The 111667-nt window shown below is 62.2% G+C and overlaps 2 protein-coding genes and 1 long non-coding RNA gene across 3 annotated transcripts; 2 read left to right on the forward strand and 1 right to left on the reverse strand.

Moving 5' to 3' along the window:
• Positions 1-2226: 2226 nt before the first annotated feature.
• LOC132484675 (uncharacterized) lies at positions 2227-9564 on the reverse strand. Its single transcript, XM_060091531.1, has 7 exons — positions 9363-9564; positions 8737-8909; positions 8479-8627; positions 6609-6813; positions 3333-3428; positions 2681-2972; positions 2227-2456 (listed from the first exon to the last, which is right to left on the reverse strand). The coding sequence occupies exons 1-7, from the start codon at positions 9562-9564 to the stop codon at positions 2227-2229; spliced, it is 1347 nt and encodes a 448-aa protein (XP_059947514.1).
• Positions 9565-9966: 402 nt separating this feature from the next.
• On the forward strand, positions 9967-16342 carry LOC132483504 (uncharacterized). The gene is made up of 3 exons (XR_009531077.1): positions 9967-10561; positions 14664-14796; positions 15815-16342. It is a non-coding gene; the product is annotated as an uncharacterized LOC132483504 (long non-coding RNA).
• A 3891-nt stretch (positions 16343-20233) lies between these two features.
• SKI (SKI proto-oncogene) lies at positions 20234-81122 on the forward strand. Its single transcript, XM_060088833.1, has 7 exons — positions 20234-21261; positions 75303-75422; positions 75504-75619; positions 76111-76373; positions 76480-76781; positions 77262-77492; positions 78066-81122. The coding sequence occupies exons 1-7, from the start codon at positions 20293-20295 to the stop codon at positions 78252-78254; spliced, it is 2190 nt and encodes a 729-aa protein (XP_059944816.1). The 5' UTR covers positions 20234-20292; the 3' UTR covers positions 78255-81122.
• Positions 81123-111667: the final 30545 nt, after the last annotated feature.

The following is a 111667-nucleotide window of genomic DNA, read 5'->3' on the forward strand; positions in this document are numbered from 1 at the left end:
ACGACACCTTGAGTGTGGACTCCTGGCCTCCAGACTGTGAGAGTGGATCCCGTTGTTTGAAGCCCCCAGGTGGGTCATTTGTGCAGTAGCCACAGGACACTGACACAGAGACTTCGGCCTCTCCAAGCTGTCGGCACCATGTGCAGCTGGAAGACTGCCCCTCCTCTCCCCTCCCCTCCCCCTCCCCTCCCCCTCCCCTCCTCCCTCTCTCTTCCCCCACTGGGTGGAGAGGGTGGGCCAGCTCCTCGCTCCAGTGGCCTCTTGCCTGCTTACCGCAGATCTGCTGGCCGGAGCCTGGCCTTCTAGGCCCCCACCGTGTCACCCCCATTTCTGTGTGAGCCATTTCCGACCACCTGCTGTGAGGGAGACCTGACGCAGAAAGTTCTGACCCCCTCCCTGGGGACCTCCTCAGGCAGGGGCTGTCCTCAGGCTGGCCTGGGTGTCCCCGTGTGGCTCACGGGGCGGGCATCCCCATCAGAGGTGCTGCTGGGCCTCAGCTGGGTCCTCCCCTGCTCCCCCTCCCCCTCCGCCTCGTTGTCCTCCTCCTCCCTTTGCCGCCCCCTTCAGCCCCCTCCTCTCTTCACAAGGGCACAAAGGCTTTAGCCCCTCCCCGTATGGACACAGGCTCGGTCAGGGCTCAGCAGACGGTTGTCTGACCTCCCTGCAAGAACGGGTAGGGGTCTGTTGGGGCAGGGGTGGTGGACACAGACAGGAAGCTGCTTCCTCCCTCCCACCCCCGCCCCCAGGGGCCATGCCCCTGGAGTTATTTTACCTGAGTCTTACTGGGACCCAGGACTTTGGCCACCAGAGGTCCCAGCAGCAACCACAGGTCACGGGGCGTCAGCCTGAGACCGCTCAAGGGACGCCAGCCCCTGGCAGAGGGCCTGTGTCTCCTTTCCACTGCCACGTTTAGGGCAGCAGCTGGTCAGGGCACAGCTGTCTGTTGTCTGGCCCAGGGGGGCAGGAGGGGGCCGGGCCACCTCTCTGACGTGAGACCCCTTGGCTTCACCATCCAAGAGGCAGGAGCAGCAAGGACCAACCCCCCAGGCCCCACCCACTCCCCTTGCCCTGGGTGCTGAGCTGCTTCTGCCTTGGCTGTCGCAGGGCCCTCAGGGGCCTGGCAACCCCCCAGGCCAGAGGGCAGCCCCAGGTCCTGAGTGTCCCCTTTGAGGCCTGCAGGGGACTGTCCGGCCACTGGGGCCTGGAGCCCCGTGGAATCACTTCTCTGAACTGGCCTTACTCTCGTCTGTAGCCCAGCTTCCTGTCTGTGCCCACCACCCCTGCCCCAACAGAACCCTACCCGTTCTTGCAGGGAGGTCAGACAACCGTCTGCTGAGCCCTGACCGAGCCTCTGTGTCCACACGGGGCGGGCTAAAGCCAAGCTGGGGCCAAGCAGGACATGGCTGGAAGCCAGCCGGGTGGCCGGTAGGTATCCACCCAGGCTGCTCTCTCAGCCCCCTGGGGCCACTGAGGCCAGCCTGCCCTCCACTCCTGCTGCCTCTGTCTCCCCTCCTCCTCCTCGGGCCTCACCCCCTGGGCCACTCTGCAGGCCCCGGGCTGGGATGCTGGCAGGAGGGCGGGAGGGCCCTGGCTGGGGCAACAGCCCAGGGAGAGAGCTGGCCTCTCACTGTTCCGGAGGCGCCTTCTGGCCCAGCTGGCCGCTCAGAAGAAGGGTGGGGGAGGGGTGGGGGAGGGGGAGAGTGCAGGAATTTAGGGACCCCCCCAGGTGAGGGAGGGGCGGGACGGGGACCAGGAGTCAGGGACATGGGACCTGTTTGGGGTCATTCTCAGGCAGTGGGCACCTCCCAGAGCTGCTGCTGCCCACCAGCCAAGACAGCGGCACCCGGGCCCTGACACGACTGAGCCCCAGTCGGGCCATCCAGGGCCTATGAGCGGCTCAGCAGGCCCTGGAGAAGGGGCGCAGCCCGGCTCCTCCCCCGCTGCTTCCTCCCTCTCCCTCGGGAGTGCCTGGGGCCCCTCCGTGGCCCAGCCCCCCCACCACATGGCCGGTCACCCCACCCAGGCCAGGCACAGCTGAGCTGGCCTTCCTGGCCACCCCTGCACACAGGGGTCTCCCTCGCTGGGGCCAGCTGAGCCCACACGATCCTCCTCCCAGCTCAGCCCCGCGTTGACTGTCACCCGTCCAGGAGGGGTGGGTGGGCGGCTCTGAGGCCGAGGTGGGGCAGGTCCCTGACAATCAGAAATCAGAACCATGCCGAGGCTGTGTCAGCGCCTGGGCGGTGGAGCTGCCAGAATGGGCTCCCTGAGCTGCTTCCCCCATGTCTGGCCCACGCGGGGCTCACTTCCGGGCGCCAGCCCCGCATCGGAGATCAGACGGGCCGTCCAGCCCCTGTCATCGGCTGCGTGACAGTGAGCTCTGAGCAGGGACTTGAACCCAGGTCTCCTGTGCTGCTGCCTGGCTGGTGGACTTCCCGACTTAGTGGCACTGAGTGGCCCTGAGGGGGGGAGTTGGGGTCAGCGGGTGAAGGTGGTGCTGGAGCTCAAAGCCCTGGGGCAGGGACGAGCGGCAGCTTCTCTAGCCTGGGAGACCCAGGCCCGGCCTAGGCAGACGGTGGAGCCAGCTCCCCTCCTGGGTGCCCACGTGCCTCACGGGCTGCTCCTGGGCTGGGGAGGGGCCCCCGAGACCCTCAGGGAGAGGACTATCCCCCTGACTGTGCACCCATGCCCAGCGACCCCAGCTGCCCAGGGTCTGCTGTCCTGCGGCTGGTGAGTGTGGCCAGTGTCCCTCTGGCGTCCCCAGGCCTGGGCGCCTGGCCTGCCCCTCGATTGGTAAAGACTGCCCCAAATCTCCTGGACCACAGCGTCCTTTGAGGGAGCCGTCCGCTGCTGGGTGCCCCGGGGTGGCCGGTCCCCCCGAATAGCAGCCTCTCTTCCCCACGTGATGAGAGCGGCTGGCCAGCTGGGCAGGGAGGATGCTGCCGAGACCCGGGGCCACGCAGGGCTTCGAGCAACTGTGGGCGATGGGCCTTCGCAAAGCTGCCTGAGGACGCCCGGCAGCACAGGGTCCTGGGAACCGACCCGAGCCACATGGCCCTCGCCAGCCTCCAGGGAGAGAACCTTCCAGTGCTGCCCCGGGTCTGCGGTCGGTTGTCCCCACCACACCCTCCTCCGACCTGCCCTCACCCTCCCAGCCTTTGTCTGTCTGCCTGCCCCTCCGCTCGGGTCATTCAGAATGTACAGTAGCCACTTCTGAAAAGGTGAAAGAGGCAAGTGCAGTTAATCATAAAAACATATTTCATTTCAACCCAACATATCTAAAATATTACGTTTCACCGCGGAATCGTATGTAAGTTATTAGCACGTTTCTGCACATTCTTCTCTTCAGGCTGGGCCTTTGCACACAGAGTACGGCTCCTGTTGGCCACGTTCCAGGAGCTCAGGGTGGGGCCACGTGTGGCCGTGTGACCCTGTCAGGGGGGAGGGGCCTGGGAGCACAGGAAGCTCCTGCCACGTGCCCACTGGAGCCCGGGGTCATACTCTGGGCTCTATCTGCCACGTCAAGGCTGCAGGCTCCAAGGAAGCGCTCCTGACCGCCCCTCACATACCACATCAGGGTGCTGGGGGATGCTGAGAAGCAGGACCCCCCTGGAGGTCTGCTGCCCTCCCACCCTGGGTCCAGCCTTCTGCACCTCACCTGTGGGCCGACCTGGGCCCTGAGCCCTGGAAACACCCTCCACGGGCCTCAGTTACCCTGTTTCTTTTCAGCCTGGCCTGAGAGCTGATGTCTGCTGGCAGGGAAGAGACCCCGGTGTCTTAGTCCGTTTGGGCTGCTGTGACAAAATATCAATACCATAGATGGTGGCTATAAACAGCAGAAATGTCTCTCTCACAGTTCTGGCGGCTGGAAGTCTGAAATCAGGGTGGCAGCATGGCTGGGTTCTAGTGAGGGCCCACATCCAGGTTCTGTGTCCTCACGCAGTGGGACACAGACCTGTGCCATCCCTTTCATGAGGGCACTAATCCCATTCACCAGGGCTCCACCCTGGTGACCCAGTCACCTGCCAAAGGCCCCACCTCCCTAATTGGGGTTAGGTCTCAACATACGAATTTGGGGGCCACAAGTGTTCAGGCCACAGCATCTGCATGGCTCCCAGGTGGGGGTAGGGCACCCCCAGGTCCAGATGCTTTCTTCACAGGCACCGTCTGGCGTGGGCAAGGAGCAGGGGCCCCTATGGATTCACTCACTGGCCTGTCTGTAGAAGATGGGTGATCGTTGATTTTCCTCCAGAGAAGCAAAGTAGGGAGAAAGAATTGGCGTGGGAGATCTCCTGCCGCAGAGACCCGGATCCCCCTGCAGCCCTGCACGTCACAGTCAAACACATGCGCTGGAGGTAAGCTCCTTACTCTGCCCAGGCTCCTTGCCAAGCCTGCAAGACGGGCCCTGAATCCAAAAGCTCCGACAGAGACGCTGCTGTCCCGGCTGCTGTCAGGGCTGGGACTCTGATTCCCAAGAGGAAGTCCAAAATGAAACAGTTTCACTAGTGAAAGGAGAGCCGCGGAGCGGAGGGCAGATACCAGAAGTGGGAAAGCTTCGCTCTGAGCTCTTCGTCCAGATGGTGTGACTCGGTGAGGGTCCCCTACCCTGGGCAAGGCGCCCCACTCCACCTGGTGCCAGGGTGCCCACCCAGCCAGCTTTGGTGGCCCGTCCTCTAGGGTGGGTGATACAGGGCCCCACCCCCCACGGGTAGACGTTTTTGCCTGAGAGCAAATCAGGACAAACTACAAGGTTGGAGAGGGGTGCATTTTTCCCTGGGAAAATGCATGCTTGCGGAAAATAAATCATTTAACAACTTAGATTTGCTACATTCCAGAACAGAGGCGAGTCGGTGAAGGGTGGGTGCAGCTTTTTACCTGGCACCATGGAGCCAGGCCCCAGGCTCGGGGGCTGCTGGCAGGGCCGGGTCCCAGTAGAGGAGGGTGGGCCTCACGTGGCATGGCGACCCGGGGTGACCTGTCCCCAAGGCAGGGGGAGCTGGGGCCTCTCCCCTTGGGCCTCTGGAGCGGGGCCCTCCCAGGGTCCCCTCAGCCTTCTTAGGTGTGGGCTGGGGACACCTGGAGCTGGGAGAGGCTCCATGTTCCTGAGCGCCCTGGGGCAGCCGCTGCCCGGAAGGGGCCACGCTTCCCATGGAGGAGGGTGCGCTGGCCAGGGCCCTTCCCAGCTAGGCACTGGGTGGGCAACCCTGCAGGCACAGACCTCTGGGAGGGCCCTGGCCTGCCTGCTCTCTGCCCCGACTGGACCTCAGCCGTGCTCCTGCCCGGAGGGTTTTTCCACCCTTGTGCTGAAGCCTCAGAGATGCAGGCAGGGCTTTCTGGTCACAACCACAAGTTCTGTGTCTGTGTGTATGGGTCTCTGTGTGTGTGTGTGTGTCTGTGTGTGTATGGGTCTCTGTTTCTGTGTGTCTGTGAGTCTGTGTCTGTGTGTGTCTGTGTGTATGGGTCTCTCTGTGTCTGTGTCTGTGTCTGTGTGTATGGGTCTGTGTGTGTGTGTCTGTGTGTATGTGTCTGTGGGTCTGTCTTTGTGTGTGTCTGTGTGTGTATGGGTCTCTGTGTCTGTATGTGTCTGTGTGTTTGTGTGTGTCTGTGTGTGTCTGTGTGTATGGGTCTCTGTGTGTGTGTGTCTGTGTATGTGTCTGTGTCTGTCTCTGTGTGTGTCTGTGTGTGTATGGGTCTCTGTGTCTGTGTGTGTCTGTGTGTCTCTCTCTGTGTGTGTCTGTGTGTATGGGTCTCTGTGTGTGTGTGTGTGTGTCTGTCTCTGTGTGTGTCTGTATGTGTATGGGTCTCTGTGTCTGTGTGTGACTGTGTGTATGAGTGTGTGTATGGGTCTCTGTGTCTGTGTGTGTCTGTGTGTGTGTCTCTGTGTCTGGGTCTCTGTGTGTGTGTGTCTGTGTGTGTGTCTCTCTCTGTGTGTGTCTGTGTGTATGGATCGCTGTGTGTGTGTGTGTCTGTCTGTCTCTGTGTATGGGTCTCTGTGTCTGTGTATGTCTGTGTGTCTGTCTCTGTGTGTGTCTGTGTGTATGGGTCTCTGTGTGTGTATGTCTGTGTGTCTGTGTGTATGGGTCTGTGTGTGTGTGTCTGTGTCTGTGTGTGTCTGTGTGTGTATGGGTCTCTGTGTCCGTGTGTGTCCGTGTGTGTCTGTGTGTGTGTGTGCCTGTGTGTATGGGTCTCCGTGTCTGTGCGTGTCTGTGTGTCTGTCTCTGTGTATGTCTGTGTGTATGGGTCTGTGTGTCTGTCTCTGTGTGTGTCTGTGTGTGTCTGTCTCCGTGTGTGTGCGCACACACGTCTTGTGTTCTCTGCCCCAGAGCTGAATCCTGAGGCTCCTCCTGACCGGGGTGTTTCCTGCCAGGAGGCTGAGGCTGGAGGGGCTGCTGGGTGTGCTGGGCGGTGCTGGGCCCTGTCCTTCCAGCTTCCCTGGGGTGCTGGTCTCTCAGGCCCGCCTCCTGCCCTCCTTTCTTCCTCTCAACTTTGCCCTCCCTCTCTCCCCCTCCCCCTCCCCCTCTCCTTCCTGGCAAGCAGATCGAAATCCAAACTTGTTGTGAACTTCTCCCCTGCAGTTGTCCGCTGGCCCTTCCAAGTTAAACATTACTCACGGAGATGAGAGCCCGCTGGGCAGCGCTGGCCTGGAGGTGGACCGGTCTGGAGAAGGTGCTGGGCAGAGGCCAATGCCAGGCCTGCGGCGGCTGTGGGACTGGGGGTGGGGCTGGGGTGGCAGCCGGGAGCCCCACCCTTTGAAGTGGGCTGTTCCTTAACCCCTGCACTGTGCCCAGAACGGGCAGGACAGCGGGCAGTGGGGCCCTGGGCGGGGTGGGGAGGGGCCGCCCAGGGGCTGAGAGGGGCTTGGCCTGGGCCTGGCAAGGGCCCTCCCATTGGCCGGTGGCTCCTGCCCTGTGCCAGGCTGGGGGCGGGACTGGGAACAAATGTTTGGAGAAGTAGCCTGTGTCTTTCGAATCGATTCCCCTTATCTCACTCTCAGTTTTCCCAGCAGCGAAGTGGAGGCACAGGGGTGCTGGGTACTGGATGTCCCTTCCTCCTCTGGGGAAGCACCCACCTGCTCACCCGGCAGCTGCTCCACCCCACCTGCCAGTGATGGGCTGTGGCTCTGGGGGGCCTCCTGGGCCGGCTGAGAGCAGGGTTCCCCAAACCCCCATCCCCCGGGGGCAGCAAAGCTGGGTTTGCCCACCCTCCTCTCACTACCTGCTCCACCCCTCTGCGTGGACCCCAATGGGACCCAAGCATGCCCTCGCCTTAGGGCCTTTGCACCTACGGCACCCTGCCCACAGCGCTCACCTCTTACCCATCTCAGGGCTCTGCTGATGGCCCTCATGAGGAGCACGCCCCTCTGCTTGGTATCCCACCCCCCTCACCCTAGTTTTTTTGTTTTGGCTGCGCCGGGTCTTAGTTGCGCCACACGTGATCTCTTTAGTTGTGGCATGCGGACTCTTAGTTGCAGCACATGGACTCTTAGTTGCGGCATGCACGCAGGATCTTGTTCCCTGACCGGGAATCGAACCTGGCCCCCCTGCATTGGGAGAGCAGAGCCTTACCCACTGGACCACACCCTGGTCTGTTCCTAAGAGCATACACTCCCGACTCATATAGAACATATGGAAATTTAATTTTACATCGTCTCCCATGAAACTGTAAGCCCTTGAGAACAGGAATTCTTTTCTGCTTGTCACAGTTTGGCCCTTGATAAACCTGGTGGAAGAAATCAATTTCACAGTCACGCCTGGCATGGGGTCTCACCCATAGGCACTCACTGTCCCTCAAGGCCTGAGCCCCCCGCCTGCACTTGGGTCCTAGCCTGGGCAGGATGCGTCTGGCTGACCAGAGCTCAGACCAGGGCCCCCTGTGTGGGGGGGTCCAAAGGGTGTAAAGGAAAGGGCGGGGCAGTGGCTGTCCCAGGAGTCTGAGCCTTACATAAAAGCCCCAAGGGAGGGAGTTCCCTGGTGGCCTCGTGGTTAGGATTGTGTGCTTTCATCGCTGTGGCCTGGGTTCAATCCCCGATCTGAGATCCCAGAAACCATGCAGCGCGGCCAAAAAAAATTAAAATAAAATAAAATATTTTTAAAATATCCTTTTTTTTAAAAAAAGGGAGAAGGGTGGAAGGACAGAGGCACACAGTGTCCCGCGCGGGTACCTGCGGTAACGGTGGGGCGGCCACCTGACCTGTTCTGGGGCCACAGGCCTTCCATCCTTGACCTTCACACCCCGCAGTGTGAAGCCTGCCCCCTGCCCCTCACTGTCCCACAGCTCCCAGACCCTGTGTCTCCGGTCCAGACGGAGCTTGTTGGGGTAGGTGCTTAACTGGACAGGCCACGTGTGCATCCCTGCTGGAGCCACCTCCACTCAGGGCCCGGGTCTGCTCCGGCCTGGGCCCTCTCTCTCGGGGCCTCCTCCAAGCCTGAGGACACAGCCTCAGGGTGCGGAGGCTCCTGGGGGAGCCGTGGAAAGGCCCACCTGTGGCCCCCGACAAAGTGTTCTGCACAGCTATTCGTGAACATGTCTGTGTGGGGCTCTGGAGACGGGGCCGCCCACCGGCCTGCCTCCTGTCCAGACCTGCGAGTGTGCCTGCCTGTGTCAGACGGAGGCGAGTTGGGACTGCGTACCTGAAATGCAGCAGGAGGGCAGGAATGTGAGCCTTGAAACCACCTTCCTGCGATGTTGTTTCTGGGAGCAGGGACGGCAGCTAATGAGCTATCAAAGTGTCTTCTTTGCCTTTCTGGGCGCTGGCGGCGCAGAGCGTGGCCCCAACCCTCGGCCTGGCCCGTGCCAGCGGCTCCGACCCCCCACGATGTCCCCGCAGCCCTGCCTGCTCCCCTTCTCCTCGGCCCCAGACCCAGTGTCTGCTTTCTGGCTGGGGCTGGGGTTCATACCGTCCGTCCCAGGCCCTGTGGGGCGATGGGGAGGCGCAGGCCCTGCTTAGGGGAGGGGAACCCGGCATCCCACCAGGCAAGGTAGCCTCTGCAGGCCCAGGGGCGGGGGGCGGGGGGCCTTGCTCTTTGGGACTCCTCCGCCGGAGGAAGAGCTCCTTCTTCTGTCCGTGGCAGGGACGCGGGGCTCTCCACGCCGAACTCGGCCGTCCTGCGAGGCCCTGCCAAGACTTCTCAGCCGTTTCTCAGCCCAGGAGGAGGGACCAAGGCCCCCCAGTCCTGCAGCCGGACCAGGACCAAGGTGTGGAGCCTGAGGCCCGTGGACCACACAGCCGGGAGGGCAGTAGCCCCGGGCCGGGCAGTGTGACAGCCTCACCCAGGGGACCGACACCCACGGGCAGTTGGCACTTAAGAGACCAGGCCACAGGGCCTCAGGTGCTCCTGCTGCCTGCACGGCCCCAGCACGGTCACCACAGGGGCCACCGGTGCCGAGGCAGCTCCCACAGGGCAGCGGCGTGGCAGGGAGCCCGGGGCGGAGGGGCCCGGGGAAGGGCCGGGCCAGCGGGCAGCGGGCACGGGGAGGCGGCGGGGCCCACGGGGGCTCAGCCGGGCGGCCCCGCGTGGCGGCAGCGGCGGGAGGCCTGGGCGGCAGGAAAGGGAAAGGTGACGTCATTGCCGCCTGGAATCTGCTGTTTGGAGGCGTCGCCATGGAGACCGGAAGGCTCAGGGTGGGTAAAAATAGCAAACCCAAGAGGGTGTAAGTTCCAAGAACGCGAGTCTCTGAAAAGAAAGGAAAACACGGTCTCGTTCGTTCTCCGTTTCTCGAGGAGGACAGAGGCCGGGGGCTGGGAGCCGGGGGAGGGGCCGCGGGGCTTCCGGCTGGGCCGCCACCCGCCGGCCCGCGGTCCCCAGGGTCCCTGCCGCCCGCCGGGAGCTTTGTCCCCAAGCAGGGCGTGGTGCACGCCAGGCTCCCGGCCGGGGTGTCTGGAGTCCGCTTCCTCCGGGCGGGGCTGGCGGGAGGCGGCGCTGGGGCCACTTTCCCCCGAGGCGGGGCCCGAGCGCGGGCCACCGAGCGGCCTCGAGGGGCGGACAACTCGGGGCCCCAAGCTTGGCCGCCGGGCCCAGAGGAGCGGGGAAGGGGCATCCCGTGGGAGAAGCTCGCGGTGGGCCTGGCCCCGCCGGCCCCATGGCCGCCGGAGCTTCCTTCCAGGCAACGAGGGGACCTGTCGTGCTCCTCTCCAGGCCAGGAGCCGGCTTGGCCCTCTGAAATGCCCAGCACACGCTGTCTGGACACCCTTTCAGCTGTGTCCTCTGGGGGCCCACTGCGTCCACGTGGTACCCGGCCACAGAAATGAGGCAAGAGGTCTGAGGTCCCCGGGCCCTTCTGCAGCCTCAAGGGGCTCCTGGGCTGGTGCCCCCCTCTGGAAAACAGTGCTGTCCTGCTGGGGCCTCCAGCGGCACTTCGCCAGGCATCCTCTGTCCTGACCAAAGGGAAGTGCTGCTGCTCCTCCGGAGAGCACAAGTCCTGGCTGACATGTGGCTGGGATCGGGGCCCACGGATGACCCAGGTGCCCTCAGAGGAGCCCACAGCACCAGGTGCGGGTGCCGATGGGGGCGACTGCCAGACCCAGAGGGAGGCAAGCCCATCCGCATCCCTGGGACAGTGACCGGTAATGGCAGAGCCCTCGTGCCCTGGGGAAATCCCTTCCTTCCTCCCCGTCCCGCCTGAGGCTGGGGGTGGGGCTGCGACTCTGCCCACCCTTGTTCTGCGGGGTGGAGGGAGCCCCCTCCTCACGCAGGGTCGGGGGGGCGCCCTGGGAGCCTGGGGGTTTTGCCTCTCATGCCCAGATGCCCTTGGCTGGTGATGGCTGATGGTTGGAGAGGGAAGGGGGGAATGGAGCCCCGTGTAGGGGGAGCTCAGTCCCCCAAGAAATAGCTCGGATGCCTTATGTAATGAGTGAGCTCACTGCGGCGCCTGCCAGGAGTGACGCCAGGAGGGCGGGCGGGGCCTGCCCTGGAACGGAGTGCGGCTCCGTGTTCTACGATTTACGAGGAGAGAGGGGCCCAGGGCCTGTGCAGCAGGAGGGGATTGCAGAGGCTGGGCCTGGGGTCTCCTGGGGCGTGAGGGGCGGGGAGGGAGCAGGGCCCGGGTGCCGTGGACGGGCCTGGGGTCCGTAGGCCGAGACCCACCCTACTCCTCCTGAGCCCCTGAGTCTCTCTGGGAAGCCGCGGGGGGGCCGTGGAGGGTGGGCGCCAGCCGCCCCCTGTCCTCCTTCCCGGGACTTCCCGTGACGTTCCCCCAGGGCGGACACTGCTCTGAGGATGGCCTCTCCACCCTCTCTTCCCTGCCGGAGGCCTGGGCCGCCGCCCCTTCGTGCCCCCTCCCCTCTGGGGTGTGCAGCGACCCCCGACCTCCGACCTCCCGTTCGACAGGCCGAAAGCCCAGAGCCAGCCCAGCTATCCTCTGTCTCCTGGAGATGCAGCCTCAGGCCCAGAGAGGGGAAGGGGCTCAGGGCAGCTGCAGCGGCTGTGTGTGGTGCTCCTCGGCCCGTAGGAGCGGCTCCCACAGCACCCGGCCCGGGGATACCTGCCCCTGCGCAGGTGGCTGGGCCCGGCATGAGGTGCCCCACGTCGAGAGACCTCCCTCAGACCGTCCACCAAGATTTACTGAGTGTCTGCCCACCACTCACTGCCTCAGGTCCCCCCTGATGGGGAAGCGACAGGTCCCAGGCAAAAGGAGGCGGACCCCAGGGCCTGGGTAGGGGCTCAGGGCAGGGCAGACCCTGCTCCTAGGGAGTGTGTTTGGGGAGGAAGGGGAGAACCAGGCAGCGGGAGAGGCTGTGGGCCCAGGAGAGGGGGATGGGGCCTGTCCTGGTGCTGTAGGGGCGAACATCCCCGGTGGGGCGGAGCAGGACGTGGGGGTCCCTCTGGATCTCGGGCGTCACCGGGCTGCTGGGAGGTCGAGTGGGCGTGTTCCCAAGGCAGGCTCCCTTGTTGCTCCACCCCTCCACTGAGGTCTCTGGGGTCTGGCCCTCAGAGCCCTCACCTGTACCCGGCCCCCCACCCCGACGGCTCATCACAGCCACCTGCCCACACCCTGCTGTGGGCGGCTGGGTCTCACCCGGGCTCCCACATCCTTACCGCACGGCGCGCTGGGCAGGTCCCAGGCCACCCCGGCCTTGGTGTGCCCTGCCGTGACACGGGATGGTGACCCCGTGGTGGGCATCTGGGTGGCTCTGGTTGGCACAGGTAAGAGGCCCACTCTTCCCTTCCCTCCAGGAAGACAAGGGCAGCTCCTGGACAGGGGCAGGGCTTTGGGGCTGCTGCCCGCAGTGGGAGATGGACAGGACTTGGGGGCCCTGGGTGAGGCAGCCAGCCCACCCTCACGGCCAGTGGCGGCTCCCACGCACCATGGCCAGGTCCTCTGCTCAGCTCCCCGAGCACCAGCTCAGCTGACCCCCACGAGGCAGGTCTGGGCTGAGTGCTGGGTGCAGGAGTCACGTGTGACCTGGCCCAGGCCTTGGTCCCCAACCACCTCAGGGGAGGCACACACACACCCTTGGCCTTGGATGAGTAGTCCTTATATGGGCCACGAGGCTGACCCCACAGAAGGTTCCATGAGGGAAGGGGGTCCCTCCCAGACAGAATGGTCCAGGGGAAACAACAGGGAAGGTCAACAAGACTGAAGCAGAGTCTTTGGAAAACTAGAAAATGCAGGTCAGCACGAGGAAGGAATTAAAAATATTTGTAGTTCCCTCACTTGGCAAAAACCACTTTCTTGTCTCTGACGTAGAAACTGAAGACCATAAATGTCTGAGCACCACATTGGCTGTGCCGATGATTGACGGCGCTCCGTCATCATTCAATTTAAAACTTTTTGGGGGCTTCCCCGGTGGCCCAGTGGTTGAGAGTCCGCCTGCCGATGCAGGGGACACGGGTTCGTGCCCCGGTCTGGGAAGATCCCACATGCCGCGGAGCGGCTGGGCCCGTGAGCCATGGCTGCTGAGCCTGCGCATCCGGAGCCTGTGCTCCACAGCGGGAGAGGCCGCAACAGTGAGAGGCCCGCGTACCGCAAAAAAACCCACAAAAAACCCAAAAAACTTTTTGGGACTTCCCTGGCAGTCCAGCCATTAAGACTCTGCACTTCCACTGCAGGGCACACGGGTTCAATTCCTGGTTCGGGAACTAAGATCCCACATGCTGTGCGGTGCAGCAAAATAAACTTTTTGTGATTCCCATTTTATTCCTTCTTTAACTTATGACTTATTCTAAGTGTGTTCTTTAATGTCCCAAACTGTGGCATTTTGGGGGGGGCGGAATGTGAGTTCGTCTTTTTGTTGTTACTTATTTTTAGTTTAGAGTTATGATTCGTTCGTTTTAATTCTTACCAAAGAAAGATAGATACATAGGTGAAAGGAACAAAAAGAACCCAAAGGGTTAAGACTCTTTGGACAAGTCTGTGGTGGTCACTAAGCCATCTCCATCTGACCCTGGGTCCAGTGGCCTGGCCTCAGCCTCTCTCAATTCTTTCAGCCGTTTCTTGTCTGATTTTTCTCCATTTTTCTAAATTGTGTTCTCTTGCTGCTTCTTTCTTCGTTTACAAGTTTTGGACATTGTGAGATGGAGTAGCTATGACCCAGCACCCTCTGCCCTCACCTGACTTTCTCTTTTCTCTTCCTAAATGACCTAAGTTGCTGTTTACACTATTATAACTATGTCAACACTGTTCGCTGCTAAGCCAAGTGGTGAACTCTGCTTAGGTTTTCTCTTTGTCTTTCCTGGAGTTAATATTTGCTTTGCTTTCTTTTTCATCTGCTGACTTTGTTCCTATAGCTAATATCTCCTGCCTCATCCAGGAGGCTCTCCATACAGTTTTTTTTTTTTTTTTTTGCGGTATGCGGGCCTCTCACTGTTGTGGCCTCCCCCGTTGCGGAGCACAGGCTCCGGACGCGCAGGCTCCGGACGCGCAGGCTCAGCGGCCATGGCTCACGGGCCCAGCCGCTCCGCGGCATATGGGATCCTCCCAGACCGGGGCACGAACCCGTATCCCCTGCATCGGCAGGCGGACTCTCAACCACTTGCGCCACCAGGGAGGCCCCCTCCATACAGTTTTGAATCTAGTCAAATACATCCTATATTCCATCAGCTCCTCGTTTCCCTGTACCCTCTGCCCTCTTGTCCTGTTCTGGGCTGGTTGCTTTCTGGGCTCCTCCTCCAGGCTGCTGGGCAGAATCTCTACATCCCCTTCATGGACCAGACAGCCCCTTCTCAGCCTGTATGGTCATGGTAGAAGCCTGGTTCCAGCTCCCGTTTGAGAAATGGCCTGTGGCCTCAACTCCTTCCCACCGTGGCCTTAACTCCCTGACCTTAGTGATGTGAGGCCAACTCCAAGCCCCGTGTAGACTGCTTGGTCTCCACCCTGCTCACCCCTGGGCCTTGCCTTCCGCCTTGTCTCCAGCTCTGTGGAGCTCCCTTCCTTCTGAATTTTCACTTTTATACATTTAAAGAGTGACCTATATTCCCTGGCTTGTGCCCGTGTTGGACCAGGAAGGGGGTCCAGCTCCTCCGCCATCTTGGCTGGAGTTGCAGCAGACACTCATGGGGTTCTGCTTGTGCTCCCCAGGCCTGACCTGCCTTGCCCAGCAGTAGGGCTTCCAGTGGCCCCAGGCTGGAGCCCGCTCTGCTAGGCAGCTCAGGCTCACAAGGCTGAACGGAGAATCCATGCCTCCTCCCCATGACATTCTTAAAAATAAACTTTGTGTTTTCTAACAGTCTCAAGCTTACAGAGAAGTTAGAAGTTGCAAGAGTGGTACAGGAACACCACCGCTCACGCCCCACAAACCATTTGAGAGTGAATTGCTGACATGGCGCTCTGTCCATCACACCCCACAGCACCAAGTCCCAGGTAGGGCTGCTGCCCTCTGAGCCTCAGGCCACATCCGAGGCTTTCTGGTCCCTCCAATAACTCGCTTCTAGTAACGAGATCCAGCCAGGGACCACACGTTGCCCTGAGCCGTCGTATCTTTCGTCTCCATCGGTCCGGAATATTCCTCAGCCTTTCCCTGACTGTCATGAGCCTGACACCTTTGAAGGTTCCAGGCCCGTCTTTCTGTACAAAGTCCCTCTGTGTGGGTGTCAGAGGTTTCGTCACGGTCAGGTGCAGGTTATGCCTCCTTGGCAGGAGAGTCACAGAAGTGACCGTCCCACCCTGGCAGGTGGTGCAGGGTTACGATTGATCTGATGACCGCTGGTGTCCACGGATGGCTCTGTTTGGGTGGTACTTGACAGGGACCCCCCGGGAACTCACTCTTCTTCCTTTTGCAGTTGCCGGGAGCCTTGTGGGGAAGAACTGTAAAACGATGCACATAGCCCATTTCTCATCAAACTTTCAAGTTACAAATACATTTTAGTTTAATAAATATTTAAATACGCATGGCCCTGCGGTCTTCTACTTGACTTCACGGTTATAATCCACGGCTGTTAGGACGATCTCCCACTTGCCATGGGGGGCCCTTCCCCTTCGAGCCAGCTGCATGGCCTCTCAGTGCGTCCCTGTCATGCTCTGGACTCTCCTCCTTCCCCGCACAGCAAGATGTTCCAGACTCGTCCTGTACTCGCCCTGCCCAAGCCCTACGACTAGCCATTTCTCCAAAGGACCCTGCCTCCTTTTAGTGGAGGATGGCATTTAGAAGCCAAGACACAGGTTCTTGGGGTGTTTGCTGCTGTTGGGGTGTCCTTCCTCTAAGGGCCTCTCACTGCATTTGTTTATCCCTTTCCATTTTTTGTTTCTTTCTTTTTTTTAAACATCTTTATTGGAGTATAATTGCTTCACAATGGTGTGTTAGTTTCTGCTTTATAACAAAGTGAATCAGCTATACATATACAGATATCCTCATACCTTTCCTTTTTTTTTTTTTTTGCAGTACGTAGGCCTCTCGCTCCTGTGGCCTCTCCCGCCGCGGAGCACAGGCCCTGGACGCGCAGGCTCAGTGGCCATGGCTCACGGGCCCAGCCGCTCCACGGCACGCGGGATCCTCCCGGACCGGGGCACGAACCCATGTCCCCTGCATTGGTAGGCGGACTCTCAACCACTGTGCCACCAAGGAAGCCCCCTTTCCATTGTTTAATTCCGATCTCTAACAGCGAGAGACCTGATGTGTCACCAGTAATTTGTTTCCTTATTTGCTCAATCCCATATGTAATCAATCTCCCTGCTCCACTGGATGTCCCCTCCCCTCCTTGGGCTCTGACCTCAATCAGGACGGCCCCCGGGGATGGCTCTGCACCCCAGGATCCAGTTCCAGGAGCCTGGGGTGACAGGCTGGTAACACACTCGGGTGTCCTGCCTTCCCTCCCTCCCTCCCTTCCTCCCACCCTGATTTGTGTGTCCTGGAAACACCTCCCAAACACATATTTTCACTCAAATCTTTGTCTCAGGGTCTGCTTTTGGTGGAACTCAAAATAACATAAAAGTCTTTTCTAAATTTTTATCAAGCTCATGTTACTTGAGTAATTTGTTTTTTCAAACTTAAAGTTTTAAAACAGTATCTCAGCACTCTCCTGACAATGGCAGTTTGTGCTTGTCTGAGACCAGGTGTTTTCTTCCCATGGAGTAGGGATTAGGAAACAGGTGGGACCAAGGAGGGCAGAGCTGCCTGTCGGGGTCTCTGTCGGGACCTGCTGATCTGAGCCTCCCAGTCCACTTCCCCAGCTGGGCCTCTGAGCTGCCCCTGAGGCCAGGGGCCCCTCATCCCTGCCAGCACCCTCTTCTCTCAGGTCTCGGGGTGCTGCTGGCTACAAAGCCCGCCCCCAGGTCCTGAATGATCTTGGTCCCTTTCAAGCAGTTTGCCAATCCTTGGCCTCCTTGGCCCCAGGACACGGAAGCACACGGGGCAGAACTTAGTCTCCTTCCCCACTGGTCCCAGAGCCTGGCTTGTGCCCACAGGGGTACGAGCTCCACAGTGTGTATTTATCTCACAAGTGAACACGCACATGACCAGCTGCCCATACCCATCAGTGCGGCAAGGGCTGGAGAGTGAGCTGGGTGGGCCTGGCGCAGCAGGTTCCTGCCCCTGCCCCCAACATGGCTGTGCCTGTGGCCTGGACCCTCCACCTCACAGTGTGGTGCGTGGCCTGTGGCAGGGGTCAGTGGGGGGAGCAGGCCACTGGCCAGGGCAGCTGCTGCAATGAGTGGAACGGAGGAAGGCCAGAAACTGGGGGCCCCCAACTGGGCTCATGGAGAAGACAGGGCCTGGCTGACTCTCTCCAGGTACAGCTGTCCTGGCCCTCGGTGGGTAGGATGGCCTCGGCTGCTGCAGAAACTCCGACATCTTTCGGGGAAGGAGACCTCAAAGTCCACTGAGGCAGAGAAGTTTTAGCGACCAGTCCAGGCCCTCCCTGAATCTCAGGGCCCTTCACCCCTCACCTGTCCCCCACCCTACACCCACCCACTTCAGCTTCAATCTGGGTTCTGAATCTCTGGGAGTGTTGGTCCTTCCACCTGGCCCCTTCCCAAGACCCCTTCCTGGAGCCCTGCAAAGCCAGAGGACAGGGGGTGGGCGGGGGGTGGGAAGACACTGGGAGCCAGGCACTACCTGTCCCGGGGCCCTCAGGCTCGGGGCTCTCCTGGGAGTGCTCACTTGGCCGAACGAGAAGGAGGAATTGTGCGTTTGGCTGGAAACACTCCCTGGCCAGCCCTCTGGTGCTCCAACCATCTCCTTTCAATTACAGGTTGCCTGACTGTATGGGAGTTAAAGCCACGTGGAAGGAACGGACTCAGGTACAACAGAAATTTTTTTGGTCCAAATGGGACCAAGAAAACAGCCTCCGAAAGCAAAGAAGTCCTTTTTTTTTGTTTTGTAAGGACCCCTTTCCTAGTTTTCCTGTGCCAGCACCCGTGGAAAAACCTCGCGTTGGGGGCACTGGAGTGAAGAGTGGAAGAGACAGTCCCCAGGGCACAGGCGAGGGTGGGAGAGGGTTCACGTCCATGGCGGGGAGTGGTCAGGTCTTCAGACGTGGAGCACTGAACCCTGAATCTCATCTCAAGGCCTCCCTTGAGATTCTGCAGTCATGCAGGTGTGGGGTCACCTGCCCATCCTAGCTGCATCTCCAGACACCTGCCCGTGCCTGAGGGGCGACAGAGGCCTGCAGAGACACCGGGTCGGCTCCCCGGGGGCAGACACGACCCTGGGGAGTGCTGGTTTGGGGCCAGTTCCAGCTTCCACTGGGGAGGCAGGAGCAGTAGGTAACAAGCTGAAGGTCACACAGGCTGAAGTGGGCATGGCCCTCTCGCCTCTGTCCAGCACTGTGGCCCCCCCATGTGTCCCCCAGTGCCCAGGACAGCTTGGGTGCCCTTGTCCTGTGGAGGGAAAGATGCCACTGCCCAGCTTGGCTGGATGTCCTTCTGCCCTTGGCTTGAGCACCACCAGAATCGTCCTCCTGATCTCAAGTCCCCACCCCCCAGGCCTCTGCTGGATGCTGATTCCTCTGGGGGCCCCCGGCCAGCCTGTCCAACTTCAGGCCCCGTTCTTGTCCCACCCAGCACTTTCTGGTTTGTCTCTCCCTCGTGATAGAGCCACGACAGACAGTGGAGTCTCCCACTGGCCATGCCCTGGTGCCCTGCAGATGTATAAATGGCTCCCTGGGCCTGGGGGCTATAGGGTAAGGGTCGCGCCAGCTTGCCGGGGGCAGGAAGGAGCCAGGTTCCTGAAGACCCACCCTGGGCCTGGGCCTGGCGGTGACCTCGATGCAAGCCCTGCCCTGGAACTGGTGGGAGGCGCAGCCGCTGGCTGTGTGTGTGGACCACCGTGCAGGGTCATGGGGTGGTCGGCCCTGCGGCCAGTCATCCCTTGGGGGTGTTGTGTCGCGCCTGCACCGCTTGGGGGTCCCCAGAACAGCCTGCGTGATGTCTGTGTCCTGTGTGGGGTCTCCGGGGTGTTGCAATCCCAACGTGTGTAGTAACCCACATCGTGCTGCTCGGTGTCCCTGTCCTATGTGGGACGTGGATCATCTGGCCTGGCGTCCCCACAGCTGCGTGGGGACCCCGGGGGCTGGGAGGTGGGCGGTGGAGGGTGTGCCGCCCCGTCCCGTCCGCCCGTCAGCTGGTTTGCGGTTGTAGTGGGGACCTTGTGTGGGTTTCTGGGCTCTGGCGGCGATGCGGCGGCGGGACGGGCGCCTTCGCAGCCTCGCAGGAAGCTGCCGCCACCGGATGGGGGACCCGGGGCGCAGCCGCCGCCCCCGCCCCCGCCGAGTGGCCTTCCGGCGGGCGGGCCCGAACGTAGCCGAACGGGGCTGAGTCCCGGACGGGCGGGGCCGAGCGGAGCCGAGCGGAGCCGAGCGGAGCCGAGTCTCGGCCGGGCGTGCCCGAGCTCAGCCGAGCGGGCCCGAGTCCCGGGCCGGCGGGCGGGCCCAAGCACGGCCGAGTGCGGCGGAGCGCCGAGCGCGGGCCGGGGGGAGCGCGCGTTCCTGGAAGAGCCGGACCGAGGGGCGGGCGCATTCCTGGCCGGCGCTCGGCTGAGGCGGGCGCGCGGCCCCAGACGACGCGCGGGGCGGGGCGGCGGCGCGGGGCGGGGCGGGGCGCGGGGCGGGGCGGCGGCGTGAGCTCAGCGCCGGGCGCTCAGTCCGAGCTGGAGCGAGCCGCCGGGAGGATGTGCGCCGAGCCCCGCGCCGCCGCCGCCGCCGCGGTCTGAGGCCGCCCCACAGGCGCTCCGCCGTCCCGGAAGCCGCGCGCGCGCGCGCGCGGGCGGGCGGGCAGGCCGCGGAGCCGGGCGCGGGCGGCGGGGTGGGCGCGGGCCGGGCCGGGAGGCCGGCGGCGGGCGCGACGCGGCCGGCCAGCGCCGCCGGGACGAGCCGGGCGGGCGCCGCGCGGTGGGAGGAGCGGGGCGGCGGCGGCGGCGCGCCGCGCGAGGACGGCCCGGCGGGCCCCGCGCCCGCGCCCCCGCTCCTCCCGGGCCCCTCGGCCTCGGTCGCCGCGGCGATTCGCGCCTCGCGGCGCCGGCACCTGCCCGCGCGCCCCCCGCGAGCCCCGGGCCCGCGAGCGTTGGCGTTGGCGTTGGCGGCGCGCGCTGGGGCATGCCCCGCGCCTAGGGCCCGGGGGGCGCGCGGGGGGCGCGCGGGGGGCCCGGGCGGCGGCGGCGGCGGCGGGCGCGGCGCGGGGCGCGTGGATGTGGCGCCGGGCCCGGGCGGCGGCGGGCTCCAGCGGCGGGACCCCTTCGCCCCGCCCGCCTTCCCCTTCGCTCCGCCGGGCGAGGCCGAGGCCGCGGCCGTGATCGGCCGGGAGCCGGCGGCGGGGGGAGGCCGGGGCCGGGGCCGGGGGCGCCGCCGGGGCGCGCGGGGCAGCGGCGGGGGCCGCGGGGGCCCGGGCGCGCGGGAGCGGGAGCGGCCTGGGGAGCCGGAGCGCACCATGGAGGCGGCGGCGGGCGGCCGCGGCGGCTTCCAGCCGCACCCGGGGCTGCAGAAGACGCTGGAGCAGTTCCACCTGAGCTCCATGAGCTCGCTGGGCGGCCCGGCCGCCTTCTCTGCGCGCTGGGCGCAGGAGGCCTACAAGAAGGAGAGCTCCAAGGAGGCGGGCGCGGCTGCGGTGCCGGCGCCGGTGCCCGCGGCTGCCGAGCCGCCGCCGGTGCTGCACCTGCCCGCCATCCAGCCGCCGCCGCCCGTGCTGCCCGGGCCCTTCTTCATGCCGTCCGACCGCTCCACCGAGCGCTGCGAGACCGTGCTGGAGGGCGAGACCATCTCGTGCTTCGTGGTGGGCGGCGAGAAGCGCCTGTGTCTGCCGCAGATCCTCAACTCGGTGCTGCGCGACTTCTCGCTGCAGCAGATCAACTCGGTGTGCGACGAGCTGCACATCTACTGCTCGCGCTGCACGGCCGACCAGCTGGAGATCCTCAAAGTCATGGGCATCCTGCCCTTCTCGGCGCCCTCGTGCGGGCTCATCACCAAGACGGACGCTGAGCGCCTGTGCAACGCGCTGCTGTACGGCGGCGCCTACCCGCCGCCCTGCAAGAAGGAGCTGGCGGCCAGCCTGGCGCTGGGCCTGGAGCTCAGCGAGCGCAGCGTGCGCGTGTACCACGAGTGCTTCGGCAAGTGCAAGGGGCTGCTGGTGCCCGAGCTCTACAACAGCCCGAGCGCCGCCTGCATCCAGTGCCTCGACTGCCGCCTCATGTACCCACCGCACAAGTTCGTGGTGCACTCGCACAAGGCCTTGGAGAACCGGACCTGCCACTGGGGCTTCGACTCGGCCAACTGGCGGGCCTACATCCTGCTCAGCCAGGACTACACGGGCAAGGAGGAGCAGGCGCGCCTCGGCCGCTGTCTGGACGACGTCAAGGAGAAGTTCGACTACGGCAACAAGTACAAGCGGCGGGTGCCCCGGGTGAGTGTCCCGCGCCACGGCCGGGCCCGGGGAGTGAGTAGGAGGGCGGGCTGCGGAGAGGGTGGGGCTTCCGCCTGGGTCAGGGGCTTTGCCTCCGCCACACGTCTCAGGGTTTGGTTTGGTTTTAAGGAAATTTGGGGTGGCGTTGGCGTCCCCGTAGATGGCCATGTATCTGGGAGGAAGGTCCTCCCGTCCGACTCCTGGGACAAGCCGCTTGCCTGGTTGGGGGCCTCGAGGGCAGGCCAGGGTGGGTGAAGCCTTCCTGAGGCCCATAGCCGGTGCCCAGCTGGGCCGGGAGGGGCAGGCTTCAGACCTCGGACTCTTCTGCCCTGAGTCCCGGGAAGTTTGATCCCGGCCGCGCCCAGGCTGGAGCCGGCAGCCCAGGCCTTCCTGGGGCCCAAGGAGGTGTCCAGGCCGAGTTGGCGGAAGGGACCGGCCCTGGCCCTAACGCTCCCGGGCTGGCACACAGAGGGGCGCCTGCCCCTGTGTCCTAGCAGGCAGAACTTGGCCGGGCAGGGCCTGTTTGTGCCTTGAAGGTTTGGGAGACAGACACTAAACCGAAGCCAGGTGTTCGGGCCGTGGTGGCAGGGGGCCGAGACTCGGCGACTCCAGCTCTGTGTGTCTGCCCTGGCCTGCCAGGGAGTGAATCCCAGAGTCCCCCGTGCGGGGGCGAGGGCCACTTGGCACTGGGCTCGGGGACTGGTCAGCGGGCACCCGGGGCCCCGAGTGTCAGGGTAGCCGCCGGCCTGCGATTTGTTTTGGATGCGCACGTTTCCTTCTCTCCTTCCCTCCTTCCCTCTGAAACGCTGAAGGGCGCCGCGGGGAGGGCCGCTGGCCTAGGCCCCGTTGTTTGCCAGACGGAGGATCTGTGTGATCCAGCCTGGCAGCTCCCGGGCCACTCGACGCCGAAACCATTCAGTGGGGTCCACGCTAACTTTCTGTGACATCTCCCCCTCTCCCCGAGTATTTGTAACTTTTCTTTTAAATATCCAGGCTTATTAAATTGCACACACAGAATGCTGCATTGGCTCAGCTATTCTTGGGAGGCCTAATTAATTCAGCTATTGCATCAAACTTTTTTTTTCCCGAATCTGTGAATAGATGCTCCCGCCCGGTTTTCTCTGGGCGCCCCTCCAGCGGAGTGTCAGAGTCTGAGGGAGCGGAGGAGGGGAGGGGAAGTGAGGGCCTGTCGCCTGCGCTCAGAGGGGGCCACCGTGTGCGTTTGTGGATTTGTGGTGTTTCTGCCCTTGGCTAGGCTGGCGCCCAGGTGGCAGCTGTCTGCAGACTGTGGGGCTGGGATTGGGCGGGAGGGACCGTCTGAGTGGGCAGCGTTGCTGGGGGAGTGTGCTGACGGGAACGGCCGGCGGCAGATCCCAGCAGGCTGGCCGGGCCCTTCGTTTTAGGCTGGGAGCTGGCTCTGGGTGGCGTGGTGGGTGCTCCCTGCACACTGGGGGCCTTTCTGTTTGGGGTGCCCGCCCCCTCGACAGCCATCGTGGCCCGAGGGAGCCCCGTGTGCAAGATGGTGGTGGGTTCTGGCCGGCTGGGTAAGCCCGTGGTGGGTCACTTACCCCAGGGTGGAACGCAGAGGGGCTTGTCTGACTGGGTGTGTGTCTGTGTCTGTGTCCGAATCTGGGTCGTGTACGTGTGTGGTTGTCTTCCTGGGGTGGGCTCTTTGTTGCAGCTGCAGGCCCGGGCCTCAGCCCTCTTGCAGCAGGCTCTGCTCTTCTGGACATGGGTGTCCGTAGGCTCAGCTCGTGGGCCCAGGGACTGCCAGGTGAGAAGGCAGGACCGTCCCCTGAGCCACAGTCCCAGGGAAGAGGTCAGAGGGGGCTTTCATGCCCGGTGATTTCAACAGATGGTCAGCGCCACCCTTTCTCCGTCTGTGCTCCCCCCAGCGCCGCTCAGAAAGCTCATTCGCCGGTTAAAAAAGTCTCCCAAGTGATGACCAAGATGTGATGGCTGTAAGAGGTTGGGGTCCCCGGGCCGAAGTGTCAGCACGGCCTATCCTCGCAGTGGTGGTATGGGCCGGCGGTCCGGTGTCCCTCCTTCCGGGCCTCAGCCGTGTGGCTGTTGGGCCGCTCGCGTGCTCCTGTGCCTTCCTGCCCCTCCTGCACCTCGGGGGGCGCTCCTCCCGCCGGCCTCACCTCCTGTCCTGTTCCCGGGACTCTGCCCACTGCCTTCTCTCTGTGACTGTGCGGTTGGGAATTCTGGGGTGCGTGGTCCTTTTCAGAAGTCGCCAGCACAGCCTGTCTACATGCCAGGGACACCCCACCCGTGAGAAGTGGGGGTCTGAGCCTCAGGATCAGGGGGACCCATGGCTGCCCAGACCCTGCTTGTTCTGGAAGAAGCTGCCTGGGAAGACCCCCTCCTGGCGCCCTGCCCGCCTCTGTTCACCCCTCCCACTCCCTGCTCGACAAATTATTCACGGGTTGTGTTTTGATTTCTTCACTTTTCTCGTAGTTGATTTTAATGTTTTTGATCTCCCGAGGCCGAGGGCAGAAAGGAACAAAGAGTGTGCTGGCACCACTCTTTGCGGGGGCTTTGGGTGCCGGGGCCATGAAGTGAGCCGAAGTGCGTTCCAGGTGCTGGGGGCCTAGGGGTCGCCCGGGTCTCCTGCCAGACGGAGGCCCGCGTCCTCTGCCATCAGCAGTGGGCGGGGGCCAGGGATTCTCGTGGGGTCCTGGTGCCCGATGGCCTTCGCTTGCCCTGCTGTGCCTGCGGCCTGACCACGGTGGGGCGACAATCCCTGTGGTCGCCCCAGCGTGGGACCGAGTCGGGGGGCGGGGCTCCAGCCTGAGCTGGAAACCCTTGAAGGTGGCACGTCCATGTGTGCCAGCCGGGGCCCTCCTCAGTGATGCCCCCCACGCCACGGGGGCCCCAAGGACGTGCTCTCGGCCATCCCACGACTGTCGGGGCTGCCGGGGCCCTGGCTGCTGTCCTTGGTGTCCCGCGCTGGGCGGGTCTGAACGTGTAGCCCCACGGGGCTGCTCCCATGTCCTCGCCCTGTCCCTCGCTCCGTTCCTCACTAGCTGCCTGACCTTGAGCAAGTTTGCCTCAGTTTCCTCACTTGTGAAAGGGGGACTGTAGTAAGTAGCGGCCATTGGCAGTGTGTTTTGGGGGGTGTTTAAGTGATGAGGTCATAGGCGGGGCGAGGACGTGTCCTGCTGCTGCTGGGAACGTGTGGCGAGGAGATGGGGGCCTCGGAGCTTTCCCACGGTCCCCTCCCCTTTTCTTCTGCCCAGTCAGCTCTGTCCCCTATCTGATGGCGTTTGAACCAAACGGGACTAGTGTTTTAACGGTACGGCTGCTATCAGTCATGGTGGGACGTAGGTGCTGCCGCCTGGGATGCACCCCTCGTTCCGCGGGAGGGCTCCTCGCAGGCCGAGCAGGCGGCAGGGGGGTGCGCTGTCTCCCTGGGGCTGGAGCCAGGCCGGTCCTCGTGTGGTTAAGAAACGGGCTCCTGGGAACTGCTGCGCCTTCGGAGGGTCCCGCTTCTCAGACTGGAGACCGGGGATGGTGTTCGCTCGCCGTGCCTCTGTCCTTCAGACGCTGAGTCCTTGCAGGAGTCGTCTTCATAGAATTGCCTGCACGCCAGGGGCCCGTGGGCCGGTGGTCGCCGTGGTGTGTGGTGTGAGCGTCCACGGTGCGGTCTGTCTAAATTCCTAGTGCTGGAACAGTTTCCCTGCGTCACCCGATGACGGCTCTCTAGTCAGAGAGCAGTGTTTCCTCAAAGTAGAGACCCGGCCGGGCTGTTGGCGTGGAGGAGTATTGAGTCTCTTGGTCTCTGTTGGGGACCGGCTGTGGCTGTGGTGGAGGGGGATCTGGGCCTCTGAGCTGGCTGCGTGTTGTGCATTCAAGCCGAAATGGCCACGGGAGGGAATGGAATTGGGAACGTGCGACAGACTGGAAGGGGCTCTGGCCAGCGTGCCTTTCCTGGCACTCCCTCTTTCATGGGGGGATGTGCTCACCTGATGCCGTCAGGTTTGGCCATAGATGTAGAGGTTTAGCTATCCTTTTTTTTTTTTTTTAAGCTATTTATTTCTTTATCTGTGTATCTATCTATTTATCTATCTGCTTTTCTTGGCTGCACCGGGTCTTAGTTGCGGCATGCACGCGGGAGCTAGTTCCCCGACCAGGGATCAAACCTGGGCCGCCTGCATTGGGGGCGCGTATCTTAGCCACTGGACTGCCAGGGAAGTCCCTCGGCTGTCCCTTCGTCCACTTGTTTTGCTTGAGGTTTTCATGGGGCTCCATGGTGATTTCCTGGCTTTGGATGCTCAGCTGAGAAGGCGGGGTGCCATTGGGTGATGTTGTGAGGCCAGGATCCTGGACGGGCCCTACCCCTTGTGCAGGAGGACAGGGTCTGCGGGTCGGTGTGGTCCTCAGCGCGAAGGCCCCAGAGTGAAGGCCAGGGCCTTGTCAAAAGGGAAACAGCAGCTTGAGGAGCCTCTGGTTGCTGCCCTGAGCCCTGTGGTCAGCCGTGTGTGAGGGAGGGAAGGCGTGGGGGGCTGGCCCTCAGTCTCTGTGCAGTGAGCGGGCCATGTCTGCCCGTCTTCAGCCATCCTGCCGATGTCCAGGACGTCTCTTTGGAGCTGGGTGGGGCCCTCGTCTCTCTGGGGGCAGCAGAGTCCTTGAGTGGCCCTCGCCTCTGACCCTCCTGCCCCCCGGGACCCTTCAGTCAGCGTGGGGCTTCGAGAGTAGGGCCGGTGGCTCCCACACTTCCTTGCAGCGCGTCTGGGTACCGTCTGTCTGAGATGCCAGGCGAGGCCCATGAGGAAGTCTGGGGAGGGTGACCGCCGGGCGCCGGGAGGGCCTGGGGGAGGCGGTGCTTCCGGGCCCTGAGCCCCGGCTGTCTGGCGGGAGGTGTCCGTGGCCGGCGGCCGGACTCTCTGTGGCCCGGAGACTGTTACACAAGCAGCAATAATGTGTCTCTTTCTAAGGATTGCGAAAGTTGGGGAGGATTTCTCCACTGGAAGAATTATGCAAGTTTCAACTGAAATGTTTTTTAGAAGTTTCTTTGTTTTGAGTTAAAATACAGCGGCTGAATTATTTCCTTAAGATCTGTGAGAGGTGCGGGAGAGGGAGAAGGCTCCATTCTTTCGAGGGCCCTTCCTTCCCTCCTGCCCACTGGTCATGGGGGGATGGGGCGAGTCCAGGGGGGCCGGGCCCTGAGATCGCGGGGCGGGGGCTCTGGGCCACACGCATCCGTGGGTTAACGAGGGCGGGCCGATCCGAGCCTCAGAGAAGGGACGGGAAGTCGTTTCCGGGAGTGTGGGGCCCACGCGGTGGGGTCTGAAGCTGGTTTTGGTCGGAGTTGGGTTAGCACTGCGAATGGTGTCCGTGTGAGTGGAGTGGGGCGGGCGGGGCCTTGGGCTGCATATGTGTCCACGGTGTGACCTGTGCCAGCGTGGCCTGGGCCCCCATGCAGCCCCAGGGCAGGCGGGGAGCAGACCACAGCTCTGATGCTGCCTTCTGTGAACGCAGGGCTGGCTTCTAGAAGCGCCTACTTCAGCGCAGTGGGACGGCCTGGGGAGCAGACAGGACGCTGTCGGGTATTTGGCGTTTGCGTCTCCTCTGATTTTACATTTTTGATTTAGAAAGACTCACAGAACACTGCGACTTCTTGATTTTGCAGCTACAGATAATTCAGGAAGTTGGCGTGGCTCTGTGGGCCGTGCAGCCCGCAGCGGTCAGGTCTGCCCCGCGGTCTGGGCTCTCCGGGGAGCCCTTGTTGTGGCCGGCTCTGGGGTTGTGTGTTTGTGGTTGTGTTGTTGGCTTCATGGTGGGGGGGGCTGTTGGTCTCGGCTGGGTCCCCAGTTCCGGGCCTGGAATAAATACTCGTTGAATGACTCATAGAGGCATGAAATCACTAATCGTCAAGGTTTACTGGCAGCTTGGCTGTCGATGGCTAGAAAAGGAGAGAGCGGGGAGCTTTCCCGGGAGTGGGCAGAGGTGTCCTGTAGGTGTCGGGCGTCCTCGCCCTGCTTCACACTTGCTTGGGTCTGCACGGGGGGCTCGAGGGACGCTCTCCCTGGACAGGGCTCGTGTGGCGTCGGCCCCGACGTGGCTCCCGCCGGGACGCTGGTGGGCTACTTCGAAAGGAACATCTCTTGTTGAAAGTAGGCTCCCCGCGACGTGGCCAGCAGCGTGGAACTGGGCTGAGTGTCAGGACTGTAGGTGGGGGCGATGGAAGCATTTTGGGGTCAGCCACTGGGTTTCAGGTGGTCCTGTGTGCCCGCGCTGGCCTCCCTCAGCCCCCGAGGAGCTGTTGGCCACGTCGTCACAGGAGCCAGGTGGTTGTGATGGGTGTCTGGGGACCTGCCCGAAACCTGGGCCTGGCGGCATGGTCTTTTCCACACCCCACTCTTCCCAGCTGGGCAGGGGCGCCCCTGTGCCTCTCCTGGGTCACGTAGCGTGTTCCGGGAGGGCCGAGGGTCTGTCCCGCTTCGTGTGCAGGAAACTACCCCAGCACGGGAGCCCGCCTCCACATCCATGGGCCGTCACAGCCACACCTGCCACCAACAGCCAAGCGGGCCCGAGCCCTTGGGAGGCCAGCGGGCCACCTGGCTCTGAGGCTGGGGGTATCTGGATGGCCTGCGGGGCTGTGACTGGGCCTGTGAGTGGCCGGCTTTCTGGGTCCACGTCTGTTCTCTGACACCTCAGGGTTCTTTCATGTTCCCATGGCCCTGGTTCATGGCTCAGGCCCGGCGGGTGGGCGAGGCATCCACATGGCAGCGGCAGTGACAGGCGAGCTGGCCAGTGACCGCGTGTGCTGCCTTCACAGCCGACCTCCTCGCTCTCCGGGGTCGCCACGGTCCGCGCGGTGGTGCTGGTGGTTCTCCCGCGGCCCTCGTGGCTCCTCCTGCCCGTCCTCGTGGACGCGTCCCCGTTTGCCCGACGTCCTCCTCTTGGATCGACTCACTGCTGCCCCTCCACCCTTGAAACAAGAGGGGCCCTGCAGACCCTCTCTCGCCCTGAATGCAGCTGGGGTGCCTCACACGGGGACCCACGGGTCCAGCCGTGGACGGCAAGGTGCACAGTCTTCACGTGGACCCCCGCCGGGCGCGGGCCGGGCCCTAGAGACGGTGGGGCCTCGGCGCCCCGGTGCTTCGTGTTCCAGCCGCCACCGGCCAAGTGAGGCTGGGCTGGGAGGCGGGTGTGGTTGTCTGACTCCAAGACCTCGCCCCCTGCGGGGCGGGTGTGTCTCTGGAACCGCAGGGCCGGTGCTCCGTGAGCCCCTGGTGGAGTTGGGGCAGATGGGGCAGGGGCGCCGCTGTGCTGCCCCTGGAGGAGGGGCAGGTGCACGTGTCCCATGGGTGGTTCTGGAAGCCCCTGGCCCCTCCCCACCGGAGGTCAAGGCAAGGTAGAGGTGCTGGGCTGCAAGGGAGGAGCCTTGGGGGCGGGGGGGTCTCTGCTGGCCTCGCCCTCCTCCTCCACCTGGGGTGGGGACCCCAGGCCTGGCGTGAAGCCCCCGGGGGTCCCAGCCCTGCCCTCGCTGGTCACGCTTGGGGCTGCCGGCTCCCCTCACCTGCCGCCTCCCACTTCCTGGCGTTCGAACTGCGTTGCCCAAACCGTTAAAAAAATTATACTCCCAAGTTGAATGATATGCAAATGTAGTCAATTAAGCGAGGGGATTTTAATTAGCAGTTTAAGTTCATGTGTGAAGTGCCTAGCCTTAATTACTTGACAGTTTTGTTGTAAATTTGCTAAGTTTTTTTTTGCAGAACTATCAAAACTGTGATTTTTTTTTAACATCCTTCTATGTAATAAGTGTCGCCTAGCTTGCCTGACCCTAGTGGGTCTTCTCTGCATTTATAAAGCTCTTTAGACTGTGAGGCCGAGGTAGGCCCTGGGCTGGCCCCGTGTCACTCCAGGAGGTAAGCTGTGCTCCTCGTGGGCCCGGGCGGCCATGCAGGGTCCTGGGCTCCCTGGTGGGGGACACTCAGGACCCTCCTCCCAGCTGGGGTCCGGCCACCTGCAGCGGAGCCGGGGTCGGGCCATGTGCCAACGGGTGCGACCGCAGAGGACTGAGGCCCCGGCCCCCGCCCCGCCTCACCCCGCCCGGCGCTGGCACCCCTGCGGGCTGGGTCCCCGGCATCCCTGCCTGCCGTGAGGGCCCGGGGATTCCAAATCGCGCTCCTTCCCCACCGACCGCGAGGAAGAAGGCCTCCGCTCCTGCCCCCCACCCCCGCCCCCGACAGCGCGGCCCGAGGCCGGCCCCATGTCCAGTCTCTGCCGCGGGGTGGGTGGCCTGCAGGGGAGGTTGGGGCGTGTTGCTCTTCTTGTTGGATCCGTGTTGGAGTCTTCTCCTGTTTGGGGAGAACTTGCTTTCATTTTCCTGTTGCTGCTGTTGAGGTGGTCTTGAGTCACTTGGGGGGGCTCCCTTTGGTTTTTAGTGCCCGTCGGGATTTAACTACCCGAGCCGGAGGCCTCTCACGCATCACGTACGTAATTAGGCTTTTAAATGTTCCGTTAAACACTTACACTTGTGTTGCGATTTCTCTCATGCGTCCCTGTGCCAGAGGCCCTGGGGTCCCCGGGGCTGAGGACTGTGGCCGGGACTCCGCAGGGCAGCCCTGCAGCCTGGCCCTGCGGCGGCTGTAAGCGGGCAGAGGGCTGGGGGCGCAGGCCGTGCCTGGGGCTCGCGAGAGCCATAGACGCTCCTGGGCCGCCTGGGCCTGTGCCTTTGCTGCTACGGGGTGAGTGGAGCGGAGTCCTGCCCAGCGGGCCCACCGCCTGAAGGGACCAGTGCTTGTCTCTCAGTGCCGTGGTGACGTGTCTGCGACTTGTAAACTGGGAGATTCAAGAGTGCCCCGAAGTCGGGAGGTCGGTTCACGCAGCCGCGTGCCCGGCTCCACACGTGCCGTCATGTTACTCATTTCGTTTCATCTAGCTCCTTTCTCCTCTTTAAAGGCAGATCCCAGGCATCATCTCACTTCACGTTTAAGTGTTTCGAGATCCGTCTAATAGATACGGAGTTGTGGAAAATCACCACCACGCTGCCATTAGTGCATCTAAAAAGATCGTCGAGAACGTCTTGGTGCCGGCCGGGCCCCGGCCTGTGTTGGGATCCCGCCGTCTCAGACACAGTCCCCTCGGGGCTTTGTAGGGTCCGGGGCCGCTGTTGCGGGTGGTTGACAGCCCTCCCTTGGGCACATGCACCTGTGTGCACGTATGTCTGTGCAAGTCTGTGCGTGTTTACAGCCACATAGCATTTTTGCGAGTAATCTGTGGTGTTGAGGGTCCTGGCATTTATTCTGCATCCGAGGGTTGGGCCATGTTGTTGTTACTACAAGTGATGCTTCAGGGTGCGTCTTAACACGGATCCCTCGAAGAAAGCTCAGCACAGCAGTGCATGGTAGCACGGAAAGTCACGTACACCTGCCAGCTGCTTCCTGCTCCCCCCCCCCGCCCAGGACACCATCCTGAACGTCCGCCTGTGTCTGGACCTGTGTCCAGCGAGGCTGCTGGCTCTCACCTGGGCCTTGTTGCGCGGTCTGTTGGCCTGGTTGCTCAGCGTGCGTCAGCCTGTCCCCACTCTTGTGTCGAAGGACTTGGGAGCGCCTGCGAACAGGCATGTGGAGCGTCCTTGGTGCAAGCGTGTGCACGTGTGTCTGGAGCATGGGCTGTGCTGGGTCAGAGGTCATGCTGAGCTGTTTTCTGAAATGGTTGTACCGGCTGACCGGCCTCTGTGGGGAGGGGAGGGGAGGGCCTGGGTCCTGAGGTGGCTCAGATCAGTAGTCCCCGCAAGTGTCTCTCCTCAGATGCCTGGGAGTTTTGGTGAGTTTCTCGTAGGAGATTTGGTGGCTCAGAGCGAGCTCCCTGGCCTGTTTCTTTCATTTAATTATTCACGCACACGGTGTGTCTCTATACTTCTCTGGCATCTTTGGTCGCGTGGGGTGACTGTGTGCGCTTAAATCTGCGTGCACATTCCTGGGTATTTCTCAGGAGACTCTGACCCCCGCGGGTGTAGGCCCTTTTTAAGGGCTCTTGATTTTGTTACCAAAATTCTTTCTCTGAACGGGTGTGCCAGTTACACGCCCACGTTCCTACCTTCTCACAACGTTAGGTTACCGTCATTCAGAATAGCTTTGTTAATGTGAGAGGTGAATAGCTCTCGGTTCCTTTTTTGCTAATGGGGTCGGCCATTTTGTTATTTTTAGTATTTTTTTCTGTAATTCTTTTCATATGTGGTTTTTTGGTGTGTGTGGTAAAATATATATACTGTAAAATTTCCCACTTTTTTTTTTAAGTGCACAGCTCAGTGGCATTAAGCACATGCGCACTGTTGCGCAAACATCACCACCGTCATCTCCAGAACCTCCTCATCTCCCCAAACCGACACTCTGCCCCCATGAGACACTCACTGCCCACCCCCTCCCCCAGCCCCGGCCCCAGCCCCACCCTCCTACTTTCTGTCTCTGTGTGACTCCTCCAGGGACCTCACAGAAGCGGGATCACACGGAATTTGTCCTTTTGTGTCTGGTTTATTTCACTCGACATCGCGTCCTCAGGGTCCATCCACGTGGGAGCAGGTGTCAGAATCACCTTCCTCTTTAAGGCTGAATAATATTCTGTCGTATGGATGGACCACATTTTGTTTCTCTGTCGTCTGACGATGGACACTTGGGTTGCTTCCATGTTTTAGCTACGGCGAATAGTGCTGCCGTGAATGGGTTTAGCCTTCTTTCAGTTTTGTCGGGCACGTTCTCACAAGTGGAATGGCTGGTCACACGGTAATTCTGCGTCTGTTTTCTGAGGAGCCTCTGGACTGTCTTCCGCAGCAGGGGTGCACCTGCGTCCCAGGTTCCCCGTGTCCTCGCCGACACTGGTTTCTGTGTTTTGATGGCGGCCACGGGTGTGAGGTGGTGTCTCGCTGTGCTGTTGATTCATGTTTCCTGATGGTCAGCGATGCTGAGCGTCTTGTCATGTGCCTGTTGGCCATGTGTGTGTCTTCTTTGGAGAGAGGTCTGTGCGGAGTCTTTTGCCCTTTTTGAACTGGGCTGTTTGTCTTGCCTTGTTCAGCTGTAGGAGTTCTCTGCCTTTTCTGGAGTCTGATGTTTTGTCTGCTGGTTCAGTCACCCCTCTTGTCACTGTGGCTGGACACCCATCTTTGTACAAGGAGACCCCACGTGCCTGAGAGACTGGTGCAGCCGGGCACAATAGGAGGTGCAGTGAGTGACCTGCTGGAGGAGGGGCTGCGGGCGAGCCTCACGGTGGAGTGTGGTGGGCGGACCTGGATGCAGACGTCGTTCATGATGGGGAGTCCGCGCTGTTCCCGGCTCGTGGGGGCTGGGAGAGAGCCTGCAGGGGCCGGGGGTGGCTCTGCCCACCACGCGCGGGCCGTCTTCACGTCCTGGGGAGGCCTCTGCGAGGGCGGCTGCACATGCGCCCCGGTCGGGGCCAGGCTTTGGACAGATGGCCGGGCCTCGGCCCGGGGTGGGGAAGGGGGCAGGGCAGGAGCGTGTCAGGCTCCGAGGGGTGGCCCGGCAAGCCTGGCGTGAGGCTGTCTTCTCTCTGTGAAGTCTGCCTCCTGCCCCATTTTCTGGAGAAAGTTCTGGTAAGAGGAAGTGATGGACTCTCTGAAACTGATGCTTCTCCTCACACAGAGAACCGTGTCTCCACCTTTTAAGCGTGTCACCAGATGTGGGTGGCGTGCTGGGCCCAGAGCTGGTGGACACCCGCCTCTGCCCTGGACAGCTTGGGGGCAGCTCGGGGCAGGAGTGCCCACTGGCCAGACGCTGACTTTTCCCGGGAGACTAGGAGGAAGGTCAGAGCTGTTCCTGGGCAGCCGGGGGGCCGACGCTGAGCTCGGGGCCAGCGTGCGGACCTGCAGCCCCACCCGGCTGGGCTCCAGGACAGGTGGGAGCCCAGGAGCCCGAGCCCGGGACTGCTGGCCCCTTGGTGTCCTCCCTCTACCTTCGGACATCGCTTCCCGCGTGACTGGCGCTCGTGCCCCTCTCGGGGCTCAGCCCGGCCCCCAGCCGTGATTTCCACGAGTTTGGCATTGGTTTCAGGAGGCCACGGTAACAGGGGGCCCGGGAGACACGGGTCCTCCGGGTGGGCCACTCGCTGTTGTGCTCCGCCACCTTGCGGAGGTGTGGGTGGTGAGGCTCGGGGTGGGGGGGTGGCATCCCTCCCCTGGAGCCCCGCAGGGCCTTGAGGTCACGGGGTGGCCCCCTGGGGCCTGGGTGGTGGCCTTGGCTGGGGCGGCCATGCCCCCCTGCCCGCACCCTGGCCCCGGGGCTGCACTGCCTGAGCTGATGACCTGGACCATCCCCGATGTTTGCTTTCCAGACGCCCCCGTCTTGGCCTCCTGCAGGGGGGGTGCGGGCTTGGACCTGGGGGGCCGAGGTGACCGTCTGCTCTTCCGTCCAGCTTTGTCTTAGCTGTTGACTACGGATGGGAGACGGGGTCGTGGGGCTGTGCAGCCCGCCGTTGGCTCTCGAAAAGAGGGTCCTTGATTGTTGTTTTGCAGATACCGCCCGGTCCGCCCGCTGGGTGGGGTGACGCCACTGGCTGGATTCAAAAGGAAGACCCGGTGGTGGGAACCTGGGCGCGGCCTGCAGTGACCACAGTGAGGGTGGCTCTTTGTGTTTGGGTTAAAGAAAAGAAGGACTTGGAAATCGCCCAGAGGGCTCTCCCCGGCCTCTCCCGCTGCCCACAGGGAAGCAGAAATCACTGTCTTTGGATCTGATTTTAACCCACCCCCGACATCTTCTCTGTGCAAATAGTAGCAAGTATAACTTTTTGGTATTTCTGGTCAAGTAGAAGTTTCTTGAAACTTAGAGAGGCAGCCTAGCTTAGTGGTTAGGGGCATGGATTCTTAAAACCTGACTCCTGGGAATTCCCTGGCAGTCCAGTGGTCAGGACTCGGCACTTTCATTGCCGAGGGCCCGGGTATCATCCCTGGGTGGGGAACTAAGATCCCACAAGCTGTGTGGTGCGGCAAAAAATTTAAAAAATAAAACGTTGGTTCTTTACAAAAAACAAAAACAAAAACAACAAACAACCGAAAAACACTTGCTTCCCAGGCCCAGATCCTGGCTTGGCCAGTTTCTCACTTGGATCTGAGGCCCTGTTACTTCCTCGGGCCTCGGTGTTCCCACCTGTAAAGTGGGGTGGTGGGGATGCCCACCCCTGCGTTGGTCACGATGAAGGCCCAGCACCGTACGTGTGCTTCCGGCTGCTCCAGCCCTTTTTTTTTTCCAAAGCCGGGGCATCTGACAGGAGGCAGTGGGCCCGACAAGCCGTCCCAGGAGCCCAGCCGGGGCCATGTGTGGGCATAGCGGGCTGGCACGGTGGCCTCCCTGTATCCAGCCGGGCCAGTGGGGCGGGCGCCAGCAGGTGCTGTGAGCAGAGCACACGGTGAGCCAGGTGGCCACAGCTCTCGGTGCCAGCAGCGGGCTCGTGGGTGGACTGGGGCCTGTGCTGTCTGTGGTCATTGTGCCCCATGCTGGCCACCCCGATGGACCTGCAAGTTCTCAGCCCACTTCCAGGGGGTGGGGTCCGAGATGGGGTGGGTAGTGGTGCGTTTGGCCTTGGCCCCTGCGTGTGGTCCTGTTGGGATGCCGGGAGCCACTCGCCTCCTGGGGGCCCTCGGGCTCTGTGTGCAGGCCGGGCGTGCGTGGGCGAGCTCGGCTGCCCACCTCAGCCATGCCAGCAGGTGGTGCCCGGTGACGGGCTGCGGAGTCCCTTCTCTGCCAAGTCCAACCTTCACGTGGCCCCATGGCGGGAGGGAAGACCTGCATTCTGTTTCAGAGCAAGGCTGATGGGATGGGATTTCAAGTGGGAGAACTTTGGGTAATTCTTCAAGCGGTGATTTGGGTAAACAAGCCAGCAGGGGTCCTCTCCAGTGGAAGCATGGGAGTGTGTGGAGGACTGGGTAGGGAGGTTCCTTCCCTGTCCTGCTGTTGTTGGGCTGGGGCTTGGGAGGGAGGAGCCCGGGGGGCGGGGTCACGGGCCGACCTCTCCTGTCAGCAGGAGCCAGGGTCTTAGGTCTCAGACAGGCCTGGCTGCACCGGGTGGGGGTGGGGGGGGGGTTGGGCGTCGCCGTTCCCCTGCTCCCTGTTGGTCCAGGTCCTCACGTGCTGAATTCTGGATCATTGTACCAGAGAGTTGAATTGGAATTTGACATTTGTTTTTATAAGCAGGTTTGTTACTGTTCAGGAAATCTGGAGTTTTGAGAGTTAGGTTTTTCATGCTGTTTGATTTCTGACGCCTTTGGGTCCGTCTTAGAAAAATCACTCAGCGCGGCTTAAATACCGCAGGCGGTCACTGCCCTGCGCGAGCTGGGCATCCCCAGAGCGCCAGGCCCATTCTTGGTGCGCGATCCCGTGTCCTCAATCTGTGGCGTGGCTGCTGCTGCCGTTGGTAAACCTGGTGCCTCTCCTTGGTTTGGGACTTTTTAAGAAATCTTCAAACCTGCAGTGAAGCTTTGAGAGCAGGTTCACCAAGGTTCACGCCTGCCATGCTGGAGGGAGTGTCCATCACTGTGGTCCTTGGGTGTGTGACCACCGGGGGGCCCAGCTGCTGCCCCGTCCCGAGCCTGTCGTCCCTCTTCGCCCTTTCACAGCGGTTTGCTTCTGCTGGGGACCCGCCAGGATGTGCCCTGGGCCGCCTGTCTCTTCCCAGGCCGTCTCCTGAGTTCCTCCCCACCTTTGGTCCTGCCTGACGCTGCATTTGGAGGGCGGGAGCCGTCCAGGACCTCCAGCCGAGGTGCCTGGCGTGTCTCCTGGTCGGTGTCAGGTGGCGTTTGGGGCGGGATCGTGACGGAGTCGGCCTCCTCTTGGGCACGGCAGCTTTTGGTCACTGTCGTGAGTGGGATCTGCCTTTTCCCTTCATGGTTAATAAGTAATCTGTGGGCAGACTTTAGACCCTGCCAGCATCCTGTCCTCGTGAACTTTCTCCTGGTGGGTTCAGTGTCCCTCTGCGACGCTGCCTGACCAGCAACAGTGGCCGGTCTGCTTCTCCTGGAGCTCTGCCCTCCCTCCCTCCCCCTCCTGCTGCTTGGTGTCACCAAATTCAGCCCATTTCATTGTCCCAATCGTTCTGTCATTATCTGATGCCTAAATTATCCCTCTTTTGGCCACCTACTGGGACTCGGTCCCTCCTGATGGCTTTTCTCCCACCCCCCACCGCCATGCCCCACACCTCATGGCAGCGTGTGGCCCGTCCTCTCCTGACGGCTCCCTTACAGGGAGCCGGGTCACCAGGTGGTTTAGTCTGAGACGCGGCCCCTTGATGTGGACACGCCTGCCCCAAGCCAGAGCCCGGGGGATGGGTACCAGTCTCGGTAGGGGTTGCCTCCCGTCGGGCGGCGGTGAGGTGACTGCTGACGGCAGATGACCTTTCTGCCCGTGAACGTTGGGCTGTCTTCCACTTCTCATTGTTGGGGGTCATGGATGGAACCCAGCCGCTTCCTCCCCAGTGGCTCGTGTCTCGGGGGTCTCCCACGGGGCTGCGTCTATTGACATTTCACTGTCCCTGGGCCCAGAGGCCGGTCTCTGTGCCTGTGTCCACTCCACCCTGGGCTGTGCCCGGGTGCGCCGTGCGCTGGGGTCGCTCACACTCTTCCCTGCCCAGAACGTCCTCTTGTTCCTGCGCCTGGATCTGTGTCCTTCTCTGGGCGAGTGGGGTCAGGAGGGCAGGGAGCCTGGTGCGCAGCACGGCCTCCAGGTGCCTGTCACTTCGGTTTGAGGTGGAATGGAGAGAATTGAAAACCGTCCCTTTTTTCCCTGTTTGGAAAACAAACCTTTATCCTACCTCAAATCTCTGAAAGCCCCGTAAGATTTAAAAAAAAAAAAAAAAAGGTGGGTTGACTCATTTTAGCTACCCTAAGAAGGATGAGAGTGTTTTGAGAGCAGTAGTGGCTGTTCGAGGATGAGGTCGCGCCCTTGGCACAGCCCGATGCTCTGAAGCTCTTCTGGGCTGTGCAGGGGCAGCCAGGCTCCCAACAGGTGCCCCGTGGCTGTGCGGCTGGGGAGGCCCCCAGGTTCCAGGCCCTGTGCTGGGGATACAACCTCCCAGGGAGCAGTTTGCAGGGTCCCCTAGGGCTACAGTGCTTTGTACCTGCCGAGGGCCTCCATCCGTTTGAGCTGCTGGCCACAGAGAGTTGCCAGAATGTTAATCCAAGGACAGGCACGTCAGTGCTTTGTGCCCAAAGAGAAGACGGAGCTTAAAGACACGCCTGGCCCCTGGCCACGGGCACCTTGCCCCTGGCTTTCCGGCACAGTCCATGTGCCTCCAGAGAGGACGAGGCCCGTGTTCCCACAGCCCCTCCGAGCTCGGGACGGGTTCCTTGGTTGAGGCCAGTGTCGAGCCGATGCCCAGCTCTGCCAGAAGAGCCTTCCAGTGGGTCCAGCCTATCAGCAGAAGGTTGTAAGTACTGAGCCTCACAGGAGAACGAGGGCCTGACTGGAATGGATGTTCAGGGCCCGATTTGATGCACGTTGCTTTGGCTGCTCCGTGGGGCACCGTGCACCATGGCGCACAGCCTCGCCCGTCCCGACCTATAGCACGTGGGTATGGGCCGAGCCCTGCCACCCTTTCTGGCACCGGCCCCTGCAGTCAGCCAGCGTGGGCATCGCGAGGCCCCCGGGTCAGTGTGTGCTCTTGATGTACCCTTTGTGTGTCCCTAGGGCCGGGCCTCCGGTGAGGGGAGGAGGACCCATCGCGGGTCTGTCCTCAGACGATTTGAGGAGACAGCCTGTGCACCTAAATCCTCTCCAGCCCTCCTGCACACACGTGTTGTCCCCGCCAGGGGCCTCGCTTTTATTCCTGGGGACGCGTTCCCACACGTGTGTTTCTTAGTAAACAGGCCACACGCTCCAAGCCCGACGGTGAGGCAGAGGCAGAAGTGGGCCACGTGAGAGGAGGAGGAGGTGGCCCTGCTGTGCGTCCAGCCGGCCGCTGTGTCCCGGCCCTGGCCTGCCCGCCGCCCGCAGGGTCCAGGGGGATGGCATGTGCCTGAGCAGCGGGCATAACAGGGCCCCGCTGTGCGGTGCCGGGCTGGGCCGCACCAGTGCTTTCTGCCGCTCAAGGCCCTGGTGCCGTCCGTTGAGGCCCCTTCCGCGCCCCGCCTGGGTGTTGGATTCTGTGTGGCGCACAGGGAACCAAGGTGCCCTCAATGGTTGCTGGAGGGCATGTGGCCCCGGAGAGCCCAGCCCGAGTGGGAAGGAACGCCGTAGCTGCCACGTGGCATGAGGGGTGCGAGGAGCGGGGGCGACGCGTCGGCAAAGGCCTTGGCCAGGCTTAGCGCTGGTGGCGCCTGTCCGTCGTGGGCAGGGGTGGACCCTGCAGGCAGAGTGCTCACTGCCGGGGCGGGAGGTGCTCCGTTCTCCTGGAAGCCTCACACCCTCCCCGCTGATCCACGGCAGGGCTTGCTGTGAAGGGGGTACCGTCCGGGCCCCATGCACGCCCTGCCGCGACTGCCTTGCTGCACAGCTTGCCCCTGCCACAGGAGGTGACTGCGCTTGCTGGTGTCCCCCCGCTCTGCAGTCAGAGAAGGGCCGGAGGTGCCATAGCAGAGGCAGCCAGACCTCTGTGGGCTGCGGTCCTGCAGTGTGTGTGCGCTGCCGGGCCTGGAGCCGTCCTGAGCTGTGCTGCGTTGTTTCAGGTGCCCCAGGTGCATTGATAGGTGGTTTCTAGGTGGGTCCTGAGGCACCTCTCTCGAAAGTTCCCCCGAGACTTTCTGATGCACGTGGGAGCTTCTTGTTTATCTCGAGATGTCGATTCTGAAGTGTCGGGAAGGTCCGCCATATAGACTGGGCCGTCGACCAGCACGATGCACCTGCTTGGAGCGCTGGCCGGCGGGCCTGTGTCCCTCCACCCTGGCCCCAGTGCACTGGTCCAGCCTCTTGCCGGCCCCTCTGCCCTTGGACAAGGCAGCATCGGGCTGTGGGCCCAGCAGTGGATGGAGTTGTCTCCGGGATTGGTGCTGACGGAAGGAGCCAGCTGGCCCAGGCCCTCCGGCCCGTCCTGGAGCACACAGGGGGCTGGGACGCCCCACCCACCGGGGGGTCCTTCTCCTCGCTCCCTGTCCCTCGAGTAGCCCGGAAGCCGTGCTGCCTCCCCCAGGAGCCGTCACACGGAAAGCTCGGGGTCTTTGTTTGCCTGTTGTCCATTTTGATTTACTTGGTGCTCGGTCTAGACGTGCTGATGCGCACCCTCTGGCTGCCGGACAGTCCTTGTGTGCACTTCTGGTTGTCACTGCCGCCCCTGGTTGGGGGAGCTAAGTTGGGATCTTCTGTTTGCTTCCGACGTCCTCATGGTGCAGGCCAGCTGACTCTGGCTGTGACTCGGCCTTCGCAGGCAGGATCGGGATGTCCTGGGTGGACACGGCCGTGGCGGCTCCTTTTCCTCCAGATGCCCGTTCCCGCTGCGGGGCACAGGTGACCTTTAGCCACATGCTGCCCAGCAAGGCCCGCTTTGTAATGTGGTGGAAGATGCGGGCTTGTGCCCCTGCTCCCCAGGTACGTGGACGTCACTTCTCCGTCTTTTTGGGGTTTGAGGGTTTGATGTTTGTTCTTATCACGATGTGGGCATCCTTTTACTTTTACTGCCACGTAGGGTCATGGCTAAAGGGCCGAAGGCACAAACCCAGTGTACCTGTCCTGTACTCCCCACTTGGCTTTGGGCAGGGGCTTCCTATGGTTCACGGCTTATCCTCTGTTGACCCGTGTTTCTCAGTCACCTGTGCCTGCCACCCGTCCAGGCCTGCCCATGCCCTTGCATCTCAGGTCTGGATAAATCCACCCTTCGTGCTGACTACTGTGGGACATGTTTACCCTGAGCCAGTGCATGTGTTCTGACCTCATTTTCTGTCTGCTCTAGGTCCTGCGTCCTGCCCTCACTTCCTGTCTGCTCTGGGTCCCGCGTCCTGATCTCACTTCCTGTCTGCTCTAGGTCCTGCATCCTGATCTCACTTCCTGTCTGCTCTGGGTCCTGCGTCCTGATCTCACTTCCTGTCTGCTCTGGGTCCTGAGTCCTGTCTGCTCTGGGTCCTGTGTCCTGACCTCACTTCCTGTCTGTTCTGCATCCTGATCTCATTTCCTGTCTGCTGTAGCTTCTGCGTCCTGATCTCATTTCCTGTCTGTTCTGCGTTCTGCGTCCTGATCTCATTTCCTTTCTGCTCTGGGTCCTGAGTCCTGACCTCACTTCCTGTCTGCTCTGGGTTCTGCGTCCTGACCTCACTTCCTGTCTGCTCTGGGTCCTGCATCCTGACTTCACTTCCTGTCTGTTCTGCATCCTGCATCCTGATCTCATTTCCTGTCTGCTGTAGCTCCTGCGTCCTGATCTCATTTCCTGTCTGTTCTGTGTCCTGCGTCCTGATCTCGCGTCCTGTCTGCTCTGGGTCCTGATCTCATTTCCTGTCTGCTGTAGCTCCTGCGTCCTGATCTCATTTCCTTTCTGCTCTGGGTCCTGAGTCCTGACCTCACTTCCTGTCTGCTCTGGGTTCTGTGTCCTGACCTCACTTCCTGTCTGCTCTGGGTCCTGCATCCTGACTTCACTTCCTGTCTGTTCTGCATCCTGCATCCTGATCTCATTTCCTGTCTGCTGTAGCTCCTGCGTCCTGATCTCATTTCCTGTCTGTTCTGGGTCCTGCGTTCTGATCTCATTTCCTGTCTGCTCTGGGTCCCGCATCCTGATCTCACTTCCTGTCTGCTGTAGCTCCTGCGTCCTGACCTCACTTCCTGTCTGCTCTGGGTTCTGCGTCCTGACCTCACTTCCTGTCTGCTGTAGCTCCTGCGTCCTGATCTCACTTCCTCTTTACTCTGTGTCCTGTGTCCTGACATCACTTCCTATCTGCTCTGGGTCCCGAGTCCTGATCTCACTTCCTGTCTGCTCTGGGTCCTGCGTCCTGACCTCACTTCCTGTCCGTCTTGCGTCCTGGGCTTGGTCATTGTTTCCTGCTCCCCTGTGTGGTGCTGTCCCCCTCCTTGAGGCTGAGGTGCTGGACCTGGCGTGTGCCCTGCCTCTTCCCTCTGAGCCCGGCGTCAGGCAGGTGACTGCGGCAGACCTGGCGCGGGCCGTCTGCCTGGTTGCAGGTGCCTGGTGGCAAGTCCCGGCTGTTGGTGCCTGGACGTCGGCCTCTCTCTCTGTCGTTTCTGGGGATTTCTTCCACTTTCTCATCCAATACTTTCCTTTTGCCTGTCGACTTTTGGGTTTTGTGATTTTAATTTTTAACATGTCTTTTTTTGTTTTTCGTTTCTTTAGTGAAGGTGCTCACCTGTTCTTGTTTCATGGATGCAGTATCTTGTCTGTTATCCCCAGGGATATTATCGGCGGTTTCCTCTGAAACCCTTTGGTTTTGGGGCCTCGGCTTTCCCCACGCTGGTGGTTCTTTATCGTCTGCTCATGACGTGGGGAAGCATGAAGGGCACCGGTGGTGTGGCGTGGCTGGGCACTTGGGGTCCGCCGAACTGTCCTGTGGACACACTTGCAGATGAGCCCCTGATGTTGCTCCTGAGAAACGTCCTCTCTGCCTGCCGTGGTCGCTGGCGTCTTCGCACCCCGCGCTTGTCCACGTGGCCCCTGGCCCTTCGCCGCCGCTGCCGGCCCAGCCTCCTCCCACCCGCGCAGGTGCTCCTTCGCTGGAGGGTGGGGGCTTTGGCGGTTCTTGAGAGGAGAGCGGGGTTGAAGCGTCTTTGTTCTTCCATCTTGAAACTGGTTTTCTTTCGTTACGCATTTTAATTATTCCATCTTCTTGATGAGTTTCTCTGAATTTGCAAAAGGTTTTGGCATTTTAAGCATTCGGGAAGGAAGAGCATAAAGAGCTGCTTTAAAAAGGAAGATGCAGTATTGCCAGTGATTTGTGACTTAACCAGAAGCAACTCTCATAACCAGGATTTATTTTCTCGCAGTGTTTTGTTTCTTGCTAGTGTGTGTGTACATGTGTGTGCCCACGTGTCCACACAGGGTTCACCGCCCTTGAAGGTCTTGCACTCAGCATCTCGGGCTGAGTGTGGTCTTGACTGATGTCTGGAGGAATGACTCAGACCCTCGTTCTGAGGTTTAATCACCCCCGAGTGTCGAGCGGAGGCAGTCAAGGGAGAACGTGAACCAAGACAATTTTGGAATTGCCTTTTAAAAGTGGGTTGAAAGCTCTTTGTTAAGAAGTGAAAAGAACCACAGGAGTCGTTCGGTACTAGAGGTTCGTCAGGACACGTCTCGCTTTCCTTTCTCCTTTTTTGAGATTTTCTCCCGTGGCTAAGTCAGCAAAAGTGTTTCATCACGGGCCGCCCAAGGCCCAGGGCCTCCTCTGCGGGGTGTGGGCCGCAGCTCTCTGTTGGTGCTCATTCTTGCCGGCTTTCTAGACCAGTGGTTCTAGAGCTTGAGCTTCAGAATTCTTCAGTGACTAGCTTGTGAGTCCCGCCCCCGGAGTTTCAGATTCCTAGACCTGAGCTGGGCCCCGAGAATTTGCATTTCTTACAAGTTCCCAGGTGACGCTGCCCCTGGGCCCCCCTGGGAGGAGCCCTGGGCTGAGGCCAGACCCCACTCGTCTATGTAAATAAACCTGTATCTGCTCACGGCCTTGCCCGTGGCATCCACTTGGCCTGTGGCTGCTTTTGTGGGAGCCTGGAGCAGCTGGAGTGAGAACGCACGCCCCAAAAAGCCAAAAAAAAAAAAAAAACCCCCAAATATGGTTGTCCTTTCTAGGGAATGCTTTCAGGTTCCTGATCTGGACAAAGAAATGACTTGAATGCATGGCCACGGCATTTCTGCGAATCTTTGGGGGATGGAAAAGGACGTGCTTGGGATCGACCACAGATGAAATGGTGGCCTGTGCTGCTCATTTACACTTGTCATTGACCTTTGGGGATTGTTTCAAGCCGTGGAACAAGTGAGTCCTGCAATATAAAAGCTCCAGTTGGGATAATTGCTGTATAGTTTTTTTAAAGGCAGCTTTTTAAAGGTATAATTAACATAATAAGCTGTGCATATTTAAAACGTACAGTTTGATAACGTTGACAAACGCGTACACACGTAAAACCATTGCTACACTCAAGGTGAAGAAACCGTCCCTCACCCGCGAAGTGTCCCGTGCCCTTCGGCGGCCCCTCCGGCCTGTCCCGCCCCCCCCCCCCCCCCCCCCCCCCAATCCCCACCCCGGGCAGCCACCGAGCAGCTTCCTTCACTCTAGATGGATTTGCCTTGTCTAGAGCTTTATATAAATGAAATCTCTTTTTCGGTCTGGTTTCTTCCACTCAGCATAATTATCTTGAGATTCTTCTGTGTGGTCGTGTCAGTAGTTGGGTTTTTTGTTTCTGTTTTTGCTCCATTGTACGGCTTTGCCACAGTTTGTTTCTTCATTCACCTGCGGATGCTTGGGATCCTTTCCAGTTCTTGGCTGTTACTCATAAAGCTGCCGTGAACGTTCCTTTACAAGTTTTGCCGGGACATTCACGTCTCATTCCCTCGTGTAGACACCTAGGTGTGAATGGCTGGGTCGTGTATTTGTGTGCAGGTTTGCCTTTCTAGAAACGCCGAGCTGGTCCAGAGCACCCGCACCGCTCCCCATCCCCGCCAGCACTTGCTGTGGTTGCTCTCTTATTTCAGCCCTTCTAAAACAAGGTTTTAGAGGGGTATCTCATTGTGGTTTTAATTTGCGTTTCCCTAATGACGTTGGGCATCTTTTTGTGGGCTTATTTGCCGTCTGTGTGTCTTCTATGGTGAAGTGTCTGTTCAAGATTTGTCAGTTATTTAAGTGGAGTTGTCTTATTGGTGAATTTTGAGAGTTCTTTATGTATATTCCGAGTGCAAGTCCCTTTTCACGTTTATGCTCTGCAAAGCTTTCTCCCTGTCTGTGGCTTTCTTTTTTCTTCATAGCGTGGCTTTCTTTTTTCTTTCTTTTTTTCTTCTCAAGAGTAGAATTTTAACATTTTGATCAACTCCAGTGTACCAGTTGGTTCTTTTGGACGGGGCTTTTGATGTTTTAGCTGAGAAATCTTCCCTAATGCAAGGTCACAAAGATCATCTCTTTTGTTTTCTTCCACAGATTTTGTAGCGTTCAGGTTTACATTTAGGTCTGTGATCTATTTTGAGTTAATTTTGGGGAATGATGCAAGGTCCACATCCAAGTTCATATTTTTGCATGTGGATGACCAGTTGTTCCAGTCCCATTTGTTATAAAGACTATACTTTCTTTACTGAATTATCTCTGCACTTCTGTCAAAAATCAGTTGTCCGTATGTGTGTGGATTTATTTCTGGACTCTCTTATGTTCAATTGGTTGAGTTGTCTATATCAATGTGCTGTTTTTGATTATTATAGCTGTATAATTCTTGAAATCAGGTGATATTCACTCTCTAGCTGTGTTCCTTTTCAGAGTTATGACTATTTCAGGTCCTCTGCATTTCCATATGAATTTTAGAATCAGTCTGTCAATTTCTGTGAAAAAAATCTTGCTGAAATTTTGGTTGCGATTGAATTAGATTATAGGTCAATTTGGGAAGAACTGATATTTTAACAGTTTTGAGTTTCCAACCCATGGTCAAGGTATATTGCTGCATTTATTTAAGTCATTCTTAGTTTCTCTCAGCAATATTTTATAGTCTTCAGGGCACAGGTCTTTGATGCCTTTTTTCAGATTTATTGATTTATCTCCAAGTTTTTTCCTTTTCTTTTTTGGTGTTATTGTAAGTACTCTTTTTTTTTGCGGTACGCGGGCCTCTCACTGTTGCGGCCTCTCCCGTTGCGGAGCACAGGCTCCGGACGCGCAGGCTCAGCGGCCATGGCTCACGGGCTCAGCTGCTCCGCGGCATGTGGGATCCTCCCGGACCGGGGCACGAACCCGTGTCCCCTGCATCAGCAGGCGGACTCTCAACCACTGCGCCACCAGGGAAGCCCTGTAAGTACTCCTGTTTTTTAAATTTCAGCTCCTGATTATAAGTTGCTAGTACAATTTATTTTGCATCTTGCAACCTTGAAAATCATTCTAGTAGATTTTTGGAGATTCCGTCAGGTTTTACATCTGTGAATAAAGGCAGTTTTGCTTCCTTTCTGATCTGGATGCCTTTTCTTTGTCTTGCGTGATTGCACTGGCTGGAGCCTCCTGTGGCTGAATAGACATGGTGAGAGCAGACAGCCGTACTCCTGGTCTTAGGGGAAGCGTGCAGTATCTCACTCTTGGGTATGTTGTTCACAAGGTACTGGGTTTTGTAGATGCTCTTTATTAGACTGAAGGAGTCCCTACAGTTCTGTCCTTGATTGCTTTGATCAGGAATGGGTTGGAGTTTGTCAGATGCTTTTTTTGCATTTATTGAGATTATTTATATGGTGCATATCTTTTTTAGTTTATTAATATGGTGAGTTACCTTGACTGATTTTGAATTCAGCTAACCTTTCGTTTTCTGGGATAAACCTCCCCTGGTCACGGTGTCTCATCCTTTTAGAATATTGTTGAGTTTGACTTGATAAATTTTTGTTTATAAGTTTTTTTAAAATAAATTTATTTGTTTTATTTATTTTTTTTTGGTTGCGTTGGGTCTTCGTTGCTATGCGCGGGTTTTCTCTAGTTGTGGCGAGCGGGGCCTACTCTTCATTGTGGTGCGCGGGCTTCTCACTGCGGTGGCTTCTCCTGTTGCGGAGCACGGGCTCTAGGCACGTGGGCTTCAGTAGTTGTGGCGCACGGGCTTAGTGGCTCCGCGGCATGTGGGATCTTCCCAGACCAGGGCTCGAACCCGTGTCCCCTGCATTGGCAGGCGGATTCTTAACCACTGCGCCACCAGGGAAGCCCTGTTTATAAGTTTTTGCATTTATATTCGTGGGGGATATTGGGCTATAGTTTTTGTTTTGTTTTTCTCCTTCTTGTAATATCTTTGTCTGGTTTTGGTATTAGAGTAATGTTGGATTCATAGAATTATTGGGGAGGTATTCCGCCCTTAAACTTTTTGAAATAATTATTTATTTCTTTTCAAAATATTTGGTAGCACTTAGCATTGAAGCCCATTTGAGTCTGGATTTTTTTTGTGGGAAATTTTTTTAACTATTCAGTTATCTGTTCTAGGTTGAGAGTTGTTTTTTTACAAGTAATTGCCCAGTTCATGTAAATTGTCAAATTTATTGGCGTGTGTTGTTGACAGTGCTTTCCTGTTAGCTGTAGAAATCAGGGCAGTGGCACCTCTCGCGTTCCTGATGCTGATCATTTTTCTTTTTTTGTTTTCCTGATCAATCTGGGTAAAGGTTTATCGATTTTACTGGTCTTCTCAAAGAACCAGTTTGGGTTAACTGATTTTTTTCTGTCATTTTTCTGTTTTCTATTTCATTGATTTCTGTTTTGGTCTTTATATTCCATTTCTTTGTTTTACTTTGGGTTGAATTTGTCCTTTTTCTAGTTTCATATATTGGACACTGAGCCATTTATTTGAGATCTTTCTTTTTTTGTGATCCAAACCTTTGGTTTTCTCCTGAGTCCTGTTTTAAGGGTATTGCACATATTCTGGTGCATCGTTTCCATTTCCATTCAGTTTAAAACTTTAATTACCGTTTGATTTTCCCTTTGATGCACGGGTTATTTAGAAGTGGATTAGTTTCCAAACATTTGGGAATTCTCCAGAGGTCTTTCTGTTACTGATTGCGCATCGAATCCCACCTGGTAAGAGCACCCACCTGTGTGACGTGGCTCCCTTTGAAGGTACCGAGGCTGGTTTCAGCTCAGAGTCCAGTCCATCCGGTAAACCCTCTGTGCTCGTTGGGGGAGCTGAGCTGGGGGCTGCTCCGAACCCTCAGGTCCAGGTGTTGGCAGCCTTGTTCACAGCTGCGGTCCTGGCTGGTCTTCTGTGTCCTGCTCTCTGTTATCGCGAGAAGAGAATTGGGATCTTCTGTCGCGACTGTAGATGTGTCTCTGCAGTCAGGTCAGGTTTTGGCTTCATGTATGTTGTAGCTTTGTCATTAGGGGCATCCGTGTTTATGATTTTTTAAAAAGATCACTTGACCCTTTTTATCAGTTATGAAATCTCCCTAGTCCCTGGTGAATACTCTTTGCCCTGAAACGTACTTTGCCTGATGTTGATGTAGCCGTTTCAACTTTTGTTTACTCTTTTTACTCCTGTGAATTTGCGTATCCCTTCCCACGCCTTTGCTTTAACCTATCTTTATGTTTGAAATGTGTTTCTTGTAGGCTGCATATGGCTTTCTTATCCAGTCTTACAATCTCTGCCTTTTAATTGAGGGTGTTCAACCCACTAAGGTTTACTTTCATTATTGACAGGATTAGGTTTGAGTCTTTCATCTTGTTCGTTTTCTATTTTTCCATCTATCTGTTTCATTTTTCGTTGGTTTCTGCATTCCTTTGGATTAATCAAATCTGTTTGTGATTCCATGGTATTTCCTCGTTGCCTCATTGGCTGTGCTCATTCTGGGATTCTAAGGACTTGCCCGGGGCTGCAGCCTTTATCCTCGTCACCTTGGGCCTGTCACCGTTCGGCGGCACCCAGCACAGCACCTGCAGCGCGAGAACTTCACTGCCGTCTGCCCATCGTTCCGCCCCTGGCTTTTTGTTGTCACGCGCGGCACTTTTACACGTGTAATAATCCCTGTGATATGTCATTACAGCTTATGATTAAACAATGACTTTCTTTTTATAATAAATTCTTTTCTTTTATTTATTTCTTTTTGGCTGCGTTGGGTCTTCGCTGCTGCGTGGGCTTTCTCTAGTTGAGGCGAGCGGGGGCTACTCTTCGTTACGGTGTGCAGGCTTCTCATTGCAATGGTTTCTCGTTGCGGAGCACAGGCTCTAGGCATGTGGGTTTCAGTAGTTGTAGCTCACGGGCTCAGTAGTGGTGGCTCGCGGGTTCTAGAGCCCAGGCTCAGTAGTTGTGGCGCACGGGCTTAGCTGCTTCACGGCACGTGGGATCTTCCTGTACCAGGGCCCGAACCCATGTCCCGTGCATTGGCAGGCGGTTTCTTAACTACTGCGTCACCAGGGAAGCCCCTAAACAGTTGCTTTTTTTTTTTTTTTTTTTTTTTTTTTTTTTGCGGTACGCGGGCCTCTCACTGCTGTGGCCTCTCCCATTGCGGAGCACAGGCTCCGGACGCGCAGGCTCAGCGGCCATGGCTCACGGGCCCAGCCGCTCCGCGGCATGTGGGATCTTCCCAGACCGGGGCACGAACCCATGTCCCCTGCATCGGCAGGCGGACTCTCAACCACTGCGCCACCAGGGAAGCCCCAACAGTTGCTTTTTAAAGGCGCTTAAATAATAAGAGAGAAATTGATACATTTATTTACGTAGTAATCACTTCTAGCACTGCTTATTCCTTTGCAAAGTTAAGGATTTCCATTTGGTGTTGTTTTTCTTCTGCCTGAAGCATGTCCTTTAATGCTCCTTATTATTATGGGTCCACTGGTGGTGAGTTTTTTGGTGGCAAAGCGTATTTACTTCCCCTTTGTTTTTGAAAGGTACTTGCAGTGGGTATAGAATTCCAGGTTGATAGTTTCTTTTTCCTTTTGGTACTTTAAAGATGGTGATCTGCTGTGGTCCTTTGTTCCTTTTTCTGGGATGTCTTTATGATTTTCATTTTATCACTGGTTTTGAGCATCTTGATTTTGATGTACTTTGCTGTATGTTAAAAAATTTTTTTTTAAATTAACTAATTAATTTGGTTGCACCAGGTCTTAGTTGCAGCAGGTGGTCTCCTTAGTTGCAGCTCACGGGCTCCTTAGTTGCGGCTCACCAGCTCCTTAGTTGTGGCACGCGGGCTCATTAGTTGTGGCAGGCAAACTTAGTTGCGGCATGCATGTGGGATCTAGTTCCCTGACCAGGGATCAAACCTGGACCCCTGCATTGGGAGTGTGGAGTCTTATCCACTGTGCCACCAGGGAAGTCCCTGTAGCTTTCTTTATTTTTATTTTTAAAAATTTATTTATTTATATTTGTTTATTTGTTTATTTATTTATTTTTGGCCGCATTGGGTCTTTGTTGCTGCACGCGGGCTTTCTCTAGTTGGGGTGAGCGGGCACTACTCTTCGTTGCGGTGCACAGGCTTCTCATTGCGGTGGTTTCTCTTGCTGTAGAGCAGGGCTCTAGGCTTGTGAGATTCAGTAGTTGTGGCACATGGGCTCAGTAGTTGGGGCTCATGGGCCACAGAGCGCAGGCTCAGTAGCTGTGGCGCACGGATTTAGTTGCTCCACGGCATGTGGGATCTTCCCAGACCAGGGCTCGAACCCGTGTCCTCTGCATTGGCAGGCGGATTCTTAACCGCTGCGCCACCAGGGAAGCCCCGTGGCTTTCTTCAGATTACGTGTGTTTGGGGTTTATTGAGCTTTTGGAGTTCATAGTGTTTTTCAAGTTCGGAGAGTTTTTGGCCAGTGTTCTGCAGACTTTCTGCTCCCCCTGCCTCGTGCGGGAGCTCCAGTTACCTGTCGATTCACCGTTTGCAGTTGCCCCCCCCCCACCCCCCAGAGATGTTCTTCCCCTTCTCTTGGGGTCTTTCTCTCTGTTCCATTGTGAGCAGTTTGTCACAAGCATCTGCGCTGCACATCCGCTCTGCCAGCCCATCCAGCATCGTCTTCCTCTTGTGGAAGTTTGACTTCACAGACCTTCTGTGTCTCTGTTTAACTTCTTGAGCACGTAGAGTCTGGCCTTAGTAATGGTTTTAACGTTCTATGTGAATTCCAAGTTTGGGTCCGTTTCAGTGGATTCGTGAATCTCTGCATTGTGGTTCATGTTTTCCTGCTTCCTGGGCTATAGACGTTTTGATGGCGAATGTTCCGAATTCCTGTAAATCTTCTCAAGCTTTGTCCTGGGGCACAGTTAAGTTACTTGCAGACAGTCTGATCCTCACAGGTCTTGCTTTTATGATTTCTTGGGTGGGTCCGGAGGAATGCTCCTTCTAGGGGTAATTATCCCCCGCACTGTGGCAAAACCATCCTGAGTAGCCAGGACTTCAAGGACTCAGGTACTCCAGCCTCCTTGGGTGGAGCAGGGGCTGCTCCCAGCCCTGTGTGGGCCCCAGGCTCCTTTCCCTTGAGTCCTCTTGGTGGGTCTTTCCTGGCCTCTGGCAGTGTCCTCACATGCGTGTGTCAGCCTGTGCTCTGCCCACCCTGCCCACCCCCTGCGGCTCCGTCCTGGGCACTCTAGCTGCACTGGTCCCTCTGGACCATCAGGTCTGTCTCCTCAACTCGGGGTGCCCTGGGCGCTGCCGTCTGAGAGCTCAAGGCAGTGAGCTGGGTGGCCGAGAGCTTCCACATCTGGGGGGGGGCGTGTCACTGTCCTTGGTCACTATGTCCAGTGCCTTGAGGGCGGTCGTCTCCTGGATCTTGTCTGGGCTTTAACTGGCTGGGGGAGGGGGTGATCCGTCCCTGTGACGCCATCTGGGCTGCAGGCGGGTCCTCTCCCCGCGGTGTGGTTACTGCCCCCAAATCGGCTTCCAGCTTGTCTAATCAGGCACTCTTTTCATAAACAACATTAGAAAAACGAGATCAAAAGTTAAAAAATTGCTGTCTTCTTGCGGGATGCAGACATCTGGGGAGGCTTCTCTGCACGGGGGCGTGTGGGGGGCGCTCTGCGAGGCTGGAATCCCATGAAAAGCAAAAATAGCTCGAGACTTGAGTGGCAGACCCCAGGGGTGCTGTCGGCCCTAGGAAGGAAGGTGAGCAAGTCAAACTCCGAGGTGGAAGGCTTCAAAAAAATCTCTGAATTGTGCTGACTGGCATGTCCGTCGTGAGCAGATATGTTTTCCTTTTTGCAGTCATCTTGGCTACATTAAATTCGTTTTTGTTAACATCTTCATTACTGCCTTTTCAATTTTAGTCAGAATTGATTATGAACAAAGTGCCATGATTTTGACTATTCAGAGTAGCAGCTGCGTCGAGCCAGTGCTTAACCAGTCTAGTGACAGGCTTGGTGTCCACACGCTCTCCGTGGCACCTGCGAGAACGGACAGTGCTCAGAGTTGAGGACTTGGCTGTCGGAGAAGGGGGATTACCAGGTGCCACTCATTTCAGGTTGAGCAGGGACAGAGTTGTGTATTTCGCTTTTCAGAAATTTCTGGGCAGTGTGATGCTTTTCAGGGTGAGGAGGTGGCACATTGGTTATGCCGTCGGGGTGTAGCAGAGCCGTGACAGTGGCCTGTACGCCCTCGTGTCCTCACGCTTAAATACCACATCCACCTAGAGCCTTCCTTCAGGTCTGGAGGTATGGTCAGTGGCTTTGGGGCTCGGCCAGGCTGGGGGGGGTGCTGTATTCTCCTAGGCACCGTGGAGGAGCTCAGGGCCCAACAGGTCAGGGCTGTGCTGTGGTCTCGCCCAGGAGGGGCGCACACGTCTGTGCCACGGTGAGCCTGGGCACCAGGGCACAGGTGGGGCTGTGGGCCTCCTACTTCCAGACTGTCCCTGGTCACGGGTTGCAGTGCCACCCCGGTGTCTGCCCGGAGCTGCATCAGAACGGTTTCACTGGGTGGCCGGAGGTCTTTCTGAGCAGCCCGGGTGGCCCGAGCTCTGGAGTCAGGGGGACAGGGCTGCCGTGGGACAGGCCTGGGCGCCGGGCGGGGAGCCCCTCGGTGGGCGTCACTCACCCTGGAAGCCCCTGCCCCAGGGGTACCTGACTGGCCCCAGCCCTGGACTGGCAGCCTCCTGGACGCAGGGCTCCAGCTCAGAGAACTAGTCACGTGGCAGGACCTCAGCCCTGGGGAGCTGATCCACATTGTCTTTGCTGTTGTTCTGGGTCTTTCCTGGCGGTCGGCAGATGCCCCCGTGTGTGCCCCCCACCCCGATTTCTCCGTCCCAGTTTCTGGACAGGCGTAGCTGTCCAGAGGTGCTGGCCACGGCTTGGCTGCTAGGGGACGTTTTGCTTCCTGAGTCAGCAGGGGCCCGTGGGGGCACACAGCTGCCTGGGAAGTTGCATCCAGGGGCATAGGGGCTCGTCTGGCCCCCCCGGTGGTGCCGAGCTGACCACAGGGCGGTGACGGGGCAGGAGGCTGTGAATGCTGGGTGACGGGGAAGGCGGGCAGGGCCGGCCCAGACCTTTGCCTGGTGCCCTCCCGCCCGGTCGTCACTGCGGGCCTCCGAGTCACTTTAGAGGACTGTCCGGAACCATATTTGATTTGGTTGCTGGCGGTGCGGGAGAGTTTCCCTGCCTGGCGTTAGAGCAAGTCCTTTCCTTGGCCGAGGGGGTGACTGACCTGACTTGCTGGTGGAGGGCTGCAGAGCAGAGGGGCCAAGGGGCAGTGGGCGCACACAGTGTGGCGAGGCCTGTCGCTCCTGCTGAGGAAGCTGCGGGTCGCCTGGTCAGGTCCCCGGCACCTGTGGGGCACCAGCCTACGTTCAGTGGTACTGGGGGTCCACCCGCCACTCGGGACCCACTGGGCTTTGGCTCAGGTGTCCCTGCCACACTGGGCCCTCGGTGTGGCCATGCTGCTGGGGATTCTGGATGAGCCCACACCTGACTCCTCACGGCCCTGTCTGGGACCTGCTGTGACGTCCATCGTGTACCTCTGGGCAGCACGTCCCCTGAGAGGCACTGCCAGCAGGTCCTTCGGAGGCCACAGAGCCGCGGGGCCTGCGTCCTAGTGGGTCTTTCTTCCTCTGGCCCTGCTCATCGCGCCCGGCGTGGCAGTTGAGAACGACAGGCCTCACGGGGACGGGCGATGACCTGGAAGGAGGTCAGCGGGCGGGCAGGCGGGCGGGCTGTGTGCTGCGTCGTGCGGTGGCTCTGGCTGGTCCTTAGGGACGGCGAGGCTCGGTAGCGTCTGGTCTCGGGGTGTGACGATGCACTGCTGTCAACCCCCAGGAGAGACCGGGGTCATTTGCTGATGGAGCCCGGCCCCGGGTGCAGCCTGGTTGATGGCCGTGGCCGGCAGGTCCCTGCTTCTCCCGGCCTGTTGTCGTGACGCGTGGGGGGGGGGGATGGGGCGTGCGGGTCGGTCTCTGCGCCCAGAGCCTCGGCCGGCCCCGCGTGCCCCCTGCCTGTCGTGGCCGCGCCTGCTCCGCGATCCCCCCATCGCCCTGCCCCGTCCCCGCCGGCGGCTCGGTCCGCTTTGGTTCTCACACGAGAGCGTCTGGGAGGCGTGGGCGTTGGCTCACCTCGAGAGGCCAGGGCTGGATGCGCCCTAGTGACCTTCGCTGGCCCCTCCCGGGTGTGGGGGTGTGGCCGCAGGTCCCAGTTCTGTCCCTGTTTACGAGAGGTCAGGCGGTCACAGAGGGTGAGGAGGCCTGCGGGCCCTGGGCCGCCATCTGGCCATTGTAAAAGGGGCCATACACGTTCTGGAGGGGGCGGTGGGTGTCGGCCGCCCTCCCCTCCCCCGCCTGAGGGCAGACACCCCTGCGCCCTCCTCTCCTGATGTCTGTGCCGAGGGTGAAAAGTTCAGGCCACCAGCCCCAGAGGGAGCTGGGGGTGGGGCGGAGCCACTGCCTGCTCTCCTCTCCTCCAGGGCCCTGGATTCCGCAGACTGGCCTGCTCCTCGCAGGGCGGGGCTGGGCTCGGGACAGACGGATGCAGTCCCGCCTGTGGCATCCCAGAGGCTGGCACGGTTCACCGTAGGTGGCAGGGGCGTGGGCACCCCGGGACGCGCCCTCACCCGTGGTCAGGCCCTCACCGCTGCCCCGGCAGCCCCAGGTGGAGGGCACCTGCCCCCAAAGGTGCTGTGGCCTCTGCCCGATGGCCGCGCCGTGGGCGGTGCGGCTCATCCCTTTGGAGCTTACTTAGGACGGCCCTGTCCAGCGTGCCGTCGCCCCGCTCCCACCGGGGATGAAGGGCCTGTCCGGGGACTTGCGGCAGCGGGACCCTCGGCACGAAGGCTTCATGCTGCCCCGCGCTGACCCAAACGCTCCTTCATGCCGAGCTGCTCCCGCCCCACGGAAACCTTTGTCCCTCTGGGCCTGCCAGCACCCGGACCCCTCTCCGCCCCCGCAGGACCTCCGGGGCTGAGATTCGGCCCTTGTCCCTGAGGGTCTCCTGTGTGGCTGCCCGACCCACGGGGACTTGGGGGGCCCCTGGGGCGCCCCCTCCTCCCATCCGGGCCCCTGCTGAAGGCCAGGAGGTGCTGGTGACCTTTGTGCAGATGGTCTGAGAGGACGATGCCCGGGGAGGAGTTACCCAGTTTACAGAAGCGGCTTCTTGAAAAGGGGAGCTGATCCCCAAAACAGGCAGCATCCTCAGGGCATGGGGCTGCAGGGAGGATGTGTCAGCCCCCTTTGCTCGTTTCTTTTTCCCCAGAGGGCACTGGCCCCTGTGGGCAGGTGCAGGGCCAGCCGGGCCGAGGGGCCTGGGGAGAGACGCCCCGCCCCCAGGCCCCTCACTGGCGCTGCAGGCCCGGGCCCTGCAGAGAGGCTGGGTCGAAAGGTCACTGCCCTGATCTTTACGCCACGTCGTGTGTTCTCACGACCCCTCGCCCTCTGCACAGACGGGCAGGGCTGGGGCTTGACACGGCCTTTCAGGGGATGAAACAGGCTGAAAGGTCTGAATTGCAGCCCTGAGGTGACATGTTTCAGTAGCTGAAAAATGGTGTTAAAGCTGAGAAACACACACACACACGCACACACACACGTCTCGGTTTAGGACAAAGAGAAACCAGGACTGGCTGGAACGACACCACCTGCTAAAGCAAAGTGAGGTGGGAAGCCCCGGGTGGGAGGTCGCGCCAGGAACCCCTGTTGGCGGCCGGCCCGGCCTGGGGCCTGGGGAAGGCCTTCGGGATTTTCCTAGCAGTGACGGGGGTCGGTGCGTCGGTGTCCCTGTGCGCTGACCCGTCGGCGCCGCCGTCTCGTCCCCGGCGTCCTTGATGTCGTCTGTGTTGCCCCAAACCCGAGTCTCCCTGTCGCTGCCCTGGCTTGTGTCCGTCCGCAGTGTTGGGACCTCATTTCTGCCCCCCCACCCCCTCTGGCCTGCGCCGGCCCTGCTTCTCTGGACCCTGGGGCAGGTGAGGTGTTTCTGCTCCCAGGATGACCCTGGCACCTTTTTAAACAAAGCCGTCCCTCTCGAGGCCCCGAGGTGCTCTGCTTGTAGCCGGCCTCAGATGTGCTCCTTCCCGGGGGTGGCAGGTGGCAGGAGCCCGGCTCTTAGGTCCAGGGAGACACGGGTTATGTTGCTGCTGCCCGTGCCTACGGCCGGTGGCCCAGAGTGTGCCAGGCCACTGAGGCTCCAACGACGGGGCTGCAGGAGCTGGAGCTGCAGGGGCAGGTGGCCGTGGAGACGGGCGTGGCGCGGGGCCCTCTCCCCTCCTCCCCTCCTGCTGCCCCGCCCGGCTCCCAGCTCTGTCCTTCCGTTTTCTGTGTCACTGGGAGTAGGTGAGTGGGTCACAGGCTGGAAGGGCTCACGTATTTGGGTGAACCTCCCTCACACGTCTGTTCTGGTTCCTTCCGTGACTTTCCAGAGCACTTGTGCTGCGAAGCCTGTGCGTCTTCCCCGCACTTTGGTGGACGGCACCCTCCACGCGCTCATGCCTGCCTGGGGCTCCGCGTCCACGCCCTGGCCACGTGCATCCCCGCGCTGTTTCTAGAAGCGGGAGTCAGGTCGGGGCCTGGGGTGTGAGGGACGGCGAGGTGGACGCTGTGCCAGCCCCGTGCTGGTCCCAGGAGGACAGCGGCGGTGACAGGGACCGCGGGCGCGCACCCCGTCCATCATCTGTCGTCAGCCCCTGTGGCCAGCACGGGGTGGCGTCTGTGGCCTCCCTGCTCTTCCGGGGACAGGCGCCGCGTTCGAGTCTGAGCTTTGCTGTCCTTTACCCACTGGTCCTTCAAGATTCCTCCCACCCGGGGCCTTCCACTCACCGGGGCTTTGGTTTTTCCATGAGCACTCTACCGTATCCTTAAATGTTTGCCGGAAGCTGAGGAGGGGCCTCGAGAGGGGTCTGGCCCTGTGGGAGAGCCCCGAGCACACTCTCAGCCCTTTCTGCCTAGGGGTGGGGGACTGGGGCCTTTTCTGTGCTGTGGAGACGCTGGGGTCACGCGTGCCTTTGCTCTCTGGCCTTTACCCTCCGGGGTGGAGGTTGCTGTGTGTTGAAGGACTGGTGTCGGCTTTGCCGCGGCTCAAGCCTCCTTCGCCCGCTGTGCCCGCAGCCGGCCCGGTTCCAGGTTCCAGTCCACACCGCCCACCATCCTGGAGGGAGGTGGTCCTGGCCCTGCACCTGCCTCTCTGGGGGCGGCGGGCAGGGCACACCCCCAGGGGCACCGGGATCCGTTCTCAAGCTCTCAGTCACTTTCTACGCTCAGAAATTGTTTCCTTGGTGCCCAGTATTTGTTTCCCAAAGAAGGGTGAGGCCCTGCGGTGAAAGGAGCTGCTGAGCGCTGGGCCCCCAGGGGGAGGTCGGCCTGCCTGGCTCTGCTGCGCCCCGCACTGGGCGTGAAGGGTGGGCCCTCCGCGTCCCTGTGCTTCCCGGGGTCCCCCTGGCCCACCCCTGGGGTTGTGCCCCCACCTCGATGCCACAGCCTCGCCTGTCGGAGGGTTGGCGGCTCTCCTGTGACGCTCCCTTGTTAGCGCTGCGGATTCTCCCTGGGAAAGGTGAAAAGCCTCCCCGGTACCTCAGTCCTGACGTTTGCAGGACCCCTAGCCTTTGAGGTGTTTGCCTTTTGTCCCAAAACGTGGGGGGGTTCTTGGGCCCCTGTGTCCACGCATGCGTTTGCAGTGAGCGTCGTGTGCGTGTCGTGGCCTCCGGCTGCTCCCCCCCCGAGGGCGGGTGTGGGGCTGTTGAGGCAGCTGGGCTCCACCCGGGGGGCAAGGAGGTGGGTGTCCACAGCCGCCAAGCCTGGCTCTGGGGGAAGGGTCTCTGGCTGACCGCGGGGACACTTATTCTGTTTAAAAAGAAAGACTATTTTAAAGGTAGGGTCAACTAGATTTTCTGATTAGATGAATTGTTTGAGGAAGCAACGTCAGGAACAACTCGAGCTTTGGTTTGGGTGATTGACAGAGACCACGTACTGTTTACTTTAAACCTTCCAGACTTACAACTTCTTGAGCCTTGTGACCTTTTGCTTTCTGGGTGCATGTCAGCAAGGGCTCGCTCCACCCTTGACGGCAGCCCTACTTTGTGGTCGCCCCCAGCCGGGGTGGGGCCTGGCTGCGCGTGCAGAGGACACGCAGTGCGCACGCCCCCTGTTGCAAGTGCAGTCTGGAGGCAGGAGCCCCGTCCTCGCTGGCTCTCTGCGTCGCTCTTGCTTGCTGCCTCCTGGCCCAAGGTGGCTGCTCAGGCCGAGCCTTCACATCCACGCACAGGAGAGGCCGGCACCCTGGGCCGGATGGAGTCACGTGGCCTCGTGTTGTTGCAGGGAGTCCTTTCAGCTGAGCAGGGCGTGCCGGCTGCAGGTCCGGCCACATGGGCTCAGACCTGGCCCCAGCCTCACCTCCTCTGTCCTTGCTGGGAGGCCTTGTGGGGCATCAGCTAAGATGGGCCCCGGGGCCAGACTAGCGGCTTTTCTGGGGCCATTCTTGCAACATGCAGATTCCTAAACTTGCTTTGAAGACGACTCCCAGTGGAGAAGTCCCCACCTGGTCACTCCCCAGGCAGAATCACGTGGTCCTCACGTGTCCCTCTCCCTCAGCCCCTCAGAGCAGGGGTCTGACCTTCCTGTTCCGAAGACAGAGGTCTCTCCGTGGGTCCTGGCGTGTTGGGGGGAGATGGGGCTGCGCTGAGGCTGAATAGAAACGGGGTGTCTGTCGGGGCTGTGCACGGTTAGCGGGCATGCGGCCCTGAATTCCGGGCTGTCGGCCACCACTGTGGCGTTTTCATCTCTGACAGGTGTGCAGCCGGGTCCCACGCGGACCTGCAGGGCTTTGCCCTTTCCTGTGCCTGCTGCCAGGGCTGGGCGGAAGGGCAGGAGCGCCGCTGAGCCCCAGGGCGTCTGTGGAGAATCAGTCCTGGCCTTGGGTGGGGACCCCGAGCGTCTGGGCTTCCTTGTTAAGGCCAGAAGCATCCCTAACCCTGCAGGAGGAAGAGACCACCTGCTGGAGGGCCCGTGCTGGCCGGACTCCAGAGCTCCCAGCACGCGGGGCTGCGGGCCCAGGGTCTCCATCCTAGCCATCGCCTCGACCCCCAGGAAGCTCTGACACCTTGTGTCCCCATGACACCCTTGGGACGGCCGTGGATCCCCCGGGCTTCCGTGCACCCACAGGGCTGCGTGGCATGTGTGGACCCCAGGGTGACCCCACCCTGGTCCTTGTGACTTGGCCCCAGGGGCATCGCTCCACCAGCTGGGTCCCTCCCTTAGCTCTTGACTGCAGCCTTAGACTCCGACCTCCTGTCCTGCTAGGCGTGCGGGGAGGGCGTTTCCACAGCCTGTGGGAGAAGCGGCCGCCCCATCTCCTGGGCTCCAGCGCTGGCATTTCTGGCCCGGTTGTCACGGACCTGGTGTCTGGAGGCCCCAGGCTGCGCCGGTGAGCAGTGCAGGGCTTTCCCTCCCAGTCCAGCGGGGGCGGCCGAATGCCAGGTGGGGCCGCAGAGCACCGCTGGGGCTTAGTGGCCAAGGACTGGACAGGCACCCCAACTCCCGGCCGCTGGGCATCTCCGTGTCCTGAAGGCCCGAGTCCCTGCCCCCCGCGTCTGCGGGTGCTGCGGGCCTGGCGGACACCCCACGGGGGGGATGCCCTGTTGGAGAGCCCCTTCCTGCCTGCCGGCCTTCTCTGGGCGCCGCGTCCTCCCGCCCCCAACCACTTCCAAGCCCCCTTCCCGTCCTTGTCACCTCCTCTCCTCTGGGCTTGCCAGGAATGTCGGGAAATTGGAGGGGGCACAGGAAATGCCTCCTTCCCTCTAAGGACTGCTCCAGCTGCAAGTGCAGGGGGCTGGGGGAGGGTCACGGGCGCCGAAAGCTGTCCCCGGCCAAGGCCACCCCACGCCCCAGCCCTGCAGACAGAGGGGCGCTGTCTGCCTCACGCTGGCCCCATGTGCGCACCCTGCCGGGGAGACCGAGGCCGGAGGTCAGCGGGCTCCTTGAGGGAAGCGAGGTGTTGCTCCTTTAGTTGTCTCAAGTGGGACCGTTCAGAAAGCAGATTCAGTGGTGACACTCCCTCTCCCGCCATGTGTGTCATTAGCGTCTAGGAGACACGTTAGCCATTGGGGTGGAACACGTTCCTGTGTGGGCAGACGGCGGCCCCTTCTCCAGGAGGCTGCCTGGGTCACCCTCGCAGGGGGAGGACCTGGTGTTCCCGATGTCACTGCCAGAGCCCGGCCTGCTGTAACCGCACGTGATTGAACCCCTGAACAACCCCGACACGGCGCCCAGTCTCCTGGCCTGCAGAGAGGAGGCCGTGTCACGTGACACCTCACACGTGCACCTTTTAAGAATGTACACCTGGCCTAAAAAACAGCAGCAAACACAGGCTATAGTGTGGGTATTAAAAAATGAAACAGGAGACCCCAGTCTTCCTAATAGATCATGTGAACTCGGGTCTTAGGGTCAGTGAGGGTCAGAGAGAGCGCGGGGTGGGCTGTGGGCTCCCGTCCCTGCTGTGGCCTTGGTCACAGTGAGCAGAGCAGTCCCAGACCTGGGGCGAGGGGCCAGCCACCGATTCTCAGGGGGGCCCCAGCCCTCCGCCCTTGATGGCAGGGCCTGCTGCCCCCCCCCCAAAGAGAAGGCACAGGAGGCCCCTGTCTCTGCCCCCCCCCCAAGGCTGCCGGGACACCCCTCCCTTCCCTGTGGGGTCCTTGGCTTTGTGCAGTGAGAGAAGGGGCCCGGGGGCATCTTGTCAGCGAGGGGACGATGTAGGGCTGGTGTGTGTGGGGGGGCAGGGGTAAGGTCAGGTCCTGGGCCGGGTCCCCTGGTGCAGCCATGTCACCCAGACTCTGGCCTGGTAGCACTGGGAGAGCCTTGGTGCCTGGGCCCCTGGCCTCCTGCCCCTGCCAGGCCCTGCCCCCACCTGCCTCTTGCTGGGAGGGTGTCCTGGGATACTCCGCAGGAGGGGAGCTTCGGGGGTCTCAGGGCCCCATTGCCCGCTCACCAGTGGGTGGGGATTCTGCAGCTACGTGGCTGTCATGTGACCGGCGTGGTTCCTGCTGTAGGGGAGACGTGTTAGGGCTAGACATTCGAGAAACGCCACGTTCTCTGCTCTGGGGTCGCAGAGCCTGTGTCTGTGTCGCCCCACTTTTCAGATGAAAAACAGGTGTGGATTCTTCTTCAGCCGCGTCCCCCGCTCAGGCCCCTGTTGCCCGCGTCCTGGCCCTCCTGGGCCCGGTGTGGCCCACATAGCCTCCTCCCCGGTGCTGGTCACCCTTGTCCCCCTCCCCACCCCAGCCCACCCCACTGGCAGGGATGAACCTCAGACGGGAGGGGCTGGGCCCCCTTGGAGACCCTCATCCAAGTGTGAAAGTGACCGGTGAGCTTCATGCCATGTGTTCTGCATTTTACTAGGGACGCACTCTGGTGGCCCTGCCTTCTTGTGCCCTGGTCAGTGCTGGCGACAGGCCCGTGGACTCTCGGCTCTGTGTCTCCAGGGTCATGTCTTTGGGACCCATGAGCAGCTGTCTTTCAGCCTGGGCTCGGGGACTCACCAGGGATACACCAGCGGTGACTTCGCTGGCCCCTTGCCGGCTTCGGTGCCTCAGCCTGGAAGCAGAGGCGGCCACCGCGCCAGCTCTGAGTAGCCCCGCGGCCGGGCAGCGCCACGGTCCACCCGCGCCGGCTCGAGCGCAGGGCTCAGTGTTGTGTCGGTTTCTATGGCAAGAAAACAAGCAGGGCGGCTGCCGGGAGGGGGAGGGGAAGGGAGGGAGGAGGTGCAGGCGCTGAGGAAGCCAAACAGACCGGCGGCGTGGGCGGGGCCGGCCGGGGCTACTTCCTGGCGGGGAAGCAGGCGAAAGTGCCCTCCCTCCAGCTGCCCGCTGAGGCCGGGGTGCCTGCAAGAGCTGGGCTGGGCCTTGTCGGCTGTCGGCACGTGCAGTGCCCGGGGAAGGGGGACCTGCCTCTGCGGGGGACCTTTAGGTTGCTGAGGAGTGGAGGGCAGCTCCCCTGGGACCCCGCCTGCTGGCGGAGGAGGCTGCACGGGGTCTGGCCCAGCGGTGCCGCGACGGTGGCCAGGTCCCCTGTGTCTCTCCTTCGGCCTGCGCCGCCCGCTGGTCCTGCCACCCACGCCTGGCTCGCCGCAGCCTCTTTTTGGCCCCAGGTCACTCTGATTTCTCTCGGGACTGCTTGCAGGTCTGGGTGAAGGGCCAGGCTGCCTCCCCCTGCTGCTGCGCCCCTCCTGAGAGCCCCTCCAGGGGAACCCAGGGTCTCCAGCTGACCGGGAGCCGATGCCAGTTGCCGCTGCGACAGCGCCCTGGGTCGGGCTCCCTTACCTTCCCCCCCAAGGAGGCCTGCACCTGGAGGAGGAGAGGTGGGGCAGATGGGCTTTCAGCTGCCCTCCTCTGGGTCACCTGCCCACCAGGCCGCACCCGCCTGGGGTTCTGCTGTGGCCCCCGTGGCTGGAGGGCGGGGTGGGTGCTCCACGCACGGTCCTGCGGCTGCATCCCCGTCACATCCCCGTCAGTGGCTGGTGTGGACAGGGGAGTTTAGGGACCCACGTGTGTGCTTAACTGGACAGATGCACCCCCAACGATAAAAAGAAGTGACCTTTTTCTGTAATTAGAACTTGGAGCACAGAAAACCCTTTGGCTTTGAAGTGTGTTTGGACCCCGGTGGGCAGCCTGTGTGCTGCACTGAGCTCTGGTTCAGATGCTGGTGGTTTTCGCGGAGCTGTGGGGAGCTGGGCTGTGGGGAGCTGGGCGGCAGCAGCCATCACCAGCTAGCTCTGTGTGCACTTGGGAGGTGTTGACAAATGGGCTTAAAAGTCTTGTTCTGGAGGCTCTTATCCTTAACAGGTTAGAGACTGGTTTCCAAGTTCCCTCGCTCTGGTGTGAGCTCGCACGCGCCCTGGGGCTCCACGTGGGTGACACTGGACCGCAGGGTCGGCTTCTGTGGGCAGCCCTTTGCGTCCCCGAGGATAGCGAGTGGCCGCTGCTGAGCCTGTGCAGCTGGGCACCTTGCGGGTCCACGGTGACTGTGCGCGTTGAGGGTCTGGGCTGGCTTCGTAACCCGGCTTCTGTCTGGGACGCAGGAGGAAAGGGCCTGAAATGCCTACACTTCATTCCTCTTTTGAGGTTTCTCAACTTGTCGTGGGGGTTTTATTGTTATTTAATGCCATTTCGGATAAAGAAAAAATTAAAAATTGAAGCTATCACCCAGAGTTTTACCGTTCCTCTTCCCGTCGTGTGATGCCGCTTTTAAATGCAAAGGTGAGGGGCTTCCCTGGTGGCACAGTGGTTGAGAGTCTGCCTGCCAATGCAGGGGACACAGGTTCGAGCCCTGGTCCGGGAGGATCCCACATGCCGCGGAGCGGCTGGGCCCGTGCGCCACAACTACTGAGCCTGCATGCCTAGAGCCCATGCTCCACAACAAGAGAAGCCACCGCAATGAGAAGCCTGTGCACTGCAACGAAGAGTAGCCTTTGCTCGCCGCAACTAGAGAAAGCCCGCACGCAGCAACAAAGATCCAACGCAGCCCAAAATAAAAATAAATAAAAAATAAATAACTTTTTAAAAAATAAATAAATAAAAAAATAAATGCAAAGGTGAGAGCGGCTGAGGTGTGTGCAGGGTTGCTGCAGCCTGCGTGTGTGTTTCATCCTTGTCTGGCTGACTGGGCTGCCCCCCCCAGCTACCTCGGCCTCCCTCTGAGGTGTGGAAGGCGGGAGAGACGAGAACCCGGGTCCCCATCTCCCGTTCTGGCTGCGTCTCTGACTCTAGCGTGGGTACCGAGAGGCCAGAACGGCCTCCTGGGCTGGGGTGGGAGGCGGATGGCCCCCTCTGTCTGAAGGGAAGCCCTGGCCCGTTGGGGTCACACGCCGTCTCTCTGGCTCTGCACACACCCTTGTCCCGTTGGATTTCATTTACAAAATAACATTTGATCAGAGGTGAAGAGGTGACCCCAGCAGAGCATTGACCCCAGTGCGCAGTCGTGTGCCCACAAGGCCAGCCCTGGTGTCTTACCTTCAGGTTAAAAAGCTCTCGTGGGAGGGGCCTCCTGGGACCCCCTTCCCGGCCCTCCTCCTGCCCCCAGAGGTGTGTGGGAGTTGGTGTCAGGCTCTGGAGGGCCGGGAGACCCCCATGCTGTGCAGAGATTGGCCGCCTGTCCCCTTTGGGTGGGCACATCTTGGGGATATTTTTACTTAGATTCCGAAGACGGGACAGTGTTCCCTGGACAGGAAGAATCCTGGTGTGGACCCCGAGAACGTCGTGAGCAGCCTCCTCTACCCCCGAGGACGGTTCAGGCCCTGTGGCCCCCTGCGAGGTGGGCTGCTGGGAGAGTCTGCGCCCGTGGACTGAGCGCAGGGCTCCCCTAAGTGGGATGGGACATGTGGGCGGTGGACCTCTCCTCCGAGGGCCTCCCGGGGCCCAGTGGGTGCCAGCCAGGGGGAGGGGTCGTTTGAGAGCAGGGAGTCCTCCTCCCTCCCCACCGGCTGCCTCTTTGGAAGCCCCCCGTCCTGCATAGTCAGCACTGGAATTTGGGTCTGGTGGGCGGAGTGCTGAGAGCAACACAGATTCCCTCCTGCCTCTCAGGATGCACAGATAGGGGGCGCTCGGGGGTCCGTCACGTGCCCTCGCCTTGGGCTGGGCCTCTTTATTGGCGTCGTGTCTGTGTGCAGTAAAGTCAGCTCTGAGGTTGGGGTATAGTTGCCCCGTGGGGGTCGTGGCAGTGCCCTCGGGACACTGATGGTGGCCGGGATCCGGACCTTTCTTCTGGGCGTGGGGCTCCTGGGCCTTCGAGTCCCTCCACAAAACTGACCGGCCCCCAGGTTCCCGGGCCTCCTTCCGTCCTGGCTCCCGCACAGGCGAGCTGCGATGCATACGTAGCTCGTGGCAGGGCCTGGCACGTGGGAAGCGGGGCTGGAGGAAGAGCAGGCTTTCTGCGCACAGAGACCTGCGGGCTCGGGCTCCCAGGCCCAGGCCCGGCGGCTCCTCCGCAGGAGTCGGGGGCGGGTGAGATGGCAAAGCCAAGTCTGGGGACGTGTTCCCCTCCGATCATGTATCCTCCAGGGTGGGACGCTGAGCAGCCCGAGGCCTCAGCCTCCCTGGGCCCCCGGGTGCTCCGCCGTCTGCCGCCCCCTCTGCTCTCAGGCGAGGCCTAGGGTCCCAAGGCCTCGGGGGACCCTCGGCTGGCGTCACGTCGGCGTTTGGAGGAGCGGAAGGCCCTTTACTGGAAGAACGCGGGAGGCGCCTCTGATCCTGGCTCAGCGCCCCCGGCCAGCGTCCGCATCGGTGCCCTGACTGATGGGACCAGGCGGGGTTGGGGGCTCTCTCCCCAGGGCCTGTCCCAGGGCCACCCGGGAGCCACCCCACCAGCCTGCCAGGTTTAGGGCTTTGCTCAGTGAAAGGCCTGCCGGGTCCCCTCTGACTCCCAGCTGCCCCAAGCCCGGGCTTCTCTCTGAGGCTCTCACCTGGAGCAGGTGAAGGGCCACACATGAGGGTGCGGTGTTACACGAGTGCGCAGGCTACACACCCGTCCACCCACGCGTGCCCTGACCTTGTCCTGGTCCGAGCACGGCAGGTGTCAGCTGTGAGTCCGGGGGCGTGCGGGGGGTGCCCTGGAGTTTTAAGCAGCAGAGGGTGGCCCTGGCCCCCACCCGGCAGGGCATGCAGCTCAGAGGAGGAGGCCAGTGGAGGGGGACTGGGGCCCACAGGGCACAGGGGCTGTGTCCCCAGGGGCGGGGAGGGAGACGCCGTGGGTGTGGCAAGGCGCCCACGGAACCCCTGGCGGCAGGTGTGAGTGTGAGCAGAGGGGCCAGGGACAGGCTGGCATCTGGGCACGGACGTGGGGCGCGCGGCAGGACGGGAGAAGGGAGGGGCGGCGGGGAGGCTTGGTGACCCGGCAGAGCTGCTGCCTGGCCCGTGTGCCTGCTGCTCCATTGGGGCCCTTGTCTGGGGACAGCGCCCACGTGTCCTGGTGGTTCCTGCGTCAGAGGCTTGTTGGGGGTCAAGGGGGAGGCTGACCTTCCTGAGGGGCCTTGGTGGGGTGAGGGCCGCGTGGGGCACGGTGGTGTCCAGCCTCGCCCCTCCTGCTGTCCCATAAACTGTCCTCTTCCCCTCAGGCTGGTTCTTAGTCGCCCTCCAGAAGGGCGGCCCCAGTGTCCTGTGTTGCCTGCCGGCTTTCTCTCTTGTTCTGGATGGAGAGGCCTGTTGGTCCTCCTCCCTCTCTGCCCAAGGGCCGGAGGCCTGACGACCACTATGGGCCACCCCCCCACACACTGGCCGGTCAGGGCGCTGGGAAAGACGCTGTTCCTCACCACCCCTCAAGGACATTGTCTTAAGAGTAAAATGAGCCCCAGAACAGCTTCATTGTTCTTGGGGTTCTGGTGTTTGGGTTTTTTTTTTTTTAAGGCCTTTTAACAAGTTACTTTCCAGTGACTGCTAAGGAAAAGAAAAGGTTCCGTTCCACCCCGCCTGGTCCAGCAGGGGACTTCCCCTGATTTTCTGATGCTAAAAGGGAGGTTTTGCAGGGGTGTGGGAGGCCTTGTGCAGCAGGGCTGGTGGCGGGTCCGCGACGTGGCGAGGACTAGGGCCACCGGAGGCCTCCCAGCGTCGGGGCTGATGTCCAGGGTCTTCAGGGACACCCCTTCCCAGAGCCCTGCCCCTCCCCTCCCCTCCCGTCCCCTCCCTGCATTCTACTCCACAGGAGGGTTGGTGGGGGGTGGGAGGACCTCCCTCTGGGAGCCAGGCCAAAGGTCCCTCCTTGCGGAGGGAATGCGGACCCCTCAGCCGAGAGCCGCTGAGGTCTGGTTCCGGGGGAGGGGCAGTGACTGTTTCCTTAGAAAAGTCTTAACTTATTCTCATCGATGGTGTGGAAGTAACAGAAAAGATGACCCATTTAAGTTTAAAAAAAATCAAAGCAAATCTGTAAAACTGCTATTTTCACTTCATTTTGGGGTTTGGGGTTGTCTTGCAAATTTAATCTGCTTCCTCTGTACCACAGTAATCAGAAAATAGGTTAATTTAAGCATAATATGAAACATGAATTATCACGTGGAAAATATTAATGGTACTTACAAAAATAGCTCTGCAGTTTCTAGAACTGTAAAATCTGCAGGACCATCCGTGACGTAGCCCTTGGGCTGATTTAGAGGTAGTGGTCCCAAGCGTGGGGGCTGAGAGCTACGCTGCAGGAGACGTGGGTGGTGTTGGCAGGACTTTGTCACAAAGCCTAGGTGGGATGCGGTGGCCCAGAGCCCCACCCTCGCCCCGGGGAGCCACACTCTCTCCTCTGCAGCCCCTCTCTGAGGCGAGGCGGGCATCCCTGCAGGAAGGAGCCTGCGATTCCCTGCTGTGCCCACCCCAGGCAGGGGTTCAGGGGCCCAGCAGGGCTGGCCCTGGTCTTGGTGGTGGGTCCACGTGGCTGCAGGAGCGGGGCTGACTCCCTGCCCCTCGAGCTGCTGCGGCCCCTGTGGGCACTGGGCTCACCCCAGGTGGGAGAGTCCAGCAGAGCGGGGCCGCTCTGTGGGGTGCCATGTGCCTGCCTGGCGCTGGTGCCCACCCACACGCACAGCTCCCCTCTGTGTCTGCTCCGCTCCGGCTGGGTCTCTTTGGGTGTTCCCACCCTGTGCTCCTTGCGTGTAGGGTACGTGGGCATCTGCCCCTCTTAGGGGTCCGTGCAGGTCCATGGTTATGGGTTCTTGAGGGGCTTTCCCCTGCATGGTGGGCGGGGCCCCCAGGCCCTTGTTGGTTGTGGTGGGCCTCCTGGGCCAGCACGTGACATGGGCGTGTCCTCCTGGGCTCAGCTCCACGCGCAGGGATGCTCGCTTGTCTTCTCCGGTGTCAGAGTGTGTGGACCGGGGTTCCGGGGCTGAGAAGCGGGGCTGGAGGCTGCTGCCCGCCCCCCCCACCCCCGATCTCGGGGGATCCCAGCCTGACGCTGTGACAGCTCCACCTCCACCAGGGTTCAGCGAGGTGGGGGTGGGTTGCTTTGAAGGCCCGATGCTGCCCAGCAGGAACTTTTCATCTCTGTGGTCTTGGCTGTTTTTCTGCTGATCTGCTAAATGACAGGAAAATTGCAGAAAGAGCAGCTGGGACCGTGGGGCTCTCTGAATGTCACAGAGAGACCCCGGGCTCCCTGGCCGGCCACTGGCTGCTTGCCCTCCGCCCCTGCCCCACGCCTGTGCTCTCCCCGGGACCCCGGCCTCGAGTCCCCACTGGGCTGCGGTCATTTACACTCACCTGTCCCTGCTCTGGGGGACAGATCCCCCTGGGTCCTGTCCTGGGGCTTGGAAATCTCAGGAACGTTTCCAGTGGTTTCTTGTTGCTCACCTAGAATCCGGGTGACAGACCGGCAGCGACTTTTTACCTGAGAAATACCAGTTAGGAGTGGAATTCCATGTTAAGATTCAGTTAGAAATAGACGTGTTGTATTAAGATTCCTAGACTTTTTTTTTTTTTTTTGGATGTTGGGGGTAGGAGTTTATTAATTAATTTATTTATTTTTGGCTGTGCCGGGTCTTCGTTTCTGTGCGAGGGTTTTCTCTAGTTGTGGCAAGCGGGGGCCACTCTTCATCGCGGTGCGCGGGCCTCTCACTGTCGCGGCCTCTCCTGTTGCAGAGCACAGGCTCCAGACGTGCAGGCTTAGTAGTTGTGGCTCACGGGCCCAGTTGCTCCGCGGCATGTGGGATCCTCCCAGACCAGGGCTCGAACCCGTGTCCCCTGCATTAGCAGGCAGATTCTCAACCACTGCGCCACCAGGGAAGTCCCCCCCCCCCTTTTTTTTTGTATATAAGATTGCTGTGTGTTTTTTTTTTAAACGTGGTTTTCATACGACGTCTGTAACTTTAAAAAAATGCTCCCTTAGACACGTTTTTGCCGATTTGTACATTTGTAAGAACGTCTCTCACCACTTCTCTGAGGCCTCAGTCTGGGGGGTGCAGGCTCGCTCTTGGCGGTGGAAGGTCCCTGAGGTTGGGGGCCGGCGGGGGGACTGCTTTGTCTTCCGAGGGGCTCATAAGATGGTGATGGGGCCACAGGTGATGTCGAGTTGGTCCCCCAGAGGGGGCCTCTGGGTGCCGACCCCGGGCCTGCCCACGTGCCCATGTCTTGGCAGGGGACCTGGGTCTTCAGCTGCTGAGGGTGGAGGCGCAGAGCGGGGAGGGCCAGAGGGCGGGTGCTGGTGGGGGGAGCAGGTGGATGCTGGCCAGCGCGCTGAAGGTTCTCCTGCCCCCTGCTGTGTGAGGTGGTGGCCTGAGCAGCGCCCTCTGACCCTACCTGTGAAGTGGCACCAGGCTTGAGAGAGCCAGCCGGGGCAGGGCTTCCGGGGCGCCCACTGCCAGGACGCCGGGCCACAGGGTTTGGGAGGCGGGGGCCAGGGTGGGCCTCAGGACCTCGCAGCCGCCCTCCATGCTGAGCCTCTGCGTTTGTGTGCAGCCCCACACCCACCCGCCATGGGACCCTGGCCAGGGGCACGTTGTCACCCTGGACGTGCGCTGTCTGCCCGACCAGGTGCCCAGTGGATGCCAGCCCCGCCGGGACCTTGCCTGACCTCTGACGCCGTCTCGGTGCCATGGGCCTTGAGTGGCTCCCCGGGCTCCTCATTCAGGAGCCCTCGATCCTCAGTGGTTTGATTTTTCAACCAACAGTTCATCTTGTTTTCCTAATAGATATTTTTAGTAATAGCTTTATTGAGATGTAATTCGCATGCCATAAAATGCACCCTTTCTAAGAGTATGATCCAGTGATTTTTAGTATATGCCACCCATCACCATTGTCTAATTTTAGGACATTTCCATCACCCTGAAAGAAACCCGTACCCCGTGGGCCCCCATCACCCAGCACCCACTGATGCACTTCCTGTCTGCGGAATTTCCTGCTCTGGACATTTCACGGGAATGGGACCGTGTGGCCTCTCATGTCTGCTCCTCTCACTGGGCGCCGTGTCCTCACGGCTGCGCCGTGTCGCGTGTCTGTGCCTCACTCCTCATCAAGGCGGAGCGATGGTCCGGTGTGTGGATGGACGGGACCACGTTTTGTTTTTTCATTCATCCACTGACGGACATTTGGGACGTTTCCACTCTTTGGCTGTTACGAATAATGCTGCTGTGAATACTCGTGTCCGATTTTTCTGTGGGTGTGTTGTTTTCAGTAATCTTGAGTACGGGCCCAGGAGTGGAGTTGCTGGACTGTACGGCAGTTCTGTAGACTGTCCCACGGCGACTGCAGCTCTGTTCCTCCCCACCAGCAGCGCACAGGGTTCCGGTTTCTCCACATCCTCACCGACGCTTTTTTTTTTTTTTTTGCAGTACGCGGGCCTCTCACTGTTGTGGCCTCTCCGGTTGCGGAGCACAGGCTCCGGACGTGCAGGCTCAGCAGCCATGGCTCACGGGCCCAGCCGCTCCGCGGCATGTGGGATCTTCCCGGACCGGGGCGTGAACCCGTGTCCCCTGCATCGGCAGGCGGACTCTCAACCACTGCGCCACCAGGGAAGCCACCTCTCACTGATGCTTTGTAGTGTCCATCCTTTCAACAATTACAGCCGTCCTAGTGACTGTGAAGGGGCACCTCATGGTGTTTTTTTTAATTCTATTTTTTTTTTGAGATGGTTGTAGATCCACGTGCAGTTGTATGAGGTAACAGATATTCCTGTGCACTTGATCTAGATTCTGGTACCAGGTCTGAGTCCCTGTTTCTAGTCCTCTCGGGTATTTACTGGGGGTCATGGGGTGGTTCTACACCAGCTTTCCCGGCAGCTGCCCCGGGTCACATCCCTGCCAGCGGCGCACAGGCTCCCGATTTCCCTGAATCCTCACCGACACTTGCTTTCTGGTTGTGATCATAGCCGTCTTAATGGGTGTGAGGTGCGTTTCCCTGATGGTCAGTGACACTGAGCATCTTCATGTGCTTGTTGGCTGTGTGTGTGCCTTCTTTGGCCTTCGCCCTTGAGATGGGTTGTTTTTCTCTTGAGTTTCAGTTCTCGTGTGTTCTGGATCCAGGTCCCTTATCAGAGGTGATTTGCAAAGATTTTTTTCCGTTCTGTGTGTTGTCTTCTCACTTTCTTGATGGTGTCCTTCGAAGCACAAACGTTCTGATTTTGCTGAATTCCCCCTTTCCTATTTCATCTTTGGTTCCTTGTGCTTTGGTATCATCTAAGCAGTTCATTGGGGGTGGGGCTCACACCGTTGGAGCCCTCCTGGTTCCTCCAGACGCTTCACCTTCAGGTTTTCTCGGAGATGGTTTGAGGAAGCAGTTGATCGTAGGGAAGCTGCACAGAAACAGTCTCAGCCCTAGGGAGCCGGGAGTCGGGAGTCGGGAGCCGGGAGGGCCCTCCCCTGGCCGCCGACACCCCGAGAGCCTGGTGAGGACGTTAGAAGCAGAGGGGAGGTTTGGGTTGTGTCCTTTCAAGGAACCGCTTTCCAGCCATGTGGAAAATGAGCTCATAATGGTGGCAGTGCTGGTCCAGCAGCCCCTGACGCCGAGGCTGGGCTGCGCTCGGCCACCTTCGTCCTGACCGGTGGCCCTTGGGCGGGGGCCTCGCCGCAGCTGTGTGATCTCAGTCTCTGGGGCGTTTGGGTGATCCTGCTGCTTCCCCCCGCACTGGCCTGGGGGGAGGTGCCGCGGGCTCTGGGCCATCGTCACAGCTTCCTGGAGCAGTTGGTGTTTAAGGTTGGCGGCCAGTGGTCTTGCCCCTCGGCCTCTGCCTTCTGCACGGGACCCGGCAGCAGTCACTCTCCCCACGCCCACCCGGTCCTCCCGGCGCTTCCCAAAGCCCTTCCCTGAAGTGAGAGCCGCCTTGGACGGGGTGGGTGAGACGCACTCGCAGCCCCTAGCGCGGCCTGCCCGGGCCTTTGGTGCAGAATCTGTCGGACTGTGAGCTGGCAAAGGGGAGCTGCTGCCCGCAGGTCCGCCCTGAGACTGGCTGTTCTCCCAGCACATAGAGCAGCTCTGCACACTCGCCGCCGCCTGGTGAAGAGGTGGAGGAGGGGGTGATGGAGGGGTGCGGGAGAGGGTGACGGGGAGGGGATGATATAGGGGGTGCAGGAGGGCGTGCAGGAGGGGGTGCGGGCAGGTATGTTGCACGGCAGGGCACGTGCATCTGAAGGACACGCCCAGCTCTGTGTGAGCTTCCCATGGGGCTTCCTGCTCACCTGGAAGGTGTGTGCTCACACCCGAGAGGTGGGGACATGGCCCCTCGGGTTGATCTGTGGAGGCTGCTCACTGCCTCCTGGGAGAGGCTAGCGCTCTTGCTGTATCTGATGGCAGGAGGCGCACCATGCTGCTGGCTGGGCTGGGTCAACCCGGGGTCCGGGGGACAGGGGGTGACACCAAGGCCGATGTTGTCGTTCTAACAAGTTGACGACCAGGGTCTGGCGGCTGAACAGTGCGTGTCGCTTCCTGGCCGAGCACAGTGCCTGGCCGGACCCTTATCTGGGCCTGGCCCCCGAGGTGGCAGAACTCCTGCCCCCAGCAAAGAGTTGGGGGAGCCAAGTGTTGTTTCCTCCATGGGGCAGGTCTTCCGTCCAGGCCAGCGGTGCTCCTTGGCCAGCGGTGCAGGTCTCACTGGGTGGACGCTCCCACCTGGCCCCCCAGCCACACTGTCTAGTGCTGTTGGACCAGAGGGCATGTGGGGACCAGCCGCCCTCAGCCCTGCAGAGCGCCCAGGGCAGTGGGCATCCTGGCCTTAGGCCCCGAGGCCACAGGGGACGCCTCTGTGCTGCGAGAAAACAGACCAATCCAGCCCGGGGAGGGCGGTGGTTACTGCTCTCCTCCGGTTGCCAGTGCGCGGCCCGCACAGCTGAGCTTCGCATGTGCACAACCCTGAGCAGGTGCGTGTGCCTCCTGGGGGGTGCAGGGAGGCCCCGTATCCTGACGACCCGGGGTGCCCTGGACAGACGCCTGCCTCCCTGCAGGTGGCGGTTCTCAGGGCAGCGCGGCGCCCGTCTGGGCAGGTGGAGCCCTGTCACCCACACATCCCACAAGGGCTCGCGGATGCAGTCGTGGACTTGAGCAGGGAGGTGACTCTGAGTGGCCGCTTGCTCCCGCCGGGCAGCTGCCTGGGTGGCGCGCACTCCCACGTGCTCCATGCTGGGCCCAGCCCGGGCAGCCCCGCTGCGCCGTGTTCAGGCGGCATCTCCCTTAGCCCTGCCAGTGTGTCTGTGTTCGAGGCCGTGAGTCTGAGCCTTCCTCTTCGAGCCCCGGGCCCTTTGGGGCTGGTCCTGCCCTTGCTGCTGGGCTTCTCTTGCTCTGTCCCGTGCAGGTTAGCACTGGGCGGCTCTGTGCCCTGCTGGCCCCCGGCTCTGCATTGCGGTTAGTGGGATCCGCCCTTCTGTACTGCTAGGGTCGCCCCAGAGCTGGGAACATGGGGGATGGGATGCCCCAGCGCTCTGTGTGTGCAGACGTCACGCTGTGAGCTCAGGCCTCAGCCTGGTGCCATGAACTGCATCTAGAATGTTCCTTCTCCTTTCTTTCCTCCCCCACGTACGTCGTCGCTTTCTGTTTGAAGATGTCCAAGATGTAGCACATAAGAAACGGAGTGTGGCGTGCGCGGCAGGGCAGGCCCATGGGGTGGGGACTGCCAGCATCCGGGGGCTCCTGAGGTCCCCAGATGTGCAGGCCAGGGCCCAGCGTCCAGGCCCTCGTGCTGCGTGCCCTGGGGCTCTCGGTGCAGCGCTGGGGGTGGGGACTCGGAAACCCAGGGTGAGCTTCGTCTTCGGTGGCCCCCAGCCCTCCTGCCGCCCCTTCCCCACCTCTGGGCCTTAGTGCAGGATGTAGGCTGCTCCGCAGTGGGTCCAGGGCCTACTGCCTGCAGGGAGGAGCCCCCCAGGTTTGCCTGGCTGGGCTGGCCTGCAGGGCCTTTGGGGCTCAGGCACTAAGTATGGCCCTTGGGAGCTCGAGGTGGGGGATGCTGGAAGCGCCCCCCCCCCCCGTCTGCCTGCTGCTGTGGCGCTGGTCTCTGGTGGTGGCCACAGTCCCAGCAGCCGTGCAGACCCCACTCCACCCATATCCAGCGGGCCCCACGGTTTGGTGCCTCTGACTTGGCTGACACTCCTGGCCTGGCCGGACATGAAAGTCACGGGAGTGACAGCACTCCCAAATTGTACCCCCAAATCCTTGCAGATGTACACAGGTCCCTGGGTGACACACAGACCCCACAGAGGGGAGCGCCCTATGGGCAGACGCGAGTCCTGTCCTCCGTGGTGACGGACACGCATGGCCGCTGAGCAGTCCTGGGGGGCGGCACCCTGTGGCGGCGGGGTGTATCCTGGGACCCACGTCTTGGTGCTGTCCCTATAGGCTTCTCCGTCAGGCAGCACCACCCCCCGCCCGCGCTGGGGCGTGTGCACGGGGCACGTGCTCCCACCCGGGTCCTCGAGTGTGGGGAAGTGGCCACGAGCTCCCAGCCCCGCTGCTGGGGAGCGTCCTGGGCTTCGAGGTGCCCAGCGGGGTCAGGAGCCGGAGGCCACAGGCTCACCTCCTCGCACGGGGGGACGTGTGGCCATGGCCGCGCACAGCTCTGTCCCCGACTGCCTGCTGTCGCCAGCCCGTCCTTCCCAGGGCTTTGAGGAGGCCACACTCCCTCGGGGCCCTGGCAGCCCCACGCCCGCCCAGCCTGGGTCCACAAGCTCCTCTTCCGCTGCTTCCTCGCTTTCGTAACCGGTTGGCTGCGCTTCATGGAAGGTGCACCGGGATCGGGGGTCTCGGGCTGCTCGGCTTCCCCAGTTGCCTCCCCGCGCCCTGGGTGGACCAGGGCTCGGGGTGAGGCGGGGGCAGGAAGCTCCGGCCCTTCTCCCAAGTGGGAAGCCACCCCTGCGCAGCTCATCTGACACCCGCCACGAGGCTCCCTGAGGTTTCTTGGAATCAGAGGAGCCGGTGGGGCCGCTGTGGCTTCTCTCCCTTGAGAACTCAGCTCAGACAGGAAACCCCACCCTTGTGGGTGTCGCCCGGTCTAGGCATCACCGCGACTCCTTTCCCCTGAAAAGCAGCACCAAGTGGGTCTCTCTTTCCTGAGTGATTGTTTTCAGGTATGAGCAGACGGTCCCCGCTGTCTGTGGGACCCCCGAACCGTCTCCTGGGGCCGGCTGTGCAGGCTGTTGGGACAGCTGCCCCGTGCGGGGCCCGAGGCCAGAGCCTCGCCGTCCAGTCCCACAGGTCTGGGGCCCGAGGGCTACACGTTGCCTGGAGCAGAGTTAGGGAGCCTGGCTCCCTGGCTGCGGGGTCGGGGGCGGCCCCCTGCGCACACACCCACGCGTGCTGGCTCCTTCACCCTGGGGGGCCTGGCCCAGCCTGCCCCCTGTCTCTTGAGTTCTGTGGTGATGGCCCTGCTGACCCTCGGTCAGTTCTGGGGTTCAGTATTTTCTCCAAGTGCCCCATGGGGTGGAAGGAGCCCCTCCCCCCCCCGAGGTCAGGCCTGGGGTGATGGGCACTGTCCCCCAGCCCCTCGCCCTCAGTGGCCTCCCGGACGCGCCCAGGCTCCAGCCGTGGTGGGAGGCACCCTCCGTCCTCCAAAGACTGTTCTGTTTTCTTGGGGAGGGTCCCTGTGTCCTCAGGACTCCGGTGCCGGCAGATTATGGGGGGGAGTTTGACACCAGCCCAGGAGGCCACTTGGGCCACAGCGTCCAGCAGACACAGCGCTCGGCTGCTGGGCCTGGGGTTGCTGTCCCAAGCTTCCTTCCCTGACAGCAAGACTTGGGAAAGTCGAGGGGGCTTCCTTGCCAAGCTGAACACACTCAGTTCATTTTGGGAATGTTCCTTCAGGCGGGGAGGGGGCACGGCCCAGGGCTGCCCTGCCAGCCCATCGTGCAGCTGCCCCAGGCCCACAGGGAGTTTCTGAAGTTAGTTCTGGTGAAATCCAGAACTCTGGGGGTGCTGCGTGGCACCCATGGAAAGCTCTGGGTGGCGCCGACAGGGCCTTGCACTCGGCCAGCGAGCCTGACCCCCGGGCTGTCTCTTCCAGACCGGCCGTGGCCTGAGGGTAGGGGCAGGGGTCCCTCCTGCTGTCTTGCACCAGTGCCCGGTGGGCATGTGTGCAGCACTGCCGTGGGGCCGGTCCTGCCCTGGGTGATGAGTCGGGCAGGGTGCACACGTCCCTGGACATGCCTCCTGCTCAGCTGCGTCTGAGACTGGGCCCTTGGGGACCCCTCGCAACCTGCCAACGGGAACTTCTATGTTGCTCACAGGTCTCCGAGCCCCCGGCCTCCGTAAGAAAAGCAGACGACGCCCCCTCCCAGCACCCCACATCCTCCGAGAAGGACAAGCAGTCTGGCTGGCTGCGGACTCTGGCCGGCTCCTCCAGCAAGGTGCTGTGTGGCCCGGGCGTGCAGGGTGGGCGTGCGGGGAGGCCCGGGGCCCAGCCTCTGACGGCGCCTCTCTCCCCACAGAGCCTGGGCTGCATCCACCCTCGCCAGCGCCTCTCTGCCTTCCGACCCTGGTCCCCTGCGGTTTCTGCGAGTGACAAAGAGCTCTCCCCACACCTCCCAGCCCTGATTCGAGACAGGTGAGTACCCGCCAGCTCTGATGGGCATGTCTGCGTCCCACCTCAGCCTGACCCTGCTGTGGGGCCCTGAACCAGCCGGGGAAGCAGGTTCCCGCTTTGATCATCACTGAGCTCGACGGGCACATGGCCTGGAGGCTGTGTGTCAGATCCCCAGCCCTCTGGTCGAGGCAGTTGCGGAAGTGCTGGTTCTTCGAGGGCGTGGGCGTGGGGGTGGGGTGGGGGGGACGCTAGGACTTTCCATGGCGTCTGGAGTTGGCCGCGCGCTCTGCGTTGGGTGTGGCCTGTCCCGCGTATGGTGGCCGGTCGCCGTGTTGCAGCTCTCCCAGGGCCCCGGGCTGTAGTGTCCGCTCCCTCACGCAGTCCATGGGAGCCGGGGCCGCGATGGGGGGTGGTGTGCAGCGGGGGTGCGGAGGCGTGCAGGGGCACAGGGGCGGGGCAAGGGGCTGCGGGGGGCAGATGCCGAGGCCTCGACGCCCGCCACACCCCTGCAGCTTTTACTCCTACAAGAGTTTTGAGACGGGCGTGGCCCCCAACGTGGCCCTAGCACCGCCAGCCCAGCACAAGGTGGTGAGCAGCCCGCCCTGCGCCACGGTCGTCTCCCGGGCCCCCGAGCCCGTCACCAGCTGCGTCCAGCCTCGGAAGCGGAAGCTGACGGTGGATACCCCTGGAGCCCCGGAGACGCCGGCACCCGGGCCTGCCCCAGAGGAGGACAAGGACTCGGAGGCCGAGGTGGAGGTGGAGGGAAGAGAGGAGTGTGAGTGCAGCCCGCCAATCTGCCCCGGTGCGGCGGGGGCGCCTGCCCGGCCCTTCCTGGGGGCGGGCGCCCTGCTGACCCGCTCCTCCGTCCGTCTGCTTTGCAGTCACCTCCTCGCTGTCCTCGCTGTCCTCCCCGTCCTTTACCTCATCCGGCTCCGCCAAGGACCTGAGCTCCCCGGGCCTGCTCGCCCTGCCTGCGGCCCCCGGCGCCCCTGACGCCGCGGCTCCCACCGACGCCCCGAGCAGCGGGCTGGAGGCGGAGCTGGAGCACCTGCGGCAGGCCCTGGAGGGCGGCCTGGACACCAAGGAAGCCAAAGAGAAGTTCCTGCACGAGGTGGTGAAGATGCGTGTGAAGCAGGAGGAGAAGCTGAACGCCGCGCTGCAGGCCAAGCGCAGCCTCCACCAGGTGGGGCCGGCGGGGGCCGGCGGGGGCTAGAGACCGTGCGGTTGTGCCGTCGGCCCCCTGGTCGCCTTGTGCGCCACCTTGCGGAGGGCGGGGCTGTCACCCCAGGGCTCAGATGCATTCCCACCTCAGCCAACGTCTGACACGTGGCCCCAGCACGGCGCAGCCCTGCCAGCCCCGAGAGCCCCGTTTCAACCACGCTCTCAGAAACCCGCACCGGGTCCCCGGTTCTGGTGGGAGGTGGGGCTCCCCACATGCATCTTCATGAGCGTGTCGGGGGCCGGGGCTGAGACCCCGGAAAGGGCCGCCGCCTCTCCTTTTGGCCGCGTAGGGTCCCTGGGGCCCCCAGATGGCGCCACGCCTGGGTGAGCCCCCTCCCCCGGCCGTAGGGACTCCCCTCGGGCTGTGCACAGTGGGCACAGGAGGGCCGGGGCCAGGGAGGCCTGGCGTGAGGGCGCCCCTGAGCCGGCGCCCTCGCCCCAGGAGCTGGAGTTCCTGCGTGTGGCCAAGAAGGAGAAGCTGCGGGAGGCCACGGAGGCCAAGCGCAGCCTCCGGAAGGAGATTGAGCGGCTCCGGGCCGAGAATGAGAAGAAGATGAAGGAGGCCAACGAGGCGCGGCTCCGCCTGAAGCGGGAGCTGGAGCAGGCGCGGCAGGCGCGCGTGTGCGACAAGGGCTGCGAGGCCGGCCGCCTGCGGGCCAAGTACTCGGCCCAGGTACATGGGCCGCCCGGGCGGAGAGGGCGGGTGCACCATCCGTCGGCATCTCAGGGTCCCACCCCTCCTCGCGGGGCCGCCCTGGGCGTGGGGAGCCTGCAGGCTGACCTGGCCCTGCTGGGCTTTGGGGTCTTCCTTCCACGGGGGTTTCCTGGCCCCAGGCTCTCCTCACCTCCTGGCCTGGGGGGAGGGCCGCACCCACACCCTCACTCACCATTAAAAGTCTCAGCCTGTCCCAGGTGGCCACCCTGCCTGGCCTGGGGTCGGGAGACGGGGTACACGTAGCCCCTCCTCCGGCCTCACAGCCGTCTCAGGAACCCGGGCCAGGCCCAGGAGGCTGAGCGGCGCCCCGAGGCCTCCGCGTTCGGGACTCGGGTAGTTCCCCCACTCAGGGTCTCCGCGGGCAGGGTTGGTGCCTCCCGGGAAGCTCCCCCAGGCCCTGCCAGCCTCACCAGCCCGGGTCCAGTGGGCGGCGGGTGGGGCAAGCCTGTGATGGGCCGGAGGGTCAGGCTGGGGCCGGGGCGGCGGCCAGGTAGGGAGCGGGCCCGGCTAACGCGGGGTGTCCCCTTCCAGATCGAGGACCTGCAGGTGAAGCTGCAGCACGCGGAGGCCGATCGCGAGCAGCTGCGGGCTGACCTCCTGCGGGAGCGGGAGGCCCGGGAGCACCTGGAGAAGGTGGTGAAGGGGCTGCAGGAGCAGCTGTGGCCGCGGCCCCGCTCTGAGGCCACAGGCGGCGAGAGCACGGCCGAGCTGGAGCCCTAGCCGAACCCACTGTCTGCTGCGCGGGGTGGACGCCGCAGGGTGGGCGGGCGGGCGGGCAGCGGGGCTGGGGGCTCCGTGCCGGCGGGGCCGCCCCCCCCCCCCCCGCCCCCCTAGCCCCGGTCCATATAGCACAACGTCTTACTGTGCCTAGAACCAAGCAAGTGTTTGGAACCACATACTTTTGGAATCCACTGCAACATTTTCTACCGGCCGAGGTCAAGCGAGTAAGCCCGTCCCCGACCGCAGCCGGAGTCGAGGTCAGCTCGGTAGCTGCAGCTGGCCCTCCGCTTGCCGGATCGTTCTAACATTTACACTTTTGTGATAAGCTATTTAAAACCCATAAGGAGACTTGATATTCAAAGAAATCAACATGTTTTTTAATGACTAACTTTTCAAAGCCCCACCCACACGTGACGCCACCTGAGGACCCGCACGGGAGCCGGGGTGGCAGCCGCCCTCGAAGCCATCACAGCTCATCTGCGCCCGCGGCCGCGTGACAACACAAAGGGTTTTTCTCCAGAGTCTATTTTTTCAGCCACAAGGACCCCCGTCTCCCGTGCTGCCACCGGGAAGGGCACGGAGAGCACCGCGCAGGCACGATGAGCTGGAACACTGCCGCCTTACCCGCCCGCCGCTCCGGCCCGCCTTCCACAGGTGTGTCCGCAGGTGTGCTTGGAGGCGAGGGGAGACGGGTCCGCGCTGGCTGGGCACACGCGCCCTCGACCAGGCAACCCTCTCAGTTCGGCAGACGTCGCTCCTTCTGTTTGGGGACTGAGGCGGCAGCGTTGGAACAAAACACAGCATTACTTCACTGTTTCTTTTTGTTTGTTCGTTCATTTAAACGTATATTTAGAACTGCACTTTGTCAAAAATCTTCCCTTCTCTTTTTATTCCCCAGTTAACTGAGGTTTTTACTTTCAAATACTGCAAACCGATTTATAGAGCATTCACATCCTAAGTGCTCAAGTGTTTAGAAACCCCTCTGGTGCTTGGTTGAACAAGGGAATCACACGAAAACGAAAATGCAAAAACTGAACTTCGGGGGGTAGTTCTGTGCCTTCCAGCATCTTGTACAGCAAACCCTGACTTGTCTTTTTACCCCCAAAATATGTCTTCAGTAGCTATTGAATCTGCCACTATCACAATGAGTTACTTGCATTTATTCCAAATAATCTCGTTTACTCTCAACTGTATGCGAATTGTATAAGGTTTCTTATGCCCAAGCTTGAAAAATGATTTCCCAGTAGACGAGGTGGCTGCCCGTCCTAAAATCATGGTATTTATTTACATGGAGAGATCTTACCAGAACCCTCTGCCCGACTCCGTTCCAGCACCCCGGCAGCTGCGAGCGTGGCCGGGGGTGGTGCCGCGACCGCCGAGTGGAGCGGAGACCGGGTGACGGCATCGTCGGTGAGGTTTTGCCCTTGGTTTACTGGGTGGGGGCCGGGTGCTGCCGGCCCCCCTTCTAAAGTGCAATGCAAAAGGGACATCGTGTATATGCAGCGTTTGGTTGGTTGTTGTTGTTTGTTTTTTTTGTTTTTTTTTAAATTTTTTTGCTTCTGTTTTTCTTTGCAGTTATTAAATCTGTATGCATGGAATTTAAAACCTCTGCCATACGTCGATCCACCGATGGGCATTATTACCGTGTCGCGTAGAGGGTCGGTTGTGTCACGCAACACTCAGAATGCTGTGTTTAGCTTTGTTTTTCCAGAGTTGTGTTTTTGCGGTCATTTCTTCAAGGGAAAGTAAATGATTTAGTTGGAGCAAAGCGTTAAGCGTGTCAGTGTGCTTCTGTGCGACTGTGCTCTGTTGCCAAGTCTGAAAATCCGTAGTGAGATCGCAGGGCCCCCCGGGACCCGCCCGAGGCCACCTGCTTTGCTCCGTTTACTTTCTGAGTTTTTAGGCTCCAGAGGGAGATACGTTTTTCCAGGTTGCGAGTGGGGCCGCTGCGCCTCCTCGCCCACGCTCTGTCCCCTCCGGTCACCCGCACGTCTCGGCCACCGGGTCTATGCCGCTACTGTCTGGCTTGGTCCCCAGGTGTCGGGAAGAGCTGGAGGTGGGGCGGTGGACCCAGGCCCGCCCCGAGGTCCCTTGGCCTGCCAGCGCCGGTGGCGGCCCCTGGGCGAGGCCAGCCATGGGGCTGTCCCCCCTTGTCCTCGTCCCCGTCCTCGGGGGCAGGGTCCCCGGGCTCCTGCCGTGCAGCTGCAGTTGCGTTTCTTTTCTGAAGAGGCACTCTCCCGTAGGCTGTTGACTCTCCCCGTGTGTCATACCCATTATTGAAAGGATCGTGTATTCAGTTTAATCACTCATTATTTCTATGCTGAAAGAAGACTTTTAACGAAGGGAAAAAACAACAGCAATAACATTCATATCTCTGGAGCAGCTAACTCACTCACATAATATCTTGCTTTTCGTACAGAACTCGCCGATGTACAAAGCGACCATGTAAATACTTTTTCCTCTGATACTCGTGTATCATACGTATACGTGGTGGGTCCTCTGCCGGGACTCTCTTCTTACCTGGTAGCTGTCTTGTTTTCTGGGTTATTTCTACCTGAGGCAGAACATGCCCACCGGCTCGAGCCGGTTTTCTGGGCGACACCGCCCGCCGCGCCCGCCAGGCTCGGGGAGGCCCGTCTTGTTCTTGCTTTAAGTCAGGAGTCACAAATGACACTTTTTTTTTCAATTAAGGAAAAAAACCACAGCTCCACCCTCGTACCCGCCGGGAGCGTCTGCATCACCGTCCCCTTCTCTCCTTTGCTGCTGCTAATGACAATATGATGACTTACTCACTATTCGAAAACTATTTTTATGTAATTAATGTATGCTTTCTTGTTTATAAATGCCTGATTTAAAAAGAAAACAACAGCTTTTGGCAGATTTCTCTGTGTGCCCGTTAGTCCTTTGGCGCCCCTCCCCAAACAGATGACGTCGTAAGATAAAGGACTCGCTCGCCTGGCCACCCCAGAGCCCCTCCTCCAGCCACCGTCTAGGCCTGAGCCCAGGAAGGGGCGCCTGTCTTCCGGTCGATCAGACCCTGGGGCCTTTCAGTCTCCACTGACCCCAAGTGGACACGGGGCACAAGCGGGCAGGTCCCAGCTGGGGCGCCCTCCATCCCTCTCCCTCAAGGTCACGCCAAGCTGCAGCTCCTCCTTGTACTGTGGGCGTCGGCTGGGGGCCCTTCCTGGCCTGTCCCCCATGGGGCCTGGAGGCCTGCCCCCCCGGGGTAGATGGCCAGCTCCTTGCAGAGTTTGCCCCATGTCTTTAACGGGGAGGGGGCCAGGTGGCATCAGAACCGCAGACCCCGATGTGCTGCCCTGACGGATGAGCAGAGGGCCGCCCCCCGCCTCCCTGACTACCTGGGGGCTTCCCCAGGACCCCCCCGCCCCAGCCCCGCCCCGCCCCTGGTTCTGGGCCCCAGGGTGCCACCTCACTAGGCTTCCTTTGGCCACCCAGGTCCGGCCTCCCAGCCCAGGCCGTGGAGCCTCACAGGTCACCCGGAGAAAACGCACCCCAGCCTGGGAGGGCTCCCGGGTTCCTACTCCTCCCCGCAGCCTTGGGAAGCCCCCCAGACCTGGGCCCAGAAGTGCTCCCCTGGAGCCCCCGGGGAGGGGGGACACGATGGGCTGTAGTGTGGAAGCAGAAGCCCACTCCACCCAGGCCAGGCTGGGGCGGGGGACAGCAGGGCCCAGGAGAAAGCCGCCCCAAGGTCCAGGGTCATGGGGTGCCACCTAGGGTCGGGGACAGGTCAGGGGAAGGGAGGCAGGCTGGGCCCTAAGCTGCAGCCCCGCCCCCTTCCCGCCCGTGCATTGGACCCGAGAGCTGTGCCTGGGGCCCTGGGCCCAGTGGTGTGGGCGACAGACCCACCTGAATGGAACACAGCCACGGCCCCCATACCCTCTGCCTCCCTCAGTGCCCAGGTGTCACCTGGGCCTGACTCCTGTCCCTCTCAGGAGTGGCCTTCCACTGAGCTGTAGGGCCATCAGTCAGAATCTGAGGGCCCCCTTCCCCAGGTAGGGCTGGACCCTGGGGCAGTGCCCCGCAAGAGATGAGGCAGGCACGGCCCCCAGGGAGCGCTCCTGGCCCACGTACCCAGAGGGGGGAGGAGGGAGGGAGGAAGGCTGGTGGCCAGACACCGTGTCCACGTTACTGGGCCGTGTGGTCCCTCGTCCACCGGACCGCTGCCTCTGCCTGGACATCCAGGCTGCTGTGCAGCGCTGTCTTCTGGGGTCTCCTGAGTGGCCAGCCGTCCACTGCGGCCCGTCGGGGGTCCTGCAGGCGTGGACGCCGGTTGAGGGCAGCTGAGGCCCTGCCACTCCCAGTGCTGGACACGGATGTCTTCCTCACGACCTCCACTGAGCCCAGCAGGGTTGGGTGGTGTGACTGGGGGTGATGTCCCGTGTCCAGATCTGCCGCCCCTGCAGGGCAGTGTCACCACTGCGTGGGTGCCGTGTGCCCCACGGTCTGCGCTTGTCCCCGGAGCTGACGCGAGGCCTCGTCCTGGGCTCCGCCTGGTGACGGCCTCTCCTCACCCTTCCCCAAAGCATCTCTGGCCGCCAGTGCCCAGCCCCTCGGCCCCTGGCTCCACCCCGGCTCCCCGCTTGGGCGGTCCACGTAACGCCCATGGTCCTGATGGCCAGGGAAATGGTGGGGGGAGGTGTTCCCGAGGGAGACTGGGGGCCCCCTGGGGCTGGGGGAGTGCAGTGGGTGTGCAGTCTGGGGGTGTCCTCACGGCCAGCGTGATGCTCAGCCCGTCGGGGGCCTGGAGCTGGGCCGGTGGCAGCTCCCGGGGGCTCCGGGCTCAGCCATCTTCCTGAGCTGCCCTGGGCTGCCCTCTGGGCTCACCTCTGGGTGTAACCTGATGGCATTAAAGGGCTCTGGGCACCCCCGGCCCAGAGAAGACAGGATGGGAGCCGTCTGAGCTCAGAACCCCCTTCCCGAGCCCATACTGAAGGGGTCAGGGCACCCCGAGGGCTCGGAGAGAGGAGATCAGACCCTCAGGGAGGGAGGGGCCCCTCCTCGGGAATTCCTGGCAGCCCCCTGCCCCCCCCCCCAACTCTGGGTCCCCAGGCTCGGGATTGTCACACCAGCAAGGGCCTCTGTAGGGATCCAAGGGGCCATCCCCCAGCCTGGTCTTTGCCCAGGGCCCTGGACTGGAGCAAGTGTCCCTGTACCGGCAGCTCTTGGCGGGCCGCCCCCCCAACGTTGGAGCCAGTTCCCAAGTGCCCCAGAGGCCTGGGGTGACGTGAGCCCGGGGCGGGGTGCTCCTGAGAACCTCCTTGGCTCCCCAGCTTCGGTCCCTGCCCCGTGGCTCCCACCCCCGGCTTTCACTTCTGCTCCGTCACTGGCAGCTGCAGGCCTCGCCCCAGCCCCCTCGGCTCTCAGCTGTTCCTGTGTCTTGGGGTCCCCACCCCTCTAGTCTGCTGGCCCCAGAGCCACAGTCTGGCCCCCCAGCCCCTACCCAGCGTCCTGTGGTCAAAGGGGCCAACCGCAGGCCGAGCGCTGGGCCCTTATCCGGGGAGGCGGATGCCAGGCGCGCCCTCGTGGAAAGAGGAAGCCGCGTGCCCTTTACAGCAACAGCTGGCACGGCCCATCCTCCCTTCCCCGAGACCCTGGCCCTCGGTGTGGCCCCCACCCAGCTTCCACCCCACCCACACCTCCAGCAGAGCCCAGCTGTGGCCAGCAGTCCCCTCCCTGGCCCACCTGGCCCCAGACCCCAGCCTGCCCCTGTCCCGTCTCTGCCTGTCCTGTCGCAGGGTCACCCCTTCTTGCTGGCCAGGAAGAGAACTGTCGGGGGGCCCCACGAGCGGGTCTAAGTCAGATTAGGGAGGGTCATGAGATCCCTGAGGCCTCCTTCCCACGCTGTGCTCACCAGGCCGCTGGGCAGCTGGTGGTCCACTGGGGCTGGCAGGAGCCCTGGCCACACTCTGGGTGACCTGGGTAATCCCCCCTCTCCTCGCAGGGAGGTGGAATTCCCTAGGGAACAGGGAGGCTGGCTCGTCCCCCAGGACAGCCTGTGCCCTCAGGAAAGGGTGGGGCCCTCAGCGGGATGTGAAACCAGGCCCTCGGAAGGGACCCTGGACCCCTCCCCACAGAAACCCACTGTGCTCTGGGGGGCAGCAGCCCTGCACCCTCCCGTCTGCCCACCCACTGATGGGCGACCCTGGGAGGGATACGGGGACAGAACTTTGGGGACCTGGATGCCTGCCGGCCCCTGCCCCCAAGGATTGAGGACGTGCGCCTGCAGGCAGGCCTCACACACAGGGCCATCTGTGCCCAGGCCTGTGCCAGGGGCCAGGGCCGCTGGGGCTCCTAGCCCTGGAGCAGGTGGCTGCACAGCAGGGGGGTGGGCAGGCAGGTGGAGCCAGCCCGACCTGGCTTGTCGTGGAGCGTCCTGTGCCAGGCAGGTGTCCGGCCGGGCTGGGGTCGGGCCTTCCTGCTCTGTGCCCGGCCTGGCAGCCCCTGCAGGCAGGAAGCTCGGCCCAGGCTCTCTCCCAGGTCACTCCTGCTGCCATGGAGGCCTGTTCCGGAAACCTCCAGGGATAGGGCACCTTGTGTGAGAGGGAGCCTGAGGTTGCCTTCTCTGCAAGGCCCCCATCAGAGCACTCATGTCCAAGGCCACCTGAGTCCTGCAAAACCCAAGCAAAGAGGGGAGGCAGGTACCTGGCAGCGCCCCGTCACCGGTGCCCCCTGCAGCCCCAGAGAGGCAGGTGGCATCAGGTCCCCCCTGCACCCAGGCAGGCCGTGGGCACGGCTCTGCGGTCTGCAACCTGGCATGTAGGGAAAGCCCTGGCAGCACGCGCTTAGTGTCGGGGTGCCCACCCTCCCCCTCCTCAGCCCCTCAGGTTTCCTCCCCCCACCCCTCCCCCACGCTCAGAACCCTCTGGTCCCTCCACCGAGTCAGGAGAAGAAGGTGCCAGGCGCCCTGCAAGCTGGGCGTCAAGTGCGCACCGACTTGCGTCAGGTCCCACCCCACAGGCCCTCCTGGGCTCCATCCTCTGCAGCCCTGGGGTCCCCAGGCCCACGGCCAGGGTGCGGGTGGGGGCCTTCCTGGAAGGAAGGCCTGCATCCTAAAACCCTCCAAAACCAAACCTCCCTGTTCTGGCCAGGCGGGTGGGGCGGGGCCAGCTGGTGACCCTGGCCGGGCCTAGTACACGGCCAGGCTGGGCGCGCTGCGTCAGGCATCCAGGGCTGTGTCCACGGTGCCCTCCGCGGGGCTCCCAGCCAGAGCGGCTGGCAGTGGGACCACCGGGACAGATGCTCACCTGTGAGCATGAGAAAGCGTCAGACACGGGGCAGCAGCGGAGAAGACCCCCCACGCTGCCCAGTGATCAGGACGCAGGGCCCAGGAGCTCCGCTGCAGAAGAGGAGGGGCTGAGCCACCAGGGCTGGGGTCAGAGACCCAGGTCCTCAGGCCCAAGACGGCTGCGGCACCTCGTCTGGGGCAGGGGTCTCCTGGCCTTGGGGGGCAGGCTTTGCTCGGGCGAGCGGCTGCGGGGCTGGGACCTGGAGGACAGCACCAGTGCGCCCGCTCTACACGCCCGGGGCCGGACTCGTGGAGGCGCCACCGAGAGGCCCAAGTGGCCCAGTGCTGCGGCTGGCGCCGGGTGGGCAGCAGAGCCCGGGCAGCCAGGCCGGGTCGTCCTGTTTCCCTCCCCTCTCCTCTGCGTACACCTGGGGTTCCGTCGGGCGCCAGAGGGCTGCAGGAGCCGGGCAGGATGGAGAGTTCCCATGAGCCCAAACCCCCACCCTGCTCTGCCCTCGGCGGGGCCTTGACCTGGGGGACGTGTGGCCCACACCCCAACTTCCTGTTTCTAAGAAAAAACAGTCCCAGAAAAGGCTCTGGTGGTTTGTGGAGGAGGCTCCCTGCCAAGGCCGGGCCAGGGAAGGGTGGTGTTGCGTCCAGAGGGCTGCAGCCGGCGCGGCCAGGCAGGTGTCACTGGCCCCGTCACTGGGGGCGTCTGCCGTTCCCCACAACTGCTTCCCCGGCGGGAAGGCAGCGGCTGCTTCAACACGCCCGGTGTTGGGAGGCCCAGCCGGTCGGGGCTCCTCCGTCCAGTGCGGCCTCCCTGCAGGCACCCCTGCCAGGACACGGGCCTCGCCCCCGCCTTTCTGCGCCCCCGTGCCTGAGGTTGGCGCTGGGCCGGGTGCCCGGGCCTTCCCCCAGCCCCGGTTTACGCGGCACCCGCGAGACCGTGCCTCGGCCAGACAGCAGGGTGGCCCCCAGCCCTGGAGGTACCACCCCTCCTTGTCGGAGGCAGACTAGGCTCCTCCCCTTGCCCCGCCCACCCCTGGGGGCAGGGCGGGGGCGGAGAAGCCCCTGGAGAATTATAATGCTGGTTCCCAACATTCCAAATTCCTGCTCCTTCCGGCTTGGCCGGAAGCCGGGCGGGGTGTGGGGGGAAGGTGGCGCGCGGGCTGGGTGAGGAGGCCTTTGGCAGGCCCTTTTGGGGTGAACCTAAGCCCCTTTGCCGCCTGATTTGCACGCGGCTCCGGGTTCCCGGTCTGGAATCTAAGGCTGCGGGTCGGGGGCCACGCCCTGCTGGGCCAAGGCCGCGCGGCACCCCAAGAGGCCTCTCCCAAGTCACGCGGGGCTCGGACGCCCAGCAAACGTGCCGATGGGGGTGCAGAGCGCGAACCCGAGATGCACCCCCAGCACGGGGTGTCCGTGTGGGGCCCGGCACCCAGTGAATCAGGCAGGGAGTGGGTGTCTCCGCCGGAGTGAGTCACCCGGAGGGTGTGCGCCCCTCGTGGGCGGTGCTAGGAGCCTGGGGGGGCGGGCTGCGGGGACAAGGATGGTGGGCTACGCCCTCCCCAGGAAGGCCCCGCTCCAGTCGGGACAGGGCAGATCCCCCCACTTCCTTCCCCGGAGCTGCCTCCTGAGATCCAGCGAGGCTGGAGAGGGGAGGATGCTGCGCCCCATCGCCGCGGCCGAGGGGGCTTCCCCGGCAGAGCGGGGGCGGCGGGAACGCAGGCGGCCGGGGTCCGGAAGGGCCGCGCGGCTGCCGCGCCCCCGCCCCGTGGCCTCAGTTTCCGATTACGCGTCTACAGAAACCCCGACGCGGCCCCGGGGCCCCGCCGCTCGGTTTCACTTCCCCTCCCCCTGCCCGGCGTGGGGCGCGGGGCTCTGTCCGCCTCCGATTCCGACGGGGGTGGGCACGGCGGCGCTTCCGGCCGTGGGGCGGGGTCGGAGATGGGGTTACGACGGGGCGGCCCGCCCCCGTCCAGGTCCCTCCTCTCCACGCCTGCGCCGGGCGCGGGGGTGGGGCCGCGCGTTCCCCCGCCGCCGCGAGGTCGACCCTTCCACCCACCGCGATGGGCGGGATCAGGTTCAGGCCCGGGGTGGGGGCGGAGCGGGCCGGGGCAACCCACACCCCGCAGCCCGGGCACTCGGGCCCGGGGCCCGGTGCCCGGGGGTGGCGCGCGCTTGGGAAGGAGGGAGCGGGCGGCAGGAAGTGCCCCCTCCCCTCCCGACCTGCGCGCTGGGGAGAGGCGGGATGGGGGGAGACACAGAGGTACCCTGTGGGGGGAGGGGCCTTGGGGGCACGTTGGGCTGGAGCCCCCGCGCCCTCCCTCCGGGGTAAGGTAGGGGCTCCCCACGCGCTCCGAGCGTCTCCCCTGCGGGGGCGGGCGGGCGCTGACGTGTCCACGCATCCGAGCGCCGCGCGGCCTAGGGGGGCCGGGGTGTCGGCGCGACCCCCGGCGGCGGAGGCGGGAACTGCACCTCCGGGCCGAGCGCAGGGAGGGGCTTGCTCCGGGGTCGGCATACGAACCCGCCCTCCCCAGGAGGTTTCCGCTCAAACTGCTTGGGTGCCCTTTTCTCTGGGGGGGCCGCCTGCCTTTTATGCCAGATCCGAAGGAAAACGGATCCTTTAAGACCCCTCGAACTTTGGGCAGCGCGTTCCCACCGGTGTGGAAAAGCATCCCTGTGCCCAGAACCCTGCCCGGGCTCCCTGGAGGCCTTGGGCCCCGTCCCTCCCCACTGCCCTCCATGCAGGCGCAGACTTGAGCCTAGTCACTAATGGGGGGGTAAGCACCTCCTCTGGACGGGGGTGGGGGTAGGGAAGCCCCAGGGCACCCCAGCCCCCAGGGTGGGAGGTGGGATGGGCCTTGAAGGATGTGACCAGAGAAGGCCTCGCATGACCTGCTCCCCCTGTAGAAATGCTCTCCCCTGCCCCTCTCTCCGTCCCTGTCTTCTCTAGGCCTGGCCTCCTCTGTCCCCAGGCCTCACTGTCATCAGGATGGTAACCCCCTCGTCTACACACCCTACCTCTCCCTGGCACTGGCCGGTACTTGGGGCCCCCTCCCCAGGCCCTGCCTTGCCTCTGGGTCCTCACCACCCCCCCCCCACCAGCTCACAGCAGGTCTGGGCTGTTCACTGGCCAGCTCTCCAGTGCACCCGCCTGCCAGTAGGTTCTTTCCAGCTCGGGACCTTTGTGGTGCTCCAGGTGCACCCCCAGCCCTGACCCAGGCATCTGCCTGAAGGCTCCCCTTCATTTCTGCTCCACCTTTGCCCTCTTTTCTAGTGGGGTCCTCGAGAGGGGCTCACCAAGGATTAGCCCACAGGATGAGAAACCCCTGGAGGGCCAGCCCGGCCTCGATCTGGTGCAGAGGCCCCGGTGGCTGACGCAGCCAAACTGGCATCTGTGCTGCGTGGAGGGCCAAGGAGTGTTGAGGGCTCGGGGATGCAGGGGGTAGACGGCACTCCTCCCGGGCCCCTCCCCAGGTGATCCCACCCGCTGGGCTCTGGAGCTGCATCTGTGGGAGGGACCTGTCCTGGTTCCTGTTGCTGGGTGTCCAGGGGGAAGGGTCAGGGGCGGCTGACAGTGCTCTGAACCCCTGTGGACGGGAGGGTTACCAGGAGGACGCGTGTCCCGTGTTTGGGGGAGCAGTCCCGCTCAGGGTTCGTGTGGGGCGGGAGGGCTGGCCTGCCGGCTGAGCCCGCACATCTGGTGTCCCCATGACAGTCCTATTTATAGTCTCCATCAGAGAACGTCTCCGGCCGTGGCAGTGGGGCGCCCACCCGCGCCTCAAGACCCAGGGCCTCACGCCAAGAGGAGCCTGGGCTGGGGCAGCTGCGGCCAGTGTGGGTCACCGCCTGGCTCGCTTGCCCCCGGGCCACCCCCAGGTTTGCTGAGGGCCCGAGGCGGTCCCGGGCCTGAGGAGGGGGGCCTGCGGCAGCCGCTCCCCACCTGCCTCCCAAGGTCCCCTGTGCCCGCCCCAGCCCGGCTCTTCCATCAGAGACGCCCCGGGCCTCCCTGAAGGGGGGGGCAGGAGGGGGGCGCCGCGGGCAGCTGTCTGTGTGCCCCAGCAGTGTTGCTGAAACAGGCCTGGAGACCCTCGCCGACTCCGCCAGGACCGAGGGCTCCCAGGGCACCTCGGGCCAGCAGCGAGCTCACCGAGCGGGCCAGGCTGCCCCGGAGCCAGGCTGGCGGGTTGGCCCCCCTGCGCCCTCCAGGAAGCCCTCCCTGGGGGTGGCGGGGGTTTGCTCTGCACAGCTGGCCCCGCCACCCGACTGGCACCGAGACCAGGCGGCCTGCCCGGGCTGTGGAGAAGGGAGGCCTCCGCCGGGGGCATCCTGGGCGACCCGCCGGCCAGCGGGAGGGGAGGCTGGGAGGAGCGGCCTGTACCAGGCTGCCGCTGGGTGTTCTGAGGGGCTGTGCCTGCCGAGGCCCTTCTGGGAAGTGGGCTGGGCAGAGGGCAGGTGCCCCCACCTCTCCCATCTCTTCCTGTCTCTGTGTGTGTCCCTTGTCTCTGGCTCCAGACTCCAGTCGAGGAACGAAGGTGTCCTCTGTTCCTGGTGGGGCTTTGCTAGGACTCAGGCGCGTGGTTGTCACTTGGTAAATGTCCCTTCCGTGAGTGGGCCATCCGGAGCCAATCCCCAGCCCCAGAAGTCAGAGGCAGGAGGAGGGTCTACCGGGGACGCCAAGGCCCAGGGGAGAAAGGAGCCCCCTTCCTGAGCTTGCTGGAGCCCGTGTAGCCTCCTGGGGTGTAAGGCATGTGGGGGGCAGCCTCAAGGCAGCACCCCACCAGCCTCTGTCCGCCTGCCCGCCCCACCCCGGTGTGGAGGAGGGTGGCTTGGAGGCCCCACCTGGCCCACTGGTGCTGCTTTCCTGGGAGACTCCCAAGAGGCCTGCCTGCCTCTGAGGAGAAGGCCCCGGCGAGGGGGGGACTCTCCAGGCCAGAGGCAGACGCATAGCCGCCCCCGAGAGGCAGGCCCGCCGGAGCCCCCGCCTGCCTGGGGGCACTGTCTGCAGGTAGGGCCCAGCCTGCGGCCGCCTTGCCCCTCCGGCCTTTCGTGGTCCAGGCTGGATGCTGCCCCTCCCAGGACCCCCTCTTCCCTCCCAGCTCCTCCTCCAGAGCTGGTGTAATGGCCGGGCCAGCACCTCTGGCTTCTGCTGACCCTCCCTCTTTTTTTTTTTTTTTTTGAGAATTCAGATTTTCTACATATTTGTCTGTGGGACACAGTGTGAGAACTGGGGGTCCTAACGGGTTGGGGGCGGTGCCTCTGGTGTCTGAATCCCCCCAGCACACCCGACCTTCAGCTGAAGTCCGGGCGGGTCCCTGGGGCCGTGGCTTGGGCACGCGGCCAGGAGCGGTGCCTGCCCCCCACCCAGGACTCCTGGCAGCGGGTGGGCACGAGGGGAGGGCAGGGGATGGAGCCTTTCACCTGGGACCATCCTGCCCCCATCCCACCTCCGGGGTTCCAAGCAGCCCCTGCCCTCGGGCTTCGGAAAGTAGGAGGCTTCCTGGGCCCTGTGTTTGCAGAGGCTGCCGACTGAACAGCCAGCTTCGCTCCAAGTCTGCGGGGGCACCCACGGTGGGCAGCCTCCGCCCCACGACCCAGGAGGCCCGTGTAGTCCTTGTGGGGCGGCGACCTTGAACTTGCTGCCCTGGGTTTGGGGACTGAAAACCGTGATGCTGATTTGGAATTCAACCCCAGAAGATGCCTCCTGACCCGGGCGTGTGGGAAACACAGCAGCTGCTTCTGTTTCCAGCATTTTTGTTTTTTAAATTGAAACATCATTTTCATTGTTTTTCTTTTGACAGAAGTGTGGTTTTATCTTGAAGCAAAGAAGGAGCTGCGGAGCGACTTGCCGAGTCTTGGGGTGGAGCCGTTGGATGATGGAGCCTGGAGGAAGCTGTCTTAGGGGATTTTCAAGGGCACGGGGTCCTGGCCAGGCCTCTGCCCCTGGGGTTCACGCAGCCCCGTGTGGACACCGCCCCCTGCAGCTCACCTGCCACACCCTCCGTCTGCCTCCACGCACTGTGGGTGGGGTAGAGCCCCCAGGAGCCCAGGCACGATGCAGGAGTCAGGGGTTCCCGAGGACGGGCCCCTTCTGGGCACTCACTGCTGGGACACCCGCAGCCTCTCCTCTCCTGACAGACATTCAGAGGCAGAGGCCCTGCTGGACCAGGCTGGCAGCATCTGTGGCTCCTTGAGCTCGTCGAACCAGAAGGAGGCTGACAGATGCGGCTTGCTTCAGGCTCCCCAGCTGCCACCCCACGTCTCAGGCTCAGAACTACATCAGCTCCCTCATCGTGGCCAGCCGCTCCCCCTGCCCTGGGAGCCGGGACCGAGCAGAGGTGGAGGGTCGCCTGGGACCGGGGCTCAGCTCCCCTAGTCCTGCAGGGGGATCAGCTGCACCCTGCCGCCCCATCTGCCCGCTGTTGGCTGTGTATTGAGGGAAAATTGGGTGGGAAACCTACTAAGAGAAAAGCAGGAAGGGTGAAGGGCTCGCGGGCTCTGGATTGGTTTTGATCATCAGCCTCCTCTTGCCTTTCATGTTAGAACAGAATTATTCCACACGGACCTACGTCCTAAAGACAAATGGACCTGTGCTCCCTCCATCCCTCATCACATCCATCCCCATCCATCCACCCACCATCCATCTATCCATCCCTCTGTTTATTCATACTTCCATCCGTCCGTCCACCCACCCACCCACCATCCGTCCGTCTGTCCTTACACCTGTCCTTCCAGCTGTCCCCCCCCCCCACGCCCTGCCCTGCACACTTCTGCCTGTTTGTCTCCAGTGCCTCCACGCTGCCCGGCTTGGAGTAGCGGCTGCACCAAGTGGGTGCTCCGCGTTCACCCGTTCCTTACAAATACCCGCTGGGTGCCTTGTGTAGGCCACACGCTGCACCAGGTGCCGAGGTGTGCTGGTGTACAGAACTGAAGAAATGCCCACCCTTTGGGAGATTCGTTTGTGAAACGCACGGCGTCCTCGGCCGTGACACGTGCAGAAGACGAAAGAGGAAGCGGGGAGCGAGGAGGCCGTGTTGCTGGAGCTGGGGTGGGGGAGGCCTTGTGAGGAGGGGAAGAGCAAGTGCAAAGGCCCTGAGGCAGAAGCGTGCCTGAAGGACGCAGGGAGCAGGGGGCCAGTAGGGGCAGCGAGCCGTGGGGTCACCTTCTGGTGGAGGAGAGACATCGGAGCAGGGCGAGTGCTGGGTGGGGTGAGGTGGGGTCAGCTGGGGATGCACCTTGAAGACCTGCAGGATTGCTGGGGTTGAGGTGGGGGCGTGGACCACAGAGCAAGAGACAACAAAGGCGGACGCGGAGCACTTGGGCCTTAAGGACAGAAGACTGCGTAGTTGTCAGCCCAGCAGGAGAAGCGGGTGTGGGGCACATCAGGTCTACGGGGCCCTGGACGCCCGAGGGGGCGGCCGCACCACCGCTGCTGAAGCCAGGGGAGACCAGGAGAGAGCGAGCTCCCCGGGAGGTGGGGGGCAGCCCAAGCCCTGGGCCCCAGGGCTGAGAGTCAAGGGGATGGGGGGCCTTGCCAGGGCCACGTCTGGTGCCTGGAGCCCCTTGGGGCAGGTGGCCCTGCTCTGAGCACTGCAGTGGGGGTGGGGTGCTCATCGGGGAGGGGAGGGTGCAGATGGCAAGCGTAGGAGGGAAGTGGGTGCGGGCTGAGGGGCGTGGGGTCAGCAGGGCGATCCGGAGGGGAAGCAGCAGCGTCATCCTCGTGGCTGGGGGCTTAGGGGCCGTCCACTCGGGCTCAGCGGTGACTGTGCTGTGGACGGAGGGGCTGAGGGCTCTGGGTGTCCCCTCCCCCTTCCTCATACTCCTCGAGGGCAGCAGTTGGTCAGGGAGAGGAGGAGGTAGTGGGCTTCGAGGCAGGGGGTGAGCCCAGCCCCGTGCGGATGCGGGGAGATCTGGGGGCCCCGGGCGGAGGCTTTGGATCCGGGGTCTGGAGTGTGGTTGCACCCCGAGTAGGGGGTTGGCAGGTGTGGGCCCCTCCGCCGGCTCCTCCACGTGGCTGCACGTCTGGCTGCCCCCAGGCCTCCTGGTGTGTCCCCTGCTCTATCCCCCAGCCCCAGACCTGGCTGATTGGCTGGGGGTGCATTTCAGAGGCAGCTGTAACATTTGACAAGCAGTCCCTGCAGACACGGCCTCTGGTTTCTGGAAAACAAATCACCTGCCTACGGCCTCTTGATTTCTTTGGGAGCCGTCCTGACCCCCAGGCTGCCAGCGGGGCCCCTGAGCTACCCTCCAAGGCAGGGACAGCAGGGAGGCAGACACTGGCTGGCTGGCCTCCGGGCAGTGCTGGGCCGAGGGGTCAGCTGGGCCGGCTTCGCTGCAGGGCTCTGTGGCTGGGGGACTGGGACCGCCAGGCCTGGGCTCACCCCGGAGAGAGCATGGATGGTGCAAACGTGCCAGCCGAGAAGGGCACCAGCCACCACCAGCTGCCCTGTCTTGGGATGCCCAGATAAGCCGCCACGGGTGTTCGGGGGTCGGGGGAGGGCCCCCCCCTCGGAAGTCGGTGTTGCATGTTCTATTAAAGCCAGTGGTGGGTGCCTCAGGCAGCCCCTAGCTCGGGGCTGCAGGGCCGCCTCCAGAGACGTGGGGCTGCTGGCCCGAGCCCTGCGCCGAGACCCGAAGGTGTTTGAAGGCAGCGGGCAGCGTGTGGCCCGGGAACGGAGGGGTGGTCACATCACGGATCACGACGACACACCCCCCTGCGAGCGGCGGGCACTTGGACCAGGCTGCCGCCGCCCTCAGATCCCCCGCACCCCCCAACCCCCACCCAGGGACCCCGCCTCAGTACCCTGCCCGGGGCTCCAGGCCCTTCTCCTCCTGGGGAGCTGGGTGTGCAACGCAGGTGAATAAGTGTATTTGGGGTGAGGGAAGTCACCTCCCACCCCGTGTTCTGGGGCAGAGCTGGGGCCGGACCCGAGGACACATGCCAGCTCTGCAAGGTGGGCCGGGCTCAGGGCCTCCCCACCCCGCCGATGGGGCTGCGTGGCTGAGGGCAGGGGTTCTTCTGAAAATACTTTCTTATCTTTTTAGGAGAAAAATAAATCACTTCCTCTAGGTTGCTTTTTAAAAGTAATTAGCCTCTGAAGACATGGCTGTCTGGCTTGTCTTGTGGGAAGGGGCGGCTCTGGGGGTGGGATTGCTGCCCGCTGGGGGACATGGGAGAGAAGGAAACACTTTTCTTCCTTGCAGTCTGTAAATTGTCTGGAGAGCTTCAAAGTTGGAGAAACCATAAAAAAGAAAATAAGAAATAACAGAAAGTGAGGTTGCCATGGAAACCGTCCTCTCCCGCCCTAGCCCGCCAGTGCTGGCACCGGAGCGTGGAAAAAGCTCGCAGGGCTGGCCGGGGCTCCCCCCAGGAATGCGGCCGCAGCTGAGGGGGGCGCGGGAGTCGGCTCCCACCGTCGGAACATTCCAGCACCCGGGGTGGAAAACAGGCCACCTCCCTGGCTGCGCGCTACCCTCCGGCTCGGGCCAGCCTGGGGGCCGCGGACGCCCCGCGTTCCTGGGGCGGGACAAGAAAGGGCCTCTGGGGCTGGCAGGAATTTGCTTGACCTTGAGTCAGTCCCTTCAGAAGAAGCCACGGTTCTGGGGGTCCTGGGGGTCCTGGGGGCCGGCTTGGGCCGCTGGGAGGGGGCCCACATTCCTCAGCTGGGCACCGGGCCTCCCTGGCCGGCCTGGAGGAAAACGACGCATGGCAACGCCGCAGTGTTTCCAAGCAGCCCGGTTTCTAGGTGTTCCCGGGAACACGCAGCCACACCAGCCGTGGCCAAGGGCGCCGGCGGGGGAGCCGGCGAGAGCTCAGTGGGCAGCGGCCGCAGAGCCGGGCCCCAGCCCTCAGCTGACCTTGTTCCTGAGGCCCTTCTCCCAGCAGATGGGAGAGGGCCTGGCCAGGGGCCCCCTTGCCGGCCTCGGAAACCACCCAAAGCCCAGCCCAACCGCCACGTGGTCCCGCCGTGGGCCCGGCGCCCGGCCGAGCCTGGCCTGGCTTGACCCACATCTCAGAGACTCGACCGTCCACCTGGCTCTGCCCCTCACAGCCTGGCAGTCCATCCGGTCCCCTGCTGGCTTCTCCCAGCTGGTGCACGGGGGCACGCTCTCTGCCTAGGCTCGCCACCTCCTCCTTGGGCGCACGTGAGGGTCCCGGGGTCCTGCTGGGGGTGACCTCGGGGCTGGCCCTGTTGGCCAGTTGGCTGGCATGTGTAGCTGTTGTTAGGACGGCCAGTGCCAGCTCAAAGAGCCAGGCGGTGGCACTGCTTGGAACCCCAGCGCTGCCCGTGCACGGGGGCCTTTCTGGCTGTGGCCACCAGCAGGGCTCGTTAACACTCCCAGCTGCATGAGGGGTCGGGGGGCCCACACCTAGAGGCCTGCCTGCCTTCTGACCAGGACCCCAGAGACAAGGAACCGGGGACTTTCGCCTTGGCCGAGGGGAGGGGGAGGCGCCCTGCTGGCACGCGCAATCCTTGCAAGGGACTGAGCCTCGGGAGGGCTTGGGGAGGACCCTCGGCTGGTGCCCCCCACCGGCCCAGGCCCCTCTTGTTGCTGCCTCAGGGGTGCCCAGAGACCCTTGTTGGCGGCGCCCTCGTGCAGCCCAAGGCCCATCCAGAGCCCTGGGAGCTGCCCTTTCCGGTGAGGCGTTTGGAGGTCGACGCAAATGACTCATTCGGATCGTGGAGTGACAGCTGGAGATGCCCCACCCGGCCGTGTCCGCCCGCTGCCCGCCTACCTGGGAAGGCCGCAGCTGCCAGCTCCGCCGTGACCACCCTGTCAGGCCTGCAGGGAGAAGAGGAGGAGGCCCCTGAAGGCACTGCCTGGGTCCCCCGCATCTGGGCCTGAGGACAGCAGAAGCCTCAGGCCCGCCCTCGTGTGACCATCCTGTCCTCCCAGGCCCATTGCTGCCTTTGAGGCGGGGTGTGGGCCAGCCCCTCTCCGCTCTGCCTGCACCTGGAGGGGGGTTCCTGTGAGCCCTGGGACCTGGGTCTCTGGCCCGCAGCCCTCGAACCTCGCCGTCCAATCCCAAACGTGCTCTCAGACAGATGGAGCCAGAGCTGGAGCCAGACAAACCCTGTCCCGGCCCCGCTGCGGGCGCTGCCCATGTAGAATCCAGGGGCTGCTCTGAAGAGTGGGCGTCAGAGCTGCACCGAGGCCTCACGGGTGTGCGGAGTCTGTCTGGGGAGGACATGGGAGCTGCATTTATTTCCTAGCGAGAAGTGACAAGCGGCAGCCAGGACTCAGGGGGTCTGGGGCCGTGGGCACTGGTGTCCCCTCGTGAGGCAGGAGAGAAAAGGCAGCGGGTGAAGACAGGAGGTCGCAGGGGTCCCGGGGGCCACAGCTGTTCAGCCCCGAGCCCCAGTCCAATGTTTCCGTCTCGACCATGCAGGCTTCTGCTCTGCAATGAGTGGTGGGCTCACCCCGCGGGCCCGCAGGGGAGGGTCACCTGCCCAGGAGGACCACCTGGGCTTCACCTCCAGGGAAGGGCAGGGCACTGTGCCCCAGCTGAGCCCTGGCTGCACCCTCCGTTTCTGCTCAGCCTCGTCCACGCATCCTCGGGGGACAAGGGAGCCGGTGCCGTGTGGACGGCCACCCTGAATCCTTGGGCTGCTGGAGCTACAGAGTCCCAGGTGCCACAGGCTGGGCTTTGCCCTGACTTACCCCCCAAAGGGACTTAGGGGAGTGGGCGGGCTCCCCCCACCCCTGCCCTCTGTGGCTGGCGGTTTCCTGTCATCAGAGCCTGGGCAGAGCATGGGGGCTCCTGGCACAGGCTTGGTAACCCACCAGGTTCTGACCCCTTGCCAAGCTTCAATACCTCAAGCGTGGTTTGGGTGATAAAAAATTAAAGACAAAAGATTTTAAAATTACTTCATTTCCAGTGGGGGAAAATGGGCCTTGGCTCGGACCCAGGAGCCGCGTTAAAGATTCTGAAGTGCGGGTATTCAGCTCTAAGAATAACCAGAGCCTGTCAGGCTGCCAGCTTTAAGAGAAATAAACGGGGTTACAAGAACCCTGAGAGTTTTTACAGAACCCTCAGGGCTTCGAGAAAACAGAGGCGGAGCCAGGAAGGAGCCAGCGGATTAGCTGATGGTTCTGGTAGACCCGAGGGCTCGGGGCCTGGCCCTGTGGAGACCGGTGCAGCTGCAGCCCGGGCGGTGTGTGAGGTGGAGGTTCTGACTGGGCGCCCACTGTGTGCACAGCGCTGCAGTCGGGAGGGCTCAGAGCTGGGATAGTAATGGACTTCCTCTCGGAATCCACCTGGACTCCAGGTCAGTGGGGAGACCCGTGACCCAGGTTTGGGTGGGGTGGGGATGGGGCAGGATGTGGGAGTGGCCGGGTGCACCCGAGGTCCTGTAGTCCCCCATCCAAGACCTTCCCTCTGTCTGTGGTTGGTGTCCTTGTCTTCATGTTTCTTGTGCTCAGGGTTCTCGAGTGTCTGAGATCTCTGGGTTCATAGTTGTCATCAAATTTGAAAACATTTTGGCCATAATTTCTTCAAATACGTTTTCCATCTCCTCCTCGCCCCATCACTTTGGAAGCTCCGATTCTGTGTACACATTTGGCCTCTTGAAGTCGTCTCAGGGTTTAATAAGCAAGATCTGCTTACTGTGTCCGCTCTCGTCTTGCTCTGGGTTTCATCTGGGATGGCCGTGTCTTCAAGCCCACTCGCCCACGGCGTGGCCATCACCCCTCCCTCAGACATCACAGTTTCAACCTCCAGACATTTGATTCAGTCTTTTCAGCCTCCCATGTTCCATCAGTTATCTCCGGTCCAGTGTCCTTGCCTATGAATTCTTTCATCTGTGTCGTCCAGGGTCAGTTTTGATTGACTGATTTTTCTCCTCATTATGGGTTGTGCTTTCTTGCATTCTCTGTGTGCCTGGTAATCTTTGATGAGAAGCTATACATTGTGGGTTTTACCTTCTTGGGTGCCAGATACCTTTGTATTCTTGTAAATATCCTTGGTGCTGTTACATTACTTAGAAACAGTGTGATCCTCTTGGGTCTTGCTTTCAAGGTTCATTCGGTAGGGTTTAAGGTAGGACCCTTGTGAGTACCAACGCCTTGTGAATTTGGAGGTCTTCTGGCCTGGCTGTTGGAACGAGCCCGCACTTTTCACAGCCCGTGTGAGCTCTGGACCCGACCCCCTTTAACCTCCTTGGTGGGTCTTTCCTGGCCTCTGGCGCGGTCCTCATGTGCACGGGCTGATCCGTGCTCTGCAGACTCGGGGGCTCCCTCCTCTCCTCTCCTCTCAGGGGCTCCGTGCTGCGAACTCTTGCCGCCTTGGCTTTCCGGGCCTCCCAGCTCCGTGTCTCCCCCCGGGGCACCCCTGAAGCTGCCTGGGTCCCCTGCCTGTGCCACAGCTGGAGACCCTGGAGGCAGCGTGCTGGGGGACCTGAAGGCTCACCCCGAGGGCTCATCCCGATGGTTCAGCGTCATGGTTCCCCATTCCTCGACATCAGATGTACAATGTCTCGAGGACTGTTGTGTTCTGGATCTTGTCCAGTTTTTTACTTGTTTACTTGTGGGAGGGCAAATCCAGCCCCTTGCATTCCACCTTGGCTGGAAGCAGAAGTCCGTTTCTGCATTTACAGACCAAACCGAGGCCTGGTGCCCAGATAGCACTGACTTGTCTTCCAGTGACCCGACCTGAAGGGTGGGGCTCCTCAGGGGGAGGGCGGCCTCGAGCTCCTGCTACGTGGGGCTGTCCTTCCGGGGCCTTTGTCAGGCGTCTTGACCTGACAGATGTGTCCCTGTGACACGAGGCCTGTAGTGAAGCTCCCCTGGTGGGTCCCCCCGAGTCCTCCACGAGGCCCTGGGGCCTCACCCTCTGCCTGCTCCAGTGGGACACATGGTCAAGCTGGGCCTCCTGCGAGGGTCCCTGTCGGGCGCTCAGCTACCCAAGGGACCCGCCAGTCCGTTGGCTGTCCTCTTGGCACGGGTGGCCCCACGGCCATGCCTCTCCTTGCCGGTGGCCCCAAAAGTGTCCTGTCAGAGCTGGTGTGTTACAGCACTGCCCTGGGGTCACAAAGGGCCTAGGAATCTGCCCTGGATTTTCTCCGCTGAAATTACTGCGAGCACGTCTGACCCTAAGCAGAGCTGTTGCCAAGGCGACGCCCACTGAGCCTGGGTTGTGTGTGGGGCTACAGCCAAGCTCCGTGGCCCGTGGCTTCTCACTGCTTTTCCACGTGGCCCAGGTCAGGAGATCCAATGCGCAGAGGTGAGAAAAGGGCCGTAATTGGATGAGAAGCTTGAGGCTGGTGGGCCAGACCCTGGCGAGTGGAGCACCTGCACACAGCCGGCTCTTTTGCGGGCAGCTGGGTGTAGGAGGCGCTGGGCATTGGGAGCCCCTGGCCAGGTACCCTGTGACCACGGGAGAAAGGGGCTCACGCTCTGGAGAGACTGGTTTCCTATTGGGCCAGGTGTCTCCAGCAGCCCACATGACCCGGGCCTGTCCACCCACAGACCCGCAGGGGACGGGCTGGTGTGCGGGCTCTGGGTGTGGAAAGACCTGCGTCTGACCCTTGTGGCCATCTGTTTTCCAGTCTCTGGAGTGGACACAAGGGCATGGCATGGGGTGTGGATCCCCCGAGGCCTATCTGGGCACGGGGACCAGTCTTCAAGGCTGACCCGCTGTGAGAGGGTGGGGACCCCTTCCCACGGCCTGGTCAGGGGACAGCCCTGGGCAGTCTGGGTCAAGGCCCAGGATCCTGGGGGTGGGTGGGAGCATCACGCCAGCCCTCGTGTGATGTGCCAGCTGAGAGGGCCCAGTCAAGGCCCCAGTTCGGGAAAACTGTCGCCCTCAGGGTCTGCGGTCTGCAGAGAAGCCGGCCCAGGCTCCCCCAACCTGCTGCTCACGTGGGGCGTGGGCCCCGGGGCTTCTCTGGCCCCCACGGAGAGCCCATACGAAAGTTCCAAAATTAAAAGTCAGCTCATTGCAGCACTGCAATGAGGCCGTGGGAGGGGCCGGGTGCACCCTGATTTGGGGCCAAGCTGGGAACTGTCGCTGCCTCCCTAGGACCCCCGAGAGACAGGGGGTCTCACGCAGTGCCGTGAGCTCTGGAGCAACAACCCCAGGCACAGCCCCAGGTTGGTACGGGCCTCCAGGCGGCTCCTCTCCCAGAGGCTCCTGTGCCCCGCGGGGCGCCGCTGGGCAGTCAGCTCCAGGACCTAGAAAGCCTGCAGGGTGTTTTCTGTTTGGGGGTGCCTGCTGAGGGGGTTCCTCGGTCAGGGGGATCGTGGGTGGTGCCCTGGGGGTCGGCGTGTGAAGGGTTAAGGGCCCTGTTGGGCCTCCAGCCTCCCCATCTGCCGTCGGGGTGATTCTTCCAACCCTGCGTCAGGGGGGAAGCATCCGGCTCTGCTGTGGGGTGGAGCGGTCAGGGTGCCAGAGCCGCGCTTCCCGGCCAGCTGTTCCTGGCTGGCCCACACCTGCTCTGGTTTGTTATTCCTGCGGACAAGATGGGCTCACTTCTCAGTCTTTGAAAGTCTCTAAAGAAGTAAAGAACCTTCCGTTTCTCTTGTTTTCCATGAATGCCCACCCAGAGGAGCTCCCTGCCGAGGGCTGGGAAGGCAGAGGGCCCGTGGGCTTTGCCTCAGTCCTCACATGGGGATCCTTTGGGTCATTCGAGATTCAGTTCTAAAGCATTTGCCTGTGGCCCCCTGGGCTGAGCCCCGTGTAGGACATGGAGTCGGGGGAGGGCACCCAGAATTGGCCCCCAGAGGCCAGAGGGTATGGTGGGAGGCCTGGGGGTCCCGGGAGAGGCAGGCAGCCCCTGGCCTGTGGCCATGGAGTTGCCCATTTACCCCATCACGGGGGCCGAGGGGGCCCTGTCCCAGCCCTACGGCTGCAGGTGCACCTCCCTCTTGTCTGCCCACCGTGGCCTCACCAAGCCGGGCCTGCCTGACTGGGCCCAGCACATTCAGGGTGCGGGGGCCAGCGCTCGAGACAGGAACTGCTGACCCGGGTGGTTCCTGGACCGCGCCCCACCCCCTCCAGGGCTGTCCTGGACTCGGCAGAGGAGGGGGGCCGGCGGGCGGAGGGGAGCCCAGGATGCAGGCTCAGGGAGGACAGCCTTTCAGAGGGGACGAGAGCCTGTCTTAGGGGCTCGGCGGTCACCGCGACCCTCTGCGGAGGTGGGGGGCTCTTGGACCGTGGGCTTCAACTATCTATTCAAGTAGAAAATTGTCTCCATCTGCGTTGGCCTAATGACTGATTAAATGACTAATCACGGAAGCCCTAATGAAACCCGTTTTGCTCTGAGCGAGCAGGGCCTGTCGCTGTGTGTCAGGCTCCGGCTGGTCCTCCGCTGAGCAGTTTCGGGCAAGGTCAAGTGCAGCCACCAGGCTGATGGGGCTGCAGGCGCGTCTTCCTGTCGCAGAGCCTACACTCAGGATTTCTGGGGAAGATGCAACCAGAGCCACGTGCTCCCCAATTTGATGGAATTCTCCCGTGTGGCCGGGCAGGCTCACGGCCACGGTTCTGAAATGGAGTCTGTCTTGTGCAGCTGACACAGTCTCACATCATTCAGGAACTGACAGGGCTCTGTGTCATGCTGTGAAATTCCGTAATACGCCAGGAATGTCTCCGCAGGAATGCAGCGAGGCCTGCGGTGGAGACCACGCTCTCCCGGGAAGCAGCACAGCACAGGGCTGCCCGCCGGCCTCCCTGGGTCCTGGGGCCGCACGGAGGGGCCACCCTGTCCGCACGCCGTCTCCCCTCGTCTGGCATTGCAGGGATGGGGGACCAGGGCAGGCTACCCTGACCGTGGTGGGGCAGCAACTCAGGAACCAGACTCTGAGACGCAAAGAAGCCACGTATACGATGGCCGGGAAGAGCCAGAGCCCCGTGGACGCAGGCCATTCATTCCCAGGGGAAGGGGAGTTCAAGGCGGCCACACCCCCTGTACGACCCCCCAGGACTCGGGCCCTCCCCTGTCATCCACACGCAGGGCCCTTCCAGGCCGGAACCCTGCCGGGTGGGCACAAACCCTGCCTGCTCCCTCCACAGGGCGGGGTCTGTGTGGTGAGGGGCCCCGGTGGGCTGGGCGCCCCTTCCCTGGGCGGGCTTGCACCCCCAGGAGCAAATGGTCAGAGCATGTCTGCAGAGGGGCAAGGGCCTGGTGGGCTGCCGGCCAGGCTCTGGGAAGGCCGCGACCCCCAGGCCGAGGGTGCCGGTCCGCCCCAGCGGAACCCCTTCCCTCCACGGAAAGGCTTACTTTATTTATTTTTTATTTTTTATTTTTTTTGCGGTATGCGGGCCTCTCACTGTTGTGGCCTCCCCCGTTGCGGAGCACAGGCTCCGGACGCGCAGGCTCCGGACGCGCAGGCTCAGCGGCCATGGCTCACGGGCCCAGCCGCTCCGCGGCATATGGGATCCTCCCAGACCGGGGCACGAACCCGTATCCCCTGCATCGGCAGGCGGACTCTCAACCACTTGCGCCACCAGGGAGGCCCGGAAAGGCTTACTTTAGGGGGCACAAAGGTAATTTATTAAACCTGAACATTGTGACAAACAGCAGGTGGTTCCCCTTGAACTTGCCCCCTTGTTACGTGAAATAAAGACCCGCTCGGCTCTGAGGTTACAGGGCCTGTGCCACCCCAGCCCTCGTGGGGACGGAGAGGCACCTTTGCAACCCTGGCTACTGTTGGAACCCTCTGGATGGTGACGATGGGTGAAGCTAATAAGTGACGACGTGAGGTGTCCTGTGGCTCTGAGGGGTTACCAGGGGAGGGCACACAGGGGCCCCGGGGCAGGAGGGCAGCAGGGGGCGGCTGAGCGGGGGGCCGTGCGGGCTGTGGGCATGGCCGGGGCTGCTCTGAGGGTCAAGTGGCCCTGGGGCCTCAAGGTCAGCTCGCCCTGGGCCCAGCCCCACAGTCGGCCGCCTGGACTGCTTCTGCGGGCCCCGGAAGCTGAGGAGCGCCGGACTACCCTTGGTCTCCTCCTGGGTCACCCTGGGTTGGGGGGTGGCGGCCACCTGAATTCAGCAGCTCCTTCCACCTTCCTGGACCTTGGGGTCCGACACCTAGAGGCGAAAATCTACAGGCCAGCCTGGTCACGGCCAGGTGTCAGATGGCCCCAAACTCAGGGCCCTGTGGACGGGGTTTTGGGGGAAACGGGAAGGGTTTCCAGCGTTGCTCGCTGCGCGCTTGCCAACCAGAGGTGAGGGCGAGGGCTGGGCTGCACCCGCCAGGCACCCACGCACCCCGCCTTGCTCCCGTGAAGGCTGTTGGCACCTCAAGGACCTTGTCTGCAGGCGCGTGTGTGCCAGTCGGCCCGAGACTGGGAACAAGCAGGGGGCAGTTGTAGCAGTTTGCCGTCAGCTTCTGTCAATATCGCATCTTTAGCAAGAGTGACGGACACGTCTGAGAGAGTAACCACCCCGGCGGGGGGTGCGGCGACCCTGGGGCTTGCTGGGGGGGGAAGAGGGAGTGGGAAGAGCCTCGTCTGGGGCGGCCCTGGCAGGGCCTCGGCAGCCTTGGGCTGTACCAGGAGTGACCGGTGGTCTGTGCCCCCCGGGGTTGCCACAGGGTGAGACCCGTGGGTGGCCCCCATGCTGGCCCCCCCAGGCTTTGCCTCCTTCTGCACCCCCCAGCCCCCCCCCCAACGACAGCGCTGGGAGGCAGGAAATGCGGATGGTGACACAGGACGGGCCTGGCCTTGCTGGACGGGGGACGGCCCTGTGGCCTCTGCGTTTGCCTGAGCCAGCCCGGTGGGGTGGGGGGCCAGCGGGAGAGCCGACTGGCCCTGCACTCTGCCTCGGCGTCTGGGTCAGGCCCTGCAGGCCAGCTGCCCATTACAGAAAGAGGGGTCCCCCAGCCGATCATGGTGGCTCCATGGTGGCCCTGGTGGGGCAGGGAACCGCCGTGTGTTGCTGGTGAGACCATTTGGGTCAGAGGGCACTAAGGACTCAGGAGGACCCGCCGGCTGCCTGCGCGCGCCTTCTCCCCCCGACCCTGTGGCCCACGCGCCCCTTCTCCCCCCGACCCCTGTGGCCCACGCGCCCCTTCTCCCCCCCCGACCCCTGTGGCCCACGCGCCCCTTCTCCCCCCAACCCCTGTGGCCCACGCGCCCCTTCTCCCACCTGCCCCCTGTGGGTCTGTCATTCACAAACCAGAGCCCCAGCCTGGGGCCTGGCCACTGGGTGGGGCCTCGAAAGGCGTCAGGAGGAGATGTCACCTTGCCCCAGTCACGCAGCAGGGAGCCCTGTGCAAACGCTGTGCCTCCTGGCAGGGGTGGGGGCAGTGGGCCCAGCGGGAACCAAATGTCCACGGCTCTGCGAGAATTCTCATTGCAAACCCGAAGGCCCAGGTTCTTCTGATTTGTCAGAGCCGGCTGCTGGAGAGGATGGGTTTCTTAGAAGTCCCAAAGGTGGGCTTTTGGGTCCAGAGGCAGGTGTGGAGGCTGGCACAGGGCACTGAAGCCTGAACAAGCGCGAGGAAGTGGTGGTGGGCAGGGACCAGGACGGCCCACGCCCCATAACGCAGAGCAGGAGGCGCTGGGGACCTCCAGCCGGCGCCCCGCCTCTTCCCTGTATGGGGCCGGGGACCACTCAGACCCAGAGCAGGTCGGGGACCCAGGGGCACAGAGGCGTCTGAGCAGTGGGGATGTTGGGGTCTCCAGGGGGAAAGGACCTCATGGCTGCAGGAATTGGCCCTGGGGCCTGGGAGGTGGATGCAGGCCAGGCAGGTGGGCTTGGGCCGGGGCGTTGGGGCCAGGTAGGGGTTTGCCTGTCCACTCTGGCATGTGTCTTTAACCGTGGCAGCTCCAAGCCCCGTGGGGAGCTCTGCATACGGGGCCCTGCCCCTCAGGGCTGGCCCGGCTGAGGGGGTGGCCCAGGAGCTGTGGGAGAATTCAGGATTAAAAATATCTCTCTGGGGTTTCTATATTTGGAGAACAAGCTCAGATGGGGCTCCCCGGGGAGAATAGGCCAGGCCTTACACTCGGGCCAATACGTGGGCACGGAGCACTGTAAGACGCAGACGTGCCCTCCTGGGGTGGTACCCACGCTAGCAGAGGACATTTCACTTCAAGAGCCTGGAAATCCCTCAGCAGGGCCGGCCTGCAGGAGGAGGTGGCCACTCCCCCATCTTCTCAGAAGAATCAGACAGTGAGAGCTTCTTTTTGCTGAAATCAGACGTTTCCACATCGACCTCAGCTGCCGGGTTGCCACAGTTACCAAATCAAGCACCAGTTTTGCCCTGAGCATCTGGGTCTGTGCACAGTTATGTGAGTTATTCCTGGGGTGTTTCAGCCTTTGGCTTGCATGTGTTCCCGAGATCGAAACACTGGGCAATGTGGGGTCTCGTGTCTCACAGGATCTTGCCTGTTTGTTTTGTTTTGTTTTGTTTTGAGTCTGTGCTTCTCTGGTTATCAGTGAGCTTCATATTTATTTCACAAACTGTGACTCAGAACGACACAGAAGGATGGCCCCTTCTGCTGGAAATGGCGCCCCCCCGCTCCCCCTGGCAAGTGGGATCAAAGGGCTGTCAGCCTGCCGACCCCGTGCCAGCCTCCGAGTGTCCCGGACCGTCCCACACCCGCTGGCGTCACCGATGAGCAAGCTGATCGCAGGGCGCGTCGGCGGCTGCAGCATCTCAGGGTGGTGCTGCGGACGCCCTGCCCATCTGTCCTGCGTTTCTCCTTTTCCTAGAGTTTTGTTGCTGCGTCTGTGCCCACGGACCTCTGCTCTTGTGTGGCTATTTCAACGTGTGCCCCGGGCTGGCGGCGAGAGGCTTCCATGGCACACCGACCTTGGCTGGCAAGCCTCCTGCTCGGGTCAGAGGCCGGGCCTTGGTAGCAGGCGAGCGTCTCGGAGGGCCTGGCACCCCTGCCCGGCCCCTGAGGGGCCATGTCCTCCCTCCCCGCCCAGCCAGGGCCTGGCTGCCTGTCTCGGGAAGGAGGGCGCCTATCTTTCAGGAGCAGTGACTGTTTTCTCCGCGTCTCGCGGCTGAGCTGCTGGCCTGGCTGTGCTCCACGTCGCCACACCTCATAGGTTCCACCCGCGAAGGGGACCCCAGGTGGCGGGGCGCTGGCGGCTCCGTGGAGGGCCGCCCTGTGCTCAGGGCTCCCAGGCACTCGGGTCTGGAGGAGGGGTGAGGGTCAGTCCCGCCCGAGCCTCTGGGGCTGGGCTGTTTGGCTTGGTCGGGGTGGGTGGGGGGCTCCCAGGAAGTTTCTCTGGAATCCAGCCTTCCTCCTGCGGGGCAGGGTCAGTGCTGCAGGGAGCGTGTGTCTGAGAAGGAACAGCAGAGGGGTGTCCCCTCGCCTCCCCACACAGCCCTGCCCGCTTTGTCAGACAGAAACCCCAACTCAGCCTGGGCGAGCCGCGGTCTCCTGGCCTGTAGGATGGGCTGGTTACGGCCCAGGGCGTGTGGTGGCCTGAGCGGCCGTGCGGGGCAGGGAGGGATGTGGGGAGACAAAGCGCCAGCCCATGGTGCCCGCCCACCCGCCTGAGGGCCTGCTTCCCCGCCCAGTGGCCCCCGGCCTCTGTCCACGCGCTGGAGCATCCCGCAGGCCCCGCGAGGAAGGGATCCCCTGCGACCCCTCTGCTGCACCTGCCTCGGGCCCTGCTGCGTGAGTCCCCACGTGGGACAGCCGCGGGATGCCGGTGGGGCTCCACCCCCACTGCCCCATCCCAGGTGAGGCCTTCGGTGCTGCAGGGACATCGCCGTCCTGGACCAGGCCCTGGCCTCCCCTCGCTCCAGGCCACAGAAGCATGTGTGATTCCAGGGCAGACAGAGGTCTTGCTCGCGGCCTCTATGCCCAGGTCTGGGGACACCGGGCAGGCGGGTGGAGAAGGGCCCCCCGTCCTCGAATGCACACACCTGGGAAGCCCTGCCTGTGGCCCAGCTGATGCGGAGGCCAGGCCAAGCCCCCAGGCGCCCATGAGTGGGGTCGACCTCTCCTACCTGTTGTCTCCTGGCGGGGCCCGCACTGTGGGCGGCGTCCTCCTGCAGCCCAGGCCTCTGGGCCTGCTGCCCGCCTTATAGAAGGAGCGGGTGGGGCTCCGAGGGGCCCCCCGCGCTGGCCTCAGTGTCTGAGCCACGTGGGGCTCTCCCGCCTCGCCTCGCGGAGGCTGTCCAGGAACAGGATGGGGTGGTACCCGGGTGGAGGGGGCCCGAGGCGGACGTCGGAGAACTGGGCGCAGCTTCGCTCTGCTCGCCGACGGTCCTCAGGGCAGCGGGGCTTGTGTCCCCCAGCTGAGGGGAAAGAGGTTTTCCAGAAAAATGAAGAACGCAAAGGCCCTTTAAGTGCCACAAAGCAAAAGTTTGAAGCGTGACTTGTGTGGCTGCGGTGGCCACGTGCGCCCTGGGGGCCTGGCCCTGCTGCCTGGAGTGGGGCCACATGGCCATCCCCAGGCAGGGCCAGGCCAGGCCCGGTGAGACGGAGCAGGCTCCGTGGCTGGTACGCTTTGGGGGCCATGGCCCTTTGACGCCCCTTCATCTGGGGCCCACCACCAGGCCTGGCAGGCTATGCTCTGGGGCTGGGAGGGTCTCCTGTTGCGAGGCCCCTGCCGGCTGAGGCCCTGGCTGCCCGGGGCAGGCCTGGGCAGGCCGCAGGCCAGAGGCCTCATGCTCGTCCAGGCAGAGCCCAGCGCCCGCTTCTGAACAGTGTGGCCAGAGGACATTCCTGCTTGCTGATGGTTGCCCGGTGCGGGTGACGTCAGACCGCACCCGTGACGGCGAGGGGCATGGGTGGGGCTGCAGCCGCCCCCCAGGGGACCCTGGAGCCCTGCAGTGCTGGGGAATGTCAGCGGGCTGGGCTCGGCCTGCCTGTCCTGCAGCGGGTGCCCCCCAGACTGCTGCTCACTCCGGCTTCCTCCGTCCCTCCTCCCCCTGGGGCCCCAAGGGGCGAGGGTGACAGGGAGCGTTTCCCCTGGCAGGCCCACCCCCATGCTCCGGTGGCTCACAGACGGGGGTGCAGCCCCAGCCCCGCACCTCTGCACTCGGCCTTTTCTGCACAGAGGCCGACAGCTGAGCTTGCAGGGGACTCTGCGATGTGGTGTTGGTGCAGGGTCACCCCAGGACCGTCCCAAACACAGGCCCATCAGGCCCGCTGTCCTATGGGGGCTGGACTCAGGGCTCTGTGGCCCACCCTCTGCCCACGCACACCAGTGGGGAGGAGCCTCAGGGTGGAGGCTGGACGCTCCCGCCAGCGGAGTCTGCACGGTGGACCCTTCATCCTGCAGTGGGGGGGGGGCCCCTGGGTGAGTGGAGGGGCGTTTCTCATCCATGCTCTGGATGGGGCCCTGGGGCCGCAGGCATTAACGTGCCTTCCCTGGAGCCCAGCTTCTGCAGGGAGAGGTGGAGACGGGTCCCAGAAGAATTTCCAAATTACAAGTGGGGAATTATTTCTCCCGGAGGTGCCTTCATCTCCTCATTACGGCGCGTTATAAAAAAGAAGGTCTTCCCTTCCGCAAGGACCTTCTCTGCTAACGTCCTCTCCTCATTAGCTTCTGCTGCCCTCACACTATTTACGTCCTGGGCAACGACAGGAACTGTGCTGCTGACGGCATCATTTCCATTTCTTAATGCACCGCCGGCTTCCACGTGACTTCACGAGGCGCTAACTTCTCCTGCCTCTTTTATCAACACCTCTGGACAATAAAGACCCTGCGCTGTGCTCTGACAAGGTGACCGTGCTAGCGGCGCCAGGCGGAGCTGGGCCTCCTGGAGAAGTAACCTCAGACCTGGGCCCGCAAAACGCCACTGCCAGGGGCTGGGGGCTGGGGGCCGGGGGCCGGCAGTTGGGCTGGGGGACGGTCCACACCCAGCCTGAGCTGCCGCCCCCCGGCTCTGGGTGCCAACGGAAGAGGCCCGTCCTCCCGACCGTCACAGGCAGCCTCGGAGACCAGGTCTCAGAAACCAACGGGGTGGACAAGGTGGGGAGAGGACATGGTGAACCCGATGGCGGCTCAGGACCGCCTCCATCTTGGCCACGAGGGCAGGCATTCCCGACCCCCGGGATGCGCCATGCGCCGTCCAGGGACAGAAGAGCAGGGACTCCAAGACCCGGCATGAAATGGCTTAAACCCCAGAGGCAGCTGTGTCTGCAGTCCTGGGGGGGAATCTTCCTAGATTCAGGTGCATTTGGACCCTGGCCTGGGACTGGGGGCTGGGAAGTGCACCTGACCCCAGTGGACGGCCCCACAGCGGAGGAGGGGCGGGCGGCGGGGCAGCCTTTGGAATTGGGATCCTGGACACAGGAGCCTGGGGGTGCCCATCCCCACAAACACGGGCTGCCCGCGCTGGACACTTGGCCGCTTCCCGCCGCCTCCACTCGCCGGCCTCGTCTGCTCAGGATGAAGCCCCCCAATCTGCCCACCCCCTTCCCGGGGATGGGCACCCACTCCAGGCGCTTGAGCCAGAAGCCGGGGCAGCCTCCATGCCCCCCCTGCACCCCTCCCTGCGCCTCGTCTGCTCTCAGCAGCCCCAGCGACGCCAGCTCTGCCACAAATACTTTCGACTCTGAACCACCACGTTCTCCGTGCCCACCATGGCCTCGCGGGCCCCGGCACTGCCCGCCTGCTGCCAGCTCTGCCCTCGGTGGGACTGCAGGGTCCTCCTCGCCCTTCGACCTGCTCTCCATGGAGCCAGGCCGCTGCCCCCGCTGCCCCCAGAGCACAGCCCGGCCTGGCCACGCTCAGCCCCGCTCGCTGACCCCCGTCCCGGACATGCTCCCCGCCGCCTCCTCTGTCTTGGCTGGATGGTGGCTTCCTGGCCCATCCACTGGGTCACTCAGCTTCTGTTGGCTCTGCTGTGTGATGTCCAAGCCTGCAGAACCCCCCTGAGGACAGGCCAGCCAGCCGTTCTCCTGGCCGAGTTTGCACGGATTCCGTGGGCCCTGAGGATGCCACGCAAGAGGAAGAAACGCCCTCACCCCCTTATGCTCCAAAGGGGACAGTGTTCCGGTGGGGGGGGGTCCCGCCTTGGCCTCCAGGGCCCTTGGGGCTGCTCCTGGCGCATTGCTGGGGCCTCCCCAGCCAGGCGGCCCTGGGAACAGATGTGAGACTCCAGATCTGGGGAGTGACTTCTGAAGCCTTTACATCGATTTTAATTACAATGATTATGGCTTTATCAGCAAGATAAAGGTCACGGCTGGCCAGGGAGATGGGGCAGCTTGACCTCTCCGGGAGGGAAATGCCAATTAATTATCTTTTTACAGCCGACTCAATTAGACTCCCTAATCACCTGTGTAGGACGCAGAGGCGAGAGGCGCACAGACCTCGTGCAGGCCTGGCTGTTACCTGGGGGAGAGCCAGCTCTAGGCCGGATGTTTCCTCCATTTGCGAGACTCAAACCCCTAAGAGGTTATCAGCCTGAAGTGGACAAGCCATCCCGTCTGTTGGTGACTAGACACACCGTGCAAGCCTTCGGGGCAGACTCCATCAGCGAGGGGCTGGCGGGTTACAGAGACAGGGACACATGAGCACCTGGGCAGCCAGTGAAGCAGGGAGGTCCATGCAGGGAGGACACCTGGACCCTGGGTCTCGATGACCGGGGGTCGGGGGAGGCATCCTTTAGGGCTGTGCACGGCCAGGTGGGCACCCTCAGGCCCTTTCTCCAGCTGCCCAGGCCCCCGGCGAGGGCCCCCTCTGGGCTGCGTGCCAGCCCCCGACCCCCATTTGTCCAGCGGGCGCACACAGCTCTGCTGTGGCCTGGGGTCTGGCCTGGAGGGTCTCTCATCAGCCGGGCGCAGGCAGAGAGGGCATGGGGGCATCTGTACTGGGCTCCCCTGCCACCAGGCCTGCTGACCTCTGTCCAGAGTCCCCGACGCTGTCAGCTGTGTCCCCACGTGGCACACGAGTGCAGACACAGGCACGTGTGCGCACATGTCTTGACTCTCAAACTCCCCTGCCCAGGGAGGTCTCCAGCCCCAGGGCCGCTGCCCGTACCCTTCTGGATGGGCCGCCTGCTGCCGACGTGGGGATGTGGCCGAGGATGCAGGGCCCCCCAGACGGAGCCGCCCCTCACGGACCAGGCCTTGGTCCTGCTGGTGGAGTCTGCCTCGGAGGGTTTCCTAACATCTGACAAAACCCTCTGAGGGACGGCTCCCCAGCCCTGCCACGGTTCCTGGAGGCTGGAGGAGGGGAGGAGAAAGAGGAGGTGCCCCTCCCCCCCACTCTCACTGGATCCTGCCTGGGGCTCCTCCACGTGTGTTTGG

Source organism: Mesoplodon densirostris, chromosome 2 (genome assembly GCF_025265405.1).
Source record: "Mesoplodon densirostris isolate mMesDen1 chromosome 2, mMesDen1 primary haplotype, whole genome shotgun sequence".
NCBI classification, from domain to species: domain Eukaryota; kingdom Metazoa; phylum Chordata; class Mammalia; order Artiodactyla; family Ziphiidae; genus Mesoplodon; species Mesoplodon densirostris.

What these genes read in the sequence shown, in the direction of transcription:
- SKI (XM_060088833.1), top strand. Translation starts at nt 20,293, where the DNA reads ATGGAGGCGGCGGCGGGCGGCCGCGGCGGCTTCCAGCCGCACCCGGGG. An exon ending in ACAAGCGGCGGGTGCCCCGG is followed by an intron (nt 21,262 to 75,302) that starts GTGAGTGTCCCG and finishes TGTTGCTCACAG; the next exon opens with GTCTCCGAGCCCCCGGCCTC. An exon ending in CCAGCCCTGATTCGAGACAG is followed by an intron (nt 75,620 to 76,110) that starts GTGAGTACCCGC and finishes ACACCCCTGCAG; the next exon opens with CTTTTACTCCTACAAGAGTT.
- LOC132484675 (XM_060091531.1), bottom strand. Translation starts at nt 9,564, where the DNA reads ATGACGTCACCTTTCCCTTTCCTGCCGCCCAGGCCTCCCGCCGCTGCC. An exon ending in CCCAGCGGGCTCTCATCTCC is followed by an intron (nt 3,429 to 6,608) that starts GTGAGTAATGTT and finishes CCCCCCTGACAG; the next exon opens with GGTCACACGGCCACACGTGG. An exon ending in CCCAGCCTGAAGAGAAGAAT is followed by an intron (nt 2,973 to 3,332) that starts GTGCAGAAACGT and finishes CATCGCCCACAG; the next exon opens with TTGCTCGAAGCCCTGCGTGG.